Source organism: Anastrepha obliqua, chromosome 4 (genome assembly GCF_027943255.1).
Source record: "Anastrepha obliqua isolate idAnaObli1 chromosome 4, idAnaObli1_1.0, whole genome shotgun sequence".
In the NCBI taxonomy this organism is placed as follows: Eukaryota; Metazoa; Arthropoda; class Insecta; order Diptera; family Tephritidae; genus Anastrepha; species Anastrepha obliqua.
Window position 1 is genome coordinate 59,830,241 of NC_072895.1, and position 144,179 is coordinate 59,974,419.

General features: G+C 35.4%; 5 protein-coding genes across 12 annotated transcripts in view; 2 read left to right on the forward strand and 3 right to left on the reverse strand.

The window, feature by feature from the left end:
• Nucleotides 1-56,386: 56,386 nt before the first annotated feature.
• Nucleotides 56,387-93,717, reverse strand: LOC129246316 (uncharacterized). 6 transcript variants are annotated; one of them, XM_054885031.1, is made up of 11 exons: nt 93,465-93,717; nt 89,965-91,838; nt 70,005-70,140; nt 69,686-69,927; nt 69,375-69,529; nt 65,541-65,708; nt 65,212-65,450; nt 64,706-65,121; nt 64,422-64,522; nt 60,421-64,364; nt 56,387-60,025 (listed from the first exon to the last, which is right to left on the reverse strand). In XM_054885031.1, the coding sequence occupies exons 2-11, from the start codon at nt 90,115-90,117 to the stop codon at nt 58,410-58,412; spliced, it is 7,170 nt and encodes a 2,389-aa protein (XP_054741006.1). In that variant the 5' UTR covers nt 90,118-91,838; nt 93,465-93,717; the 3' UTR covers nt 56,387-58,409. The 6 variants fall into 6 exon arrangements, with proteins under 6 accessions (XP_054741006.1, XP_054741007.1, XP_054741008.1 ...); XM_054885032.1 differs by having other exon boundaries at nt 93,389-93,717; XM_054885033.1 differs by having other exon boundaries at nt 93,344-93,717.
• A 7,212-nt stretch (nt 93,718-100,929) lies between these two features.
• Nucleotides 100,930-107,908, forward strand: LOC129245324 (uncharacterized). The gene is made up of 4 exons (XM_054883407.1): nt 100,930-101,160; nt 105,890-106,393; nt 106,461-107,660; nt 107,721-107,908. The coding sequence occupies exons 1-4, from the start codon at nt 100,930-100,932 to the stop codon at nt 107,889-107,891; spliced, it is 2,106 nt and encodes a 701-aa protein (XP_054739382.1). The 3' UTR covers nt 107,892-107,908.
• A 2,118-nt stretch (nt 107,909-110,026) lies between these two features.
• On the reverse strand, nt 110,027-116,739 carry LOC129246118 (fructose-bisphosphate aldolase-like). The gene is made up of 4 exons (XM_054884667.1): nt 116,016-116,739; nt 115,764-115,950; nt 112,787-112,986; nt 110,027-110,165 (listed from the first exon to the last, which is right to left on the reverse strand). The coding sequence occupies exons 1-4, from the start codon at nt 116,622-116,624 to the stop codon at nt 110,070-110,072; spliced, it is 1,092 nt and encodes a 363-aa protein (XP_054740642.1). The 5' UTR covers nt 116,625-116,739; the 3' UTR covers nt 110,027-110,069.
• Nucleotides 116,740-118,337: 1,598 nt separating this feature from the next.
• On the forward strand, nt 118,338-120,017 carry LOC129244533 (cyclin-H). The gene is made up of 7 exons (XM_054882209.1): nt 118,338-118,499; nt 118,568-118,764; nt 118,827-119,028; nt 119,090-119,194; nt 119,260-119,383; nt 119,446-119,557; nt 119,735-120,017. Exons 1-7 carry the CDS (start codon nt 118,383-118,385, stop codon nt 119,853-119,855), a joined length of 978 nt encoding a protein of 325 aa, XP_054738184.1. The 5' UTR covers nt 118,338-118,382; the 3' UTR covers nt 119,856-120,017.
• Nucleotides 120,018-131,607: 11,590 nt separating this feature from the next.
• LOC129246066 (protein quiver) overlaps nt 131,608-144,179 on the reverse strand; it is a 47,433-nt gene continuing 34,861 nt past the window's right edge. For all 3 annotated transcript variants that reach the window (XM_054884592.1, XM_054884593.1, XM_054884591.1), the window contains 2 exons: nt 132,901-133,047; nt 131,608-132,672 (listed from right to left, as the gene is read on the reverse strand). In XM_054884592.1, coding sequence (XP_054740567.1) covers nt 132,170-132,672; nt 132,901-133,047 — 650 coding nt within the window. In that variant the 3' untranslated portion in view covers nt 131,608-132,169. The remainder of the gene's footprint in view (nt 132,673-132,900; nt 133,048-144,179) is intronic.

The window sequence follows — 144,179 nt, forward strand, 5'->3', positions numbered from 1 at the left end:
ATATGCCATCATATATCTGATCTTATGCTATGCTCTGTTATGTTTTGTTATACGAGGTGTGTTCCAAAAGTATGTCGAATTTTGAATTTTCGTAGGTTACGTGTATCTGAATTTCGATTTTTTTTGGCGATATGTTGGTACTCATGTCTCTCACTCATGTCGACGAGTTCGGCCATTTTGAATGTTCAGTTAATTCTTGACAGCTGCTTTGCTTGCACGCATTTCGCCTCGTTTTCGAGAAACGTCCGGATTTGTGCAAGAACGAAATTTGGCTCTTGCGTCACGATAACGCTCCTGCTCACACATCGTTGCTTGTGCGCGACGTTTTGGCCAAAACCAACACACTAATGATGCCACAGCCACCGTATTCCCCAGATCTGGGACTTTTTCTTGTTTCCCAAACTGAAGAGGCCTATGAAAGGACGACGCAACGCTACGATTGACGAGATAAAGACGGCATCGTAGAAGGAGCTGAACAAGATAAAAACGATTTTTTGAAGTGCTTCGAAGATTGGAAAAAACGTTGGCACAAGTGCATAATATCTCATGGGGATTACTTTGAAAGGGACAAAATAGATATTTATGCATAAACAAATAATTTTTGAAAAACACAAAATTCGCGATACTTTTTGAACACACCTCGTATATACTATTTTACTGATTTATTTTTTTTTAATTTTTCAGCGTACAAAGTAGCGCATCAACATATTGGATGTCATATGTCAAGCATATTTGACACTTGTGAACTATTATAAAGTTTCAAATAAAGATTTTCATCACTCATAATAATGTTTTTTGTGTTATTTAGTAAATAAGTTCGTCATTAACAAAATTGGGTTATTAGTTTTGTGGTTAAATCTTATTGGTTGTGGTTGAATCTGCCCTGACTTGTTCTCACTCGAATTCCCAAATTCTCTTATATTTATGCTTGCCTACTGTGTTTTATTTCATAAAAAAATGTTCAATCATTTCCTTCGAATATTAACCATAGATTTTCTATTTAAATTATTACGTTGTTATTTATATAGCCCATCGCTTTTTCTTTTCTTTGTTTGCATCATTGTTACCATTGCTGCTATTTGTGTTTGCTATTGCGCATGACTATGACATTTAATGCGCACCAACCGGCAGCCAGCAGCAGCTTTGGCAACCATTACCAGTCGGCGTTCGCTGAAAAATGGCTGCAATGTAACTCAATTGTACTGCATTTGTACCTATTAATACAACAGTTGCACTTTATTGTGTTTTGTTCTTGCGCTAACGTACAACAAAAGCCTGTTCAGCATGCGCAGACTAGCACTCACCAAGTTTGTGCCTTGAGTCCTTCGTTTTCCTGTGCTTCTCGCGGATCTTATTTTATTTATAATATTACATGATATTTGTTTACTTTTCAGGTATTTCAGCGATTTCAGCAATTTTTCATATTTTCTCCCTTCTCACGTGTTTTGCTTTTTGTTTTTTTGTCTTCGCAATTTTGGTTGTGCAATAAAAGGCCTCCTGCGGCTTTTTCAGCAAACTAATATACATTTTCATTTGCCACAATACGTGCAGCACGGCACCATTTACAGTCTCTTCGTAGCTTTGTATATTTCTTTCTCCTTTTTATTGTATTACTTCTTTTTATTTTTTTACTGAATATTTATGTTAATTAAAGCTTTAAAGCTTAGTTGGATATTCATGTTTGTCAGTTTAGTTCGCTTTGTTTACTTATCAGTCTGGAAAATTGACTATGACTGAATAGAGTAAACATTTTCCGTGATACAATTTGCTATTAGAGCTGAGCTGCGAGAATAACTATGAATTCAAATGATGGCAATCTGTTATACAATACATATATTAACTGACAGTGGTATACACAATTATTTATAAATATTGACAAATAGAGTGTAAATATGCAAATATCAATACAATTTATTAAGACAGACTTAATCATTTTGCAATAGAGATCCTTCAAAATGAAATATATTATTTTAATAATACAAGTTGATTGTAGTAAATAATTTCGTTTTTCATAGAATAAAAAAAAAATCACCATTGAAATTTAGATACTGTTTCAAACGATCAAATGTCATTTCAACGATATCACTCAGTTGCTGCAAAAGTTTCATAATTTTACATTTTTTTTTGGTTTTTTTTTGAGAAATATGCACAAATTACCCCAACTCTTCTCTTGAGTCTTTACTTTTAAATACTAATAATATATATTTATATGTATAATTGGCGCTTACACCCTTTTTTGGATGTTTGGCTGAGCTCCTTCTTTTGCAGTGCCACATATTCGAATAAACGAACTCTTAAATTTAGCTTTAGGTTAGGTTAGGTTGGCCTGGCTGGCTGAAGGTCATCACATAGACATATTGGTCCTTAGTGTTTCCAGATGGAGATAGAACTTTAAGTTTATTTTTAAGTAATTCTAAGTAAACTCTGAAGCTCTAATCCCGCGAGGCATTCTAACTTCTCTTATTGTAGAGCTTCTAAGCGTTTCAATCTGGTCCTAGCTAACACAGGGCAAAAACATAGAAAGTGACAGAACTAGTAACAATCTGGCGGATTTATCTGCATTCTGTGAGCTCATGATGTTCGCGGTTTTGTAACTGGCTAGCTTATTCCAGCTCTTATCTATCCGTATTTTCATGTTTGCAGCGATGTCGATTTAGATTGCATGCAAAATTCAAGTTTCGTTGTTTTTGTTATACTTAAATCGTTGTTTTTTAAATGTCATACTAAATATCAGAATATATTCGTATAAAAGCATCAACTTAATTTTTAGTAAAGACATTCTTCAGTTCTGTAAACTTTTCATAATTAATTGGTCCTTCATTTTTATTAAGAACTTCAAAAATATCTTCCTTAATGGTCAGTTTGAGCTCTAGTACAGTCTTTTACTGATGTCGCTGCGCTTTTTGTGATTAATTTTGTGCGACATGCACCCCCAAAAGTTCTCCACTGGTTTTAAATTCGAACTGCATGCAGGCCGCTTCCTAACCGGTATGATGTACTCTTTAAACGATTTCAACGATTCTTTGGAAACGTGAGAGCATCGCTCAACAATTCCATGTATATTTTAGAACTCATTTCGTTCGACATAAAGCAAATAATTGCTTTTCATTTTGATGAAAATGCCACCCACATCATAACACTGCAGCCACTAAAGTTTCTTTTTGACTTGCATACGTCGTTGTAACGCAAATCCTACTGTATAACAACTGTACGAGTCTGAGCCATCTAGGTTGAATTTTTTTTTATTGGAGAACACAACACTTTTCCACTCAGTTTTTCACTGCATGTGGTTTTGAGCGACGTCTAAACGCGCTTGTCTGTGATGCGTTTTCAACACAGGCTTGCACACCGTTTTTTTCTTTTTGCGTAAAATGTGTGCGATGGGCCAGGTTTTCACTGGAAGACCCAGCTTCTCTTTTATTTGAGTCGAATTTAAAAAACGTTTTTGGGCTTCGTTTTTATGTTGGTTTATTTAGTATTTAATCAGTTTTTTGTAGTCTTTCGTAGGCTTTCTCACGCAATTGTTTTTGCCTTTAAAACAAAAAAAGGCCTCTGATATTCAGCTTCTTCGCCCGATCTCTCGATGGGAATCGCTACGCTTATGGTAGACGTTGATTTGGACCCTTTCAGAATCATTAAGATATTTTCAAATTCAAATAATTTTTCAATTGGGTTTAAAAAAAAAAACTTACAAATTATCACTTTTACGCAAAAAAGAGGTATTTTTTTGACGTGATAACGTCTTATAATTCGATGTAGCCGCCTGCACGCACCACAAAATGCGTCGTTACCTTGCTTGAACTGCAAGCGAGAGCGCGGAACGAACGACAAGAAGCACAATCGGCCCCCGCGTTCGGCAACGTTCGGCATCTGGCTCTCTCCTACTTGAGTGAGCACATATATGTATGTATATGCGCATATGTATATAAATTCACATATGTATTTGTATTTGCATATGCCTTCTTTCTGTGTGCATGGTAATGAACCATTTCTCTGTTGAGAATAGGACGATGATAGGAAAAGTAGGAAATGAAAGGAAGTATTTCGAGTGTAATGTGTCTTGAAAAAGCCAAATGGATGGATGATGGTGCCTCTTAGTGTTGTTGACTTATTAACGTAACATATCTTTCATGAATTTGATAAATGTTACGTAATTTTTCACGTTTGTGTAAATGTAACTTGATCAACTTCATTGCGATTCCATTTACCTCCTTCTCTATATCCATACAAAATATCTATCAAACAAATAAAATTAAAATTTTCTTTTGAAGAATGCAACCATTCCATCAGTATTTTCTTATGACGTTGTCACGTTAAACTATCGTCAGTAAACCGACTTTGCAGACAACCTCTTTTTTTTATTTACTTCAAAGTATTTTTGAGGTTGAAAAGGAAAACACCGATCCAGCTCATCTAAGAGATACCCATAAAATGTTAAATTTGTTTACTAGAAAGGATATTTCAGGGAAATATACCTTTAATACTTAAAGTAACGTCACTTTTTAAATGAATTTAAATATTTGTAAAAGGTCTTCTATGAATTATCAATATAGGTAGATTACAAAATAATGTATATTAAAACAAAAAAAGCGATTTACATAAATATTTATTTACGAAATTTTAAATATTTTATCTTTGTTTTATTTTATTTTCTTCTTTTATGTTCATTTTCACGACAGTCAGTCATTTGTGTATTAAATATGCAAAAATAAAACAATTCGGGACATATTTTTTAAAGTAATTTCACCCACCTAGATTGTTGAAATATCGCTCTATCGATGAGCAGCTTTTCACCGTATATTCTTTTTGTTTTGAATTTTTGCTAGTAAATAAACCCAACCAGTCGGTGCTAAGCATCAGATGAGTTGGGCGTAGACCCCACTACCGAAGTTGGCGAACAAAGCAATTTTTTTGTTACATCGTGGCGAATACCGGGCTGCTAGTAACACCCTACACCACAGATATTCAATTATATTTATGTCCATACAACTTGCTGGCTTCCATTTATGAACCAATACATGTGCATACATATGTAAAACCCAAACATATTTGCATTTGTATTACAACAGAATTTCTTTTCCTTGATTTAATTTTGCAATATGCCAAACGGACAAACCAGCTACGTTTAATTTGCAAACGACTATGTGAATGCTGGCGCAAAGTCATAGAAATGCATCAATAAAATCTAATAAAAGTTCAACATCCGACATTCCGACGACGAACAGCAGCGACGTTTCTGACATGACACAATTGCCAAACTGAAGCGAAAAGCAACAGCCGATTTACCTAACAACTAACTGACCAACGGATTCACTTAACGTAGCTCAAATTACAAATCAACGTACAAATAAATACGCAAATTGTCCATACAATAACAACAAACAAAACAACAACGGAATGGCAGTGCCGTCAATAATGCCCATCGCACTTTGATGGCTGCTGGTGAAGTAAAACGCGTGGACGTCTGTTCCAGTGATCGACTAGACAACTCGCAGCAGGATGATAGTCAATTTGCGCTGTAAGTGAAGCGACTGCATACATTTTTTCAATATAGCCCGCCTTTCATGACGATTAAATGGTTAAAATGGTCACTTGAATGGCTGCCGCCGCAGTTGTTGTTTAACAAGCCCATAATTAGTTGTGCTTTTCACTTAAGCAAACAGGCCGATCGTCCGAGCCATCGAGCAACCACTTACAGCAACACAACTTTGCAACAAATAACAAAAGCAACGAGTAGTAGTTAATACAATAATATGTAGCAGTTAGCGTAGAGTTGGTGGTTATAATAAAATAATATAGAATGCAAATAAATGGCATACGAGTGACTGAACAAATAAGCCAAGGCGCACAGACAATTGAGCGAATAAAGGATTGAACGATTGGACGATTGAATGAATGAAAGCGGACAATTGACAATGCGTCGAGGATTTAATTGAAAGAATGTAGATAGCTGGCTAAGAGGAGTGAACATTGAGTGAGGGCTCATTGATATGGTTGCTGAATATTTAGCTTGGAGGTGGAGTGAATTGGTTTCGAAAGGTAGCGGAAGCGCTCGAAAAGGTGTAGAGGGTGAAAAAAAGAGACACAGCATGCAACAAATTGCTTTCGTCGCTGACAAGACGGAAATGCTGCTGTTGATGACAATACTTGTAGCTGAAAGCGTTTCTGCAGCGGTTTTCGTTGCTACTCTTTGTGTGTTAAGAGTTGAGCGCTTACGCCGACAAAGTGCGCGAGGTGATGGAAAATTGGAAGCTGAGCTTGATTGGATTTGATATGACACGTATTGTACTATGAAACTCTTTTGTCCATTGAATAATAAAAATAAAATAAATGTAATTATTGGTACTTTCGCAATAACAACATCGTATTCCATTCTCTTGCCGATTTTTCAACAAGGAGATTCCACAATACTGGCGTGGACACTGGATTGGAGTCTATACTGGCAGCCAAGCTGGCACAAAGACTTTGAAAAATGCTCGTTCCTCCTCGAAAATTACCCAGGGATGTATAGTATATATAGGTAGGTAGGTAGGTAGGTAAGATGGTAAGAGTACCCCAGGTACACTTCAAGTATCACTTACGTGCCCTTTTGGTACAATAATGTGGGCTACTAGGGAAGAGAAAAACCGTCTACATCCATCAAGTGCTGTTGATGTAGTGGAGGAGAGAAAAGGGATCTAGGCTGGAGAATTTCTTCAAGTCATCCCCAAAGGGCACGCTAAGGAATCTCAAGCGCCTCGCCGCCAGAGCCGGACATTTGCAGAGAAAGTGTTCCACAGTCTCTTTCTCTGCAGGATCCCCCAGCTTCTGCAACAGGGGCTGTACGGAACCCCAAGCTTCTCCGCATGAGTACCGATCACCCAGTGACCAGTGAACACCGCAATGAGTTTGGAAATTGAATGGCGGGGGACTCCCATCACCTTAAGCGTTCTGTTTCTATCGTATTGAGGCCATAGTGTTTTCGAAATAGCACACGATGAGACAAACGTCCATCTGCATTGCGCTTTTTTTAGAAAGAAATTGTGTACTTTCCCTTTAACAACGGTCCAGGGGACATCGATGTCTGAGAAGGGGACAGCTGAAACCGGTTCTCTCGACCCCTTCCTGGTAATTTCATTTCCCTCTATATTCCTGTGCCCAGGAACCCAGATAAGGGAAATGTTTCCTGCACGTTCGAGACGTTTGAGTTCCTCCTTACAGGAGTTCACCAGAAGAGAGCTGCAATCCGGTGACAACAGGGCCTTGATCGCAGCTTGACTTTCGGAAAAAATATTCATGTCTCCGTCCCAACAGCGATCCCAAAGCATTTTGCATGCTTGCAGGATCGCGAAGACCTCTGCTTGAAAAACTCTGCGTGTTTCCGGCAGTTTAAAGGTCACCAAAATGCTAGATGATTTAGAGTAAAGCCTGCTCCCACTCCAGACCCCATCTTGGATTCGTCAGTGAAAACAGAGGTATCCATATCTGTACCGACTCTCCCCTCTTTCCAATCTTGCCTGCTCGGAAAAATAGCCCTAGCACAACCCTCAAACACAGTTTGCAGATGGAAAGATCAGTGCGAAGAACAGAGAAGAAAGGGGAGATCTGCTTCAAGATGCTACTCTGTCCTACAGGAAGTTGTCTCCAAAGGCCAATCTCTTTCAACCTAATGGCGCTCTGTGCAGCAATGGATTTAACTTGCAGATTCACAGGAAGTAAGTGGAGAAAACCTTGAGCGCAGCAGTGGGACATGTTCTACAAGCACCAGTAATGCCCACACATGCAGTTCTCTGCACTCTCTCTAGTTTAGTGGTGTTGTAGCCCTTCTGAAGAGCTACCCACCAAACTAGGTAACCGTATGTCAAAATTGGCAAAATTGAACCACTAAGTTGTACATCCAAAGTACGACACGTGGCTTGAGACTTGCCAAACATAGATTTGCAGGCGCAGAAGGCTATATTGGCCTTCTTAACTCGATCCTCTATGTGCAGCTTCCAGTGGAACTTGGGGTCAAGTATTACACCAAGATACTTTACTTCCGATGAGAGAGTAAGACACTGGTTGTTTAGCCTTGGAAGCTTAAAAGGTGGAGGCTTGTATTTTCTGGTGAATAGCATCAACTTCATTTTGTCAGAGAGTTGACTCTGAGACCGTAACTGGCAGCCCAACTATTGAGTGTAGCCAGTGCACCTTCCAAAATTTCAGCCATTACTGATGGGAAGAGTCCTGAGACCATTAGGACCAAGTCATCGACATATGCATAGTATATATACTGAGCCTAAATTCCGCCAGAAAGAGGAGCTTATTCCGCCGCTTGAACTTGTGTGACTAACAAGCACTGTGGGGTTTAGGGTAATGAACCGATTGATGAATTGGGAAACAGTTCAACCTTTGTGATTATAGCCAATTATCGATACGGGCTTGCAGGAACATTTGGGTAGATTCTAGAGCTCATATACAAAAGGCATCGAGGCTGTTGGTGCAGCTGCAACACTTTTATAACAACTAAGAGCTCCTTAACATGGCTGAACAATGTCATGTCGCAGTTCTAGAGTTGAGAAGAAATAAGCTACGATTTCTAGTAGAGTAGAGAAGCTTGAAGAGGAATTAAGCGTATAATATCTGACCGGCCGCCGTAGTCGAATGAGTTGGCGCGTGACTACCATTAGAAAGACGTAGGTTCGAAACTCCGTAAAACACCAAAATGAAGAAAAAGTTTTTTCTAGTAGCGGTCGCCCCTCAGCAGGCAATGGCAAACTTCCGACTGTATTTTCTGCCACGAAAAAGTTCCCCATAAAAAATATTTGCCGTTCGGAGTCGGTTTGAAACGGTAGGTCCGTCCCTCCATTTGTGGAACAACATCAAGACGTACACCACAATTATATATGTATTAGGCCGGATCGATTTGTGGGGAGGCAAAAAAATCGCCCATTGTTCTGTGAAAATCCTATTCTAGGGATCAAAATAAGAAACTTTGCCGAAGGAACCATACCTCTAAAACGAATTCTGATGTCCCCCAATTTGGGTCGAACTTTTTAGTTTCTTTTCTCATGTGAAGGCCAAAAATGGTGATATTTTGAAATGATTGTATGGGAAACCCTCCAGGGGAGTTCCAGGGGGTGTGCCACTGGCATGGGTGGATCGGCCGTCCAAAGTTAGTGGGGGTCGGTCATACATTTGGACTCGATTGGAGCACTCTAAATGGATCAAAGTGGGATTTTTCGTTCGGCCCAAATTGGGGGATTCCTTGAATCCGCCCCTGATATATATCTGACCTCTTCGCCCTGTTTTCCGTATCCATATTACACTCTTTTCTTTCAAGGGCTTAGGCATTCGTGCTTGTGTACTTGGGCTTTATATTAATAATTTCTTGGTCTACTCACATCCAGTTCAATCACAATCTTATAAATAGCCCTCTGCCGTTCAAATATATAAAATTCATCTACGGTATATAATTGCAGGTATTTTCACTTGTACAACAACAACACGAGCATAGCATAGAGAGAGAGTTAGGCTTAGGGGATTGTTGACTTACATTGCTTCTTTTTATACCATTTTCACGGGCAACGTACATTCTATTGTTGATTTTTTGTTTTATTCTGTTCTGAATATTTCACTTTTCCACAAAACAATGATACATTTCATACATATAAATGAGAACTATTTACAAGTTTACAAACATATCGATTCATTAGTATTCATACAAAAAATGCTGGCTAATTGTCCTTTAATTACTCTTTCCACAACTGACAACACGACAATTAGGTTAGTTTCTTGTTGTTTTTTTTTTTCAAAACAAGAAATTAAAGTAGCAACGCCTCAATTATAAAGAATGCAATTTGAATACAGCAACAAATACTAAATGTAGGTATGAACGTGGCAGCAAAACAAATATAGTGGCAAGTGAAACATGAAAAAGTAAACAATTTACAAATACAAATAAGGACAAAGGGCGTTCAAGTAGCAATAATAGCACACACATACGCACATATAACAACACAAAGCAGACAACTGGCAACAACGAGTAACACAGTCGATGCGCGGACACTTGAATTAGGTTCAAATTTCAATCAATTTCCATTTTGCTTTTCAATTCAATTTCAATTACTTTTCCACACAAGAGGACATGCGACGCACGTAAGCAAACAGCTATTTACATATGCTACAATAATACATATTTACATTACGAGGTGAAAGAATGAACTTTTATATTGGAAGTGTAGTCAATTGACTGCCAGGTTCACCAGCAGTGGCCCCACTGCCAGTAGCTGCTAAGCGATTGTGGGGCGCTTGGTTAATACTCCAAATGATTGGCTGGTTAGTTGGTGGGGCGGATTAAAGGACAACAAATTTAATTTATCAAATAGAAACTACTAATTACATACATACATGCCATTTACAATCGCATCGATGAACAAATGTTCGACCAACAGTAGTGTTCCCAAATCCAGGTGTGTACGAGTAATGCATGGAAATACATACATACGTTTTATTATTTGACTTCAAGGTGATATGCTCTAACCACTACGAATGCTCATGTAAGGAACTTTAATTTAATGTAAAGGGACGCAGAAATTAACTTTTATTTATTTTGTAGTTTTGTGGGACGAGATGAAATTAGTTTTAACCAAAATAAGTTAATAATCAAGGGGAAGTAAGGGGGGTTGTGAACAAATGCATTACAAAGGTAATCGGTTGATAAAAATCGCTGCAAATGATTTAAACCGTAAAGGTCACTGTAACTAACAAAAAGGTTGTAAAGGTGGGGCCAATTATTTATTTATTTTTTATAAGTGGATGATAGTAGAGCTTTGATTTTTGTTAATGATAGAGTGAAATTGGGAGATTTAAAATTTCATTTCTTTATGAAAAAATTGTGTATGATATATTTCATATAATAGAAAAACGTACCAAAAACTCGTGGTCGAAATTTTTATTGTGATTAGATTGGGCAACAAATTTTAACCAAAAATTATATCTGGAATTATAGCTGCAAAATCGAAGCTGTGCGATACCCAAAACAAGTTGCTCAAAATTTTTGCGAGTTTAGCTCAAATAATGGATTCAAAAGAGTCGAGAGAGATTAAAGTACATGCAACTTTTGACGGACTACACGTGAAGTGTAACTGACGTAGAGCTTAGTGCTCGATGAGTGCCCGACGATTTGCCTAATGAGCATACCGGGAAGGGATTGGCACTCAGAAGCTAGGAGGTTATAAATAAATAATTGGCGCGTACACTTCTTTTAGGTGTTTGGCGGAGCTCCCCCTCCTATTTGTGACATGCGCCTTGATGTTGTTTCACAAATGGAGGGAGCTACAGCTTTAAGCCTACTCCAAACGGCAAACTGGTTTTTATAAGGAACTTTTCCATGGCAGAAATAAACACTGTCATTGCCTGCCGAGGGGTGGCCGCTATTAGAAAAAAATCTTTTGCTTTTTCATGTAGGGAGATTCGAACACGCACCAACCCATTCATCTACGGTGGCCGTAAGAGGTTTAGTTCGGGTTAAAGTCCAACACTAACGGGGTAAAAGCTTTCAATGCTTTCTCCTTGTTAAAATAAAACAATTCTTTAGAAATACTCCCCACCTCATCAAAATGCATGTTGAGTCGTCAGGAATGTAAGTTAAGGCTAAACTCCGTTGCGAGGTGAAATGAGCTTGAACTTTCAGGTATGTTCACACCGGGATACTATGACGTTCAAGAAAACGCACTAGCTGATGAATTTGCGGTTCTTGGAAAGCTCGCAAAAGTCAGCATGACTACCATCACTTGATAAAAGACATACCTGATTGGCAGGGCGGTTGACTTCGAAAATACAATACTACATATCTACACAACGAAAAACAACAACAACAAACTTAATTTGCTGGAGTTTGAAAAAAGTCTTTTCTGTCTTTAAAAAAATGCATACTTCGCCAGCAGATTATACAGGGTGGGCCAAATAAGACCTACTAATGTTAAGCACAAATAACTTTTTTATTTTTTGAAATATTTATTTTTCTCTTTGGAGTAGGAGTTACTACAAAGGCGTAAACGTAATTACTTTAATTCTATATTATATAAGTTTTAAACAGTTTGTCGAGCTATCGAAAGTTATGCGGCGCAAACATGGGTATACTGTATGTTTCAGAATATTGTCTAATAGTGGTTGTGATTAAAATATCAGGTCAGTCCATAATTTCGTGCGTTTTTTTAAGGTGGTTTTAAAATTAATAAAAAAGATGTTTAAAGCATTTATTAATCAATAATATATTTTCCGTCATTATTTACAATGTTTTCCCAACGTTTAGGCAAATTTTTAATTCTCTGCTCAAAAAATTGTTTGTCCTTGGAGCCAAAATACGCTTCGATATCCTTTTTTACAGCTTCTTTTGAGGAGTAATTCTTGTTACTCATATGGGATTAAAGTCCACGGAAAAGGTGATAATCACAAGGTGCAATATCCGGAGAGTATGGTGGATGCGGCATTAGCTCCCATCCGAGTTCGTTCAGCTTGCCTAATGTTTACCTTGCGTTGTCGTGGTGAAACAAAACTTTGCGTCTATTCACTAAAGACGGTCGATTTTTCACGTTTGATAGCTGATGGGAATAATAATCAGCAGTTATCGTCTGGCTTGGTTCCAGAAGTTCATAATAAACAATACCGGCCATATCCCACCAAATACACGGGAGAATCTTCTTGGGCATCTCTAGGAGTCGGTTCTGGTGTTTCATCTTTGTCTAACCACTGCCGTTTGCGAACAGGATTATTGTAAAGGACCCATTTTTTATCACCAGTAACGATACGGTTCAAACAACTTTCATTTTCAAGCCGTTGCAGCAGCTGAGAACACACATTCACTCTCTGCTGAAGGTTGGCGACGGAAAGTCTATGCGGAACCCGTTTTCCCAGCTTTGAAACCTTTCCCAACTGAGCCAGGTGCCTGTGAACTGTTCCATGGGAGCTATACTCCTCTGAGCTATAACATCGACTGTCAAATTTGGCTCAGCTTCCACGAGTTCGAGCAAGGCGTCGAAGTTAAAGATTTCAGGACGACCAGCGCGTGGGGCATCCTCCACGTCGCAGTTACCACTTCGGAATTTTAAAAACCACTTTTGCGCAGTCCTTACACTCACAGTATCCTCTCCGTGAACAGTGTTTCCTTCTGCAGCAGCAGTTGTTGCATTTTTACCACTTTTATAAAAAAATACAAAATATGCCTCTTATACGCGTTCGAAGATTCCATTTTATTTTTTACCAACACGTGCTTCTATCCGCGATTAAAATCACTTGTTGAATGCACAATATATTATATCAAAGAAAATATAAATAGTTCCGTTATATTCCTCGAATAATTTTTTGTATGCAAAAATCATACAAAAGTGAAATTATGGGTAAAATACGCACGATCTTATGGACCGACCTGTTATAATTTTTCGCTTCGCTCGTTTCCACATGAGGGCGAAAAATTAAAAACGTATCGGAAGTTTTATAAGTTTTGAAAATGGTCTTATACGTCAATCATATTGGACACTAGACACTAGACAGTTGCTGTATAAAAACAAGTAAAAGTCAAAATAAAGATTTCCGTCATTCATTTCTTTTATTCAGTAAAACAGTTATTCAAAATAGAATGATGGTTAATTTTGCGCCACCTTGTACTAATATACATAGTTTTTTATGTTCCTATTTTTGTGTCCAACTTTATAGATATATATTTATTTTATTTTTATTTAAGATCATTTCTTGCATCTATAAAACTTTTTAGTCTTATAAAATGCATCATTGTTGGAAGTTACAAAGATCATAATCAATTATTTTTATGTAATGTATATATATTATATAGTTAAATTCATTGTTATTATTTTCTAAATTGTTAGTTTTAAGTTTACATTATATAAACAATAACTGATTTTGAATTTTGTAACTTCTAATCACTTAAGTTAGTCTTAAATTTCTTAAATAAATAAATAAACCAGGGGAAAATATATTTCTTCACAATCTGATTTTATTTTTTAGAGTTATTTACAGCATCCATAAACAGAATATCAAATACTCTTAAAGGTTTAATAGGCCCATATAAAATTCTCTTTTACCAGATGTGTATCTACATACATATATATTACCATACTCGAAGTCGAAACCACTTGACCAAAAGGAAAATAAATTTTCCCCAAAACATGGAAGTGCACATTTTCTATTAAGAATTTCTCATTAGCAATTTAAATTTTCGCATTAACATATTTGACAAATGTCGCCTGGTTAATTGCTACATACTTTTCCTCATCTCTTTACGTAGCCAAATACACCTGTCGTACATAGTTGTTGTCCAAATGTCCACCATACGCATATTTCCGCATTAACGACTGCAGTGACCTCTAGCGCTGATCTTTTGTAATTTACTGCAAATTATACGCTCGAGGTGCTCAGCCGATGACTTCAATGCGTACATATGAGCCGAGTTTAGTTGAGTTGAGATGTGAATGGGGCATTACTCGTAAATATACCGTACAACTTGTTAGTAACGCATAGCTGAGGAGAGAAATTATGGAAATTGTATTTGTTCTTTTGCTTTTGCTGTGTGCCGTTCTAAGAGATAAGAAATTCAGATGTGAAAAGGGGTAGCGAAAGAGACAAAAGGACGTGTGCATCCGATAAAATCAATAGCATTTCATTACCTACAAAGCTGGTTGGGATTTTATTGCCGACTTGCGAACGTTTGTTCTTGTCGCTGCATTTGGTGTTGTTAATTGCGAAAATTTCAGCCTGTAAGCCACACTCAAGGCGGTGCAAAGAATTAAGTTTAAGTTTAAATGAAAAACCTACAAACAACAACAAGCATAAAATTAAATAAAAGTCATAAATTCAAGTTAAAAATAAAAATGCGAGGGTTCCTATTCATTTTTCAAGATCAAATAATCTTGTTATCGCCATGTGACATCTAACAGTAGTTTCGTGTTTTTTATCATAAACTTACTCAGAACTACATAATTAAAAATTTCAGATGACCCAAATGGAATTCATTGCACTTTTTCGAGTAATATTGTATGTTTTTCTAACTTTCCATGTGGTTTGTCTAAAAAAGCGTACTTCGATCGAAGGTCAGTAACGCTTAATCGCCAATGAGTTTGGTGTTTGATGGTAGTCACGCACCAACCAATTTGGCTGCGCCGGCCGCCATTCAGAGCCATTGTTTTAGGTTACGAAATAATGTGATATGGGTTTATCAACAGCTATGTACGCTGTTTCTTTTCCACTCCAAGAATATCAGTGATTTCTCGTTTAAAAGAACTGCGCGTGAAACATTTTTCAATTTTAGTGTTTGGATTAGCACAACTATGAGTTGCTTTGAAGTCAGATTTTTATCGCAATATTTTAAATTTTGGTTTTGGTTAATAGCTTTGTAAAATAAGATTTACAAATGCATTAATGATTTTTACTCAAGAGCCAGATTATCCGACTTCAATTCAAAATCGGGCGTTAAGTCCTTAGTCTGTCATGTAGATTTAGAGATTTCGGCATTTTTAATATCAGGGGAATCCGCTAACCGATCAAAATGAGTTATGTGTATATCAAATTAAATCTGCTATCTTTCACTTATACCTCATTAATCATTACTATTGACAGATTTAAAGATATTTTCAAAGTTTAAAATAAAGAAAGTTTTTTGGTAAAAATTTGAAAATTTTCAATTAATATTAAAAGAAATATAAAAGAAGGCAGTGTTCGAAAAAAATGGTTTACTTATTTCTTAAACCAATTATTTCTAGAAAAAATTTCAGATATAAAGTTATATAAACGATGCATACAATTGAATTCAAAACAATTTACGTAATAAGTAAAGCACTGAAAAATGTCAAGAAAGGTCCACATAATGATTACTTATTCTAAAAATATTAGAAAATATACTAATTAAAATTGATAAAAAAGTATAATTCAAGCTGAAATTTTTATTTTAAAATGCACTGGTATTTCTAATAATAATTGAACTGAAAAAATAAAAATTACAAATAAATTACGTTTATATTCTAGCTTTGCTCCCAGCCACATTCAGAGTAATTTGACGAAATAATTTGTTCCATTATTTTTCCTTGTAGACGGATGCTCTGTTTATTTAAAAGCGTTCCACCCTTAGACAACAATCTTTTGCTTTCTGTAATCTCAATCTCAATTGTTGCTTACAATCGGTTGCAACGCTACATAAATACTTGCCGTAATACAATAAAGATATTGATACCATTTTTCCATAATGTAGCATAAACAAATATTGATATTGGTAATGGAAGGCCAGATAACGATAGCACGAATAATCACGAGGTAGAATTTCAGGCAGTATCATGCAGCTGGGCCAAACGCCCAGAAAGAGTGTACGCGGAGTTTTGGAGAAAAGGCAAATTCAAGAGCGGTTTGTGATTTTTTTTTTGCAAAGTAACAGGGTGAAGTCCAAAATAAACAAGCAAACGACAGGAGCCCCTCTGGTCTCGATATACTGTTTTGCGAGTTCTAAATGCTTTTCGAAAAAGTATTTCAGGTCATTAACCGGAATGTCCTACAGGATGTCGGTACAAGCCTTTTGTATGGACTCTATGGACACAAAACGTTTTGCTTTCATGGCCAAATGCCATTTTCCGAATAGATAGAAGTCACAGGGAGCCAGGTCAATACGGTGAGTGATTGATGGTTAAAATGCGATTTCTAGTCAAAAAATCAGTCACAGGAGTGGATCGATGAGATGGTGCACTATCATGCAATAAACACCAGCTTCGCGGAATTCAGGGCGAATTCGAGGAATGCGATGCAACAAACGCTTTAAAAACCAAGATAGAAAATTGCATTGACGACAATGACTTGTGGACAATTCTCTTGGAATCGTAAAAGCAAATGAGCATCGACTTGATTTTTGACTTCTCCAAACGCGATTTTTTGTGTTTTGGCTCATCTGGGGCCTTCCATTCGGCACTTTGACGCTTAATTTCAGGATCATTTTTCATCACCAGTTGGAATGTTGCAAAGGAAGCTCTCGTCTTTTCTCGCCTCTTTAATGAGGTCTTCCGAATGTTGAATTCTGAGCAATTTTTGGTCCTCAGTTAAATGGTGGGGAATGAAACGTGCACAGACCTTTCGTAAGCCCAAATTATCAGTTAAAATGCAATAAGTGGATGTTCGAAACTAATTTTTGGACCGATGACACAAACATACTGACCCTTTAGACGCAATAACTTTGCTTCCACTGAACCGAATGTCTCCGAGCTTTCACTGGAAGTCAGCTAAGGATGTAACTTCCAACGCACTAACTCATTAAAAAGATGGCACCATCGAAAACATTTGTATGACGCCATACTTCACCTTATATGTACGTATATGCAGTTTATGAATCATTCCTGCTTTATATCTATATATATATGTATCGCTGCATTGGAAGCTAACTTTGAATTTGACTAGCAAAAAATTATCGTGTTATTAGAAGGATAGCTCAAACTATTTCCTATGAAGTAAGTATAACATCAATTTCACTTATTGTTGCTTTTTTAAGTCACGGGTATAATATTTCAGATTTTATTCTTTTGGCCAAAAGGGCAACCATGGCATCTTTACCAATGACGAGACAGGTACCTATGATTATGACGTCGAAACGAGCCAACACTTATCAGAATGGCGATCATTAGACGAGCCAAACACACAAAAATCCACGACTAAGTCCATCCAAATCAAGATATCCTAGACCGTTTGCCTTGATTGGTGTGATGTGGTCCACTCCGCAATTCTTCCGTCAGGTCTGTGGAAGATTATTCGTCGAAATAAGCAAGAATTGTAGACAAAAAGTTTACGAAAAGTAATTCAAAGATTGGAAAATTGTATTAGTTACCATGGACATTATTTGGAGGCGATTATTAAGGAATAATCAAACCGTTTTTTCCTGTTTTTTGTTACAAATCTCAGGTTGTTTTTGGGCAGAAGAGATGAAAAACGTTTGATTCTTCAATAATATGCCATTGTGTGTGTGCTTTCGTGGCATATTATGGTATGCCGCAAAACTCGGCAGAAACTCGCTTGAAATGATCGGCGGAAAATAAATAATCTAAAAAAATCATAAATCATTCAACATAAGTTTTTAATTATTTTAAAAAGTTATTTTGCAATTTGTAGGTATTTTTTAATGGCAGCCGCTCCTCGGCAGACAATGGCATACCTCCGCGTTGCCATATGAAACGCATCAATCATTCGGCTACAGTGATCACTGATAAATAATTGAATACCGTGACTTTCTGAAAAAGAACTGAAATAAGTTGAAAAATCTGTGTGCTTTTGATAAAACAAATTAAATAGACTTCGAACATTTTTTCTTCCAAGCACTAAGCCTAAGTAATCGTCTTAATAAAAGTCCAATAAAAACTAAATTTGTTTATGATGAATCAGAACTTATTGACTTGAAATCAAAACTTCTTAGAGTCACTTAAGGAATTTTGTCAAAAGATCATCTAAAGTGGTTAGCTTGTTAGCGTAGACTAAGGAATCACCGTAGCTCCATGAGAAATAATCGAAAGGTGTCAAACTTCTTTTCGCCGAATTTCCTCTTCACAACTTTGACGTTATGTCGCTTGTAAGACATGTGTGCTTTATTCGAATCACAGCTCGGCGATGGCATAGCTCTATAGCTCGATTAGCATAGCTCTAATCCGAGGACTGTTGAAGGTTATGATGTATCTCAACGACATTCTTTATGAATGCATTGATACGTAGTTCAACATTTGTGGATTTTTTTCGTTCCAATAATGGCAACTTTGCAAGTGGGTAAGGGCTAAAAGTGGGCCTTGTCCAAGAAAATGATTTTTTGACTAAAATCCAGATCTCCGTATTTTAAATTGATGCTGAATTTCGATAGTATTTTTCTAATAGTTTCCGCTTCTTCGGCACATATACATGGGGGACTTTCCTGATTATTCTGACAGCTGAATGTCAATCGTTGTTGTTGTTGTTATTCAATCAGCATAAACATTACCCATAAATGTTTGGGGAATACTGCTGGACTGGCATTCCTTGGCTGAATATAAATCCGGGTCGTTCTGCTAATGTAGAAGTGACTTTCGTGGAAAAGGGATGTCATTGGTAACTTTGGCAGCTGCTGAAACGTACCAATTGTAAAAACTGTCATTGCTATCTGATATACACTTTTAAGTTCGAAAGATCGTTCAAATGGTTAAGTTTTCAAAACTTCCCACCAAAAAAGACTAAGCAAATGTTACTGAGATAAAGGAGCTATTCAGTGTTAAATATTCTCTTAATATGCTACAAGTCGACCAGGTATAGCCGTAACATCCTGAAGAAGAATTCACACTGAACTCAACATCTTGTGAATAATGTTTATATTTTGACGGCTAAAAACGAAATAAGAAATAATTCCGAAACAAATATTAACAATAACCCTCGTAAGCGCTATGTTTTTTGTCTTTCGTGTCTTTTATCGAACTACATGTAAAATATTTATTATTTTAGCAAGCCCCTTTGTGACTTGCAACTTTATTTAATAGCGCCATATTACCTGGCGCTTAGGTCAGAGGCAATAACAAAGCCAAAAGCCTTCAAGTGCTAGCCAAGATATGCCTGAATATTGAAATCTGTAATACTCATCATTATTATGGCTAGCTGCATAATCAAGGTAATCATTACCAACATTACCAACTACCACCGCATCTATCTAACGCTGACACTGCCATGGCCCATTGGTTCGTAGCTGGCCAACTGGTGCCTCAGTTAGAAGTGCCCAAGCCAGACGGTCGGGTGAACAATGGTGCCAGCGAACAAATCAATTTTCCCCACATTGCATGCAGCAAGCGGCATGTGGCATGTTCGCCCATTTCGCCTAGCACATTACAATAAAATGTAAATGCAAATTTTCCACTAGCTTTTCGCATTTGCTACTCCACCAAATTCCAAGTGGATCGACGTTGTACCTTTTTCTCGCTATGTACAATATTTATGATGCTGCTGATGGTGCTGCTGCTTCTTTGACTTTGCTTGCCAATTTTGTTTTTCCTTTCCTTTCATTGCCGGATGATCTCGCTTGTGGCTCGTGTTAGTTTGACTGCAGCACACCCATTTTTTATGGTACTAAAATTATTTGCTTGCTCTGCCCTATACACAACTCACACTCGTACCTACAAATTTGTGATGTATTTACTTAAACTTATTACCCCTTCTTATTTTTTTCTATAGTTTGAAATAAAATTTAATATTCCATTACTTTCAGCATTGCCATGATCTCCATCTGATCTAACTTATAGGAGATGCGCCTATTCACGATCGGCGTTGATCGATTTTCTTGCACTTTGCTTCGTTCGTATTTGCTCGCTGCGGTAACTAGGAAGCTGTCGATGACCCGAAGCGACCTACACACTTCAGTGTACTTGTCGCTTGCTTTTGTATGTAGATTTAATAATTTTGTGGACTTCTTTAGCAATTTGGATTACTTGCACTCGACTGTTCGGAGCATTGACTCCAGGTGCGCTCGCGAGGAGCTCATAAAGATCAGTATTTTCATTGGTAAGATAGGAAAGCCAAGTGTATGTTGTTGTACCACAGTTATATCCTCGGTATGCAGAATAGTAAAGATGGTGCCAACATCAGACCGTTAACCGACTCTGAGTGATTTTGAATGAATCAGCTGATTTTCTGACGTAACTGGGGTTATGATGGCGGTTTGCTTACGAAAAAACTGAAATTGTGTTGGTGGTATATGAAAAAAATTAACGCAACCTACACTCATATTACTTCGTTGCCCGTTTGGACAATGACTGATTGGGCGAATGTGAACCGATCACGTGGCAGCCGAAGTTACTCTCACATTTTTGCTTCGGTATTTTATCATCCTACGTTATATTTACATACACATATATATAATTGCACTCACACCCTTTTTGTGAGTTTGGCCGAGCTCCTGTTCCTATTTGTAGCACACCTCTTGATGTTCTTCCGCAAAGGCGACTCCGAACGCTAGATTCTTTTTCTATGAGCAGCTTTTTCATTACTGAAGCACACTCGGAGGATTGCCATTGAAGAAAATTATCAGAAAAATTTAAATCTTAGGTTAGGTTAGATGGTTGCTCCGTGGGCTCTTATGGGATGTCAATGAAATTGCCCAATTAATGGAGGAAAACGAAAAGATCAGGCAGATATTCGAACGATGACTATTTAATAGAAATTTGGACTAACATGCTTCACTGATAACATCTCAATCCTATGCCAAAATTGAGAACCGAAATATCTGGATCTGGGGCTGGAAGTGATTTAATACAATAAATACAAAAAAAAAATAAATAATTGGCGCGTACACTCCTGTTAGGTGTTTGGCCGAGCTCCTCCTCCTATTTGTGGTGTGCGTCTTGATGTTGTTCCACAAATGGAGGGACCTACAGTTTCAAGCCGACTCCGAACGGCAGATATTTTATGAGGAGCTTTTTCATGGCAGAAATACACTCGGAGGTTTGCCATTGCCTGCCGGGGGGCGTCCGCTATTAGAAAAATGTTTTTATTAATTTTGCTTTCACCGAGATTCGAACCAACGACCTCTCAGTGAATTCCGAATGGTAATCACGCACCAACCCATTCGGCTACGGCGGCCGCTTTAATACAATACATAATTTGTATTAGGGGTTTAGCCGACTAATATGTGTAGCAGGCGTCTTGATATTGTCCTACAATTGTGGGTAAATATTGTTTATGGAGTTGAAGTCAGAAAGTTTGCGAAATGAAGAGGAAGCTGTGTGCTATATGAAATTATTTTCTCTCTTTTGATGTATTCTTCTTTATGTTTAATATACTGATAAGATCTTTAATAAAGTTCATTTATATAAAGAAAAATGTCTTGTCTATACCTTCAAAATAGACAGATAGGATTGAATTACTTCATCATCATTCATCCTTCTTTTTTAATGTCATTCTTTTTTCTTAATGTTTTTACAAAAGTGTAACATGGTATTATACCGTAATATTGACCCAGCAAGAAATGAAAAGATGATTGGTTTCCGGCCAATTGTAACTTTTCGAACTTCCCAGGCGATGAAGTTCCTTTCTGTCACATTGTGTATTAACTGCTGCTTCTGCTCCAGTAACAGTCCGTTTCATAAAAGTATCCTTTCACAGATTACAAATCTCGTGTAAACATTCGACGCCTTCTAGCTTCTGAAGTGGGGTATGCATTTTTGACACTCAGTTTGAGCTTTTTCTTTTTTGTGTCAGAAGCATTCAATTGATGCCGTCGCGCCAATGATATATGGGGCACGCTCCCACTAAAACAGACCTCCCCTCTTCGGCTGACTTCCACCCCGGGATCGCATTTGCACTATATCGAGGGTGGAGCCGTGATTGTGGATAATAACCACAAAAGAAAACTGCGTCCAGGCTCTCTCCCTATGACGTTTGGAGGTCATGCGTCGGTGGTAGTCTCCATTACTCCATTAAGAAGTAAATGGAACTTCAAAAGCGTGCGGTAATGTGGCCATCTTGTCTACGTATGATATGGTCGTGAGTCATTAACTCAAGCGTTCGTAATTGTTCTCGGTATTTCTGAGTTGACCTCCTCTGGAACACTGTTAGCTTTAGCACTTGTCGGGAAGTTCGGTGTGATCAGACGCGGCACAGACCGTTAATATTATTTTGCTCTGCTTGTGTAGCGTACGCAATACTTGCTTGGAGAACTTGCATGCAGCATCCCAGCAATGTTTTGAAATGCACATACTGCCAGTTAAATAAGTCTCACTTGGCTGTCTTCCTCACGTTCTCTTTCGAATCTTGGACAGTAGAAGAGTACGTGTCGTGCGTCTTCAACATTATCTGGGCAGGTAGAGCAGAGTGGTGAAGCGGAGAGACCAAACCTATGCAGATAACACTGCATGCACCCATGTCCGCTCAGCATCTGGGAGAGGAAGTAATCCACTTATACGTGTCTTCGACGTAACCATGTGTTAAAGTTAGGGATAAGTTCGTGTGTCCAGCGGCCTTTAGGAGAATGATCCCATCTGCTCAGTTTGAGCTGACCTTATATCAACCTCAACCACCCGATTTTGAATGACTCCAAGGTCTTCAATTTGGAAAGAATACACTCATCTCGCTTTAATACTCATATTTTACTATCTTCTTTTGAGTATTGTAAGTTACCACTGAGTGCAAATATACTATATTGCTCATTCAGAACTTGACAGTGAGTGCTATGAATTCATACTGAGAAAAATTTCCAAATGAATGTTTAATTCTGAGTGCTATTGAGTACTTTGGATAGTGTTAAAAATCGGGCACTATCGATTCTTTTGAGAATGGAGTACTTATTAGTTAAAATATCGATTCTGGCCAAACATAAAAGGAATCTTCTTCACCCCTCTCTAGTTCCTCCGAACCGCAAACATATTTACCACTGGTCGTAGGAGAAGCTTTTTCTCATACATTCGGAAGTTTTTTCTATTTCATTTTAGATTTTAGATTCACAATAAGTTTCTACGCTGTTCCCAGACTGTTTTTGGTCTTTCCCAAAACAAAACAAAAAAAAACGTGTAAAGTTTTAAATACGTTAGAAAAACTTAAAGCATTTTCCATACGCTTTTATCCCTCATTCCAGTCTTAATCAGTTTGTTTTTTCTTTTAGCCATTTTTTGCATTATCCATTGATCAAACTTTCTAAATTGAAATTTCATACAATTAGACCCTTCCTGGTACCTCAATCAAAAACAAATATGCAGCATAAAGTTAAAGTTGAAAATTGGCAATTGTTAATCGAAAAAAAAAACATTGTCACGCGAGTGTTGACAATACGAACTAAATCGAACTAACTGTCATTGGTGCAAATTAAAATAAATAAATGACACTTTTCATACGAATTTTGTTTGTTTAGCCTGACAACCCAGGCATGACCCGAACAAATCTCTAATCAAATGCGACAACAAAAAAGGAGCTCACTGAATATTTTTCAAAAGCAAACAATTCCAGAAGGTAGTAGAAGCGTCCAACGTAACAAATGTCGTTACAAAAACAACTACAAATCGAAAAGTATAAAAATAAAGTGGCTACAAAATGTCTAACCCCCAACTGCTGCCATTGCTACAGAAATTGTGCGGCAACGATGAGACAGAAATCAACACTTGGAAACTGGCGCAAATAAGTGAATATACGTTCATATGTAGGTATGTCTGTTTATATGTACGTTAGTATGTCGGAACTGCTTAGTTGACACTAACAAACTGTGATACAACCAAAGCATGAAGTAGCAATTGCTAAAGCATTAGCAGCCTCATTTTTATCCAGTTATATGTAACAGAAATTATTGTGCCAACAATATGCTTACAGCCAAGGCAACAGGCAGCCATCATCGATGATATGATCAGTACGGAGCAACGAGCAACGCGCAATAAGCTGGAATTTTCTAACAATGCCTATGGGCATAGAAAGCAGCAACAATATGCTTGCGGTGGCGGCAATAGCTTGCCTGCATGCCTGTGGGTGAGAGGGAGGGAAATATGAGAGATGGGTGCGGAAAGAGGGGAATTAAAGGTTTGCTGCTACAAATTTCTAAATCAAAGTTACGCTAACGAAGTCACAACACGACCAAGTGAAAATGGCTGTCACACAACAACAACAAAGCTGCAGCAATACTAACTGCACTAAACGGTGTTAACAATCAACACCAACTACCTACAGCAACTGTGTCTGCCAGTCTCAGCCAGTCTTAGTCATAACAACAACAACAAATTCTATACCGCCAACTATGCCAATAACTGTGCAATAAAGTAAAATGGCAACTCCAGTCGCTCGGAGGCGCTCATAAATTGTTGCAACCACCATTGCTAGCAACAAGAACGTCAGCAACACTTTCCGAAGAAGTGCAGTCATAGCAGCACGAGCAACAACAATAACAAACATAGCTCCGCAAGTGCCAAGTAAGCAACAGACAATTGAAGCCACAAATCTATAACTAACCGCATGATTGGCAAACAAAAACAACAACCACAAATAGTTACTAAGCAACTTGCAACAAATATACAAGTATATGAATCTCATATATGTATTACAGCAACATTGCAACTCCACCACCAACAACCTACTGAGTTGGGTGCTGCTGCATTTGCTGCCAATTAAAATTTGAAAATCTACAATAAAATTTGTGGCAGTAATGGGCGATTATTTGCTTGCGCTCTTGTTGCTTTTGGTTACCTTTTTCATTTACACAAATAAGTTGTTGTTGTCACACATGTAATGTGAATAAATACATATGTATGTATATACATACTGCCATAATTACAAAATTGATTGTATCGGCTATACTAAGAAAAAACATATTTTTATTTATTTGGTGATTTGGAATGGGTTATTTAGGGATGAACACATTTCAGTCCAAGAGAGCTAAGAGAAAAGTGTTTCACGCAAGTTTTGCAAATCGTACGATTCGAAATCGGTGCGAATTGCAAAATATTTGCCATTTTGTTAAGAAATCTCCGAAATTGGTTTTGAAAATTGCACTGATTTAAAATCGTAGGAGTTGCAAACATGCCTGTAATGCGATGACATTCCTCACTATTCTGAAAATGTAAATGTTAAAAAAATCAAGAGAAGAAAGAAGTTTAAATTAACATTTTATTCCAAGTATCAGTTGTATACCTTTCAAACCGGAATTATTTTAATAAAAACTACCCGTTTATTAAATATTTAAAAATGGTAAAAAAGTAATGGTCTCTGCTGATTTAACACAATTTCTGGATGGCTCGAAAACAAAAAAATATTCGCTTTTCGAGTGAAAGGTTGAAGTGACTCCTGATAATTTTTCCTACCCACATAGGCAAGCGATTGGGCTCTTAATGATACCATATGTGTTAAACGTCTTTACTCACTCAACTTCAATTTCAGCAGCTGATTTCAGACAATCCCTAAAAGCGCTGAAGCAAGCAATTCTCGCCAGTAAGAAGGCAAAATGGGAGGAACTTCGAAGGGATCTAAATGGAAACCCTTGGAGTATGGGCTATAAAATTGCAACGGGGAAGCTAAACGCCAACTCCACAGCCGTACATCTAGACAGAGATGATATCAGCAAATTAGCGGATAGACTGTTCCCCACGCACCCTATGCTGTGCGGGGACCGAGACCTACAAGGTGACGAGATGCTTCCACCCTTCACCGAGGAAGAGCTTAAAACCGCGGCAAGAAGCCTCAGAGGAAACAAAGCCCCCGGCCAAGATGGCATCCCAGCTGAAGCTCTCAAACTTGTGGGTGAAAGCCGACCAGATGTGATGATCGACGTTTACAATGCATGCATTGCTCAAAGCATCTTCCCTAAGCTGTGGAAAATATAGAAACTGATGCCGATCAGTAAGGGTAAGGGTGACCCAGCGGAACCGTCATTTTAGCGTCCGCTTTGCATGCCGGGAAATTGCTTGAGAAACTTGCAGAGTCTGTTGAGAGTGCAGGAGGATTGTCATCAAGGCAATACGGTTTCCGACGCGGAAAATCAACCCTTCGCACAATAGAAAAGTTGGTAAGCCACGCTCAACGCAAACGCCACTACCCGAACCACATCACCATCCTGGCAACGCTTCATGTACGAAACGCCTTTAACAACCTACGATGGATAGACATTATAAAGGCACTACGAGAAAGGTTTCGAATGCCTGCGTACCTGCTTAGTATTCTCCAGAGCTATCTGAGTGAGCGTGAACTGCTGTACGATACACCAGATGGTCAGAAAACAAAGCGAGTACGTCTGGCGCAGCTCAAGGATCCATTCTCGATCCCGATTTCTGGAATCTGAGCTACAATGAGATGTTGAGCATAGAAATGCCAGAAGATACATATCTAGTGGGATACGCGGACGATATAGTGGCGGTCATACCAGCTCAGTGAAGGGAACTACTTCTTAACTCAGTTTCGCTCGGGCCACGGATACTTCCGGAGATATCTATACCGTATGGGCAAGTTAACCGATTGCAAGTGCATATACTGCGATGACTGAACACACGTTTTTTAGTTGTAACAGATGACTCGCGGTAAGAAATGCTCTGAGGGAACAGATTGGCGACATCGCACCGAGCAACATAATCAGCAAAATGCTCGAACGCGAGGGCAGCTGGAACGCGGTAAAGAAATACATCGAGAACGTACTACGAAAAAAAAGATTCACCTTGACACAGTGCAACAAAGCGAAGCCACACAGATAGAGACACAAGAAGACGAGCCTACAGCATGAAAGCTGGCTACAAATATGGTGGACCCAGAAGTGGGTAAATAGAATTGGTCCTTTATGGATGCCATTCTGGGCACCGTTTTAGTGGCCATACCACACGACGCAGCAGACAACGGTCGCTGTAAGTGCGAAGACATTTTGAACCGTACCTCACACACAAAAAAAAAATTGTGTAGTCTCGATAGTCTGAAAAGAAACTAAGAGTCTAACCCTCTTATTTCTCTAACTCATCTAACCCTGCCTTTCATTTTATGTTTAATGACCTACTTTACATGAACGCCGAGGAAATGGAACCTTACTTACTTTTTGGGAGCACTCGAAAGTCTCTCAGATGTTTGGAATGTCTCAAATGAAAACCATAACCCCACGATAAGAATTCGCTTACTTCACAAGGTTGCCTTATATCTCTCGAACGCTATAGGTAAATCAGCAGGGTATAGTTAAATCCTTGACTTCCCTCTCATCTAATTTGTTGTGTGTTTCCCTACTCAGTGGCTAGTTTGCTGTAAGTGGGTACAAACAGTATTCAAACGAAGCCTATAGCGCTTCGGCTTCCCTCCGGGAGTAACAGTGATATCACCTCCTTATTTCACACTTAGGGCAGATATAGAGAACCACAAACGACTCCATTGGGTGGCTAGAAGAAACCCACAACCTATCTACGTAACATATTCTACCATCTACATATATACTAATACATACATAAAACATATGAAGCTTAACTCCTTAACTCTGGCGGAACTAGGCGGAAAACAAGAAAGTCTCACTGTGCTATGATAAAAGGCTCGAACCCTGTCGCCTACCGAAAGCGTTAATTCTTTAAAAGCACCTGGGGTATATAAACTGATTTTACTTAGGAATTTTTAGGGTAGCCCAGGCCAAAATTTTGTAATAGGTCTATGAATAAGTTCGTGCGGTTTTTTTTCGAAATTTGAATTTCGGATCATTCCCATGGCTTTTAAACGTTTGGAAATGGTTGATTGATCAACTCCCAAAGTTTTTGCAACCTCTTCTTGCGTTTGAGCCGGATCTTGATCGAGCAATTCCTCCAATTTGGTATCCATGAACTTTGGCGGCGCGGCCAAAATCACCACTTTTAAAGCGTGCAAACCACTTCTGGCACGTTCGCTCAGCTAGAGCATGCTCACCATAAACTTCCACCAAGATACGATGACTTTCGGCTGCTTTTTTCTTCATATTAAAATAATGAAGAAGAATTCCCCGCAAAAACACATTATTTGGCACGAAATTCGACATTTTCAAGTGTGGTAAAAATATTGTTGTTTACGCTTCAAATAAAAAACTTATACTGACGTTTGTGCCTTACGACAGTAGCTCTCCAATGAATGTTTGGAAATGTGGATCGATGGAATAATAATCAAGTTACGCCATCTGTTATTTGCAATTCCATCCAAAGTAATTTTAGAAAAACTACACTTTATTCTGCCACTTTTGTTCAATCAGAGCCTCAATTTGAGATTTTCAAATATTTAACGCCAAAACTTCAAGTATTTCTTAAATTGTCTAAATGGTATCCACTTTTTTCTTATAGGTTATAAAAATTTCTTGTAACTTGACATTTGTACATGACAACAAAATGTGCAACCGTGTGAGTTATACAATAGCCACTGTAAAGTGTAAACAACCAACCCACCGGCAGCAAGCCAACCATCGCGCAACAGAAGCGGAACAGCAGCTAAACTAACGGTGACAGCTGCAAATGGCCAATGGTCAACACTTGGCGAAAACTAACAACACAACTCACTAAAAATGTGACAACAACAGCAACAAGCGCTTGAAATAAGAGCACACACCTATAACTAGTATGCAAACACACATACACACTCATACTCATATGTACACACGAAAATGCCTGCGATCACACATCAGGAAATTCACTTCAAGTTGCAGCAAAAGCCTCGATTGCTCTATGAAATTGGCGAGTTCGACGACGATGTGGCGTATTTAACACCTCAACGATTACAAAAACAACAATCACAACAACAACATGATTGGCTACCGTGCAGCCAGCGCTTGAAGTTGCTTTATTGCTATTGTCTTTATAGTGCTGCGCCTGCGCATTGCCTACTACGTTTTTCTTTTTTCACTTTGCATTTTTGTTGCTTTTACTGGACCTACTGTATGTACAACGATTGTTTTTGGTGTGCGGTGTGAAAAATGGAAAATATTTGATTTGATTTTCAACGCGGCTTTTAGTTTATCTGCACGTACTCGCAATATTTCGTTAATGGCAGTGCTGCTGCTGTTGTGGCCAAAATGGATAATTGGTTGTTGTAGTTGGGTTGTTAACTCGTTCGTGCCTTTGTTTGTTTATTGGTGGCATTCTTTGTTGACTTTGGTGGTGTTGTTGCTTTTTTTCGTGTTATTGAGTGGCAAAAATTGCACAGAGCTTGTTTGGTAGCACTTTTTTGGTAATTGAATTGGCTTGTTAGCGCCAAATTTTATGGCGACAGTTAAAATGAGATGCCCAACAGTGATAAATTTATTTTGCCAAGTGCGTAGTTGTAAATACAAGGTTTTGCCTTTTTGTTATTGGTATGCACTTCTACACTCAAAGGAAAATATACTTCAAGTAAGCAGATATATATTTTTTTAATTTTTAATATTTGTTCTTTTGCTACTGGCTACAGTACCCCACCAACTCATGAGAAACAAAACTACTATTCATGTAGCTTTTTTGTTTTTTTTTTAACTGTTTTTATTTAAAATCTCCTTTTTTCATAAAAGTTTAATCCTTTTTCGTATTTCATTGTTGGCTTCTCTACGGGACCGCGACATTTAAGATTATTTTCTGCAAAGATGGGTTCAACTGTTCTAAGCGATATTTTAATGTGGGCATTACAGGGTCCGACACTCTAAGTGTAACCAAGTTCCGACCGCTCGCGCAGCTGATGCACCGTCATCAGCTGTCTGTTAGTTGGCTAAATGACAGGCCAGAGTATGGTTTACAAGTGCGCGGAAGCATTTTGTCGAGAGTAAACGCGAAAAAAGAAAATCAGTAATGGATTTCAAACGTAATCGAGTGATTGCATTATATTTGTGGAAAATCACAAAAAGCGATTGTTCGTGAGCTTGGGCACCTTAAAGTAAATAAAGGTTTTGTTTATCGCACCTTTACTCAAGATACTGGTAGCATCGCGAAACGTCATGGAGGTGGTAATCAAAAGACTGCAACGTCACGTGAAATAGTCAAGCCTCTCAAGATCCAAAAGGTGAATGATCTCTCACCGAAGCAGCAACAAGTCAGACTTGAGAGAGCGAAAAAGTTGCTTCGTTTGGCCGAAAGCAGTCAATTTCCGAACATTCTGTTTTCTGACGAGACAATTTCTCAAATTGAGCAATTCTTAAACTCCCAAAACGATAGGGTTTATTTGACCGACCGTTTATACGAGAATTTTAATCATCGATTAGCCACCAGGAGGCAGTACGCGCCACAGGTAATGGTTTGGGCCCCTGTAACCGTAGATGGGCGCTCTCCAATCGTTTTCATCGAACCTGGCGTCAAGGAAATATTATCGGGAAAGTATTCTGAAGGTTGCTTTGAATCCGTGGGCAGACAAACATTTCGGTAACAGACCATAGACGTTTCAGTAGGTCTCGGCACCATCTCACAAAGCTAGAGGGAACCAAGAATGGCTAAAAAACAACGTTCCGAACTTCATAACGTCCACACAATGGCTCTCAAATTCACCAGACGCGAATACGATGAATTATTCTCTTTGGGTCATTTTGGAGAGCAAGGTCCGAAATAAAAGATTCACCAGCCTTGAGGCGCTGAAAAAAGCCATTGTCCGCGAATGGGCTAAAATACATATCTTGCAAACAAAACGTTGAAAAACATAAAAGAATAGAGAAATACCTAAAAAAAACCACGATTATCCACTCGATCATACAATGAGTTAGGAATCAGAAATAGTCACACTCTATCATGTTACTCATTTTAGTCCCACTTATCGTAATGCAATATTTTTGTATTATTTGGTCAGATAGCCGAATGGGTTTGTGCGCGGCTAGCATTCAATAGTGTCCGGGCTCGAAACCTACTGTGGGCATTAGACATCAATGATAGAAATGAAGAGCTAACGAAGAATTCTCGAAAGGTGCAAGAAAATGAATGCTTTAAAGCAGAAATGGGCAATCAATGTCACCCTTGACGGTAATGAAAACTAACGAGAGAGCAAGAATCGAGACATAGGGAAACTGTAAAGCTGATGAGCTAGCCAGAAAAGGTACTGCTCTCCAACTGCTCAGTGATAAAAGTACCATTGGAATACCCAAAGAAATGAAGATACGTGTCTAACAGCTAGGCTACTATGGCGGCAAATAAACAAGAAAAGAACAAAGGAATTGCTTAGTCTCTCAAGAGACAATAACTCGAAGGTCGTGGCCTGTTTAACCGGTCTCTGAATATTTGGTAGGCATTCCTCGAGACTAGGAGTTTTCTCCCATGAAGTTGCAGAGATGAGGAAGAGAAAGAAACAGTCGAGCACTTCCTTTGCAATTGTCCAGCCCTAGCTAAAATCAGAGCAGGTTGTCTAGGTGAATACTTTTTTAATTCTCTTACAGAACTGTCTGGCGTGGGGTTGGCATCAATACTACGTTTCATAAGAGCCACAAAATGGTTCCACGAAGGAAGATAAATGAGGTTCCCGTGTAGCACAGTGGTGTCACAACGGACGTGTAAGGTCTAAGTGAGTTGGTCGTGCAGACCGACTACGACAAAACCTAAACTAACCTAGTCCTATTATTGAATTCAAACACAATTTACTTTTTTGGTTCATATTTAGCAAAGAATTATTTATTGAATTCGTTCGTTGAGTGTATGTACAAATACAAATATTGTAACTTTGCATATCTTTATTTAATAAATCTCTTTTAATTCATTTTTAATATTATTGTTTTTTTTTTTTGAATTTTTTCCTCAATTTACCTGCTTTATTTTTATTAATACTTTTAAGTTTTCATTTTCACTTTTTTCAATAATCTCTCGTTTTCGTTTGCATTACCGGCGAATTTGTGTTTCGAACGCTATTATCTTGTCATCAATGTTGATAATCGCAGCTTAAGTGTCGATTAGAGTATTTAGTTTATATTTGTGTGTATTAGATTTTTCATGATTTTATATTTATATGTATGCATTTATACTGTTAGCAATTCATTAGTTGTTGTGTAACTAGTTAGAGGATTACTTAGTTAAATTTGAAATTTACATACTTGCGTTCACTTACGTGCAGACTTTACATACTCGTACATACTTACTAAATAGTTATCGTTATCATTACTTTAATATTATTACAATAATTTAATACAGATCATTTAATTACAATATGTATGTAAGTAATTGCATGCAGGCCTATAAAATTTATTGTTACACACATATATGTACACTATTTGTGTATAAATTATGGTATTTTCAAACTTCTTCCTTTGTGTATGGATGTGTGTATTATAGTCTTAGTATTAAGTCTTAAAAACCACACTTAGACACCATTGATTAGAGAAGTTTATCAATATTCAGATTTCCAATTTGAAATAAATTACATGTGAATGTATGCGTTACATATGTACATAAGCACAGTGCGCACACAAAAAGTGGTACTAACGTAGCAGTTGAAGTGAATAAGTCAATTCACAATTGAGTGCAAATAAAATGCCATCATGGTATTAGCTGGTTACCATAGCAACACAAAAAAAAAATTTATATATTTGCCATCATAACTTACAAATGGCATGATATCGAGTCATTTAAACTTATTTGTGAATTACTTTAATATTATATACGTATTTTGCCAATCATTTTAAATATGAATATTTAAAAGTGCTGACTTGGCATTTTTTATAAAAGTTCAGTTCGATTTAATTAACTATTTCTATGTTATGAACAAAGTAACAAAACGTAAATTTCAATGAATAGTGAGGACATTTGTTGCATTCGCTGCGCTTGAGCTACGAATATTAAATTTAAGGTAGTTCGTGCCTAGCAAACAAAAAAACAAAAACAAAGCAGAGAGAATTTTTAAAATCAGTCTTCTATTAATAAAAAATATCATACTATAGTATTTATTACGAACAATTTTTGAGTTTTTTTTAAGGGACAGACACCTGTAAAAAAAATTCGAAAAAAAACTTTTTTTTTCTTAAAATGTTAACATAATCCTTTAAGAATATGTCAAACAGTTTTTAGAACGTTAATTTAAGTATTTCTTATATTATAGATCATCAACCGTGACGACTCTACTCTTTGCGTTCGAGCGCTGGGAGAGGTATAGTTACGTACTCAAACTTTAGACGCGTTTTTCTCAAAACTATATTTTTCAAATTGCGTACACGATAACTCGAAAAGTTATTGAGCGATCTCCCTGAAATTTTGCACACAACTTTTTTATGATATTTATTTTTATGTGTTTTAATTTTTCGAAAATTTCTCGAAAAAATAATTCTTTGGAAGCAAAAATAGTAGGAAAATTCGCTCCAAAATTCATTTTTTTAAGCTTTTTATTCCGCGATTTTTTTCCATTTATTGTTAATTCATATAGAAATTATGACATTAATAAACAAACAAATTTTTAGTTTTTTATATTCAGCTCACGGACGCCGATGCTACAATGCCCACCGATTGAGAAGCCCCGCTTCGACCTTCCTGGAATAATTGAGTGTACATCTGCCATTTTAAATGATTAAAATAAAATAAAAATTGTATTTATTTTAATGTATAAATAAACTGTATGCCAATTTTGAAAAATATATATTGACTTCTTCATTTTAAATAATTTTAATGAAAATCAGGGAAAATAATGCCGTTTACAGGTATCTGTCCCCTTAATCGAAGTAAATTGTATTTGATCTCATATAAATATTGAATATTTTAATGGGCGCATGGGCTTACAAAATAAATGAAAAACTATTGAAGGTATTAGAAGGAAGTTCATAGAAAATGATCGCACTTAGATTTGTATGCAAACAGCTCACTGAAAACTTCAAAATGCCGAATTAGCAGCTTGGGGCTCAATTTTGATAACAAAAAAGCGCCAAAACCAGCCAAATCCACAAACAACTGCACTACAATGATTGGCGGGGCAACAGTATTGGAATTTGTAGTGACAGCCAAGCTGCACTGAAAGCCTTTGCTAACCCACGCTGCTCTTCGAAGTTAGTAGGTGAATGCAAGACAAAACTGAATAGTGTTGCAAAACACAACAAAGTTAGTCTTATTTGGGTACCTGGACATTGTGGTATTACAGGGAACGATTCAACTGATAAATTGGCTCCGCAAGTATGCCACTAGGCCCTGAACCCTTTCTGGGTGTCAATTCCGCATCGATTCAACTATGGATTGACGACTTCATGAGGTCTACCCATAAAGGGCGTGGGATATTGGGTTGTGATATACTGAGTATGGATAAAGTTCATACTCTTAATACATACTACTTAAATTCATCAATGAATCCAAGAAATTTGTGGAAGAGTGACCTCAAACTAATTTATCCGTCTTACCGCCCACTTTTTATCTTTCCTAACTCTGTTCTTTCTACTGAAATCTCTCCGGGTGTAGTACAATGGTCTACTGACTGAGTGCTTGGACTTGGCCAACCCCCCACAAATCTAATCTTAGTTCATTTGTGCGTTCCAGGCTTGCGTATGCGTCCTTCATCTAGTCCCCATATTATCCGTAGACAGAGTGGATTCAAAAGGTATTCTTACGGTATGCACTACGTTACTTAAGCTGCTCGGATCTTATACCCGTCTCAAGAATCAAGATACTTGTCAGAAGTGTTGCTGACTGCTCCGTACTTCTCGAGACCATCTTTTTTTTAATACACCTGCTAGAACTTTCCCGAGCTCAGAATTTCCCATGCTGGAATTTTGAAAGCGCTGTGTATACGAAATGCTCCCATTGCTAGAACCCTAATTGAGTTCAACAGAATTTTTATAAATATGTTAATATCGGCGTTTCTCTGTATCTTATATTTCATAACGACTTCTTTGAAATATTTTTATAAGTAATTCTGTTTGCTCTAATTATTAATAATTTTAAACTGTGTCCTACTTTTTAAGGCGCGTAGACCCTTTTTGAGTGTGTGGCCGAACTCCTCCTCCCATTTGTGTCGTGCGTCTTGATGTTGTTCCACAAGTGGAGGGATGGACCTACAGTTTCAAGCCGACTCCGGATGGCAGGTATTTTTTATGAGGAACTTTTTCGTGGCAGAAATACACTCGGAGGTTTGCCATTGCCTGCCGAGGGGCGACCGCTATTAGAAAAAAACTGTTTCTTCATTTTGTGGTTTCACGGAGATTCGAACTTTCTCCGAAACCCAGAATGTGCTATTAGCTAAAAATTAAAAACAAAAGAAACAGTATTTCAACATTCACCTTTAAAAAAACAGCACCAGCGGAAATTATGTTAATTGGCAGATTTCTATGTATTTAAAATTTGACGTTTTATCAAGATTTACACTCTCTTAATGACCTCAAAATATTTAGTTTTCATATTTTCATTTGCCTTGAGCTCACAAAACAAATGTAAAAAAAAATTTCACTTTTTTGTTTACAAGAAACAAGCGAAAAAACAAAGAAAAAAGGCACAGTTACACATTCCATCAGTGGGGCCGGCAAGAGGAAGCGGGCAATCGCGGTAATATCGCAGACACACTAAATTTAGCGAAGTCCTCAACCATCTGTGTGATCCTTCTGCCAGAAAAAATGTGACACGCAAATGGTGCTTCAAGCAGTAAAGAAGGTTTTGTTCTTAAGCAACGCCAGGTGAGCATTCCCTCTACTTAGGACTGATAGCGGCAGGCTAATCACCTACTCTGTCAGACAGCAAAATAGATTAACGAAACCAACGCAAGACTGAGTCTTGTCGAGGCCCGAGTGGAGTGAACAAGGAAAAACAAAAACGGGGCTTATTCGATAGTTTTTCTTAAGTATTTCCTTTCCAAACATCACTTACCCGACTAACAAAAGTAGTACCAAGTAATAGTTTACTGAAACTGAATCGAAAAAGATGTGCACACCTATTGTATAAACCTTTTGTACCCAGAATCTATGTATCAACTGAATTTTTTTTGTATGCATTTTACCACTTTTTCGCTGATAGCTCTGAAAGCAAAAGTTTGTCAAAATATGTTCAATTTTACTGTTTGTCCCACTTTGTTATTTACCCACTGTACATATGTACATATTTATGCCATTTTTATATGTATATATGAATATTATCCTTCACAGCTACAATCTGTGTAGTTGCTATTTTTATTTCAATTACATTACCTTTATTAATAACTTACAATGCAATTACTCATACTTTTTCAATTACAGTAGCATGCATTTTTATGTAATTTTTTCAGTTTTATTTTTTCTATTGACAATAACTTTTTCTTTTCAAAAATATAATATATAGTTTAATATTTACATACATTTATATTTACTTATTTATTATATACTTTATTATATTATGTATGTATGTATATAAATTTGTTTATGTACGCATAATAGTAACATCACATGTAATGTAGCAAAGTATTAAGACCTTGTTTGGAATTTCAAAAAATGTCCAGCACGCATTTCTTTCACCTCTATTTTTTACACTTTTTCTCAATTAGAAATAACCTCGTTTTAAAATTTTAACTGGACATTTAGCTATTAGAAAATATAATTTACATTAATTTCATTATTTTCATTTTCATACATTACATTTACATTTTAATTTTGTTTGTATTTTGTTTAAATTTTGTTAAATTAAATAGCTAATATATTTTGTTTTTGTTTTTGTTTTTGCATTTACTACTTACACACATTTATTATTACAATTTTTACTTGTTTTTACATATTTATGTATGCACTTTTATATAGAAAATTACTAATTACACTTAATAAATATTTTGTTACCCGTATAAACGTTTGCAGCTGCCTGTTTTACGTGACGAACCAATATCAGTTAGAGAAGGATCGTCACAAAAAGCGAAAGAGTTTATTGTTGAATATCTGTATGTAATTATAATAATTGTAATTGGTTCTTAAGGAAAAAGTACTTATATACATACATATAACATTACATTTTTAATATGAAAACTTGCTGTTTGATAACTGCAAAAGCAAAAATTCAAATTAACAAAAACTCAAAGTTACAAAACAAGGTGTTTAAAAACAAAATTCATAAAAAATACAAAACAACAATTCCCCTTTAATTGTTACAAAAATTCAATAAAAAAAAATATAGATTTATTCAATTTAACAAGGTTCTTCAAAAATACGAGAAACAAACACAAAAAATTTTAAATCACCAATCACGCCTTTTTGCGGGTTGCCACCTTAACGTGGTAAAGAGGCCCAGTATGTGTCAGAAACCCAAGAATGATGCCAGACTAGCGTAGCTGTCGGTAGGACAACCCATGCTGGTGAGGACGAGGAGGGGCACAGAAGCTAAGCGCAACTCAACGCATAAAGTCCTGGTGTCTTTTTGGCAGCCGAAACACCACTAGCTGCGCGTATGGCCTCATATTAGAGGCGGCTTACCATCAAAAATCTAAGAGTTCATCACTTAATGACTGGCATCATATGCGGTCCATTCAGACATGAATTCAAACCGATATGGAAGTATATCTCCTGCCTATGCTGCTGGCTGCTAATATTCCTCCTATGAATAAACCAACAATAAACGCCTATGCCTCTATAGCTTACTTTATACAGAAAGTAGTAAACCATCATGGCAAATTAGTGTATATTAGGATATACACATATTAGGGTGCCCCATGAAAAAAAATTGTTGCGGTTATGCCACCGAAATTATAAAATTTATTATATTTTAAGACTTACGCCAATATTAGTCGCGAAAACTATTAAGTAAACGAGACCGCTTTGAAAATACCTTTAAAAACAAATTTTATTAAAAAAAAAAAATTTATTAAAAAAAAAAATTGTTTTTAAAAAATTTTCCAAAAAATTGCGTCAGATGCTAGAAGTATTTAGGCTTAAAAGGTCAGAAAAAAAGTGTTTATATAAATTTTCTCAACAGAATCGAAATAAAAAGAATTTTGGAGGATCTTTCAATTAACTGCAGCTTACGTGAATGTAAATATTTTTCCAAAATATTTTGGTAGAAGTATTAAAATATAATAAATTTTATATAATAGTACAGATAGAAAAATTTTATCAATTTTTTCTTGTATGGAGAGTGTCCCTTAATGTGCAGTCAAACCTGTTTCTGTGCGGGAGATAGGGAACGCACAAAAAACCCAAAAAACAAAAACCCCAAGGTGAAAGAAACACAAATAAGGCCGAAAAAAAGTCTTTTAAAAACTTCAAAAATAGCTAGAAATGATTTTTTTTACTTTTAAGAAAAAAAAAATATTTATGCGATAAAAATTTTCACGCAAAAGTAGTGAAATTTGAATGTAAGTTTATTTTCTTATTTTAAACACGATTTCAACATAAAATGCGATATATAAATTACAATAAATTGAATTTCTCGTTTCAAACATAACACCCATAAACAACAACATAAACCTATTCTAAAAAACTCCACTCAGAATAGAGAAATGGGCAAATGTAGATTATCACCACTCGTCGTTTTGTGTTTTTTTTTTTGCTTCGATTATTAATTGTTTGGAGTATTTATCCCTAAAATTAAGTAAAGAATCATAAGAAACAATATCAAAATAAAAAGTAATTGCTATATCTTCAATCTCACTAGAAAATTAATCCTACCTTCATTCAGGAAGGATATATGTATGTACACACTTCGAAACTTAATAATTTAAATGTATTCGACAGGGCAATTAGTATTGAAATTGACTAATTTAGGACACATCATTTTTTTCAAAAACGTAGTCGTTAAATTTTAACCGAGGATCTCCTATATGCATAGGTATACCGCACAAAAATTTCGCGCGAAACATAGTTCATGGAATAAAATACAAAAAATCACACAAAAAACCGCATATAATAAGGCCGCATAGAAAGAGGTTTGACTGCTAACGAGCAAAATCTTATAAAGCCACTTTTATCTTGTATTGTAGGCTCGACAAGAATTTTCCCACACACGCACACACACCACAAATTGGCTAGATCGAGAATGAGCCCCACAATTTCTTCAAAATCTTCTTAATTAAGGACAAGGAACATTGGAAAAAGCATTGCTTTTCTTGGTGACGCCTTTAATGCTTAAATGTAGAAGAAATACAATCATTGTTTACGCAATGAAATATTCTTTAGAAGTAATAATCTGCTCAATTTCGCCGGGAGTCAAAATTTGATGGTCTTTATTAATAGGCTACTAAATAAGGAGTTATTTCTATTAATCGGGCCTTAATAGATGTAAATCGAGAGGCTTAAATCTATGCAAACAGAATAGTATCTGGTTTTGAATAAAGGCTTCAAGCCAGAGCGTGCTTCCTGAAGCTATATTTTTTAGAAAAAAGATGGCTGTAGTGATCGATATCTCGTAAGGTATAGATCAAACAATTGCAATTTATGCTCGTTGTCAAGGTAACATTTAACATTAAAACAATTCCTTTGTTGTTTTTTGTTTGTCCATTCAGATGTGAGTTCCAGGGTGTTAACAATTTAAGTCAACAAAGAGCGAATCCAGCACACTTTACAGTTTTTCTTTCATAAAAGCGAAAATGCAAGCCATGTCGCTGAAATTGTGAATGATGATGAGGTTAAAGAAAATGTCGATAATGTCGGAAATAGCGATAAAATCGGAGAAATATCCAAAGTAGACAGGCATGTTAGTAGTCGTATCATCGCTCAGGAGCTAAAGGGGGAACACCACTGTGAACGCGTGAAAATTAAGTGATTTTCATGAATTTTTTTTTTATAAGTAGGGATGATTATTTGAGGATCAGACAAATTTTAGTTTATGTAACAAATAGTCAACTATACTGACACAAATTTTCATTTAAAAATTTTAGAAATTACAATTGTTATTAATATTAATGCAATGCCGTCATAAAAAACTGATGCACCCTGGTGGTCACGATACAGCGCTGAAAAATCATCTGAAAGCAAAAACCAAAAAAATTCTTAATCTATACATCAATGGCTATCGTCGTACGTGGCGGTTTTTTTTTATTTTATTTATTTATTTTGTTTTTTTTTTTTTGAGAAAATGGCGCAGGTTTAAAAAATGAGTTTGTGTTTTTGCCCTTTTTTTTTGTTTTCGAAAGGTTTGAAAAAATATTAATTTTTGGAATTTTTAAAAACGGCTTTGTACGACTGTAGCCAATACATGTACAAAAATTAAAAAAAAAATTTAAATCAGTTCATAAGTCTTCGAGAAATCGAAACCACCGTGTTCAGAAAAGTTGATTTGAGAAAAACGCGTTTAAAGTTTTCGTTGGCTGTTGTATCATAACTCACTACCTGCACTTATTGTATTGGGTAAAACTTCGTAAATTTTCAAGATTTTAAGTTAAAATTTTTTTTACATATTTTTGATTATATCTACTTTAAGAAAATGCGAAAAAAAACGATTTTTTTGAAAAATCACAGTGGTGTTCCCCCTAAAGATCGACTATAAATCAGTTTTAAACCATTTGCGCAAAAATTTTACATCAGAATAATGGATTTATTTTTACCCAAAATAATAATATATATTTGTATATATTTACATAAATACATATGTATATAGTTGTTTCAATACACCAAGAATGCAGGCGGAGCATGTCAATACCTGTCGACTGCCGACTGATATTAGAAAAAGTAGTTTGATGTTTCATATCCACAATGAAGTTTGAACCCAGACCTCCTTACAGCCATTTTATGTTGCCTTCGAATGACGTATAATTTTTAAGGATACGTTTTTTCATAACTCTTATCAAACATTGATCTACATATTTTCTAATTTAACTCTACATTTTTTTATTAGAAAAGGTGTACATAATAATGTAAACTTTTCTGGGTTTTGTGCGGAATCTTACCTGCACTGTTAAGCCAATTAATATGGATACGTGTTGGCTATTTTAACTTTCTTTAAAATTTAAAAACTGAATGCTTTTTATAAAGCGTAAAAATCTGGAAATGTTTGCTACAATAGGTCCGCAAAGCATTCGAAAACCTATTAATGGAAGTATGGTAGTGGTGGTACGCAACATTCTTAACTCTTCCTCACCTCGTAACTGTGGGGAAAAACTTTGAATGGGAAATCTATTATCTTACCCTATTACTATGCCAATAACTACGAAGTTGATGTTGAGAAACGACCAAGATGTTTCAGCGAACTGGGACCCTTTTTCAACGGTTTTTGGCTTGTTATGTGACAGGTGGACCAAGCACCCTATGTAATATGAGGTCCTCTAGGGGCAGAGTTTTCTATTAATAATTCTGCGGCTTTTCTCAATAGTTCGTTCGTGTGCTGTTAGATGTGTGTGTATGTATGTAGATTCTAGCGGTGGTTTCTTTTGTATGGAATTTTGTTAAGCTATTTGTGCACATTGCGCAATAAAGGGGTAATTAACGATCTGTAAACCAACATGGACTAAGGCGTAAGAGAGATGATTGCAGCGATATTGTCCCAAAATTGTTACTCGCCAAGAATAGACAAACTAAACTCGTATACAGCTAAAGAGCTTGACCAAAAAAAAAGAAATTATAATTTTGCATTTTTAATCTATAAAGTTTACACATATATTTTTTTATAGCGAACTCATGAAAAACCGAGAATGTTGAGTCACCGCATGCATCAGTATGACCCTGCGAGTAATAGTACGAGTATGCGCACTCTTCACGTTCACTGCTTTCATCGCACAGTGCAAATAAAACATAAAATCTGAATATAAGCAAACTAATGCATTTAAAAGTTTTAATTCAACAAAATATTAATATAATTCTATAAATTGAAAATCTACGTATCATACATACATTCGTTCAATTCTATCATTGCATATTTTATTTAGGTATACATTATTTTGCATAAATATTAAATTAAAACTTACCATAAGTAATTCGCTGAGTTTTTTGTTCATAAAATTATTACAAAACTTTCACTTGATTATGTGACGGTATACATGTGTATTGTATTTTAGAGTATTCACATTCAGGATCTTGTTTGTATATACATTAATAATTTCTGTCATGGAAGGGCTGATTGTAATTTACAGTGCATTTACATATATACATGGTACTTACGATTTAAAAACATAACTCAACCTAAGCAAATACATAAATTCATAAATACATAAATATTAGGTATATATTTTCGCGGAGATGTACTTATTTATATATTCTATGTTAAGGTGTCTCATTTTCCAAACAAATAAAAACTTTAATGCTTTTCGAATCGAGTGTGAAATTTGGGTCTATTTCAAACCTTCCTCCAAAGTATTTTGGTGAAACGCAGAGTCATTCGTGTGCTAGAGAATGCCTCCGAAAATCAAGTTTTAACAGAAAAATTTAGTTTGTAATTTTTTTCTCAGTAAATAACATTAGACGATTGAAGTATTTAAACATAAGAGAGAACTTTGGGGTGTTCTTAAATAATCTGTAACGTTTTCAAAATGATGATGAAGGAAAATTGAGTTTCTAATAAAATTGTCACAATACAAAATTTTTTTGTTAAATATACTTGAAAAATGTAGGCTTAAAAATTAAAAAAAAAATGTACGCAAATGTAACAAATTATGAGATTGGAAAAAATTTATGAAAACACTAGAAAATTATTATTATTAAAGTGTTAATTGAGAACAAAAAAATTGTGTTTTTAATAAAAAAATTATATACAATTATTTTTTGTAATTAATTTCAGATACTCGAAAAATGTAAATTAAAAAAAAAAACGATGCAAATATTAAAAATAATCAGAACAAAAAATGATGTAAAAAAACAACAAAAATTAGTTTAGGTAAATAATTTCAAATACTCGAAAAATTTCAACTGAAAAAAATCTGTGCAAATGATAAAAATAATAAGAACAAAAATATCGTGTTTTCAATAAAAAATAACAAACCAACTTCCTTTGGTAAATAATTTCAGGTACTCGAAAAATATAAATTAAAAAAAAAGAAAACCGATGCAAATATTAAAAATAATCAGAACAAAAAATGATATTAAAAAAAAAAAATTATTTTATGTAAATAATTTGAGATATTTGAAAAATGTAGAATTAAACAGAAAAAATTCTAAAAATAATAAGAACTAAAAAATCGTGCTTTTAATAAAAAATAACAAAACCCAAAAACTTTTTTTGGTAAATAAATTCATATACTGAAAACATGTAAATTAAAAAAAAACATAAACCAATGCAAATATTAAAACTAAATAATAAATGACGTTAAAAAAAAAAAACCAAAATTATTTTAGGTAAATAAATCATATGATCGAAAAATTTAAATTGAAAAAAATCTGTGCGAATGATAAAAATTACAAGAACAGAAAAATCATGTTTTTAATTAAAAAATAAAACTAAAAACTTTTAACTTTTTTTGGTAAATGAATTCATATACTCGAAAAATATAAACTTCAAGGATCCGCAGCAATGTCTAAAAAATCTGTTCAAATGATAAAAATCATGAGAACGAAAAAATGAGTTTAAGAGATTAGCATCAAAGCTTTTAAAAAATTAGCCATGTTCAAAACAATGAGAACAAAGAAACCCAATTTTATTGAAAAAAAATACAATACAAAAACTTGTTCCAGTAAATCACCCCAGATATGCAAAAGTTAAAAACTTAAGTTGAAAAAATATGTTCAAATGTTAAAAATAATAACATTTTCAGAGGTGTTTTCAACACAGAACAGATAATTGAGCCAACAAATTATATGGCAATCATTAAAGATGTCCAACTCTTTAGGATTCGGTAGAAAAATAACACCTTTTTTTCGTTTAATGCATTTGGAAAAACATCAGCTTCTTTTAATGCCGCGCCTTTAGATTTTATGGAAATATATAATATAATACAAGTCTAGTGATGTCTAGTGTCTATAAGCGTAATTTTTGCATCTGAGACAGACGATTTCTGCAGATGGGTTTGTGACCATTAAAATCTGAATATTCATACATATGTATGTATGTACATACTATATATATAGTACAAAAAATATATTTATCTCAACTAAATATGTTTTTAGACTATTTCGGGAGGTCTCAAATGGAGATAATGCGATAATTTATTTTTATTTTTATTTAATTAACACTGTGAACAAATAAAATTAGCTAATAAATACATTTTTAAAAGTTTGGTAAGTCGAAAACTTAACAAAAATGTTGTGCTGAGAAAGATCTTTAAGAAACCATCGAAAAAAAAATGTAGGTGCCTCAGAAACAACAGAAACAACACATACTTCTATACATAGAAATATATGGCCAGCAAATTTATCAAATGCATGCAATTACTTAGATTCATATTTCCTTCACCTCTAGCTAAGAAGGCTACACAACTGCAATATGTCCTCGATTATTAAACAGTAATTTGTTGTTGCGCAGTCAAAAGTCGAAAATCCCCAAATTTCTTTTACGCTGCTAAAAATTGTTAATTATTACCGCTGATACGTTTAAATTAAGTAATGAGTGATGATTAATATTTACTAAAAATATTTGTGTAAATTAACCTGCCATGAATGCCCTGACAAATCTGCGCGCGTTTCCCAGTTATAATGATCATTGGCGGCTATCACTGCGTACTGTACTACGTTGCATGCCCTTGCGCACAAAAGAAAGCATAATTTTAGGCGCCCCAATTGGAATAAAAAAAAAACTCACGTACCCTGCAGAAAAAGCTGGCCTTGCTATTTCGATTAGCACAAAATCGTCTCCCGAACAGGTTTGTAACAGTGAATCAAAAAAGTACTACCAAAAAGTAATACCAGTCAAATTGATATAAATATTTATAGTTTTTAAATAGAAGAAAAGAAATCGCTTTTAGTGCCTCCTTTCAATCAAATTTTTTGGCTTCATAATCGATTAGTTTTATTCTCCAAAAAGTCACGTAAATGTTAATTTATGTATATTGGAAATTAATAGTAACTAGTAGTAATTTTTTAAATTTAGCGTGGCACCAAATTAGTGGAAAAAGTAAAAAGCGATTACTCCGCATGAGTACCGATCACCCAGTGACAAGTGAACACCGCAATGAGTTTGGAAATTGAATGGCGGGGGATTCCCATCACCTTAAGCGTTCTGTTTCTATCGTATTGAGGCCATAGTGTTTTCGAAATAGCGGACGATGAGACTGACCTCCATCTGTCAATGTACAATTTTAAAATTAAATTTATTTGAAATCGAAATAATATTAAAATACACTTTTTCCCACTGTGCGCAAATGCGCTAAAGGTAAATCACCGATCATCCAAGCTCTTAGCATCGATTCAACGAACGGCAGCCCTTGAAGTTTCCTCCGCCTACCCCACAGTATTCGGGTCAGCTGTTTAAGTAATAAGCGGTAGTAACCGCTAGACTTACTAGCTTTTGAAAGGAAAACGCTATGGGTATTAAAGAGAGAAGGAATAGAAGTGAGAGTCAGCAAATCTGCAGCGCGCGGGAATGAAACGTTAAGGCTATGGGAAGGTCGCTGGATTATTGAAACACGCGACAGATGGACGGTTAGACTAATAAAAGACGACACTACATGGTACAGCAGGGACTACGGTGAAGTGAACTTTTATACCACCTAAATGCTTTCGGGGCACGAGTATCTCCAGAAATACCTGTTCAAAATAAGGAAAAGCGAACAACCCACGCTGAACGCACATTCCTCCAATGCTTGCATTGGGAAAAAGAGCGTCGAACGCACACCACTCAAGGCAGTAGACGTCGGTCCCTCTAAATGTGAAGGTCTTTTAAACCCTACCGCACCACCCAAAAACCGAAAACAAAAAACAACAGTAGGTAAACATGCTCTCTAAACGTATAGTAGTATTCGACTAAAGGAGGGCTGTCGTTTTATATTTTATATTTGAACTGCTACATTATCCCAAATGACAAATGGATCTCATGTTGCTCTACATCTGCAATCTTCTGCCCGGTGGACTTCATTAAAGGCGTTCACTGTACGAAAGTCTAAGACACTTTACGATGCCCATCGGCCAATATCAATCAAACCCACCCACCAGTCGCATAGTTAGCAGATTACCGGCGCTTTTCAGTATCAAGTTGCGTTGAAGGAAAATTTCAAAAACAAGCCATACAATATGATTCGATAGCTCTTCAATAGGCTATACACATTTTAAAGTGGACACTACTAGTCCTCACCTTGTATCCATCCATTCTAGCCAACTGAACGCTTTTCATTAAAAAGAAATTGAAATTCAAGAATTGATTACTCTTGAGTTTGGATGGTAAGTAAAGTAAAAGGTATTTAAGTTCTTAGATCTTTCGCTTAGCTCACGATCTATCGATATTAAAAAAAATATTTGGCTTGATGTTTAATATATGTAAAATACGTACAAAGTTCAGTACCTTGACAAAATTTATTTTTTAAAGTTTTGAACAATTACAATGTTAATTTTTGATCACACAGACGCAACTGGAGCATTGAAAGCAATCATTACGTCAGAGTAAGCTCCCGCCAGGCTCGTTTTGGCCAATGTAATTATAGCACTGACTCCTTCAGCCAACAAAGTTACCGTCAGGAAGGTTTTGAACCTTCCACTCCGTGATGACTAGAAATAGTCGAGTAGCCGCAAGTGAGCTAAACTTATATTTATTGGTCTCAAATACTCTAAATGAATTACTAGATTTCTGTTCAGATCAGATGAAGCTACAACCAACATGTGGATTTCTTGACCGTTCATTTTCCATGGTTCAGATTTCTGAACGTTGTCAGCTTATGTGACTCAATTTGTTTAAACTGCTTTAAATTGAAAAATTTAAATTAGAAAGAATTTTTTTATTTTTATGGGAGTTTTGTTTTTTTTTTGCTTAATTATTTTGTTTTAATATAGAATAGAAGAACTTTTTAATTTCGGAATCTGAGAAACTAAGCGCGAGCTTTGCAACTTTAAAAAACCATATTTAAATGATTTTTTTTTTTTTTGAAAAAACATTCAAAGTATATTTTTTTAATTCTTTTTTATGTATTTCTTGCTGATTTGTTTTAATTTTTTGAATTTCGAAAGCTAAGCGAGAGCCCAATAGAAGAACTATTTTTTTGAAATTTCTTTTTTATTTAAATTAAAATTTTTATTTATTATTTTATTAATTTAATTTTATTTCATAAATTAGTTTTTTTTTAATATTTAAAAATATACAGTGCACTCGCGATAACTCGAACTAATTAAAACAGGCGCTGTTCGATTTATCGAATTTGTTCGACTTATCAATTGAGTGTGCTATGTTAAAAAAACAGTCATCGATATCGATTTTTCGATCGATTGTTGAAAATGGAAGCCAGTAGAAAAGTTCTGTAGTATAGTTTCGTTATATGAATTACATTTTGGTCCATTGGCTGGATCAATGGTGTCGCATTCGGCGGCATAAACATAGTTAAAATTAAACCATCCTCGGACTTTAATTCGATTTCGTTGGGATGTGATTGGGCATTATCAATTAGAAGAAGAGCCTTCTCAGGTAGTCCCCCATCTTTCAAATATTTTCTTACCTAAATATTAAAGTCATTTAACTTGGTTAAAAAAATTGTTTTAATGAATCTGGATTTTACCTGCGGCACGAACGAATTATGAAACCAGTCTTTGAAAATCGCCGAAGTCATCCAGGCTGATTTGGAATTTTTGTACTCCACCGGACAGTTAAAATTTTTGAAAACACGAGGATTTCTTGCTTTGTCAATAACGAGAAGTTTAAGCTTATGGTTGCCGGTAGCGTTAGTGCAAGCCATAAATTGCCTTATCTTTCTTTTTTATAAGACTTATTGTGGACTTGGCTACCCCATATTCCTTCGCTAGAGAAGTAACACTACGTCCACGTTTAATTTTGTTAAGGACTTCAGCCCTCTCTTTTAATGTTAAACACTTCAACCTTTTACGATCCATTACTCACGTGCACTGATACACTACAAATGACAAATTTAAAGCAATTTTGTCAATGCAAGATGTTGTTCCCAGAAAACTAACGGGATATTAACGTCGAAATATTCATATGGACAACACACTAGTATACATATAATTTATATACATATACTATTACATATGTATCTATGTACAAAATGTACATGTTTGAAAAGAATGTGTGTACAAATAAATTTTTTTTTTTTGTTCGAGTTATAGCGCTTTTTTATTGTTCGAGTTACAAAGAAGTCAATAGGGGAAAAAATGTGTTCGAGTTAGCACGTCGTTCGACTTAGCGGCTATTCGAGTTACCGCGAGTGCACTGTATTTGTTTCCAATTTGTTTTAATTTCAGAATTCCGAAAGCTAAGCGAGAGCCGAAAAGAACCGTGGTTTGAATAGTTTTGAAAATTGTTTTGGAATTTTTTGAAAAAATGTTATTTTTAAATTTTTTTGAAAAACATTAAAGTACTTTTAATTTTTTTATATATATTGTTACTGACTTCTTTTAATTTTCTGAATTTCAGAGTTTCAAGAGCTAAGTGAAAGCCGAAAAGACGGAAGCGTTGCTTTTAAAAACTTGTTTTAGAACGTTTTCAAAAAATATTACTTTGGATTTTTTTAGAAAAACATTACCGTACATTTCTTTTTGATGTTTGATGTATTTATTACTGATTTGTTTTAGTTTTTTGAATTTCAGAAGAACCGTTATTTGAATTGTTTTGATTTTTTTTAATGTTTTTTATAAAATATCATTTTAGAATTTTGTTTTTAATATTTAAAAATACGTTTTCTTCCGATATGTTTAAATTTTTTGAATTTCCTAAACTAAGCGAGAGCTTAATAGAAGAACTTTTTTTGAAAATTTTGCTTTGGGACTTTTAAAAAATTTTGTTTTTTTTTTCAATATATTTGAAAATATTTTTTTTTTTTTCAAAAATATTTGAAAAACATTTTCTTTTGTTTCGTCATATTTGTTTTAATTAATTATTAAGTGAGCATAGAAAGCTATATTCAGATTTTTCGATTTGACTCATTGAGTTCTATGAGAATCATTAAAAAAAAAATTGAGGCGCCACGAGCACACCAGTACTTAAAAAAAATGGTGAACAATAGAACCGCTAATGCTTCCATGTATATATTTATTATTCAAATCTAAATACCTAATCAATGCACTTTCTACCATTTATTTCCTCAGATTAAAAAGTTCTCTTTGAGCAGCAAAGCCAAAACAAATAATTGAACGAAATCAATACTGTTCGAACGTCAGTCGCATTTTCGATGGGGAGTGCAGCATTTCGACGCTGGCAGTAAAAAACGCAAAAGTACAGCATAACTAATTTTTCCAACAGAGAAAGGGGGAGAAAACATAGAAAAATTAAAAGACAAAAGTTTTGTTTTTGTTTCTTTTCTTTGTTTTCTTTACTCGCATATTCGTAGATTTTTTTTGTTTTGCATTCCCTCATTTCACATTCTTACTAACAACGATTCATTTGTTGTTTTTCTCTTAAATTTTCAGCTTTTTTCATTTACCAATTATTATACATAATATCGCTATTTGATGTACCTCTTTACGCTAATCCTTAAAATAGTCTACACATTTTTTGTATTACATTTTTTGCAAATTTTTACATTTTTTTATTTATTGTATTTTAGTTTTTTTTTGTTTTTTATTCGTACGTTTTTTAGGTGTTTAATGAATTTTTATAATTTTTTTTTAAATTATGCCTTACGCGCATGCGACTATTAAAAATTTGCTTTATTTTTTCTAGCTTTTGCCTTTTCTTTCAAAGCCTTTTAATGCAATTGAACTGTTGCTTGCGTCGCTTGCATTCTAGATTTTCTAACCAATTCTATTTTAGTTGATTTTTTCACATGTTTCTTATTTAAATTATGTACGTTTACGAGCATATTGTAATATTTATATTTTTATTTTTATTATTTAGATTTGTTTTTTAATTTTTTTTTTATTGTATAAAAAATAATAGTAATAAGTGTAAAAGTAGTAGGTTCTCCTCGTATTGTATTGTATTCATTACACATTTATGTTTACAAGATAAATTAAATAATGTATGTATGTAGGTGTGTATTACTTGAATTACATTTTTATTTATCTTATATAATATTTGTTGGTTTTGTTTCTTAACTAAGGCAAAGTAAAAGGTGAAAAAACAGCGGGCGACGGTTATTCCAAAAACTTGAACGAGTGCAGAGGGAGGGAATTGAATTAGCCCAAGGGCAGTTAGGGAGAGTTAATGTGAGTTGAGTTGATAGTAAACTTTTTGCTCCAAGCGAATTTAATTGCCATTTTACATGTTGATGTGGGGGAAAAAATCTTTAAACAAAATAATTAAATGTGAGTAAAATCCTTCCCTGCCTAAAAACGAAGCGAATCTCTATATTATTTTGCATTTATATTAACGAAAATAATAATAAAGAAATTATAAATTTTTAAAGTTGAGGTTATGCATTCAAATTTCAACTGCAGAAAATGTTATGCCAAAAAACGAAAATATATACATAATCGGCGACCACAAATAGGAGGGCTCTTTTTCATCGCAGAAATATACTCGGAGGTTTGCCATTACCTGACGAGGGGCGACATCTATTGGAAAACACTTTTTGTATCATCTAATGTTTCATATTTATAAGTAATTTATTATTCAAGAAGCAGACAGTATTTTTTAAATGTGAGTTTACACAATTCATTGAAAAAGCAGAAATGTTGTTTAAAATTTATGTTTTTGAAACCCATATGCTACATATTTTGTCCAAAAAAATGTATCCGATACCACCAATTTTAATATGCGACTTTATATACAATTTATTAAAAAAGCAGAAAACGCATTCAGATACTAAAATTGAAATTTGAGGTTAAGTAAATTATTTAAAGCCTCTAAATTATGCTTAGTAATTAAATTAGTTATGTTTTAATTTTATAAGTGCATTGCTTTAAAAAGAAACTATTTTCAAAATTTAATTGAAAAAAAAAAAACGTACATAACTGAAAGAGTATTTTACTTGGTATGTTTAAATTACTTGTAGAAAAACAAAACAGGGGCTATTTATTATTATTATAATGACAGAATGAACTTTTTTATTTGAGAATTACTCAAAAATATTTTTTTAAATATTTAAAATTTTTTTTTTTTTAATTTTTTAATAATAAATTGTTTATTTTTCTTTGACTGAGTTTTTTATTATAGTTTAAAAAATAATTAGCTAAAAATGTACAAGAATTAATTTGAAAAAGTCTTTGTTGCATTATTCATGCATTCAATTATTTTCAAACAAATTTCGTTCAAATGTATTTCTTTAACTAAGTCCTCTTAAAAACCAGCAGAATAAATTACTTTGTTTCTTTTTCAAACCAAAAATTATTTAATTATTATTTCAAAAAATACATATTTCATATTTCACATATTTAATTTAAAAATTTTTGTAAATATATTTCAATTTAAATTTTTTGTGTGACACTAATAGTTCCGAAAGTGCCATATCGCTCACATACACAAAGCCGAGATCGAATTACAAAACTTATGAATGCTTGGAGAATGCTCTTAAATTGGCAAACCTTGTCTTGATATATGTAAATTGAGTTGTTCAAATAATGTAATTTCGCCATCTGGTTTGTGTTTGGGTTTGGGGAAATATCTACAGCAAAAGCGTGCGATAACTCAGAGATGCGAGTTGTTAAAAAAGTTATAGAAAAACTGTATTCCATGGCTTACTTTAATTCAAAACAATTGTTTTTTCTTCAATTGCACCAGTCTTTGATCCGAGTGGTTTTCATATTCCAAGATTTCAAGATTCCAAAGATTTTATTATCTTCTTAATGCTGAATGTTGAAAAATTATTTTGTATAATAGTCAGAAAGTTATAAGTCAAAATAAGAAAGTTATAAATCAAAATAAGGAAGTTATAAGTCAAAAGAAGAAAGTATTAAGTCAACAAATTCGCAGTTATGTGAAGGATTTCACAATAGTATTTCAAATGCCAATATTTCATGTTCAAGGCCCGCTAAACTCTCGAATTTCCAAATCAAACAGAGTGAAAAAGGTTTTGGTATTTTTGTTTTTGAGTTAAATTCTTTGTACATTTACATTTTATGGCATAAAGTGACTAAATAAGAAATTTAAGAAACTGTTAACTAAATTTAAAAAAAATGTCGTCATAATATAGCTGTATTGGGCAAAAAGGTGAAGTAGACTTTTTAAATAATAAAAAAAAAATATTTTTAAATAATAAAAAAAAATATTTTTAAATAATAAAAAAATAATAATGATTTACCAAGCATTCCCTATTTTTGGTCAATAATTGCACTGGAATTGCTCTTTCAAAGAAAGTAATAATAAAATGTTCATTTTTCTCTTAAGAAATATACATTATTGGAAAGAAATAGACATTTGATGGTTATAAACGGGTTAAAAAAGTTATTACAGAATAAAAAAAAAACCCATAAGCCCCAATTCCTTTACTTTGGTGGAATTTAACTTAACTTAATTTAATAAAAGGAAAATTGTATTTAAAACATTTTTTACTCAATAATCTGTTCAATTTGTTTTCACTCTTAACATCAGATGTGAAATTATGGTTCGTTGCTAACTCGATTCCCACTACGGCCAGGCCGACGTCTCTCGAACTACCCGAATTTATATTCACTCAGCACTTACTCCAGCTGCATGTCCCAAAAATTTGTTAGCAGCGTTTTATGTTGCCACAAACGACCCAGATTTGCACGTTTCCCCAACAGTCGGTTCTACGTAACCGGAACGTCCCGGATTTATATCCAGCCAGGGACTGTCACTTCAGCAGCATTCCTCGTATATGCATGGGGAATGTTTATGCTGCTACAACAACAACAACTACCCAGATTTGCATCCGACTGAAGCATTCCCCAAAGATGCATATGTAATTTTTCATGCGGCTTCAACATGAAACCTGAATCGAAATTCTAATTCACGCAATGATCTGACAATTCAAAATGAATTACAAAATAATCACTCTGCTCGAAACGAATAGATATTTGGACGCATAAGTGGAGAATCAGACGCAGTTAAATATTAAACAAAATATTAATTTTCTTAGTTTCTCTTCAAGTAATAAAATGATACCTAGAAGTATAAAAAAAAAAGTTTACTTGTTTGAAAAATAATCAAGGTTTAGTTGAAATATTTGAAAAAGGTTTCAAGCTCTTATGGGAAATAAAGTATAATATTAACAAAATAAAAAACCCAAACCAATTAATAACTCAACAAAAACAAAGTCTCTAGTGAGGAGAAATTCTCATGGCACCCGCAAAATTTTTTTCCAAAACTTCAATGTCCACATCGTCGAAAACCAATCATCGTCATGCAGCAACAGAAATTAAAAAAAGGTAAGGTACACACTCATCCAAGTCAGTCAAACAAGCAGTCATGCCGTCGCTGACACTCCTCGCTTCTTTACACGCTTCACATTTGCACATTTCCTTGTTTGAAGTTGCATCTTAAAAAAGCTGTTGTTGTTGTTTGTTTTTCTTTTCTATTCTTTTTTGTCTCGCTTTGTTGTCGTTTATTACCACTAATATATTGTAATTATAATTATTTAGTACATAACTTTTAATATTAACATTAATATTAATTTGTTTTTATAATTTAATTGTAATAATTAAGTTTAATTTATTCATTATCATTATTAACTATTTACAGTGTTTTTTTCATTTCCATTCTTTTTTTGCTTTAATTTTTATTCAATAATTATAGTTTGTTTTTGCTTTCTCTGATTTGTAACGTTTATGAGTGTATGTGTATGTGCGAAGTAGTACTAGTTGTTTTAGGGCGTAGGAAGTAAGAAAAGAAGATGGATATGAGTGACTCCACCAACTCACTGCAGTAGAGCTAGGCAAATTAAGCAAAATGTTTTCGAAAATATTTTTGGTGAAATAAATGTTTGTATAGGATTTGGATAGTTCAGTTTGCAACTGTTTTAAATTGAAAATTTTAAATTTAGTCTTACTAACAACGCCAATTTAAAACAAAGACCTTTTATTTAAGTATTTTTGAATTTTAAAATTCTAAATTTAGTCTTACTAACGCCAATTTGAAGAGTTTTTTATCTAGGTGTTTTTGAAGTTTCAAATTTTCTAGCTTACAATCCATATGAAGATTCGAAATAAATCCTGTTGAATATTTTAATAAATGCTATTTTTTTTTAAAATCTTTGTTCATACATTTTTTGTTATTCTTATTTATTCATTCTCTAAAGAGTCTTCCCTCCCTGCGGTGCTGCTATATTTATACATATAAATGTATGAAATGCGGAAGTACATGGGCGTGTTTTGAAGATGTGAGTGGATTGTATGAAGTTTCATAATGGCAAACAACCGATTGCCTTACAAGTAAACTACAGTGATTACAGGTCCTCACAAACTCGTTCAGAAAGTGGAATAACCAGGGAAAGTGGAAAAACCATAACCAAATGATTATTTGTTCTTCTACAAAATTTGTAAATTTTTAAGATACTGGCTTTCGAATTCGATTTTTCACATTTTTTTAACTTAAGCACACGTTGAGTGTTTGAAATTTATTCTCAAAAGCTTAAATTGGCGTGGAACATTTCTTTATATATAGAAACTGGCCTTTATTCAAAAAAAATTCTGTAATTTTAAAGTCAAAATGTTTTTGCATAGAAATTTTGCTTTGGAAATAGATTTTTAGCATTGGGCTAATCAACGTACTTAGGCTTTTTGATTATCCGTATTACTATATGATAGTTTGCATTTCAAGTATGGAAGTTATTTAACCCCTTGAACAGAATAGCAGCAGACAGCGGGTAATGGGTTGTCGGATATGCGCTGTCAAAATTAGAATTTAATGGCATGAAATTGCACAGAATTGTGGCGCGGACGGATTCCTTGCCGTCGGTTATTTTTTAAGGCGGTAAAATAATTAGATCCATTGGAATTTTCTCCGACGAGTTAAAAACTCAGGATTGCTTCTCTGATCATTTGATGACAGTTTGTTTGCTTACAAGAGAAAGAACAATTTAAAATTTAGAAAAATCTGGGCAGGCGTTTTTTTTTTGTTTTGTAACAATCAGCTTCAACGACTGGCTCTTCAAATATAGCAAACGAAAATAGAATTAATTTTCTTATAAACACAAAATGTCAGCTGAGAACCGTCCCGTCGCAATTGTGTTTAACGGACCGTATTTTCCGACGGAATTGGATCAGCTGATCCCCACCCGTCAACCCGTTCCGCTGTCCCGCTGCAAATCTGTTTTGGGCCTGATTCTCAAAAACTGAGTTTTAAACTGACAATTGAAATCACAATTTTAATTCACATTTAGTGAATTTTGGGTATTAACCAAAACAGACGAAATAATTAATTGCCCGTTTAACTGTATCCGGGATTTTTTTTTTTAATATAAAATATTCGAAAACAAATGTTTAAAGACAAAATAAAAACCACCAGCTTTATTCTCGATTTTGAGCGAATCAACAGACACGAAATAAATGGTTTTTCACTTGTAGTTTGCAAATAGAAGTTTGAAAATGTTTGGTTTGCTAGTTAAGCTAATTTTTAATATCAAAATTCCCACCACCAGGCACATTTTCGATTTTTAGCTAATTAGCCCACTCTAAATAATGGATTTGTCGCTTACATGTTTCAGAACGTAAAACTGAATTCTTGATAATAATTTTAGAAAATTAAATTTCAATCTCAAAATGTCAGCCGTTGCATTTTTAAAATTTTGCTAATTAACACATGCCGTAAACGATTATTAGTAAACGATTTATTATGCTGATACTTCAAAAATCCTTTGAAGACAACATCAAGCATTTTATACCACAAAAAAAAAAAAAACAAAAAAAAAAAAAAATTACTGTACAGCATTAAGTATCCAAAGAAACTAATGGCCTTAGTTGCATTTTGCAACTTCAAAATTGTTACAGAATTTTCCAAGAATAATTTCTAACTGACAATTAGTGAAAATTAACCTTATTCCGACTGTAAGTTCATATATTATTCGCTTGCATTAATCAGAAATAAAAATAGTTTTGAAATTTTAAAACGTATTTTTAAGCACGGCAGCAAACTCGGAGTTTGAAGTTTTAGCATTAATTGAAAATGCAACATTTTCTAATGCCCTTTCAAGCTGAACACCCCGCTATTTTCCGTCTAATTATAAAATTTGTATTCACTTTCAAAACGAGTTACACCGCAGCAAGTTACGAATTTGGGATAAAACATTAAATGCAAATCGGTTGTAAGCTTATATATTAATAGTTTTTGATTTATTTTCTTTGATTTTATTAAAATGTAAAAAGTCGATCTTGAAAATAAGACCTGATATACATATATCGTAATAAGCGAATGTTGTATTCCAACTTTCGGCGGTAGCTTTTATTTCACTGCCGCCTTCTTGACGTATCTAACTATATATGCTCTCTCTCTTTCTCTCTCTCTCGCTTTATTCTCTTCTCGAGGCTAACTTTTATTTCTCGCTTTCCATTATTTCTTCTCTTTTAAAGATTTACAATTTTTATTAGCGTAGAAAAAAAACTATGGTAGTAGAAATTAAAATCTAAAGCGTTTCTTAATTTATAGCTAACGCTACTTATAATTGTATTCTCTATATAACGGATTTGTTTAGTAAAAAATAATGATAAAACAAAAACTTAAAAAAAAGTAACTGAAAAACAAAATATGTATTTTAATTACAAAAAATGAAAATGCATTGTTGTTTTTTTTGTTTTGTTTGTTTTTATGTAACTTAAAGCAAATGTAAATAATTTAAATGAAATACAAAAAATCGTTCTCTTTCGCATTTCTGAGCAGCAGCGTGAAGAATTGTGTGTGTGTGTGAAGTCATGCGGGGAGTCGCAAAAGTGGTAACTTTAATGTTTTTTGTTACGCTTGTTAACGATTCGATATACAAAAACACTTTCATTTAGTAGCATACTTTTAAACTGAGACCAAGCGGAAAGAAAATATTGAAATCGTCACTTTTTTTATTCATTTTTGTAGTTTAAATTTGAAACTAATTATAAGGCCATTCTGTTACTAAAAAATTTGCGCTGAACAAGCATTAAATCAATAAAGTTGCAAAGATTTAAAAAATACCATCCAAAATCGTTTTTACATGGTACTCGTACAATTTTGGTATTGAAATTTTTGTTTGTTTTATTATTGCTATTAAGAACTGAATGTCTGACACAACAGACTTCGCCCCAGATATTCTTAATTTCAGCGCAAGAAAGAAAAATTTAATGCAGAAAATTTGTTCAATAACTTCTGTTCTATAAGCTCTCACTCTCACTCCCACTCCCACTTCCGCTCCCTTCCTACCCACTTACCCAATTCATTCAACGCGTGCTCTTTTCTCTCTTAGATTCTTCTTCTATCATTAATTAGGACTTTTCTTTATACAATAACACTTCATTTGTTGTAACGATGATTTTGTTTTCAACGAATTTCACTTTCTTTTCCATTTTAACTCTCTTTTTCTTTTCCGTTTTTCTTTCAGTTTCAGTTTTTGTTTTCCTTTACTTTTCTTTCCTTTTCAATCATATCAGCTCAACTCATTAAGTATATATGTATGTATATATATGTATAGATGCATATATATGTATATATAAATTAATATATAATCTACAAGTAATCTACAAGTACATTATTAATTATTAACAACAACATCTAGTAAAATTACAAGAGATTGGTAAGGTATAAGTTGTTGTGTTGTTGTTCTTGCTGCTGCTACTATACTGCTACTGCGGCGCCTACTCCTAGCGCTGTTGTCAATACTCAAGTTGATTGAAGTTAGTTGAGAATATATTTTTGGGTTGATTGTGGCACATATCATGACGGTAACAGTGGTAACGCAACTGTTGAATGAAACGAAACTGTTAATGTGCATTGTGTTTACGCGCTTCTCATCCGCTCTCTCGTTTTTCGCTTTCGTAGCCGCTCAGCTTTCTTGGGATGCACTAGCAACTTTATACACTAACCAAGTGTGGCAAGGAGCACCTCCTCGAATTTGTATGCCATCTTCATCACAATAATCAACATAATCGCCGTATTTTCAAAGCATTTTGCGCTCAGCAGGCAAAACTGTTGTGGCAATAGCGCAATAACTACAGCTGCTGCAGCTGCAACTGCAGTGGAGACACACCAAATGCGACACATTGCTGCCGCCGCTCGACCTGCGACGACGACGGCTGCGCACATTTGTGCGGCGCACTTATTTTCATAGTCATAAATTCTTATTGTTAGTTAGCTCCCCGTGTCTCACCTGTTGATTATTGCGGAGGCGAGTGAGCCCATCGTTGCCGCAACCATTGAATTACCAGCACTACCGCCACCACCGCTACTACTGTTATTGCTATTATTATTGTTGTTACCACTACCACTGCTACTGTTGCCGTTGCCGTTGTTGCTGTTGTTGCTACTAACACTCTCAATAACCTTGAGATCATTGCAGCTGGTTGTCAACGCACCGCACGTTGTCGTTGTTATAACATCCACAGCCGCCGCAGTGGAATTCGAGGAGGCTATACTCACCAACGACTGTTGGTGTTGTGCCGTCGAATTCGTAGTCACTTGCGCCAGACTGACACTCATCCCGTTGCCACCACCACCACCACTTCCACCGCCGCCTGCCGCTGCTACCTGCAGCTGCTGCACTGTGGTTGCATTACTTACCGCTGCACTTGTCGCTATCGGCACCGTACGCATATTAGTGAAGATCGTTTGATTGTTGCCAATGCGTCCGCGCAAAAGCGCGTGAGTCATGCCTCCAGGCCCAATTTGCATTTGCATTTGACCGGAGTTGTTCTTTTGCAGCGGTTTCATATTCAGCAGGCTTGTGTACAACACGCGTTTACTATTCTCAACAGCACCGCTGCTGCCCGCACTAACTACGGTGTTCGTGACATTCCCTGCGTTCACCTCCATATTCGAGGCGCCGATTATATTTAGTATACGTTCGCGCTTCAATCTTTGCTGTTGCAGATTTGCATTCGCCGACGATTTATTCAACACAACCGCTTGTTGTTGCGACGTTGCCTGTTGTTGCTGCTGATGCTGCTGTTGGGAGTGACTGACTGCAGCCGCCACTGTTTTCGCATCCATAACTATACTACCATGCTGCATGCTAACTGTGCTGCTACCGCCGCCGGAGACGCCACCACCACCACCACTACCACTACTGCCTGCCGAATTAGAAGTGGACACAAAGTTCACCTTCAAATTGGAGTTTTGCAGCTCTTTATAATGATGCAGCTTCTGTGTCATGCTATTGCTACTGTTGCCGTTACTGCTGCCGCCGCTATTGTTGCTATTGGACTGTTGTACAGCAACAGCATTAGCCAGCTCGCTAGCTGTAGCGATTGTGAAATTGGTGCCGCCACCACTAGTATTGTTGCTGGTGAGATAAATTTTATTACCACTGGTGGTGCCCTGCTGCGTCACCGATTGCGACGATGTGATTATCGCCGTTGTAGGTTGCAGACTGTAGTTGTGATTGGAAGCAATTGCGGCGGAATTGTGCTTCTGCTGTTGGTGCTGTTGTTGTTGTGTGACATTCAACTCAGAAACGAGCAGTGGGTACGAGGACATTTTTATCACTTTGCCACCTTGCATCTGCACTTTCTGCAGTTGCTGAGCGACCTGAGATGTTGTGCCAACCAAAGTTGTTGTCACACCAGAACCGGAGTTCGTCTGCCCATCATGGATAGCATTCACGCCGCTATCATCATCTTGATGCTGTTGCTGTTGCAACTGCTGTTGCTGCTGTTGTTGGTGATGCAAATGTTGTAAATGCTTTGTGATTTGGATTTGATGTTGTTGTTGGGTGATTATTTTTCGTTGTGAGAATTTGCGGTTCAACAACAATTTGTTAATGTCTGAAAATTTCGATATCGAATTATAAAGTTATGCTATTTAATTTTTCGTCAATAAATATAGTAAATGTTTAAAATTAAATGAAACAAAACAAATCCTCCGAAACTAAATTAAATAAAAATAAACTAAATACATATAAATTAACTTGATCACACACCTATTTAAATTTATCGTAATTATACTCAATTCCAACCTAATCACCATTTCTTAAATAGGGTAAAACACTAAAAACCCATATACCTCAAGAACAGACTCTTACAGATGTTTAAATTTCTCGAGTGCACAATATATCAATATTTTAATGCATAAGTCATAAGCCTTATGAGAAGCGCAAGTATGTGTGCTATTCTTTCTGTAATAAATAATTAAACGCCGTTTCTTCTCAAAATACACTCACCTGTCGCACCATCTGGCCCATTCAACTGCCGCTTTTGCCCTGGTCTACTGGCCCATACAATTTTGTTGCCCGACGAGCCTGCCGCGGCTGCTGCAGCCGCCATTGCCGCCGCAGCATCGGCACCACTCACGGTGGTAGCCGCACCTGACGCCGAATTGGTTGTGCTCCCACTTATCTGACGCCATACAATTTGTTGTGTTGGCTGATGCACAAGTTGTTGCTGCTGCTGCTGTTGTTGTTGCGCTTGGCGCGTCGTTGTTGTAACAATGAGTGGCGTCGTGCCTCCGGATACAGATGACGACAAATGTTGCACCGTGGCACCGCTGTTGCTCGCACTAGTCAAATGCTGCATTGTACCGCCGCTAATACTGTGTACAGCCACTTGATGTCCCCCCGACGTACTAATGATGTTTACACCCGAACCAGTTGAACTCATAGTCGGTGCCGTTACGGCATTACCATCAATTGTTAGTATATTTGTTGTCGTCGCTGACGTCACCCCCTGATTTGAAGATGCACTACCATCACTATTGTTCTCCAGCTTCACATTGGACAGCGTAATAACAGAAGCCGGTGCTGTGCTTGTAGACGACTGGCTGTTAGAAGTTTGCGCCGTTGACGCAGATAACATTGCGGTTCCGCTGGTGATTGTGGGTGTGGCTTTCTGTATGTAAATTTTTTGTGTGCCACCCATTATGCTGCCATCCGCCGATGTGCTAGTGGTATAGATGGTATGATTTCCAGTAGCTGTGGCGCCAATAGGTGTGAGAGTGGGCTGGCGAAGTGCAGTTGTTGTTACGGTTGTAGTGCTCGCATTTGTAGGCGTGGCCGATACATACTGCGTTATGACCGGACCACCGGAGAGCAGATCACGTTGCATCTGCAGCAGATGCTGACGTTGCTGCTGTTGCTGTATTTGCTGCAACTGCTGCATTACATTCTGTAGCCGTGGCTGTCGCAACTGCAATATTTGATGCTGCTGCTGCTGCTGTTGCTGCTGTACCTGCTGTACCTGTGCTTGCTGCAGGTGTTGCTGCTGCAATGCTGGCACATTCGTTGACGTCACCGTAATAATATCACCCACCGCAGCCACCTCCTGCAACTGTACTTGTGACTGATGCTGTGGTTGCGGCTGCTGCGTAACTAATTGTTGTTGCACATGCAGCTGTGGTTGTGGCTGGCGTTGATGTACAACTCCGGATGTTGCAATAAGCTGCGGCTGCGCGCTGTTCGCAACGAAATGTGGTATGCTGGCGAGGGCTGTTACACCGCCGCTGGCGCCGCCGATACGGACGCCAGCTGCAGCTGCAGGCGTATTTTGCAATATTTGCGCGGGTATACTTGCTATCGACGTTGTTGTCTGCCTTTGCTGCGTCGTTACTGCCCCACCGACATCAAGTGTTGGTGGACCAGGTAAGTCATCAGCGGGCTCGGTTTTGACAACTGTATCAAGTTTTTCAGACGTAGTAGACGCCAATGCGTCAGTCGCATCGGTCGGTTCTATCTTTGGCTGCACTTTTTGGAAAAATACATCATCTGGAAGTGAGTCACTAACACCCGATGTATTAAAACTTGTGCCGCCATACATTGCACAGCTACTGCGCCACTTGCCACTACCACCACAGCCACCTCCAACACTGCCTTTGGCACGAGATGCACGTCTGCCGTCCTTGTGTTTCGGTTTGTCGTCGATGCAGGCCATTAAGTCAGTCTCCACATCCGCGGCTACTTCATCAACTTCTGCTTCACCTTCCAATATGCCATTCCAAAAGTTCGTAGCCTGATTCAGTGTCTTTATGTCATCGCATTCCTTCAATATATTCACAAGCATATTTTCGTCCGTTTCATCACCGTCACCTAATAAATTTATGTCGGTTAGTGAGTCACCGCTCAGGTTGAAATCAATAGCCGAGTTCGAATTGCCCGCTGCTCCAACGTCTGGACTCTTGCTACTGCCGCGTGTTACATCTGTCGCAAAGTACGTTTGCAGTAACTGCGTGTCTGGTTCGAGTTCGGCATACTTGAAGCTATCACTTACGAAGAGTGCATCGTCGGAATGTGTGTCCCACAGACTACTCAGTGTCTGTCCAGAGATTTTATGCGGGTGCTGTGTTTTACGTGGCTCGACACTATCACACGGTACCCGCAGCATTTCAACAACTATTGGTGTCTGTTGCGTCCACTCAACCAGAGGTCCTGCCGGCGTCAACTTGCAATCACTACTATCAGACAACACATCGGTTGGTGTCTTCGGACGAAAGTGTAACCAATCACGGCGTATTTCGGAGAGCAGTTCATTGCAAACGTCCAAACGCTGGCTGGATGTCGGTGAAAGACTGCCAATGTAATCATATTTATCATCATCACAATGTGTCGGTGATTCGTTGTCGATTATGACATTAATGCCAGTACTACATGCTTCATCGACACGCTTTTGCTCACGCTTCAATTCCTTGTTGAACTGCAGAGACTGCCGGTACTGCTGGCGTATGACATCGGGCATCTGATTTAGCGGCGTTGACACAGGATCATCCTGGTCGCACATTTTAGTATATACACAATTTGTGGAGTTGAATTTTGTGGCATTAGCAAACGATGAATGCGCTACGCCGCCGTCATCCAGTGGTTCCTTTTTCACGGTGTGTCGTATTAGACTGCTTAATTGTGCCAAATTTACATTTTCTTCATCTTCCAGCACTTGCAAATCTGAAGTGGTTGTAATGTCCGTTAACGCAGATGCGGTTTTCTTTATGCTGCTTAAAGGTTCATTCGAATCATCGGCCGAGGCACCGCCGCTTGTGCAGTCTATCAGTTCTTGTTTGATAGCTTTTGTTAATGGTGCTACCGACGGCGTAAACGTTGTTGAACTAGGTGTCGTTGTGGTCGCCGCAGATTCTGCCCCTCCTGCAGTTGCTGCCACTACTGCTGCTGCTGTTACGGACCCCGTCGCCGATGATGGTGGGCTGGTGCCTTCGCTTTTTATCACATTGAATTTATCGCTAATGCTTACATTCTTATTTATATTACTACTACTATTGTTGTTGTTATTGTAGTTCATTAAATTGTTATTAGAACGGTGATTTGGCCATTGTTGTTGTTGCTGCTGCTGCCGCACTAAATCGATCACCACTTCGTCGGACACATCATCTCCATTCAACTTCTCACGCTTCACTTTTTCACCCAGCAAGAAATTACTTATTCCGTTCATGTTCTTGTCATCGATTAATTTGGACAATCGATGCAGTAAGCGGCGTGGCAATGGCTCTTTTGCTGGAGGAACTGTTTGTGCCTCAGATACTGCCTTTGCATCCACGACAACAGCATCGGTGTGATTGAAGCGACGTCGTTTTGTACTCTCGCCATCAGCTCCTTTCCCACCGCTTTCCTCAACGCCCTTTTGACGCTGCAGTCGACGACGTCGGCGCTTCTGCTGCAAGCGTCGTAATCGTTGTCGTTGCCGTTGCCTCAGCATAGTTAGTGACGAAATGTAGTTGGCATCGCGTGAGATATTCTCATCTTTGCACAAAGCCTCCTCATAGTCGTCATCGTCATCAAAGTCTGCCTCGACACCATCGTCGTCACTGCCTTGAGTTACGATAGTATCGATTTTGGGTGACACATCCGTTGGTGCATCCGTGGGCTCAAATTTGATCGTTGTGGTGGCGGGTAGTTGTAATGAAGACTTTGTAGTCGTGGCGGTAGCAATTGAACCAGCTGCGTTAGTTATGTTGGACGGCAGCAGGTCAACAACCGTTGGTGGAGAGGCGGGTTTTACAGGTTCTTTTTTAATATTCAAGGACTTAGTCGCCGTCGAAGCGGAATCGCTTTCAAATATCGTATAGTCCAACTGTGACCAAAAATCGTCCATATTTGTGGCAGTGCGATCCAATACGACACGACCACCACGGCCCATGCGACGTCTGGCGAAACCAATACAACGGGGCCTGAGAAAAGAGCAACCATATATCTTCAAACTTTTTTAAAGAAATATGTATACCTACCTCGGATGTTTTATTGAAGTTAGTGTGAAACGATATTTCGGATCACCAAGTCCATAATCTTCCTTTGACTCCCAAGGCCAATTACCGTCATGGGCTAACGGCTATAAGTAAACAAGAAGCAAAACAAAAGTTAATTGCCATTCCATGTAAACAGAAATCACATAATACATATAACATATGGTTTTTGAAAAAATTCGTACATACAGAAACATGCTTAGACAAAACTAGGTTCAATTGTACTGAGAAAACTTCATATCTAATCTCTAGCCATCGCAAAAGCTCACCCTCTGATAGTCGCAATGCTGCTTTCGCCTAAATGCAAACGGTGCCTCCTCTTCGCTCTCAGAGCCTATTTTGTGCGCATGATGACCACTACCACCCCCACCTCCTAAGCCGCCACTGCCAAAATCTTCCTCCTCCGTTTCGATATTAGACTCATTAGCAGCGGGCGATGAGCTCTGACGATGCAGCTGTAGCAGATGTTGTGTGCTTAGCGTTGCTCCCACTCCACCCAGCGCAGACGCTGACAAACCATTGCCACTGCCAACGCCACCCAAATACTGTTGTTGCTGATGCTGCGACAGATGTTGTTGTTGTTGCTGTTGCTGTTGTTTATCACGAGGCAATTTATGTTTTCGCTTCTTATACTGTCGCTTTTCCTTTCGATTACCGCCACCATTTGCGCCAGCGTTGATTGCATCTATGGATTGAAACAGAAAAACACAAAAAACAAAAAAAACACATTAGTAACAAAAATATTATAAACAAATAAAATTTTTAGGATACTCACCAATCGTTAGACTCGAAGGATTCAGGTACTGCGAAGCCGACGCATACAAATGGCCACCACTGCCAGACGCTACACTATTGGCACCCGCCGCTGATGTAAGCAAACCGCCTGGTCCCAGTACACTACCAACACCGGCAGCATGTGTGGCCGCACCTACAGACGCAACACCTGTGGGTGTGGTGCCCGGCGCAGATCCATGGTGTGAGTATTGATTCGTATACAATGGGGCAAACGCGGGTCTGTATGGTGACGGTGGAGAAGAGAAAACGGATAAACAATTTAGTACGGACTTACCCACCAACAATAGAAGATTAATCAATCAAACATACCTAGAATTCTTCAGAGAAGAACTTAACTCGGAGAATAGAGCACCACTGAAGTCGCGCAGTTGGTATCGCTTCTCGAAGATTTCTATAGATAAATGCAATTGCTCACGTTTCGTCTTCTCGCGTCGCTTCACCATCTCCAGCACGGTGGTGGCACGCTGTAGGTCGCGCCTAATTATATATGCACGCGAATAATTAGTATGATTGAAGTTGACAAACAAATTAGCTCAGTAATGCTACTACCCCACGGATTACGGTGTGAATTCACAGGGATTACAAAATCCCGTTTCTTCCACACAGTTTTTTAATTTGAAAAATAGTTCTACACAAATGAGTCAGGGGGCTATTGCTACTTATTCTCTATTTTTCATCTTTCTCCTATTTACTTCCTGTGTATTTAATTTTACATTATTACTGCTAATTAATAAAACTTAAAGTAAATACTGCTTTAGGGTTTCAAATGATAAATTTAGTTGGTAAACAGACTAAACTTGGTAAACAGAATAGCGCGATTTTGGTATTGGACACTCGGCCATAACACTCGGTCTGGGTGCAACTAATCCTATTGCCTATTGTTTGGATGAACTATATTTTAATAGGTTATTTAGTACTAGAATTCCAGCTAGACGTGAGTGGGTTGACAATATAGGCATAAAGGCATACAAGGAAAAGGTAAGGCAGACAAAATTAGCAAGAGAGGGCACTACCACTCGCCTCCCTCTTGGTATGGAGATTGTACCATAGGTATACCCCTCTCAAACGCTCCCTACAAACTGCGTGGTACAAGCAGCAATGTCACTTCAGCCAACACGAGATGGATTGATAGCCTGGCATGTAAGGCTACAAAAAAAAATTTGGTCAGAATGCGACGTCAGGCGCTACTTAATCGGCTAAGAAAAACGTCTCTACGTTAGTTGTTTTGATCACAGGCCACTGTGTCCTAAGTCGACATGCTCAAAGATTGAATGAACTTCATTTTGAAGAAGCTATAAGAACGAGAAGGAGGAAGAGACTGTCAGACATATTCTTTGTCTCTGTCCTGCGTGACATGCCACTAGGTTTAGATACTTTGGCTCATCGTACTTGAATAATACTGATCACCGTAGGGATATATATAAGTGTCGCCAAATCAATGGGTTTGCACTAAAACAAAATGGTTTAACGAGCAGTAGCAGGTAAACGGTTTTTGTGGTATACCAATGGATCGGAAACGGTCTAAGCAAGTTGGTTTACTGACCAACTGCCACTTCTACATATCTTCCTACCTATCTTTGACAAGATATAAATATGTACCGTTTCGGTAGCATTGAAAGAGGCTGCGAAGCGCGTTGCAAAACATGCAATGGCCCGTTTTTACAATGAAGAAGCTTCTTATATCTAAACCCCATTCGCCAATCAGTGACGGCATAAAACTTTAATGAAGTCCTACTGCTCTTCACTAATATTAGGCCAAACGCCAAGCGTTAGCTAGAGGCGAATAGATGAAGCACCTAAGGGTGATTTTTTAGCTATTATCTTTTTAAACAGTTCCTTTAAACAGCTGACGCACTTTTCGTGTTTGTTTCACTGTCAATTATCTTCAGTTTGGTCTATAATTTAACCAGGAATCGTCTTACAAACGAACAACGCTTGCAAATCATTGAATTTTATTATAAAAATGCGTGTTCTGTTAAGAAAGTTTAAAGTCGAAAAATTGTGTTCAGCGACGAAGCTCATTTTTGGATCAATGCGCACGTAAATCAGCAGAGTTGTCGATTTTGGAGTGAAGATCAGCCAGAAGAATTGCAAGAGCTACCAATGTATCCAGAAAAGGTCACAGCTTGGTGCGGTTTATGGGCTGGAGGTATCATTGGACCGTACTTCTTCAAAGATGAAATGATATCCAACTTTTTTTGCCCAAAATGCAAGAGCTTGACTTGCATGACATGTGGTTTCAGCAAAGACGGTGCCACATGCCACACAGCACGCGTAACAATAGACTTGTTGAGAGGTGAGATCGGTGAACATTTTATTTCACGTTCGGGACCAGTCAATTGGCCACCCAGATCGTGCGATATAACACCTTTAGATAATTTTTTGTGGGGCTATTTTAAAGCTCATGTCTATTCAGACAAGCCTGCTTCAATTAACGCATTGGAAGACAACATTAAAGCTTTTATATGTGAGATACCGGCCGAAACATTGGAAAGAGTATGCCAAAATTGGACTAAGCGGATGAACAATTTGAAGCGCAGTCGCGGTCAACATTTGCATGAAATAATCTTCAAACATTAAATTATATGGACTGTACTATCGATTTAAATAAAAATTTCATGCATTTTTCTGAATTTTACGTGTGTTTTTTTGAAACACTTTCCTATAGCTCTTAAAAAATCACCCTTTAGTATACATAAACACGGTGGAATAGAGTTGCCTAAAATTATATTTGTTTGTACAATATAATAGTGAGTTATACCAGTTTTATGAGGCGAATTTTGTGCGATAACTTTGTTGTTGCTTTCACATGTTAATTTTTCGTCAAGTGTTCCGAGCAGAGAAGTGGCAAAGTGGTTGTTGTTGTTGTTGGAGCAGCATAAAGATTCCCCATACTTACATATGGGAAATGCTGCTGAAGTGACAGTCCTTGGGCGGATATAAATCCGGGTCGTTTCGGTAACGTAGAACCGACTGTCGTGGAATGGTAGATGATGACAACCAGTGACTACACCGTACCGACAGGGGGTTATGGCCTTGTAGCATTTCAGAACAGTAATCAAGGAATGCAATTTTTCGTCATAAGATTATTTTTAGCAATGTACCTATACCATTATATCATACCATTACTATTACTGAACCAAATATCTACTTTACCTAACTTTTTATTTTTTATTCAAATCATGCACCTTTTAAAAACACCCTTTTCATATAAACATTTTCACCTTTTGTCTAATAGTTTACTTTAATTATGCTTAACTGTGATATTCAAGTTTGTAGTATCATCTTCATTATTCTTAGAAGCTGCATAATATATATTTTTTAATTATATTCCCTTTTAACAATAATTTTCCTTTATCTTCCATTTTGCTTTTATTAGTTCTATGATACTTGCTTATTTGAGCGTAAATAACGAAAACCTGAATGTCATTACTGACACATCCTTTTAGATGAAAATAAAACAATAACATTTCGACATTCATAGTGTTTTGTAGTTCACCTAAATGATATTTCAGCCAAAAATAAGATAATAACAAATTCGGTAACTATTTTTAATGATTAGTTTTAAGAAAAGCGAAGAAGAATTATTAAAACTACTTGAATTTTTAGCGAGGCATTTGTAAATGAGAAAAAAAGGGATGCCTTATTTCTTCGGATTTGTTTAAACCAGGTTAAAAAAAAACCAATAACACTCAACTCTATTATGGCTCTGACCATGCACCAGTCCATTCCCTACCTAACTTTTAACCGGATATTTTTCAAAATCTTGGAACTTTATTGACTTATCGTTAATAATCTTACTATTACAGAAACATTTACAGGACTATTCGTTTAAGTCATGTAACCGAGCGACTACTGTACAAGTTTCCAGACTTTTAAACGCTGATTTTTATTTCAACTATAATTTACTCACTTTTTATCTACTGTAACTTTTTTACTCTTACTTTTACTCTTTGATGTCAATTAGTACTTCATTTTTACTCTATCAAATTATGTATCTCAGTCACTATATAAATTATATTGTATTTATTCCCGACTTAAGTGTTCAACTTCTACATCTTTAAATTGACTCAAACTAAGAGGTAACTAAACGCTTTGTGATACCAGGTTCAATTGCCTGCCCATAAAGTAAATCGTACGCACCTCAGTTTGAGCATCTTCTCATAGGACGTTTCATCGTTTTTGCGATTCTTTCGCGTTTGCATCTTTTCGGTGCGTCGGCGAAATGCTAAGTACGGATTGTTCGAAGATGCGCCCGGACGATTCTCCGTTTTCACAGTCAGTATCAGCGGGTGTTGCTGTTTAATTCCAAGTTTTAATTTAGCAAATTTGTTTGTGCAAATCGATTTAATTGAATTTTTGGTTTTGTAATTTAATTTCAAACAAAATTATACACAAAAATTGTGCCATTTAAGAATTGGCGCACTCTTTTTTCTGAATTTTAATATCATTACCATTTTTAAGCGTTTATTAAGCCAGTAATCGTAAACAGCAATGCTGACTTCATCGTCCTGTTTAAGCAATGCTTTCGCCTCATTCAGCTTAACGACCATTTGACCTGAACTCTTCTCCAGCCGATCCATCATCTGCTCGAACTTCAGTGGTGTCAGATCAAGGCGTCGACTCTGCTGGCTAATCCAAATCTCATCGCTGCTGTCCATATCGTAATCTGGCACATCTTGCTCGAGACCCAGCGCTTTAATAGGGGAGCGCGACAAATGAAGATCGAAAATTAATCTCAATGTTTCAAGCTGGAAAGTCATTTGAACTTACGTTGCATGTGTATTAGTTGCCGCGGCATTTTGTAATTGGGAGGATACATGCGATCGTAGGCTTCCTGATCGGTGGTAAAAACCTCTGGTGTGGGTATAATGAGACCAGTACATATTGCCCGCTGCAGATGATGTTCCTTGAAAATCAAGCAAAAACAAAAACAATAGTTAATACGTGATATTGGTTTAAATGAAGCGCTTGGCCTTTATGTATACGAGGCCACCAAAAAAAAAAAAATTAGAATGGTCCAGAAAAGTAAAGTTATGATTCGAGTTTTGCAACCCCGAATGGAAACAAGTAAATTTAACACAACTATTAACGTTCAATTTCTTTTATAATTTAAATTACGTTGAATTTAGATTTTATTAAAAAGTATGTGTATGCGCATGCTCTCCATGATCGACCTTCGAGTTATTTCCGCCACAATGGGTATTTTCAGAAAAAATCTGTTTAGCCCTTTGATTCTTCATTGCCGAAGTAGTCGATAAATTCCAGCCATCCTATGTCTTGCAATCTTCTTATTGATGTCTTATTTGTCTAACCTAACCTGAAGTGTAACCCTTCCAAGTTTTGACTATGAATTTTCAATACTCTTATCTTAGAGTATTTTATCAACACACCATATCTCAGTAATCACTTGATCAACTGGTGTTAATTTTTTTTTTTTTGCGAATGTTTACGTATTTCATCTTGATACGGGCACAAGGATATAACTGGGAACGAAATAGCGGACGCATTGGCCAGAAAGATCGCAGGACCCGAACCCTTCCTTGCTATGGGATAAAACACCATCAAGGAGAAGCTTAGGAGTGTAGGGCTAGGGCTAAGGGAGGTTTGCTGGCATCAAATCATGGAGCTACCCCAAGCGAACTGCAGATTGCGTAGTCATCTGCACATGATCGAGGTTTGGTCTACGGTCTCCTGTCGTTTCTGTCAGCAATCTCAGGAGACTCGAACGCGCCTTCTCCTCGAATGCAGCATTACAGCGCGGAGAAGGTTGAGACATCTCGGCTAATTGCAAACAGAAGAAAGACACATACATTCAATCCAACCCAGCTCTATGCTGAGTTTAATAAGAGAACTGGGTCTGGATGAGGTACTGTAATGAGAAATGGCAGAAAAAAATTGCCAATGTCCATGTACTCGTTATGAGTTATTTTTATTTTACTTCTGCGAAAAAGGATCCGCTAAATCCCGTTGCGATACAATTGCTTTAGGTACAGTCTTAATCCAAAACTGATCACTAGGAGAATATTATTGCATTTTTGTTCCAATTTGAATGAAAGTTGGCATTCGTCACATCAAAAATTAGAAAAACAAATTTTACCCCAATATTAATTGACTCTATGTTCTATGTTTAAGTCTTGTTCCATATTCGTACAACTTTTCACATTCAACTACATTAATTATATTAATGAGGCTAACGATGTTATAAAATTACGCATGCGCGAAATGCCGGTCGTTTAGCGTGAAGCCATCACTATGTAATGCAGTACACTTCTCACTTCTGTAAACAAATAAGTATGGTTATAGCCATCACATGAGTTGTTATTGTTTTTTCTTTTTTTGTCGAGAATACGTTGAGTGTAACTCGCTGTCTCCACTAGTGATTACTCATCCTCTGTCATACACCTCCAAAGAGAAATCGCCAACCCACTAATTGTCATTTTGAGAGTTTGGCAGCTGCAGTTTCATTTCGTACCAACGCTCTTTTAAGCAAAAACGTATGTACTGTCAGCGTCAAAAGAAAGTATGCACCACATTTTAATAAGTTTTGACTATTTATTTATTTTGCATTTTCAATTATTATTTTTATAAAAATATAGTTCAACTACTTACACACCAAGAACCATATAAAGAGAGTTTCGATCTTTGTATAAACTTGTCAAAGTTTGGCAAATTTTCATCAACATTTCAAAGTTTTTACTCAGAATTTAAAAAAAATTTCGGGTATGCAGTTTCATAGATCATAGAATTTTGGTACAATAAAGTGCAAGTTTCAATTGGTGCAGAAATCGCACCCCATGTTTGAAAATTTTTTCTGCTGACGGTATTCGGAGTTTTCTTTCATATAAAAAAATAGGTGTTAAATGGAGAAAATGCACAAGAAAAAAATTCTCAAAAATCAGTAGTATGAAAAGAATAATTCAAACTAAAAAGTAAATAAATACACAGTCAAAACGTGTCAATATACGGTGTACGCTTCCTTTTAACGTGGACTGTATACGAGTACACACATTTCGATATTTTGCGCGTTATATGGAGATATTTGCAATTAATTTGGTTTTGAAATTTCGGGACAATTCAAATTTGGATGCGGTACATATAAATATGAAACAGTTTGGAACTTCGTAAATAAATAAAGTGAAATTTTAACGTTAAAGACTAACGAGTATGATGCAGATACATTACTACAAAAAGGACTCCAGGGAATGGATTGAAAAAATAAAATGACATCTGCCAGAATGAGCTTCAATTTAAAAAACGCATGTCTACGATTTTCCTTTTCGTGCTCAGCAGTACTAAGCTCCGAGATAAAGAAGCCAAAGAATTTTTTTCGTTTTTTTACTGCAAGGAACCTCAGAAGAAATGTTGCTTACGACATTTGAAGCAGTTCTGAGTGACGTTGCGCCCGTCTTGTCGCCTGGTAGTAGTGAATTCGCAGGGGACTAAGCTTTAAGCATTTAAAGGACGGTCCTATCACTACAACGAGGCTACTATGCTCCCGGTTAAGGAGTTTGTTTAATTTCAATAAAGGGTATTTCAAAAGACGTGCCTAAATAAATAAAACGTAAAAATTTAGATTTAAAGTTGCACTCTTTTTATTCAAATCTTAACAATTGTATGTGCAAAAGTATATCATTTAAATGTTTAACATAAGCACGTCTACGTCTAATTGCTAGGAACATCAATATACCGATGTTGAAGGTTGTTCAGCAACACTTTGCACTACAGCAGCAATATTCTCAATAGAATATTCAGTTGTTGGTCTGCCAGTTCTTTTTTTATCCTAGAGAGAAGCAGTTTCTTGACATTTCTATTCAGTTTCCGATTCATTGAAACGATTTTTTCCCCAAAAATATCACGAATTTCACAATAATTTTCATAAGTTTCAATAATTTTAACGTATTGTTCTATCGTGTAAAATTGTAATGACATAAAAACAAGCTACGGTCTAGGAATTATTACTACTGACATCTAGGCGTCGCTTTTGAAAGATCTTGTATTTGGAAAAATATGTCATCGTTATTATTTGACCAGCAGTCTCTGGTCAGCAATGCAATTTCTCTTCATTTGAATAGAGTGGTAAATGCCCATATTTTTTATATACAAAGAAAATGCGCAACACCGTCAGGGGCAAAAATTAACAAAAATCATCGAAAATTGCGAGCCACTTCAAACTTGCGCGTTATTATTGTATAATTTAGTTGGACTAAGAAACTGAGTACTAAATTTTTTTTTTTTTAATTCTGATTAAACAGTTTAAAGTTTTGATGAAATATGTCTGACTTTTTATAAATCTTGAATTAAGTATTTATAAAAAAGCTTATTGAAAAAAAAAAATAGTAATAAATTAATATGTAGTCGACAATTTACAAAAAAAAAAAAACAGTGTTTTTATAATTTTGCCTTTAATGCTATATTTTTCTGCAAAAAATTTTATTTATTGATACATTTTGTGTAACAAATGTTGGCTTTACTTTATTATTATTATAATTGGCGCGTACAACCCTTATTGTGTGTTTGGCCGAGCTCCTCCTCCTATTTTTGGCGTGCGTCTTGATGGTGTTCCACAAATGGAGGGACCTACAGTTTCACCCTACTCCGCGAACGGCAGATATTTTTATGAGGAACTTTTTCATGGCAGAAATACACTCGGAGGTTTGCCATTGCCTGCCGAGGGGCGACCGCTATTAGAAAAATGTTTTTCTTAATTTTGGTGTTTCACCGAGATTCGAACCTACTACGTTCTCTCTATGAATCCCGATTGGTAGTCACGCCCCAATCCATTCGGCTACGACGGCCGCTGGCTTTACTTAGTATTTGGTAAATCAACTTTTTTCTATAAATTTCAAAACGAACATACCGCTTTCAAAAATAACTGAGCCACGTACTTTTAATCATTGCTACATATAATATGTATGTATGCACTTATATGTAACTTAGAAGAGTTTTGAAAAATGAACCAAGTTTTACATTTTTAAGTCCATTATTTTATACAAAAAATTATCAAAGAAAATTTTAATATAAGCCTTTCTAAGTAGCGACAACAAAAATGTCAATGTTAGATGAGAGTTTTTAAGCACCATTTTCTTATCGTTTTTACTACATTCATTTTTTTATCAAATACACCAATTCAATATAAAAATAGCACTTTAAGTCCTAAATGACAAGTATATTAATGCATAATACCAGCCAAAGGGCAATAAAATGAAAGTGAATCATTATTCCCACACACACACCTATACACACACGTCGCAAGCTCATGCCTGTAAAATCCACCAAATGGCATGAAATAAAGCAACTAAACCTCTACAACACTTCACGTTCATCACATGTCGACAACAACACTATCCACAACACGTCAAAATGTGTGCATAAATATTACAAGTACTGCTCGTTACTCGTAAGCATGAAACATATGTATTGTATTATGTATATGTGTGTGTATGTTTGTGCGTAGAGCAACACGATCGTTTATTTTTTACTACATTTAAGGTGCCACTAAGTATGACAGCAATAAACGTGCTTTCAACAAGCAAGATATTCTGATACGATTTGTGAAAGCAATTGCAGGAGCAGTCACCATAAGCATGAGACTGCCTTCGGAAAATATTTTTTGATTTAAAAAGTTAGCTGTTAAGGTTAACATTTTTTTAACATAACTTTTTGGTCGTTCAACCAGCGTTAACCCCCACTGATCCCCTATAGTTTTTTAAATTAAATAGTGCTTAGTGATTTTCCATCTGTCTAAGTGCAATGAAGAGTGTGAAATGAATGTCCACAATTTGTTATTAAAAAGGAAACTGATCATAATGGATGTGTTAACGATATAAAATTATTGCACTATGTTAATATATAATATGTGAGGAACTTTTGAAAGACTTTCATTGACAATATTATTCCATTTTATTTGCCTAAAACACAACTGGCCCAGTGAAAAACGTTGCAAATAATACATATATAACTCAAGTCATGTGCTGACACGGTGTAAACACCATGTATCACATTGAGAAAAAGTCCAAATATGTATGTAACATTGCTAAAATATGTTCATTTCACATAAAAAATATATAAATAACTCACACCAATTAAATATTTGACTTCACAGTTATTGAGAGTACACAGCGATCCGCCAAAAATGTCACACGGCAACACACTTATGGTCAGAAGGGCCACTTGCTAATGCGATTTTTCGCTTTCTAATAATTTCAGTCATTCTATGTAAGTTTCTTTCTCGAAATTTATTGTTGATTTTGTGAAATTATCCTCAGGAAAGTAAACATTTTTGACAATAAAAAAGATTTCCCACGTCTGACCGCACCTTTATTCAACACATCTTCACTTTCAAGTCACAGCTCGTAGCTCGCAAGGAAATTTGCTGCACTATTGAAAACGTACATAAAGAGAATAAATGCGCGCCAATTTCGTGAAACAGCCGCTGAGCATTTAGACTTTCACTGACATGCCCTACAGTAGCTGGCACAGAGTGCCGGAAGCATGAAAGAAAATAAATGATATTTAGTTAACTAACGAGTGGTATTTTTGCAATTATGCACAGTAGTTGGGTAGATGAGATAATGTTCAATAAGGTCGAACTAAGGTGTGATGAGATGGAGAATACAAAAATGGTGAAATATTATGAGGAAATCAAGTTTACGTTATTGCAAAAAAGATATGGATTGTGATTCACTAGACCTTATGAAATCCCTCAAAAGATCGGAATAAGAATAAGAATGGTGTGTACGAGGCAGCTGCTGCCTTTGCAACAGCATAAACAACGCTCCAATAATTTTTGACAATTTGGTTTGTTTTCGGTATTCGGTATACTCGAATTTCAAGGGGAGGACAGTATCTATGCGGGCCCACTTGAGATTAAAATAAAAGACAAGCATCAAAGATAAAATACAATAATTTAATAAGAACGCTTTTATATAAAACAAATTATATATATATTTTTCGATTACTATCATATATTACTTTGCAAAGAATAAAAGTAAAATAAATGTCTATCATTAAATCGCTTCTATTTTGCGTGTTACTCAACAAAAGTGCAAAAAACAATTTTTTATACATACACATATATTCTCATTTATGTGTGGGCAACTGTATTACCAATCTCAAAATAGTTGTTGTTGCAATAATTAACACGAAGCGCGTATTTTTAAAGCATTTCTGTCTATCATTTTGATCTGTAGCTTAAGAGCGCTACTCTCACAGCCATAAAAGATTATGAAAGAAAAATTAAACACAAAAATAAAAAAAAACATAAAACGTCACAAAGCAAAAAAAGAAGAAAACATTTTAATGATAAGTATCAACGTAGAACAACAAAATTTTACCAAATGGAAATTGAGAACTTGTGAAAGATGCCAGCCAACAATTAGCAAAAACGATAAAATGCCACAACAAAAAAATTCTGAGCAACCACAAGCGTCACAAAATCTTCAAATATTTAAATATGTATTTATGTACATTTGTATAGTGCGCCGCTACACTCGCATTGGCTAGTATATGGATTTACATAAACATAAATGTTAGCAACTTATTTTTGTGCCCACATTTTATTCAACCTTGTTGCGACATTTATTCCTTACTTACAGTTTTTTTTTAACTTATCTCGTGTGTCTAGACTCGGCCCTATAGTCTAATGACTATCGGTCAACCAGCAGCTGGCGTACAAAGTGTTCAAAACGAAAGCAGTTGCGGTCGTTTATTTTTTTAAGATAAACCAAGTAGAAATGTATGTTTTATATGTACGTATTACATATGTATATGTAAGGAAAAACATTTGAATTATTTTTTCTTGCGAATTTAGTCAGTTTGGCAACATATTTCGCAAAACAAAAGTATTTAGATTTTTTTATTTCCAACCAAAGCACATTGAAAAGGTAGTAGCAGTACAGTAAAAATAGCAAGAGCAGTGCATCTGGTTTTTGGTTATGGTCCCTAGAATATTAAAATATACAAGGTGGCGAGTGATGAAACGTTTATTTCGACCTTTACGCGCTCCATTGCGCATCTATTTGTATACTTCAGCTGTCTGGTTAACAAGTGTCAAATATGATGAACATATAACGCCATTTGCAAAAATTATAAATCTTAAAACTGCTGATGCAAGGAAAAATTGAACGATAAAGAGGAATTGGTAGGAAGACATGAACATGGCTAGACAACATCAAAGAGTGGACAGGCCTTAAAACAATCGGCGAACTAACAGCAGCAGCGAAAAACAGACAAAAATATAATGACATCATTAATAATATGACCTGACAACCGTACGACTAAGATCATAATGACGTTTGTATGTAATCGCGAACATCCAGCATGGATACGCCGATTAAGAAGAAGAATAAATCTTCCGATAGGGTCATTAATATTGGTCCACCTTGTATAAACAAGTTTACAAATAAATCAAATCAGCTGCTCTACTGCTACTACCTGGTTCAGTGCGCTGTGATTCCAATGAAGAAAATCAAGCGACAAATAAAAGAAAATTATTGTTGGCATTTTATATTGAAATGCTCAGAAAATACCCATTCCCTAAAACTATTAATGCAATATAAATATAATTAAATATTTAAAACTCAAGTAAATAATTATATGTATTTCAATTACTTAATTCGTTTACTAAAATACCTTAACCGTCTTGTGTAGCGCACAAGATTTGAAAGTGTTAATCAATCCAAGCCATATTGAAATAAACAATAAATTCACTTATAGTGATGTATGTATATAGTATATCAATGGTGATCACAGCAAAAGCCGTTCTCCATATCCATAAATTTCTGCTCTCTATAATTTGGGTTCTACCTCGAAAGCGGAAAGCGTAGTCGTATTAGGAAACTTATAAATTTATATTAAAAGACAGCATTTTTTCTTCCATAGAAATCAAAAAAATTGGTAAATTTTGCTTAAAACTTATTTGCTCGTGAGGTATAATATGTACATATTTATTGTATTATATATTAATATATAATATAATAAATAAATATTAATAACAATAATACTTGAAACAAAATTAACTAAAAATAATCAATTACAATTCATAAACATGACTGACACCTAGTGATAGATTTACGATGTTAACACTGGTGATCCACTGGTATATGGAGAACGACTTTTGCTGTGATCACCAGTCATGCATTGGTAGTCAATATATTAAGTCGCATAATTTTATTGTTGTTTACAATTTTCTCAAAAAATGATTGAAAAGTTCGAAATTTGGATGGAATTTTTTTTTGTTTTATACATTTTTATTTTTAAGGGGGAAGTCTACTGTGACAAGGGAAAAAACAGGCTTATTTTCCGGATTTTATTTCTAACAAAATATTGCTCGTACATAAAATCTATTTAAACTCTTATCTTTATTATATATTTAAGTTTTTGAAAAAAAAAATTTTAAGTCAAAATATTCAAAATGGCCGCTGTGGCACTTCTGCAAGCGCAGATCCGCTTTTCTTAGGTGCCTAAACGGTGTACATGAAATCTTACGTTTCGGTGATCTAAAACAAAAAAACAAAATATTGTTATCATATACATAGTATTGACGCTCGTCTGACGTAGGATTATGTCGATAAAAAATTTTGGCGTTGAAAAAAAAATTCTTGAAATTTTTTTCTTTTTTTTTGCCTAAAATTGATGTTACTATTGTTTATAACAATTTAACAAATAACGATATCAAAAAAATCCTATGTCAGACGAGAGACACTATTACAGAGAATATATAATTAAATTTTTAAGCTGATTCATTTATCAGAACTCGAGATATCGTGTACACCGTATAGAAAAGCGGACCTGCGCTTGCAGAAGTGCCACAGCGGCCATTTTGAATATTTTGACTTAAAGTTTTTTTTTCAAAAACTTAAATATATAATAAAGATAAGAGTTTAAATAGATTTTATGTACGAGCAATATTTTGTTAGAAATAAAATCCGGAAAATAAGCCTGTTTTTCCCCTTGTCACAGTAGACTTCCCCCTTAAGTTTCCACTTCAACATTGCAGAAACTCAAGAGTTTCACTTAGAAATAAAATAATTGCTACGTTGCAAGCAATAGTTAATTTCCACCGAACCTTAACTCCAATTTACACTTAACTACAGAATATAAATATAAAAAATCCCACTTATTCTCAATTCATTTTCAAAATTAAATGAATTCAAAGTTGATGGCCTAACAGAATATGTTATGTTTTTTACTTAGTAGTCGATTTTTTTAGTGGTCCCCTCAGATATTTCGGCTATCGAGTTTAAACATCAGCCCACATAATTTTTAGTATTGTTTACAATTTTTGAAAAAGTCCGAAATTTTGATAGAACTTTTTTATGTTTCATAATCCTCCTTTTGTTTAGCTATTCGCACTGCCCAAGGAAAAGCGACCTGACACAGATAATGGGGTATGCATATTTTGAGTGTTTGTTTTCCTCTCTTGCCAACTCATTTGCGACAATATTTTCAGGCATGTCTGTGTTGGTACGTTGTTCAGAAAATCCCTGCATTCAGTTGATACCTTCGTAGAGGTCTGTCAGACCAGATATTACGTATTTCTTACTACTTGCCCTAACCACTATTAATTCGTAATAACTATGTAACGAAAGATTCAAACTTTGTACACAATTTTTCAAAGTTCCATCAAAACTTTCAATTTTTCATCTAAAATTTATCTAGGACTACAGTTTTATAAAACATTAAATTTTAATATAATAAAGTACCAGATTCAGGTGACTGCAAAATGCCATGGAATTTAGACAATTTTTCTTCAGTGAGGTGTTACGCGTTTTCTTCCAAACGAACTACATACTCGAAAAAAACTACCGTCTACAAAAAAAATGGCCAAAAAACTTGCAGAATTCAATAGGCCATAAAACTGCATTTCAAACCAAAATCTAAAAGATAGATCAAAAGTTTTAAATTTGATGAAATTTTTATACATTTTGTACAAACTTTACAACATTGGGTTATATGGTTTGTGTTGTGGAATGAACTATACTTTTATAAAAAAAAAAAACGAGTAGTGTGTTTATAATTTTGCAAGGGTATGTATATGAGAAGAAATCTTAAGGGTAAGAATTAATAGTGGATTGGGCTAGTACTATTATCATACTTCAACCTGAGCTACTGTGATATGGCTGCTTACATAAATATAAAGTGATAGCTAAAGTGAAAGCTCCTCTGAGTGAATCAGCCAACCAGGCTCTACGCCTACTAGATATACAGTGAGTCAAAAAACTATTGGCACACTCGAAAAATCAAAGTTCTCAGTGCTATAACTTTTCTTCTAACTAAAGTATAATAAAATAGAAAACGGTATTTCCTAAATGTATTTATTTATTACGTATCTCAACAAAAAAAAAATAATTTGGACTTAGGTTTACAAGCTCAACCTTGAAAGGTAAAATAAGGCCCAAATTCACATCAAAAAAGGAATGGTCATTCTTTATGTTAACTTATACTTTTGGCGTTATAACGGTAAACTCCCGTTATTTTCACTCTTGCTTCTTACTTATTCGTACGTTTTGGGAATTGCATACGGTTGCAATCACTTTTGATAGCGATATCAAGATAAAGACCAAAATGAGTCGTGGTGCTGAAATTTCCCTAGAATTACGTCAATTAATGATAAAACTGTATTTTGGAAAAAAAATCCTATCGCGAAATTGGCAAACTTGTGGATAATTCATGGTGCAGCGTTCGAAACATCGTTATGCATTATTGCAATACTGGCAAAATAATTCCGGAGAGCAGATCTGCCCGCCCAAAAAAATTAACCGAACGGCAGGAGCGAATTGTGGTGTCCACGGTGACACAAAATCCAAAAACTTCTGCTGTCAAATTGTGCGGGACCCTGCAAAATTCATTTGAAATCAGTTTCAACCGCCGAACTGTTCGGAATACCCTATATAAGGCTGGGTGTCTGGGCCGAGTTCCTCGACGTAAACCCTCCATTTCCAAGGTAAATAAGAAAAAAGGCTAGAATTTGCTAAACAGCATTTTAATAAGCCCAACGCTTTTTGGAACACCACCATATTTAGTAATGAATTAAAATTCAATTTATTTGGGACAGATGGAGCACAAAAGATTTAGCGAAAGCCAAATAAAGAGCTTCAAGAGAACAACCTGCTCAAAACAGTTAAACACGGAGGAGGAAATGTGATGGTTTGGTTGTTTTTCGCGGCATCTGGTGTCGGAAAGTTCGTGTTCATAGATGAGACAATGAATAAGCATGTGTATCGCGACATTCTTAAAGAAAAGAAGTCCAAGTGTCGAAAAACTCTGACTTAATAGGACAACTTGGCAATTTCAACAAGATAATGACCTAAGACATTCGTCTTATCTTGTACAGGAGTGGTTGATATACCATTGCAAATATGTAGCTTAAAACTCCCCCCAATCGCTGGACTTAAATCCTATTGAGCATGTGTGGCATCTTCTGGAACGGAAGATACGATCTGACCACATAACGTCAAAGGATTCTCTAAAAGAGGCAATAATTGCTGAATGGAATAAAATAACACCTTCCGAAATTTCAAATCTGGTAAATAGTATGAAGAGACTTTTGCAGGCCGTAACTTAGTCTAAAAGAGGACACACAAAGTATTAGCGCGTTACAGCTGCAAAGGAGCAAGCTGATTACGCTACCTGTGCCAATACTTTTTTGATGTGAATTTTTGCCTTATTTTACCTTTCAAGGTTGAGCTTGTAAACCTAAGTCGCACTTAATTTTTTTTGTTCAGATACGTAATACATAAATACTTTTAGAAAATACCGTTTTTTATTTTTTTATTCTTTCATTATAAAAAAAGTTATAGCACTGAGAACTTTGATTTTCCGAGTGTGCCTAAACTTTTTGACTCACTGTAAGTCATCAGTAATCATAATAGGAACATCCGTTCGCCGTTTGTCTTGTTAAAAACGGACAGCCACGAATTTCCCAATAATATTGAGTATTCAACTCCAAAAGGAAATTCTAGACACAGAATGTAACTCTTAGTTTCACGTAAAATATTTGCTGGCAATGCCTTAAAGTTGATGCACAAACATCCTGTGGAATACCTAAAACATTTACATAACTAGAATGTTAAATAAGTAAATATGTATGACGGAAGAACACAAAGTGTTACAATCTACATTTTACGCCCACGTACCTACAATATTTCCTCTTGGCTCTTTTCAAAGAGATTCCGTGAAGCACTAAAAAGGCAACAACGTTTTAAGAACAAAGATGTTGTACGCAACACTAACAAACAACACAAAGTGAAATGGTGGCTATGAACTCGAAAAGCAACGACAACAACGAAAGCATGAATTTCAATACCAATGAAAACCAAGCACTAAGCAAAACGACTTTAAGAAGCTCCAAACTTGTTTGCAACAACAACTTTAAAGAACAAAAAGAAACGAAAAAAACTATAAAAGAAATGAACAAAAATTAAGCAAAAAGCAGACAAAATAAACAGTGTTGATAATATTAACAAAAACAAATATAAAAGAAAAGAAAATTGAGTCAACGTTACGCGCTGAAGAACGTACCAAATGAAGTGGAGTAGCCTGAAACTTGGAGGAAAGGCAAATCGAGAAAGAAAAAACATTAAAAGGAAGCAGTAAAACATTGCCATCACATTGCAAAACAAGTATGACACAAAAAAACCACAAAGAGAAAAAATGTATACAATTGCAGAAACAATAGAAAAAATATCAGAGGCATCAAAAATCCGACAATGAGCAATTTTACCAGGTCACGACTCACGTTAAGTCGTTGCTAGACTATCGCGGCAGCGGCTGGGGAACGGTGATCCCGCGTACGAAGGGCCTTTACCGACCATCGTCTTCGTCGAGTGCATGATGACTTCAGTTGGTTGACTTGGTCGCCTCACAAAAAAATTTAAATTAATGATAAAAGATAGAAAAAAGGCTTAGGAGAAGTAAAGAAGATAAACTGAGCGATGCAGAGTAAATACGACAATGTGAAAAATTGTAAATTAAATGCAAAATACTTAAATGGGTTCATGTGAAGGAAACGAATTAAGGTAGACTTTTTTATATTCTTAACGCGATGTCTTTAGGCGGTTGCTGGAATCAGCGGAATAAGTTTACGTTGACCAAGCAGGGAAAGTTTGCAAATTATTAATGTGTAGCAACAACAAACACTTCATTATGCTTGGTTTGGCGCCTTAAATTAAATTATTAACAGTGTTTTTTTATCTTTCAACGCATAAAACAGAGCAGTGTGCATATTATTAGATTCAAACACACATATTTTTTGTTTTAATTTGTTTAGTTGGCGCGGATTGTGTATTATGTTTTTACTAATATAACGTACTAGCATTTGTACGTACATACATGTATGCTTTATTGGCTTTAATTATACACTTGTGCTCGCATAATTAAATCAATACAATATTGCAAAATTTTTCAAGTTACATTTTTTTCGTACATTTTTTATAAAAAGAAATCTAGATCTCGGTCAAAAAGTAAGCAAAATGGAAATAATGTTTTGTTTTTGTTTAAACTTTGGGAAATAATAGCCTTACATATGATTTTAAAAATTTTCTAAATTTAATAGCTGTTAAACTTTCGTAAAGATTTTAATAAAAATTACAGACAATATAGTCTAATGAACGCAGTTTAATATAAAGTTAGTATAAACAAATTTCAATCTGTCTAAAACCCGTGAAAGTTTTTTTATTGAATATTTAGTTGATTAGGCAAGTTTTTTTTTTACCCTTCAGTTCATATTTTATTCCTTCAAAATTCAACTATTAATTAAAGATCGAAAATTATGGTGACTTTATTAACTTGAAGATTATTTGACATGCACAAATCTGTGCATGAGCCAGGTACCAGGTACCAGAAATGCTGCTGGAGTGACGCTACCTGGCCGAATATAAATTCGGGTCGTTCCGGGTAGCGTAAATCCGTGCAGCAAATATCGCGAGCGCGTACTTAAAGCGACAATTTATTTTTTTCAGCTTTACTATTTATTTCATAAAGAGTTTAAAAAGTTAAAAAAATACCATCAACAAAAATGTACGACAAATATCATGCACGAAGTGAACTGAAACTTCTTATGCAATAGCAAAGACGGTGATAATTAATGAGATTAAAGTGAAATGAAGTATCTACGCATATAATCTAAACCATGTACCCTCAGACTTTACATTTCTAAGGTCTCTACCGAACTCCGTTCAATACAGGCCGGCAAAATGAACTTGAATCAGTACGTCGCTCAGAAAACAGAAAAAATTAAAGAATTAAACTTTATTATTTTTTTATTATTTAATATTTGCCTTTAATTTGAGCTTGAGATACTTTTCTGTCAAATAAATACTTATTTCTTAGTATGGAATGTACCAAATAATTGGAGCAACGAGAGTTCTGCACCGCGCTGTATTAAAAAAAAAACGCATTAAATATTTAATATAAAAAAAAATTTTGAGTACCCTTTTGTGTGTCTAATAATGTGCACAGCTCTGCATATGATTTCTAAAATAAAATGACTTAATGGAAGTATGCACACAGAATACACTTTCAGTTAAAATATCAACATACGAGGGCGGATCAATAAGTCCGTGACTTTTTGTATTTCTGACCTCTTTACTGAAAAAGAATTACTGCTCCTGTCAACAGGCATCTGTCAGTTGACTCCTGTCAAAATTTGAATGTGCTGCGTCAGTTAGTTTGTGTTTTACAGCTACCTTTATCAGACTACCCGGAGCAGAGTTCCTTTTTCAGTAAAGAGGTCAGAAATACAAAAAGTCACGGACTTATTGACCCGCCCTTGTACAACCTACAGTATTTATAGACTATGTTACAGCCCTACTTACCGAGTTGTTGCCTATTATTCACAAAATACAAATACGAAGAGCTGATTAATCAATGGAGAGCCAAAATAGTAACAGTGCATGCACTTAATCTTTGTAATCTTATCAATAAATAGTAAAAAAATATAGAAAATTATGAAAACAACTCATACATTGAAAAGGAAAAAAATGGAAAAGAAAATAATTATTTTTATCAATTTTCAATGAACTTGAAACAAGTGCGCTATAAACGAAAAAACAATCATTGGAACGTGCTAAAAACACTCTCATGCACACATACACATAGTATATGTATGGATATGAATATTATTGTACTTGATGTTAAGTGATTAAAGGCATGACGATCGTTGATATAACAACAAAATTGTGGGAAGGGTTTCGTTTTTTTTTGTTTTGGCCGGATCCACGAAAAAGTGCAAATATACTAGCAAAACAAACGATCAATTCAAAAATGCGTACATATAAACAAAGGAAATTTCTATGGCATGTTCTGTTAGGTAAATCTGATAATCCCTACCAAAAACCATTACGCTTTTTAATTAATTTAATACGTTTTTTAAATAATTTAATACGTTTTTTAAATAATTTAATACGTTTTTTTTTAATTCAATACATTGTTTAAATAATCTGCCTTATCCAAAAATAAGCACATTTGCATACATAGAGGAATAAATTTTTGCGAAGATGTCAAAAGTAATTTCCAAATTCTCTATTTATTTAAATATCGGGTCAATAAATAAATGTGGTACTCTTTTTATTATCTTCCAGATATACTATGTACACATGTATGTCGTTCGACACTTTTTGATTATTCATTGCTTCACAGAAACTGCTCAACAGAGAGGTAAACATGTATTTAAGTAAATATTTCCACAACGTGACTCACCATCATTCATAATAACAGTATTTTTCTAAAGAATAATTTCCGAGCAAAATAATTGCTTCAGTTAAAGAAAACACTTTTATTCGCATTTTAATTAGAGACTTTAGTATACTTAATTTTGAATGTAAGTCCTCAAGTAAATCACTTAACTTTTATCTTCAGAATACCTTTTTATTATAACTAACTATTATAATAGGACTATGGTTAAGTTCGTGCGGTTTTTTTTCGAAATTTGAAACTTTATTGACGTAAAATGGTTACAAATTTAATATTCAAAGTATTGTCCATCGCTTGCTACTACTTTTTCCCATCTTTCTGGCAATTCACGGATTCCCTTTGTGAAAAATTCGGTCGGTTTTGCCGCAATCCACGAATCGATCCATTTTTTGACTTCATCGTAATTACGGAAGTGCTGGTCAGCCAGGCCATGTTGCATCGATCGGAAGAGATAGTAATCGGATGGCGCAAGGTCTGGACTATACGGCGGGTGGGGTAGGACATCCCATTTGAGCGTTTCTAAGTATGTTTTGACCACTTGTGCAACATGTGGCCGAGCATTGTCATGTTGCAAAATAACTTTGTCGTGTCTATCAGCGTATTGCGGCCGTTTTTCTCGCAGTGCTCGGCTCAAACGCATCAATTGTCGTCGGTAGACATCCCCCGTAATCGTTTCATTCGGTTTCAGTAGCTCATAATACACAACACCCAGCTGGTCCCACCAGATACACAGCATAACCTTCAGGCCATGAATATTCTGCGCCGACGTCGATGTTGAAGCATGGCCAGGGTATCCATACGTTGCCCGACGTTTTGGATTGTCGTAATGGACCCACTTTTCATCGCCAGTCACAATTCGATGCAAAAAACCCTTTCTTTTGTGCCGTTGAAGCAGTTGTTCGCATGCCATAAAACGGCGTTCAACGTCTCTTGGCTTCAATTCATACGGCACTCAATGGCCTACCTTTCGGATCATTCCCATGGCTTTTAAACGTTTGGAAATGGTTGATTGATCAACTCCCAAAGTTTTTGCAACCTCTTCTTGCGTTTGAGCCGGATCTTGATCGAGCAATTCCTCCAATTCGGTATCCATGAACTTTGGCGGCGCACCCTCGCGTTCTTCGTCTTCCAAGCCAAAATCACCACTTTTAAAGCGTGCAAACCACTTCTGGCACGTTCGCTCAGCTAGAGCATGCTCACCATAAACTTCCACCAAGATACGATGACTTTCGGCTGCTTTTTTCTTCATATTAAAATAATGAAGAAGAATTCCCCGCAAAAACACATTATTTGGCACGAAATTCGACATTTTCAAGTGTGGTAAAAATATTGGTGTTTACGCTTCAAATAAAAAACTTATACTGACGTTTGTGCCTTACGACAGTAGCTCTCCAATGAATGTTTGGAAATGTGGATCGATGGAATAATAATCAAGTTACGCCATCTGTTGTAAAACCGCACGAACTTATTCATAGTCCTATTAATAAACTAAGCATGGAAGCTTATTTACTAAACATGCTCATAGTGCGCAATTTATATGTAATTCATTTGATTCGGAAATAAAAATTTAGGAAAAAAAACGATAAATAATAAAATTAATAATAATCATAATAAATATATATAATTGGCGCTTACAGCCTCCTTTTTGGGTGTTTTGGCCTCTTCCTATTTGTGGTATGTATCTTGACGTTGTTCCACAAATGGAGGGACCTACAGTTTTTAAGCCGACTCCAAATGGCAGATATTTTTCATGGGAGAAATACACTCGAAGGTTTGCCATTGTCTGCCGAGAGGCGACCGCTATTAGAAAAAAGGAAGAACGATCACTGGGCAATACTACAGTGAGTTATTGGACGGCTTTCACAAAAAAATTGAAGGAGACACGGCCTCATTTGGCGAAAAAAGCCATTTGTTCCACTACGATAACGCACCAGCACCATTCATTCGGAGTTGGCGCCGCCAAACTGCGTGAATTGTGTTATGAATTGCTGCCGCACCCCCGTATTCACTCAATCTGGCTCCCTGCTACTTTTATTTGTTCCCTAACATGAAGAAATGGTTCGCGTGAAAAAAATGTAGTTGAAACGAGGAAGTCATCGCCGAGACAGAGGCGAAAAAATGCCTAAATAGAAATTCGACAAACGCTAAAGCCCACACGAGAATCAAATATTGCAAAAATGAAATAAATTAATAAATAAATAAATAAGTGAGAATAGAAATGGATGGATAATAAGCAATGCTTTCTTCATTCGCTTAAGAACGACTTTCTGTTCTTTATAAACTGCCTGAATACTACTAGATATACTTACTTAACTAAACCAATGTTAGCACACACGCACAAATGCGTATACTACGGAGAAAATTCACACAAACATTCGCAAACAAACCACTGGCACCGTTTGAGCCGAAACAAGGGGCGAAGCAACTGAAAGGTTGCTAACAGCGACAACATACACACACACAACTACAATTGTTGAGAATTTGAAGGTAATACGACGCTCAAGAAATCCTACAGCTGCAGGCAATGTACCAATATTCCCACAACTTTACTCTTCATTTCGGAAAGATATTTGCTTTGTAAAGTACGACTCTTAGGGGAAGAGTGAGTCAGAGTGTGCAATACACGTGTTGTTGTTGTTTCTGATCTGACGCGACTGTTCCTGAATTAATAGATATTAGTTTTGATACTGCTAAATAGTACACCCGTGGTCAACTAAATAGAAACAAGATATATTCACCAGTGTTTACTACTTTTTTTCATAATTTTTTTTTTAACTATAGTCCGAAGTGCAAAAAATATGTTTCAAATAAATAAATGTTCCAAACTTTTTAATAAAATAATAAATTTTCAAAAAAAAATGTAAACTGTTTTTTTTTTAAATTCTAATTAAAAAAAATTAAAAAATAAGTTGTATTATAATAAAGTGCCGGTTTAAAGTGGCTCAAAGATCTAGTGGATTTTTGTTAACCCGACGGTGTGAATTTTTTTTCATAGAAAGTCAAACAACGTGCATTTGCTATATGGAGAAATTGCACAAGATCTCTGGGGAAAAAATCACCAAAAATAAACGACCCCTTCAAACCCGCACTTTATTACTCTAAAATTTGATAGCCTATAAAGATTCTGATAAAAATTTTGAAATTTTGAGGACTTATGTCGAATTTTTATAAATCTTATACAGTGTGAAATTTTTATTATTATTGTCTTTGGTATAGAATGAACTATAATATATTTTAATAAAGAAATTTATTGAAATTATAGTCAAAACTTGACGATATATGGTGCCGTTATAATAAGTTCGAGTGGTCTCACAAGTAATTTTAACTGCAAAAAATTAAATTTTCTTTATTTCTAATGCATAAATATGTATGTATATTCCATACATTTAGAATATTCCATTCCTTTCACTAAAATGTAGAAAAAAAAAAAACAGTGGCCCACAAATAAATTAAACAAGTAGCTTAGAGCAGCTGATTTAATTAATTTCTATTGTGGTCTCTACAATATTTAAATTTAGTTTAAATTACTCTAAACTGTCAATGTACCTGATTGTTGGAAAAATATGGGCATGCTGTCGAAAAACAATCCGAATATTTCTCTTCCTTAAAAAATTTTGCTGTTCGAATTTAAAATAAAAAACTAACAAACCCCAATGATATCAAGTAAATTGCAAATGCGTAAAAACGTAAAGCATAAATTTTCGCTAAGTGAAATTGAATATGAATAAAACAATTTTTATTATACCGAATTGAGGGTACAAAAACATTACTCGCTTTCGTTGCTTGCTGACTAATGTCTTAATGATCGGAATAAATGCAATCGAATATACAAACACATATATGCAAGTAAACAAGTGAGTGTGCTGTTTTTCGATTACTTTTCCAGTTATTTCAATTCGTTTTGCGGTTATTCGACAAAGCTGAAAACATTTCATTTCCATTTTAACCATTCCGCTACACAACTACATAAGTAGTTCCTTCAAGACAGTTTTTTTTTATGAAAATACTTGCAAATTTATGTGTAATCACGTAAACTTACCGACTCCTCTTCCTTCTCCATGCCACTGGGCATTTGTGGCACCGCACGATTTATAGCCGAATATTCAGGCAAATCTGGCAGCTCCTCTGCCAAGTAGATGGGCATCTGCTTGGAGGGATCTAGCGCACGCGCTCGAAATGATAATTTTGACATGATGATTATAGAGATGTGGTTGTTTATGGATGCAACGGTGGTTTTTCTTTATTCGCCTACTGTTTTTGTGGATTTTTCTCACACTTTGTTACTTCAATCGCTATTTCCACAATGAGCCGACTTGTGTTTACACTTACAGCCAATTGATTATGCCAAAAACCACTGATTAACGATGTATGATTTTGACTTTGTGTTAATTTTTTCGCCCCTTTATCTTCCTAATCAGGCTTTGCTGGCGCTAGAGATATTTTTATAAATTTCTCCGCTTTTACTTCCCGTTCTTTTGACTCTGATTTAATCTAAGTTAAGCGTAACTTTTGACGTGAACAAATAATTGTTGCGGCTTTCTCGGTTGTGGCGTTGACTTTCGTAGTTGCACCAAAACGTGTAACAACGTTGATACGTCTGAATATGTGTTGGAATGCGTCCTCTGCCGCTTTTCTTGCAGCAGCAGCGGCGTTGAACTGCTACTAAATAGCCTCTGCGCTGATGATGTGGAAAACGGTTTGTTGTTATTAATCAAATTTTTGGATGTAAATGAACTGTCTTCGCAGTTGTTACGTGGAGTAAAAGAAGGGTGCAAGGATGGGTGCGTGAGATCCACAAACGTCGGTGCTATTACCGCCGCGGCTACTTCTGTTTTTTCAACAATTGTTGATGTGATTATACTATGCTGCCTAGTGTAAGTTTTAGTATTGGACTGGAATAACAGTGTTTTTTGCGGACTGTCGCAATCACTGATTATATTCTGGTTATTACCGCTGCTACTGCTTTTGCTACCTCTGCGGTAGTTACTATCTTTGCTATTCTCGAACCAGCAGAAATCACTAGCTCGATAAACCAATTGGTTTTGTTGTTGAAGGCGCTGTTGTAAACACCGGCCACAAGTTGTTGGTAGAATGCAGTTTCTGTTACTGCGTTTCCAGCTGATGCTACTACTACTGCAACTATCGCGGGTATCGATGTGGGCAGTAGCTGTGAGCTGAGTTAGAATGTAAGTATCAGAAGTGTGGCTATCGATAGACTTAGCAGCCTGTATTCCCGATCTTGTAGATAAATCTGATGCAGACGCGAATTGAGTAGGGTGATTAGGGATTGATTTTTTTAACCGTAATGCACAACTACAGCTATTGATGCAAGGAATATTATTGCAAATGTTGATTTTCTTGTGTTGTTGTTGTAGATGATGACAAGGGCAAGATTGTTTGTTGTTGTTATTCTTGCTAACGCTGTTCGTTCCGCAAAGCGTGGAAAACAGCGAAGATATCAACAACAAAATGTGGACGAAAAAGTTATTGCAATTACAGCACTGCAGTGGTAGCAACGACAACGACGAGCGGTGCAAAAATCGAATCGACGACATTTTTCAAGTTGAAATCGAAGAAATCAAATGAATTAGCATAATTACGATGACCTTTGCACATTTCATTGCAACATTTTAATTCTTTAAATCTAATTTTTAAATCGTATTATCACACAAAAATTTTGTTTGTATACAGTGCGTTTTACTGTCGTCACATTAACCAATTGTGCTAGAGCCGTTGTTTACAAAGTGGTTTGTTGTTATACTGCTTCGTTGTTTGCTCGCTTCACTTCGTCGCCTATATTTAATTTGCTTTTTTCCCCTCTTTCTTGGCTTACTTCATATTAGCTCTTTTCATTATTATTATATATTTTTCTCCAATTTATTTACTTTTTTTGCTCTTCTCACTCCATTGATCCTTTTAAAAATAAAATAGTTAGAAAACAAAACCATTTAGTTAAAAAACACTCGCGTTCAATCTTTTTGCTGTTGCCATTGTTGTTGTAAATATTTTCTTTATACACCTTACATTGGTTTCCGAGCGAATTAAAATGACAACTGTCGGACAGCATATAGCTGTCAAAACACTAAACACTAAATAACGAAAATAAAGGGCGGGCATTTGTACTTTAAATTTTATTTGTTTTATTAGTTATTTAATACTTTTTTTAAAATCGCACTAGGGTCAAAATTATAAAATCATAAATTTTTTCTAAATTTTAAAATGGGTTTTCTATTTTTTTTGTTGCCTAACAAATTGGCGCAAGTCACGGTTACGTAGTTAATAGCACTTCTCCGCGACCTCTCGTTGACAAAAACAATCAAAAAAGCGGTTACACGACTACTTTCGTACGTAAATACATAACCTCCCTAACATGCAAGCGACGCACAATTCGGGAAGCGATGACGACGCCACGCGATACGATACGGCGAATTCATCAAAACAAAAACCATTCGGCGAATTCGAAAACGCTCGCTATGCACCAAAATGCCACTGAAAAAACACGAAAATTTAACAAAAAACGAACTCCATAACGCAAAGTGAGAAACATGTTGCCATATTTTGCATACTATACCATACTACAATTTACTGAATTATGCAATATACCTATTTCGCGACATATAAACATCTTTTCCAGAAGCAAAATTCATTTTCAACATTCCCACTTTCAGGAAAAATTATAAACAAATTACCGATTTTACAGAATAGCGTGGTTTTGGCATGAAAGCTATAATGGCGGAAGACTAGTCGTCGTCGACGTTCTCGGCAACGTTCGCGCGCACCAACGCAAATATACGCAGTGAACGATACTCACGGATCACAGGTTGTCGCATTCACACTCAAGCCTCAAATTAATTGGAAAACACTAAAAAGTCGAACAGAGCAAAGTAGAAAACACAAAAACATGCTACGAAAAACGACACCGACCGAATCGAGCACGTTGCGTTGCCATACTCCGAATCGCTACTACATACACACTATTTTCAACTCTTTTCTGCACACGCGCACTGAGTAGTACGAAAACAATTCTACGAAATTAAACTTGCAGCGTAGCTGCTCGCACATAAATCCGAATTTTCGAATTAGTTTGCGCTGCGTACGCAATACAGCAGCCGTTACACATCCTATCCCACCCTTACCACTACTAACATACTCTAACTGAGACGCACCGCGTTCCACTGCCCTACAACGAGGCACAAATTTTCCATTCATGCGTACCATACACGACTACTCCACCATCCTTCCATCTACCTCACACAATGCGCGCACACCGCTCCCTTTCAATAAGATTCCATATTCCATTCCAACCGACTAACAAACCTAAGTACACATTGTGCATACACAAACACACCCGTGTCGACACGAAACGCCAAATGCGCCTTAAAACTGTAATCACTATTGACCTCTCCCTCGCACTTTACCTACGCGACATGTGTGCGAGCGAGAACTAAACACGATGACCATACTTTTTCGGGTCGGGTAAATGGCGAGCACCATGAAAATTTTTTTCACCAAAATCGATCAATTTCGATTAATTCATACTTTTTTCACAACGTATTTTCTGGACTTAAACCACGCCACTTTCACACATTTTATATGCAAAACACTGCGTGCAATCGTTAATATCAAATTTCAATTGAATTCTGGAAATAATTTCCACTTTTTGCGTTAAAATTCGTTACCAATTGTGCAACGACACGAGTTTTTCACAGGGGCACGTTCTTCACTGAACGTAATGGCGGCTCGGGCAAACCATTTCCGAATTTTTTCGGAGTTGTAGCGCTACTTGCCAAACAACGAAAATTAAAACACTTCATTGAGGGGCATTAAACTAAGTAAAATTCGAATGCGACTGCATAGAAAAATCGCCAAAAATGTTAGATATTTATTGAAATGGTTTTCTCAATGTGTCAACAAAGTTTACGCATGAAATTATTCAAAATTATTCCTTTGCTGCATTTGGTTAGTGGTGAATGTTCGAAAAAGTAAATTCAGCGACAATGAGTGCGTTCAACTACAGGGTACAAAAAAAATTTAGAAATATGAATACATATGTGTAAGAATAGAAATTTTTTAGTAATCATAGCGCGTTTTCTCTAAAGCAGATTTGTGTAGTCACAAGTAATTCTCCTAAAGTTGACTTAAGGGGTTACGCCACTCTAGCTACTGTAAAAAAGCAGTTTTTTAAGGATTTTTTTTACATTGAAAGAAAGGTGCCAGGAAAAAACTTTTTAAGTATATTATTAAGCATGTATTTAAGTGTAATTACAAATATTTTTATTGAAAAATATTACAAAATGGCGCCTTTGGAGTGAATCTCTGAACGCGCCCTGCGAAAAAGGCACTTCACGGCAAGCAGTACAACTGACGTAAATGTCCACCTAAACCAAATTAAAAACATTCTTCTCAATCGACGTGAGTATAGCTGTAGAAATACGTACGGGATTTTAGAAATATTGAAATTTGTGTATTTTGCAGATGTTTGAAGTCAAAAGTAGAATTTTTCGTCTAAAATGGAACCGTTAATTGTTTATAAAAATTTTTCTAATTAATTAATAAAAAAATCCGTACGTATTTCAGTGCGGAATAATGTTCTAAAGATCCTTGTACAATTACAAGTGAAAATATTAAAAATTGTTTGTGTTATGCTGCTTGCCGTTTTGAAAAATCACGTTTTGAGATAAACACGCTTTAAATTTGAATAGTCGGTTCAGAGACGTCAGAGGCGCTCGCGCAAAAGTGCGAAATATTAGAGATAAACATTTTTTTCACGCATAGGACTTTTTGTTTTATATTCTAAAGAGTTTAAAGCATCTTTTAAGCAAAAAAAAAAAATTTCGATATTTTGAAAATCCTAGAGTGGCCTAACCCCTTAAGAAAGAATTAAGTTTTATAATATTACTCTATTTTGCAATACAAAAATATAATTCTTTACTGACAGATTTTGTTTATATTGGAGAAGAACAAAATACTTTAAAAATAAATAAATAAATCCCCTATAAATAATAACAATTTACGTACGAGTTTGAAAAATATACATACGAACGTGAAAAATTCTTTTTATTTTCATTTTTTTTATTTTTATTAAATATAAATGTACAGTAGGTTCTGTTTTTATGCGGTAGATACGTTCCGCAAGAAGCAGCATAAAAAAAAAAACAGTATAAAAAAAGCTACTAGTTCTATAGTAAAACTATAGATACGTTTCAAATGCTAAAACCGCATAAATCTGAAATAATGTAATAAAATCGCATAAAAAAGGGCACTAGTCCCATATTATAACTATAGATACGTTCCATAGACCACATGAATCTGTGATGAGTTTTTGCTTAGCTGGTTTAGAATCTTGTTTATATGTACAATTCCCGATAGGTCGGCATGCATTTTGTAATTTAAAAAAAAACCGCACTATTTCAAAACCGCATAAAAAAAAGCCGCATAAAAACAGAACCTACTGTAATGAAATCATCAAATATGGTAGTTTCTTGCATACAACTTTAAAACATTAAATACCACTTTTGAAACTCTCGCAATCGCCTAAGGGTTAACATTTTATAATTGCACGCCACAATGCTGTACAGAGATGTCCTCACAACATCGTTTACTATTCAATATCTTCCTCCAATATATATAAATATACATACACAGGGATCTACAGCTTTAAGCCGAATCCGACCGGCAGTTGGTTTTTTACGAAGAGCTTATAGATGGCAAAAATACACTCAGAGTTTTGCTATTGTCTGCCGAGGAGCGACCACTATTAGAAAACAATTTCTATCAATTAGTGTTTCGACATATATGGTATATAAATTGTAAATATCCTATTTGAGATATATATACATTTACATATGTATAAATTCGTGTTGATATATTCCATATAACGCAAACTTTTTTACTTCGCGCATTCGCCCAGGGGTTAATACTTTCCAAACGAATGTTGCAATGCTGAGCACTAAGATATGAGTGATGGTCTATGAGTGACTACCGGATATTCACATCATTCGTGTAATTTAAATCGATTAATATAGATAATTTTTACGGTACAACAAACACGGAGTCATTTTTATGTTTAAACAAATCTTTCTAGGCTAGCGTACATATACACTTACGCAGCTATGCTGTCAAGAGTCCATGCAAGGTACTCATTTGATTGTTATTACATACCAGCTTTCATATTTTTCAGACTACGTTGCTGATAAGCGTCAGGTGAGAAGCGCCAAAACACTCCGACGACACTGATAAGTGCACTCACCTGCAAAAAAAATATATATACATATTTACGTATAATATAAAACATGTTACAAGAACAAAAAGAAGTTGATTATATTGCTAATAATACAAATACTACTACTACAAAAGCATAACCAAAAGAGCGAGAATGCGATTAGAAACTGTGCAACTGATAACTAACCACATTGATGAATTAATTGGCCGAATGTTTAACTCTTATCCTCAAATAGAATTCAGTCGAACTTTAAAATTCATGAAGTGCGCATATGAGTTATAACATTTTAACGGCGGAATTGCTGAAAACCGTTTGCAGCACTTTTATTAGTTTGAAAAGTCGTTTCATTAAAACAAAGTGGTCGGTGAATGTTATCGTTTTAAATTACCTATCGGTACTATCGATTAAGATTTTACTTGCAATAAACAACATATAAGAAAAAAAAAATTAAATAAAATGCTTGAAGATTTTTAAATTTCGTATACCATTGACAAGTGACACATCCAATAAATTTGCAAATATACCAACATATGTACATGTATCTAAATTTTATGATACTTTGTCAAAAAGTTTATTGTTTTCAGTGAGAATAAAAAACTTTAAAAGACGATGTCATAAAATATTATAATTGTTCCAATGGGAATTTGAACAGAATAACCTAAGAGTTACCAATCAAAGTGAATCACCATAAGGTGATTTGCGAATCCGTTCGTTATTTTCGCGTTGATAAAATAAAAGCCTCATTTATTTAGAATTCTTATCGATGGACTCCAAATATACATATAATAAGTATATTTATACACCCTGCTACTTACCAGTTCGCTAGCATATATTTTCATGCTTACATACATATGCCTGCTATCCTATGGGCGTACACACATGCATATGTATGACTGCATACCTTTGCCTATTAATCACAGAAGTCTTCTAAAGGCTCATATATGTTACATACATATGTATACTATAGTTAAAGTGCGTTTCATAACTACCGCAGAAGAGCTCACTACGAGGCTTGACAATTAAATTGTTTCTGCATTAATTTAAACAAAATTTCGCAAGAAAATATAGCTCATTCTATTTTAAAAACTATAGGTATATGTAAGTAGAAGTTTTAAATTCAAAAAAATTTCATACAAATTTCAAACAATCAGAGTTTTGAGAAAAATTTCTAGTTTGCAGAGTTCTAGTCCATTGAATTTCGGTATAATGAAGCGCAATTTTGAACTGGTTCCAAGAGCACATTTATTTGTTTAATTTTTATTGCTGATGGTGTTGGGTGTTTTTCGGTCGATTGTGGATTTTCCACACTGATAAGGTCCAATCAGTTGGTTGATGGTGGGCTTCAGCCTTTCATACAAGACGTTCGACAAAACCTTAAACGCAATATTTTGAAGATTAATCCCGCTGTAATTAGCTCAGATTGCAGAATCACCCTTTTTATGGATTGGGCGGAGCACACTTAATATCCAATTGGCAGGTATGATTTCATTTCGCATACCATGACATGCGCCGCTTTCACTATTTAATAACTTAGAGAAGTGTTCTCTCAATAATTTAAGTACCGTCTGAATGTCAGTCACCAGATCGCCGCCTTTGTTCTTACAGGAAACGGTCTTCAAAACTCTCTAGTAGAATTTTCGTTTTATCGGCGTTTCCACAATCGACTAGATATTCACAATACGCCAGCCTTGGAAAAGATCCATGAAAGGGGAATCGGCACACACCATATTTTTGTCGATTTTAAACCTGCATTCGACAGCACAAAAGTAAGTTGCCTGTATAACCGCGATATCTGAATTTGGTATCCCCGCAAACTAATATGGCTATGCAAAATGACGTTGCTCAATACCAGCAGTGCCGTTAAAATTGGGAAGGACCTCTCCGAGCCATTTGATACAAAACGAAGTTTCAGGTAGGGTGACTCGCTGTCATGTGACGTTTTTAAATTGATGCTGGAAAAGATCGTGCGAGCTGCAGAACTTAAACGCTCAGCCACAATTTTTTATACAATTGTTGGTATATACCTACATATATATATAATTGGCGCGCACACTCTTTTCGGGTGTTTGGCCGAGCTCCTCCTCCTATTTGTGGTATGCGTCTTGATGTTGTTTCACAAATGGAGAGACCTACAGTTTCAAGCCGACTCCGAACGGCTGGTGTTTTTTTTATTAGAAAAAACGTTTTCTTCGTTTTGGTCTTTCACCGAGATTTAAACCTACGTTCTTTCCGAATTCCGAATGTTAGTCTCGCACCAACCCATTCGGCTACGGCGGCCGCCGATGATATTAACATCATCAGCCTTAATAACCGCGCTGTTAGTTCTGCCTTTTCCAAATTTGATAACGAAGCAAAGGGAATGGATCAGGGGGGGAACAAGGACAAAACGAAGGACCTCCTGTCAGCGAACAAACAATTGGCCGCGTCACTGTTGGCAGTTACGATTTCCGGAAGTGACTTCGTTTATTTAGGAACCAGCATTAACACTGGTAACAATGTCAGCCTTGAGTAAACTCCTCTCTCGATGAACAAATCTAACACTTTATAAGGCTTTCATAATGGGCGCCCTACCGTATAGTGCAGAAGCTCGGACGATGACAAATATCTGATGAGGGGTCCCTTGTTTGAGAGAAAGATTCTGCTGAAACTTTTTGACCCTTTGAGCTTAACGGCGGCATAGATAGAGCGCACTGAATAAAGATCCAGCGGCTGCGTTGGCTGGATCATATCGTCCGAATGGTTACAAACGCTCCGGCTCTGAAAGTATTCGATGCGGTACCAGTTGGTGGTAGCGGAGGAAGGCCTCCTTTACGTTTCAAAGATCAGTCTTGTTAAACTAGACCAAAATCACTTAAGCGATGATCGTGCCAATCAAGAAGAAGAATAAGTTGAGTGTTGTCTTCCCTATAAAGAAATTTAAAAAAACTCACCAAAATTTTGGAGTCACTACAAACTATCTTTTTATTATATTAAACTTTAGTCAGCTAAATACTGCATATTAAAATTAAAAAAAAAAAAAAATTCGAATTAAAAACATGGGAATTATGATGAAAATTTTGTGGAATTTTTGTAATTCCTGCATTAATTTTAAAACTTAACCATATTTGGTTATTTTTAAACAATAAACTACACATATTATATTAAAAAAAAAAGAAAAAAGGAGCATTAAAAAAAGAAGATAAGCAAAGAAAAATAGTCAATATTCAAAATGTTATGTACATACATACATACATATGTTATGTTCCATATGTGTATGTATGTATGTTAATGTCATTCCGTATTTGATGTAATACAAAGTGATAATCTACAGCAACATGATCATCGAATTCACATAAATTTTGCACATGTGCTAAATTCAAGCTTAAATCGACGAAAATGAACTTTGAGATCTTTTTCACAGAAGTTATGGAGGTGGAAAAAATCAAAAAGGTCAACATTTTCATCAAAACTTTCAGTATTTTGAAATCTGTGTTTTAAGCGGAGGTGTATGCAGTTCAAGAAGCGATGAACTTTACTGTGGAAAACCGATCGAGAGGCAGATCTACATATACGTGTCTGCAGCGACAGCCAAGCTGCGCTTATGGCCTTAGACAGCCCCCCAACCACATCAGGGGTAGTCAAGTCCTGTAAATTCAGGCTGAACTATGTCGGTAGACATGGGTCCCGGGACACATGGGTATTGCGGGTAACGAGACCTCAGACTCCTTAGCTAAGATGGGCTCTGAGGCCAACTTATTTGGCCCAGAGCCCGTTTTGCCACTTCCTTCTGCGGGTATCACAGCCACGGTTAGCAAATGGGTAACTACCACCCACAAGCCAGCTTGGCAGGTTGAGAGAGGTCGCAGATGGACTAAACTGATATTGCCTGTCATGTCCGATCGACTGTCGCAAACCCTTCTGTTATTAAGCAGAGGGGAGTGCAGACGGCTGGTTGGACTGATGACGGGCCACTTTCTGTGGGCGGAGCACATGGAAAGGTTGGTCATCTCAGACAGTGTACTCTGCCCAGCTTGCGAAGAGGAGGATGAGACGGCGGACCACTTCCTGTGCGTCTGCCCCGCCTTCGTTCGAATCAGGTTTGAGGTCTTTTGCACTGATGTGTTAAGAAGCGACCATCTTTGCTCCTGGGCACCACAAGATCTACTCAGATTTCTTCGGAGATCGGGTAGATTTAAAAAAAAATTAAAAGGGAATCCAAGTGTAGTACAATGGACGTATTTCATGTCTGAGTGCTGCACTTGCTCGTTGTCCCGACAAAAAAAAAAGATATGTTTCGATAGGAATTTCTCTTAGTGAATCGGGGAATAATTCGGAGTTACTAAAACATTTTTTATTTGGTGGATGCAAACTGTCTGCGTTCCACTTCTGTCTTTCCTTCGGACTAAGTGCAGTTTATTGATAGTAAATGTCATTGCTTGTAAACGCAGCTGCCATTGTCATCCACTAATAGGTATTCTCTTTTTCCTGTGCAGACGCGACTAATTTCGTCGCAATTATAAAATTTTCCCTTTAGATCTTTAGGCTCTTTTCCCAAAACATGCGTACCTGATCCTCTCTTTGAAAATTCGAATTAAACTGAAGTACTGAAATACTTTTTATAACCTTTCCAACTTTACCCCATTTATGCAAATTGGGTCAGAAAATTTGATTCGTAATTGCAGACCATGTTGCAGGAGGCTGTTACCTTTAAATTCTAATGGCTGTAAAAAATGTGTAAACCAAAATATTAGTATACAATGTACCTCTTGTTTTTCTTTAAAGCGCTTTCTATGTCTTTGAAAAATGGATAAAAATTACATTAGTTCTCCAAACGATTTTCAACATATGGAGGGTACTGAATCGGTTGAATTCAAACGTACTTTCGCTCTCGATGGGATCGGTGAAGATGAATCCTTGCGGTTATATTTACGCAAAGCGGGACTATCGGATGAAATTGAATATTTGACACCGGAACAGCGACGTGCCTTCATTTACGATATTATAAAGAGCAACAAGATGCCGGGATATTGGATGGTAATTAAGAGTGCTCATACCTCCTCATGACACATTTTCACATCACTACGAATTACTTCATTTCAATCATTTTCGTTATTCAGGCTTACATTTTTGAGCACAATTACATAATTCGTTGTAGATGATTCCAAAGATGAATTACTTATTTTGGTCCCTATCCCTATCTTCCATAAATTTTAGAATCAAATGGAAGTCGCCTGTTAAGTTAAAATAAAATGTGAAATGCAAAGATGTCGCAAGTAATCAATTAAATTTGGAAAGACTTATCGATGTAGATGTATCGGTTCTCTTCTTACTATCATACTTCCGCTTATATAAATACAAACTTCTGCATGTCAAAGCAAATGCATTTAGATAATATGGAGAATTTCAAAAATACTATGGTAATTCACGATTTATTGCATTTGGTCTTGCAAGTATACTGAAATATTAAAAATTATACAAACGAAATATACCCAATTTTAAGCACAATTGTTAGGATAGGTTAGGCTGTACGGGCTGTCCACTACGGGACACACACATTGTGATATCGTGTGCAGGAAGTAGAGCCACGAATAACGTTGTAAAATCAATTTTTTGCAAAAACTGTTTTTTTTTTGCAGATTACCGTTAATATTACTTACATCGCTCAACCACCAAATCACCTAATCAAAATTATTTACCTTATCGCAATTAAAATTAGAAAGAGTCAGTCAATGGAACAACCTTGTAAGTTAAAAGCAAAATGACACGATCGGAATTAACGAAAGTAATTGATAAGCGGAAAAGATGTGCAGAAAGAAAATCGAATGTTGAAAATTGGAAAGATAATAAGAATAAAAAGTTGAGAAATATTGAAAATGCGTATATAGCAAGAAAAAATAAGAAAAAAACAGAACGAGTAATAGGAAAAATGTTTTAAGTCAACATTATGGTATTTTTATAATTTTTTTTCAACTATTTCTATGTACTTAGGTTCGTGATTATGTATGCGGCTTCAATTGCCAAAAATTTACCAAAACTCAAGTACAGAAAATTTTTTTATAAATTCTACGAAAAAATTACAACGAACAAATGACTGGGTTCGAATTGAGCGAACCTCGAAAAAGAAGAGTTAAAGAAGGTATTTCCTATCGCAACGTTATTATCAATTACTTTTTACTGAATCCGAACAGTGAGAGGGAGAGAAATTCAAAGTTCTACTGATGACCCAAATATACTTAGAATAGGAAAAAATCAAAGTATTGCAAAAACATGATTACGAAATCTGGCAAGTTATACGATGCCGCCGCTAGAGGAAGAATTAAATGGGTTCTGTGATAAAAAATGGGTCAGTGATAAAAAGAATAAAGATTTGATAATTCATATTTGCCTGAAAAATAAGCCGAGTTTTATATATCGATCTGTTGTTAATTAAATAAAATTAAAAGTTTTTACTTGAAAGCAAACCAAAATAGTTTTCAATTTTTTAGAATGTTTTCTCTTATGTTCTTGCTGAATTATGCTGAATTCACTTTATGTTTTAAATAAATATATTTCTTACAATCATTTACTATATACTGTACTATATATTATATTTAAAGACAGAAAGAGATAAATAGTAATGTTTTCTTGACGAGAATAAAACTTAAAATGCGATCGTAATTCCGCTATTGCAACGAAAATAACGTTTCAAAAGTTATCATCCATGGAAAAACCATTTAACTACCGTTGCGCTTTGAATATGAAACGTTCTTAGACTGAAAAAAGTTTCAAACCGTAAATTTACTTCTAATTCGAAATTAAAATTCCTCGATTTTCTACATAAAGGTTTTTATTATCATTGGCTAGCTAACAAATCTCAATACAGAACAAGCAAATTGCTTTTAAAATACGTTATTTTTTGTTTCTGAAAAGTTAAGATTTTGTCACTTAAAACGTTTTTCGCGGCTTTCCTTCAATTCGTAAAATCTACGTCTGAAAGGAGCAGAACAGTGGCACAGTGCTACGACAACAGCAAGCGGCGACCCAATTACGACAACAGCAATCGGGCCCAATTTAAAAAATTTCTTATTGCGGGCCTACTAATTTCAACCCTACTCTAGATACTCCTCAATCTTGAATCTTCCTAACGCAGTGAAAGAGCTTTCTTTTAACCCTTTCGGTCAGTATTTTAGGGTTTGGCATTATTTTAACTTATAGTGGCACAACTTAAGATTAATCAATTTAATTTGAATTCAAAGCGAAAAGGCAGCCCCTGAATTACAGTAGACTCTGTAGACTATCTTGTTACGTCCTCCAGTACTTGAATTATATTATTTTTAGAATTTGAGAAGCAAGGTTAGTATTTTATGTGCGTGGAAGAAGTCTACTAGTTTCTGAAACATAAAATGCTTGTATTTGTTGTAGTTTTTGTAGTGCTGATATTATTTATGATGCGATAACAAATTTCCTGGATGTGTAATACCTGTATGTTTACTAGAATTATCAAAAATATCAAAATGATTAGATTTCTCTTTCCGACCATTCGAATATCTGTGAAGGCGAATAAACTTTGACCGGTACGCGACCATTGTAGCCGAGTGTATTAATGTGTGACATAACGACATACATAGATGGTGGGCTCGATTTACTGTATGGGTATCAAGTTATGGCATCAATTTTTTTCTGTTAACATAGTCCCTGAACAGGTTAATTCTGACATTAAGAAGTTTATCAAAAACAAAAAACAAAAACACTTGTTGTTCTGAGGCGGCATGGGCTAGCCGCACAAATCTAGTATTTTGTGTAGTTTTGGCAATTGCTGTTTTGTCAGATATACTTAAGAAATATTTATCTCAACTAATAAGCTGACGCGGCCGCCAAACCCGAATAGGTTGGTGCGTGACTACCATTCGGGATTCATAGAGAGAATGTAGGTTCGAATCTCGGTGAAACACCAAAATTAAGAAAAACATTTTTCTAATAGCGGTCGCCCCTCGGCAGGCAACGGCAAACCTTTTTCTGCCATGAAAAAGCTCCTCATAAAAATATCTGCCGTTCCGAATCGGCTTAAAACTGTAGGTCGCCCCATTTGTGGAATAGCATCAAGACGCACACCACAAATAGGATATATATATATAGTTAGCTCTCACCGAGCTTAGTTTCGTATATCTGGGTTCTCACTTTTTTCAGAGCAGGACGAGACAATGCACTAGCTTATTCTGCATTGCCTTGCATCGTCTTATTTGCCGGGTATTGCGACGAGTGACTTATATCTGCTTCCTAAGATGAAATTTGTATTAAAATGCATAAGATTTGAGCTCGTTTAGGCTGTGAAAGCGATACACGTAGGGCAGGAACTAAAAGCAGATGACTTCCAGCACCATTTTGAACGAAGGGAGATACGAGTATATCCGGCCATTGTTGGGATAGGGGGAAGGAGCAGGGGTGTATATTGAAGATGATAATAAGTGTTTGTATGTGTATGAAGTCAAAATAAAATAGTTTACAGTATTTAGAGCCATTATTCTAAGTAAAAGACATTTTTGGCTTTAACAGTTTTTTTTATTTTCGAAGGTAGCTTAAATTTTAGTTTTTTAATATAAAGATTTTTATACTAAAAGTGGGACTATATGTATTATATATATATATATATATAACAGTTGCTAACACCTTTGATTGGATCGAGCTCCTCCTTCTATTTGTGGTGTGCGTTTTGATGTTTTTGACAAATGGAGGGACCTATAGTTTTATGCGGTCTCCGAACGGCAGATGAATTTTTTATGAGGAGCTTTTTCATGGCAGAAATACACTCGGAGGTTTTCCATTGCCTGCCGAAAGATGACCGCTTTTAGAAAAACATTTGTAATAATAAGAAAATGAAGATAAATCTTTTGGTAATATTTTATTTAGAAATCGCCAACATTTTTTACTTATATGTATGAATGATTCCGAAACAGTATTTTTTTGAGTCCTTTATGTCATCAACTTTATTATCAATTATTCACTTGCAGTTTTCATATCACAACTCACACATTTTTATCAACGAATACGAATACAACAAATAACTTAAGAATTATTACGTAGTTCCAATGCTTACATACATATATTGACATATATTTACACACATACATACTTAATTATATCGAAAATTCCCTGCAAACTAATTTATATTTTATATAGACATCTTTTAACATTCATGCTATATATTCTAAGGGTTGACGTTTCCGTGCTTTCCAGTCGAACGAAGCTTAAAGCCTAATTTCTAAGGTTTAAACTTGGTTTAAATTCTTCACTTAGGTTCAAAATGCGAAGTTTCCTTTTTTTCTTTTGTAAGGGACTGGTTTCCGATGTATTTTTACACCCACCACGACATGATTTGGAGAAAAGTTGGAGCAAACCCCTGAAAAATGTGTTTTTGGGGGTTTTACCCCTAAGTTTATCAAAAACGTGTCATGTTAACCTATACTCAAATGAAAGCTATACTAAAAAGAAACGACTTATTCTAATAAAATGTGGGGCCTAGTGATTAAAACCATATTGCAAATTATTATGATCAAGGCTGATCAAAATTACTCCTCGTGGATTTCAGAGGTCGCTGCCTACAAATTACATATGCATTTTTTTAAATTCAAAAATTCAAAACTTGTAATCAGCGATCCCAAAAAGGGGCGAGTAGTAATATTTATTAATTTTGTAGATCTGTGTTATTCATCAGAAAGCGAGGGTTTTTCTATATTTGTTTCCCTTTAATTAAATTCCCCCATTAACTTCATCGACATCTTTCCAGCCTTCAACAATGATATCGCCATCTCCTTATAATTTACCCACTGCAAAGTCAAATGAGCGTTCTAAACCACCGCCACCACCTGCGCGCACCGTCACAGCTTCACCCGCTATGCAACGAAATAAGAACTCTGCCATGCCGATAGCACTTAACTACGCCACCATTAGCAGCTCTTCGTCGAACAACAGCCTGCAAAGTTTGGACCAAAGCAGTCCCATTGTACCCCGTCGTTTCCAACCAACACCACCCACGCCGCCTTCGCCCTCGACATTTGTGACTAGCATTAAAGGTGGTCGATACGAGATAAGCGGCCCAATGAACTTTCAGCACATAGCTGGAGATATGACGCGTGATCGGACGCGCAACGCATTCGATCTTACCATGACCATGAATGATAACGTACTGAGGAAGTATCTGTTGGAACGCGGTATTAAGGAGCAAGACTTGGCTGGCATGCGCAAGCAGGATATCATAAAAAACATCGTACAATCGAGGTTCACATGGATGGTAAGTTAATAAAAATGTAGAAAAAATGTTAAGTGCACCAGAATCAAGCTGAATAAATTAATTACAGCCACCTCAGCTCAATGTTAATGGTACTGTTAGTCATCCTCCACCCAATATAATGTATGCCACTATTTCTTCATGCAAAGAACATACACCACCCGGTTCGCCAAGGATTTCACGCCCCCGAAAATCAATGAATGCACCACCGCCACCACCACCACCACCACCTCCGCCGTCACTACCAGCAACGTCAGCGTTAGCCCCAGCAGCAGCAACAACTTCGAGTATAGCACCAATGTCTAATCAAAAACAGATATCAACACCTCCTCTATCGTCAGCTTCAAGTGCTACTCCAACAACTTCAGCAGATTCTCTGTCGAGTTTAAACATTTTGGCTGCGCGTTTCGCAAGCCCTTCAGAGTTTCCCTCTATCGAAGATATTTACAGCAACAAGACTGAGGTGGAAGCCATATTTTCACAGACATCTACTCAGCCCAGACAGACTTATAGACAAGCGCCCCCACCACCCGTTAAGCCGAAACCCTTCGTTGACGCGCCTCCACCACCACCATCTCTTATCCAGGCTAAAAACAATAAATCTTCAGTGATTTACCATTCCAATCAGAGTTTGGATAGCCTCAACGAGTGGACGAGCGAAGATGATAGTGACAATAAAAACATATATGGCAGAACGATTGCCGATCGAGCTAAAGTGCCACCGACACCCAAGCTAATGATACTACCAACTACCGTCAGCAATGATGGTGGTAGTACAGCTACCTCGGTATTATATGCTAGCAGTGTTGGCAATAGAAAGCAAACTCCGCCACCAACACCTCCAAAGCCTGCGCTAAAACCACAATTATTTGCGAAGGTTTCAGCAGTGCCACCACCGCCTCCCCCTCCTCCATCTCTTCCCGCACCAGAAGTTGCAGCGGCGTGTGCATCTAAAACCTCATCTCGTGCGCCAATTGTTATCAGCAAGGGGAGTGGCGCATCGCCACCACCACCGCCTCCACCACCGCCACCTTCTACTAATAACGCGCCTATGCCACCACCACCACCACCTTCTACTAATAACGCGCCTATGCCACCACCACCACCACCTTCTACTACTAACGCGCCTATGCCACCACCACCACCACCCATATTAAATGCAGCAGCTAAAAGTAGCAGTGGCTCACCTGTAGCTCTATCTACAGCTAATGATAGTGGGGACGCGCGTGGCGCTTTGCTAGATAGCATTCGAAAGGGCGTCGCCTTGAAGGTACAACTTATATAATGATAACTCAGTATAATTTCTTCTTTTTTTTTGTGATATTTTCAGAAAGTCAACCAGAAAGCTGCCACAATCAGTGGCGTCAAACCACGCGCCGAACGCAAACCACCAGCTAACGACTTTCTTTCCGAATTGAAAATGGGTATTACATTGCGACGGGTAAAGGATAAGAATCACAATATTTATGCAGATGAAGATCCAGATGAATCGCAAGCTTAAGAAAGATCGGTTACTACACAAACACACACTCCGTTTTATTTGCATAGCAAGAATGTATTTATGACAAATATAATAAATATGAAACTAAAGAAATATTTAGATGTGCTAAGAATTAATTTACCATTACTTTTCATTAAATTGTTTGGAAAGAGAAATCGAACTGTATATCTAAAATCGCTGTACCGCAGCAAAGTCAAGACTAGATTCTGATAACAAGATTTATGGTTAGTATCAATAAAAGTGGTCCACCAATGTAAAGGGTGGTTAAGTTTCAAGGGCCGGTGTTGATTTTAAATGAAATAAATTTTTTTTTTAAATTATTGTAATTTCTCTTTATTATGATAATATTGGTATAGTTCAATTACGTATGGAACAAAATATCGGTCAAATGGGCGCCACGGCCTCGGCGGCACACCTCCATCCGATGGTCCAAATTTTCGATGACGCTGATGCTTAATTCAGGTTCTATGCCGTTAATATGCCGAATAATCTCACGTCGCGGCGATGTCAATTGGCCGCCAAGATCATGTGATTTGACACCGTTGGACTTCTTATTTGAAAGAAAAGGTGTACGTCGATAAGCCAGCAACAATTCAAGAGCTAAAGGATGAGATAATTCGGCACATTAACGGCATAGGTCCTCAATTATGCCTCAGCGTCCTCGAAAATTTGGACCATCAGATGGAGGTGTAAGCCGAGCCCGCGGCGGCTATTTGGCCGATACTTTGTTCCATACGTAATTGAGCCATACCAATATTATCATATTAAAGAGAAATGACAATAATTTCCTAAAAAAATTGTATTTTATTCAAAATCAACACCGGCCCTTGAAACTTAACCACCGTTTATATATATTTTTTTAATAATTTGACATTACATAACTTCAAAAATAGCTTTTTTGGTTTAAAGTAGAGAAAATAAAAATAGTCAAATTGAGTATACGAGTACATTGCAAAACACTTTCCAGCGTGAAAGTTGTGAGAAAAGTAAAATCAAAATTTTAATTTCATATAGCAAAAAACTACATGCATATGTACATACCATTTTCTTCCAAAAAACTGTTACAAAATATATTAAAAAAAAAAAATATTGGGGATTAATAAGTAGAATGAAATATAAGGAGGCTCGAAATTCATTTTATAGCTATGCTTCGATAGACTTCTTCGTTCAGAATTGCCAGTAGAATATCTCATTTGCCGAAATAAAGTCGGTTATTTATTTTAAAAACAAATTCACCCACTCTAATGTACATACTTATTCATATATTTTAGGCACATGTAAAACATACAAATATTTCGTACCAGCAATACTACTTTTATTGTTTAATTTTCTTATAAACTAATCAAAACTTGCAATATTTTGTTTCTACGCCAGATAATGTGAAAAGCTGTGTAAATAATAAAAGGGGAAAAATACATTGGGTATGGGAATAAGTTTCCGTCATTTCTTAGCCAAAGTTACGACTTATTTAAACAATTATATAATATGATACATGATATTATGTGAAGTATCTGCCATTGAAAGTTACAACTTTATTCCATCTTTCAGGCAGCATACGGATTCCTCTGAAGAAAAACTCGAGTTCTTTTGATTTGATTAATTCATTGAGCCAGTTTGCGATGATTTCGTAAGAAGTGAACCGCTCTCCAATAAGGGCTGACTGCATTGATCGGAACAGATGGTAATCCGAAGGTGCAATGTCTGGGGAATACGGGGAGATTACCCAATTCAGTTGCTCTAAATATTTCTGGACCGATTTAGCAAGAAGCATCTCACACGCCATCAAACGTCTCTCAATATCCCTCTCCTTCAATTGCACCCAGTGGCACCCAGTTACCTGCTTTCTGGACCATTTCCATCGCGTGCAAACGTTAAATACGGTTGATCTGTCAACATCAACTGCACTTTTCTTCAAAAGGTAATCATGAAACATAACAAACAAAAATAGTATCAGCAGCGACACCTCTTTTACGAGGGCGGAAACTTATTCCCATAGCCAATATACTTGTATATATATAATTGGCACTTACACCCTTTATTGGGTGTTTGGCCGAGCTCTTCCTCCAATTTATGGTGTGCGTCTAGATATTTTTCCACAAATGAAGGGACCAACTGTTTAGAAAAAAATATAGACATATTATCTAAACATGTGTATACGTATAGGTTGTCCTTTATTTCTCAGTATTTATGATCCTCCACAAACAAACTTTGATCAGCTTTGAATGGTGGTATAGAGCCAGCGACGTATTTGCCATAGCGGGCTAGTCCATTTGCCTTTGAAATAAATAGGAAATAATAATTACCATTAAAAAAGTTTTACGTAATAGGTACATATATAGACCTAAAATAAAATAATAATTAAAAACATCCATGCATAATATGTATGTGAGTCATGGAAACTATTTTGTAAATATTTTATGAAAAGTAAAAAATAACAAGAGCAAGGAATGGTTAAAAGTACTCAGCGTTCCCTAAATAGTTGAGTCTCGGTTATAGGAATGACTAGGCCGTGGAATGTCACTCTAATGGATTTCTAACTAAAGATATGTTTTATGATTACAACGGCAACAACAATCATTTTGAAAATTTACAGCTTTTTCGGTACGTTTTACCATTTCAACATGCATAACTTTTCCTGGAAAATATTTCCAAATTCTAAGTATTTTGAAAATCGTTCAGTATGTGAAACTTTTCATACGTGACAATCTCTTTATGAACTTCTCCACAAACTGAATAACCTAGGATTTCACAGTCAGGGTTACGCTGATGACCTAGTAGTTTATGTATTAGGCTGGCATGAGGAAACCATTTCGGATCGCATGCAGCAAGCCCTTACAATAATAAACAAATGGTGCACGGAAAAAGGGCTCTCCATCAACCCATCCAAAACAACAATTGTACCGTTTACTAGGAGAAGGAACATAAATCTCAAATGTCCGACCCTTAATGGAACAACACTTCAACTCTCGACAGAAGCGAACTATCTTGGCGTCAGTCTTGACAAAACGCTTACGTGGAATTCCCATATTGACAGAGTTACTTCAAAAGCCACAAGGGCATTCTTTGCCTGTACAAGGCTTTTTGGTAAGACATGGGGACTAAACCCTAGAATGACCTTCTAGACATTCACCACAGTTGTGAAACCCATGTTCACTTATGCATCCTTAGCATGTTGGCCCAAGGTCAAGCAAAGAAAGGCAGCAAACAAATTAAGCAAACTGCATCGCCTGGTATGTGTTGGTATTACAGGATGCATTGGGTGTGCTCCTGAACATACCACCGCTTCCAATTCTAATTGAAAGGGAAGCTCGCTCGAGTGCCTTAAGATTAAAAGGTATATCTGAACTTAAAAGTGGGGATATGAAAGGACATTTAAAGATCTTGGAAGACTTCCTACATAGTCCCATTCTTCATAGGGATGATATACTATCACCCAAACCAATACTCTTCAGGTTATAATCAATGAACGAACAGACTGGAGAACTAACTCTATCACTTTCAAACCTGGCTCCCAGCTATGGTTTACTGATGGGTCCGAATTGGAAAATGGTAGAACAGGGGCAGGAATCAATGGGCCCAAATTCAAAAAATCGATTCCGATGGGATCCTACTCAACAATATTCCAGGCAGAAATACATGCCATTGAAATATGTGTGAGAGAATGCCTTAGAAGGAAAATGAGAGGTACTCACATCTACATACTTTCAGATAGCCAAGCGGCTCTAAAAGCCTTTCTATCAACAACTATCACCTCTAAATTGGTAAATGATTGCCTAAACCTTCTAAACACGTTAGGAAACCTCAACATAGTAACACTATGCTGGATTCCGGGACATGAAGGACATGAGGGAAATGAAATGGCTGATGACCTTGCAAAACAAGGAGCAAATATGCAACTTACTGGTCCTGAGCCTTTCTGTGGACTGACAAAAGGCCACATAAATGAATTCCTTAGGATATGGGAAGAAAGAAAACTTGCCGCACACTGGCTAAACTGTGCCGGTCAGCGTCATGCCAAACTATTCCTAAGTCCCAACAAAGGAATATCTGACAAACTTCTCTCACTAAACAGAGTAGATCTGCGTCTTTTAACAGGATACCTTACAGGTCACTGCAGCCTGAGGTACCATCTAAATAATATTGGTCTATCCGAGACCAATGTCTGCCGCTTTTGCGAAACGGACATAGAAAGCTCAGAACATGTGCTTTGTGAATGTCCTGCGTTGGGCAGACAAAGACTTCACCACCTTGGTGGTATCGTAGTAGCTCCATGCAATCTTTGGAACAACAAACCCAAAACTGTGCTAAAATTTTTAAAAAGCCTAAAACTCTAGGGTTACAAAATAGGCCTTTCACAATAGATCAGCTCTGGTCGCAGTGCGTAATGGCCTTCTAATAATAATCTATTTATGGTTGATAGAGTCGTCCATAGGATTTATTCGATCTGTCCACGATTCCTAAAATTTCCTTTCATGATAGTCCGATCTTTGCTAGTTCTATAGATTATTTGCTAATAGTGGAGATAAGGTCATGTCAGTAACTTAACTTCACTTTTTCGGCAGACTTATTCCGGCCACGCTTTTAAAGGTGTTAAAGATAGAACAATTCAAGAACATTTCGTACCACCTTTTTAGTACTATTTTCAAGTTTTTCGTTTGCGCAGTCGGACGGACTGTTATAGAGGGATTTAAGCTCTTTCGTAACTTCATACATTTTGTGTGAACAAAGTCGTACCACCTTGCTGAACTTGTTGTACTATGTCGGGTATAAAAACCCAAAAACTCTCAACAGTGAAGCTAGAAAATGCTTCGAGGGCCACCACATAGCTATTAAAAGATTTATTCCCGGATCGTAGGTTTTTATATTTTTTCTGGATTCATTTATTTTTTACTCACCTTAGCTCGTTTTTGAAGTTCATTTTGTGCTCGTGCAATGTTTTCATTTTTTCCAGCCCAAGCTTCCAGTACTGATGCTTGCAGTGCACGTCCATACGAAAATGAGAGTTCCCAAGGATGCTTTAAGTTTACATTGTTTATTGCATTTAAATGCACAGAGGCCTCTTCCTCCGATTGACCACCCGAAAGAAATACAATACCTTTAAAATATTAGTCACGTAAATAGAAATTTGCCAACTGGAAATTTCAAAATGAGGACTGTGTGTATTTGCGATAATTACCAATACTACGGTTAAGAATACAACGAGTGAGAATCAGACGTTCTTTGGTAAGACGAGAGAGAGAGAGAATAAAAAAGCTCCCGAAATTCGAGAAATGATAGTATAAGAGCGAGGATTCAGGGACTGAGATGCTTCGGTAATCCACTATATGGTAAAAACATGAACAAGTTTTGTAGATAATGAAAAACTTCTCAATGTCAGAGCTTAATAGTGAAAATAGCAATAATTGAACTATAAAATCTAAATTAGATTAGCCCCAGTTGGAGAATCAAGGCGGCTGGGTGGCCTAGTCGCTTAGTCACTGCGAGTAAAATTGATCTATTGCAGCAAATCTTCACGAATTCACGTATTAAGCATCTCAAAACCATGGGACCTAATGGACTTATTGAAATAATGACGGAGTACTTTATAAACAAAGTACCGACAGAAGACTGCTTTTACCGTATCCTCGAGGATTTAGATTCGGCAAATATATCATTAGTCAGATAGTCATTATGTGCGAAACCTGGAGGAGACCTATAAAGAGAGGACTGTCTGAAGGGCTTCTAAACTCACATGATGAAGACGGCGAAAATAATACAGCTGATGAATATGCTGGGGCAAGGGATGCAAAGTTCTAAAATTAAATACGATGAAGTATACTATATGTATGCTAATCTCAATATCTGTGCCGTCCTCTTGCTTTCGAGAAATTAGGAAGAAAGGAAAATAAATCTAATTAGTACATAGGGAACAAGGATAACATCTTGCCTCTGGGTAAGTAAACCGGCAGGTAAAGCAGAACAACAACCACATCCGATAAATCCATTATCAAGTCGGTTCTTAGGTAAGATTTCTGTGAAAGTTTTATGACCTTAGGAACCAAAGAAGATGAAATGATGAACTCTGTGAATATTTATTTAGTTCGTTGAATTCGGCTGCACTGAAAAATTCAGTTCCCCGAATGGATTTCAAACGTTTGCAACTTGCGAGGGATAAACGCGGGAAAAACGGACATGGTACCTCCCGAGGCTAGGCAACAACGAACTACTTCTCAAAGATTATGCGAGGTACCTCGGAGTAATACTGGACAGCAAATTGATGTGGAAGCACAACGTTGAGGAGAGGGTGAAAAAGGCCAGTAATGCGTTGTACGCATGTAAAAGAATGCTGGGCGTTACTTGGGGTCTATCACCCTCTCTGATGCATTGGTGCTACACAGCAGTAGTTAGACCGATATTGCTGTATGGAGCCTTGGTATGGTGGACTGCAACAAGAAAAACAGACATTCTTAATGCCATTGGAAAGGATTCAACGACTCGCTGCTCTGTGCATAACAGGAGCGATGAAAACCATTCCAACGGCGGCGCTGGAAATGATACTCAGCATGCCACCTATTGACCTCATGGCGGAAAACCTGGCAGCGAAATCCACGAGGAGGCTAATGGCTGCGGGGGTATTCACCTGCAGAACCTTCGGTCACAGCTCAATGGGAAAGTGGAGCTCAGGTGGCACGGACTACATGACTCCGTACTTTAATTGGGAGAGAAGGTTTTGCACTACAATTGAAGAGGAGGGATGGCACAAAGGCATGAAGCCTGGCCATAGAACTTTTCACATCTATACAGATGGCTCTAAAACTCTAGACGGAGTGGGAGCGGGTATTTACTGCTCAAAACTAGGAATAAGGCAGCCTATCAAGCTGCCAGACCACAGCAGTATTTTCCAAGCGGAGGTTTTTGCTGTGGGGAAAGCCGCGGAGGTAGCCTACACTAGAACAAGAAAGAACTCAACAATTAATATATAAGTGGATAGTCAAGCAGCAATAAGAGCAATAAGTTCATATTGTATTAAGTCCAAAAATGTTCGACGGAGCAGGGAGGCCATAGAAAGGCTAGCCGGAAACAGTAGGCTGCATATCTTTTGAGTTACTGGTCACAAAGGCATTATGGGGAACGAAATAGTAGATGAGATAGCAAAAAGTGCTGTTACACTACCTTTTGAGCAAGAGAATGACATACCAAAACCGCTAAACGCAATATACAACGAAAGGGACGACCACATGAAAAGGCAAGTGGAAGCTGGTGGACTAACCTGACCACATGCAAAACAGCAAAACTCATGTGTAGAACTAACGACAAAAAACTGACTCAATTCGTACTTACACTCTCGCGAAAGGAATGCAGAACTATTATAGGCATGCTAACAGGTCATAATCTATTGGCTGCACATGCGTACAAGATAGGGATTGCTAACACGGACAAATGCAGAAAATGCAAAGAGGATGTTGAGGAAAAAATTAGAACACCTTCTGTGCGTTTGTCCGGCATTATCAAAAACGCGACTAAGATGCCTGGGAGCCTCACTGTTTGAGGGTCTGGAAGACGTCTCAAAAGCGGAGCTCCCAGCCCTACTTAGATTCGCCAAAAGCGCTGACATCCTACATGATGTCTACTTCAAGTATTCATAGAAGTCGGTCTCCATCTGGTATCGCTAGGGACCAAAAGGTCTATGCGTGGCTTATTGCCAACCAAGCTAACCTAACCTAACTTGCGAAAAGAAGTCGATCAAAATTATCTATCTAGGATTTTACGGGGATATTAAAGAAAAAACTTATGAAACATACGAGTATAATTCATGTGAATAATTTGGTCTTATCAATAACTAATAAAATATAGCTTTGAATGTTCAAAATTTCTTTTGTTTTCTGAAAATACCTGGTACAGCCGCTGGTACTGTTCTCAAAAAACTCTGTACTGTTATATAGGCTATTTCTTCGGGCGAGTTTCTGCGTGAGCATTTCTGTCCGGGTGTAATCATATTCGGTTTCAAAAGCGTGCCCTCCAAGTATACATGATGATCATTCAATGCTTTATACTGGGCAGCCAACACAGTTTCCGTCACCTGTTTATGTACAAGCATTGGTTATTAATATACCTAAGAACATATAAACAGAAATAATATTTTACTTTTTGTGCTCTCATGATATCGTGTTCACCATCAACTAATACATCCGGTTCCACAATCGGAACAATGCCCTGCGACTGACAAATGGAGGCATAACGTGCGAGTACGTTCGTGTTCTCCATTATAGCTTGGTAGGTGGGTATATGCTTGCCAATTTTCAAAACGCAACGCCACTTAGCAAAATCACAACCATCGCGCTTATATTTACCACAACGGCAATAGAGATCGTCCAGACCCTCGGTAGTGCTCTCATCCAGCGATCCAGGCAGCGGGACAATTCCCTTATCTACTTTAATACCAACTATTATACCACGATGCCGTAGCAGATCCCCAAATGTCTTTCCGTCGTCTGTTTTCTGGTAAAGAGTTTCGTTATGTAAAATAGCACCCGATATGTGTTCCTGTAGATTTTCGGTTGTAAACAAAAGTTGTCGATATATACGTCGATTCTCCTCGGTGTTTGGTAAGTTATACGGTGAAAATTTTTTAGCCATTGAACCAGGCGATTCATCGACCGCCAATATTCCTTTGCCGGGGGCTACTATAGCATTGGCTATGGTTCGGAGTTCATCTTGAAGAGCGCATGGTATATAATTAAAGTTTGTGCCCATTATTGTATGTCACTAAAAATTTTGTTAGTTTGTAAATTGATTAATAATTTTTATTATTTATTGCAATAAAATTTTGATGAAAGGGGGAGACAAAAGTGAAATATTTTTTCTCAGTTACTTGAAGCAGGCAGAGTAAATAAACTTAAAAAATTTACTTGATTTCAGAAGTTAACTTAAGGTGAAATAAAGAATGTATGGTAAATATTCAAAAATGTTGCACGCTTGCACAAAAACTTCATAGTAATGAACCAAACATTCTGAAAAAGGAGGCACCTTACACAGTCGAGTATCCCTGAAAAAGATCTACACTAAGGTGGTTGCCACTCTCCATAAGTATCTAGAGGGGTAAACTCCGGCCTTGAGGCTGCTTGTGAAGAAGATCTGTGTAGGTATTAAAATTTCTATGCAATTAGAGTATTCGCGATCCAATATGGAGGATTCCTGTTGTTTTTGAGGCAGGACGAAGAGAGCCTTTGTTAATAAAACACCCGCTATCTTTTGGCAATTTGATCTGACACCATGGCAAAATGCAGATGTTATGGCATTTCATGTTAAATTTTGTCGTCCAAAAAATTACATGGAGAAAATTGAAAAATGGCCGCTATCCTGGTAAGACGGTGCATTCTTGTGTGTAATACAGGATACAGCCAAGCTCGCTGCGGGGTTGGAATGGCCAATTGAAAACAAGAATTGCTTTTAGCTGTACTTATGTAATTCCATTTTATTTATTTCTTGAACTTGAACTTCTTAGGCGTCGATGTACGAGCGAGAATGGAGAGTAAAATTTCAAGGCCATGCAACTTTTTGGGCATTTTCGTTCCGCGAGAGAGAAAAAAGATATAACTTAGAGGAAAATGAGAGAGAGAGCTATACTTTATACATATTTAGTGATGGACTAGTATAACTTATATAAATATGTATGTATATATCTATGTATGTATGTGTGTATAAGTGAATACTAAGTGTAGAAGGGAGTGAGAAAGAAGCCCATTCTTAAGGGAGATTATTCGGATAGTACTCGTAATCTGTATGTTATGTTATTGAGAATATGCAAATTTGTATTTAATTATGTGTGTATGTATGTATGTATGCATGTTCTTGTGGGTATCATATGATAGGAAGTTGGGGAATTCAATTGAGTGATGCGATTTTGAAAACTTCCAGTAGATAGTTTCTAGTTGTTAATATGTGTCAAAGTGATATGTCAAAGTTCGATGACTACTTTATTACTACATACATATGTATATATACTTACACACCTACACGGAAGTTATACTTTAAAGCTAGAGTACAAAAACAATTGCTCATTGTCATAATTTAAGCTTCAACACGCTCAGCTGTTGGTAACACTTCATATCGTTCCCCCAGTATATTCTTTCTGCCTCGGGTCTCTCCTTCTTTCTTTGTCTGCCTTGAAAGTTTCACTTCTGTTATGTGTACTGCGCTACACGCACTTTTTTTATTTTATTTTATATCCTTTTACAACATTTTCATATTATTTCATTTTATTTAAATTTTACCTCTGTTTACTTTGTTCTAAATTATTTTGTATACATATTTATGATCCATGAAAATAATCGCTTTGCCCATGGTTGTATTCAAAATAACAGTCAACGAAATCTATTCACATGAATTCATTATATTATCATGTGAATCGCCCTGTACTTATTCTCACTGGTTCTTATACAATTGTGAATTTGTGTACATCCATCCGAAAGAAGAGGAAACTGTGTAAATATATTACAGTTGGTTGTGACAATGTTTCCTTTAAGCTCCCAAAAGAGATTCTGGACTTTTTCAAATGAACAACAACTTAATGAATTACGTTTGGAAAGAAATGTAAATTACATTAATACACATGGTGCTGAGATGAATGTAAGTATGAAGATAACTTCAAGCAACTATCAATTATTGAGATATTTGTGATATGTGTGTGCTTGCAGAAGGAACAACGCGAGTCCTACTTCCTCTTGCCCACTGAAGAACGTATTCTGCTGAAACAATATGAGCTTTATTTAAATGATTTCTGCCGAAGGTTCGAGCCACCCATGCCAAAATGTGTTGTTGGCACTGCATTCCATTATTTCAAACGTTTCTACCTGAACAATACACCGATGGATTATCATCCAAAGGAGATACTGTGAATGTTGCAGAAAATAAAAAATACAACAGAGTTTCTAATAGTTTATTCCTTTATTTCAGCGCCACGTGCGTTTATTTGGCTTGCAAAGTGGAAGAATTTAATGTATCCATTGGTCAGTTCGTGGGTAATATAAAAGGCGATCGTAATAAAGCTATGGATATTATACTATCAAATGAACTGTTAATGATGCAGCAGCTTAATTATTACCTAACAGTACACAATCCATATCGACCCGTCGAAGGTTTTCTCATCGACATCAAGGTAAGATTTTCACTACATTTAAGCGATATACTTTGCATAAAATAATTTTGTGACATTGCAGACGCGCAGCAATATGCCGAATCCCGAGCGCTTGAGAGCTCATATTGATGAATTTATAGAAAAGACTTTCTTTACCGATGCCTGCCTTCTATACGCGCCATCGCAGGTACGAAATGTTCACAACTCAACATAAAAGAGCACACGTACTAAATGTCAGATTCTCTGTTTTAGATTGCGTTAGCAGCTGTGCTGCATGCGGCTAGTAAAGAGCAGGAAAATTTGGATAGCTATGTGACGGAAAACTTATTTGTGGCGGCGCGCGATAAATTACCAGTTCTAATAGAGGCTGTGCGTAGTAAGTTTCGCAAGTTTACTTAAGTTATATCCAAAATAATTACTTTAATATTCGATTTAAAGAAATACGTTTCATGGTGAAGACATACGAACTGCCAGCGAAAGACAAAGTGAAAATGATCGAAAAAAAGTTGGAGAAATGCCGTAATCAGGAAAATAATCCCGACAGTCAAGTGTAAGTATTCTATATGACAAAAATTTAATGAATTAGAAAACAAGTTGTATTGACAACATGAGATACGAAAACGACAGGCCAAGGTTGGAAATAATTTTGAGTCGTTTAAAAATTTTTAGTTATAGTCTTTTGTCGAGCACCGAAACTGTATAACTTATTTATGTTCTAAATTTACAGCTATAAAGAGCGCATGCGCAAAATGCTTTTGGACGATGACTTAGACTTGCCACTTGACTCTTCATATCACGTCGCCGACTCCAGCGCAGATATGTCATCGCTGAATATGAGCCAAGAATAAATAACATTCATTGTTTGTAAGAGTTTAAAGTTGCAGCAATTTGTTAATTATATTGTTGATGCAGAAAAAAAAGAGAAAAGTGTAACTTTTGACTATTACCATATTACATATTAGTATGCAATACAAAAGAATATAATAAAAACGTTGTAATTAATTTTATAACGCCTGTGTAATTTAATCATAAATTATTTAATACTTACATCAACATTTAGGTATACTCGTATTTATAGACGAAATGATATAAATACAACTGATAAAAAAAACACACTTCCTTCCATGGTTCAATACAATTTTATTTATTGCGACTGAAACTATACTGTCTTTCTTTGGTTTTTGACAAAAAGCCATTTACAGACCAAGTTCTTTACAATAAATATTATAACAATATGTATTACATATTTCAAGTACATACATATGCACTTAATATTGATGATTCTTTTTCTGGTTGCCTCAAATATTGGGTACTTCCATACGTATGCATTGCGGTGTGTTTATTGTAGTTGTGATACTGTTAAAGTTGAACTAATTGTGTGATTAATTACACTAAATTTAAATTTATTTTTTTTTTTTTTGCACTAAGCTGTTAAAATTTATTTGTCTTTTTCCATATGCTAATACTTTGATTCATTTAATTTAATTAATTATAAAAACCGCTCAATTAACTTCATTTCCTACAAACAAGTTTATGAGAGGAAGATTCTAACCAGAAATTTAAGTGTAATTTTCAAAAAATTTAAAATTTGATTAGATAAAAGTAGTAAAGTTGGTAGAGAGAAAGTTTTACTTCACTAGCAAAGCTCAAAATGGTTGTTTATGCTTTTGTTATCGCTTTTGCTGAATTATGCTGACATTTCGTATAGCAATTTTTCGAAATGCTTGATTATTTTTGGTTATACTAAGTAGCTAAAACTTTAAACTAAAAAAAAATAGAAATAAATATATGAAAATATTAATTTTGACGTGTATTTCGAATTGAAAGCAAAAAGCGCGAGTATGAACGTTTGAAGGCTTCAAAAGCTCTTTCGAGTTCTTGTATGTCCTTATTGAGAGATTTAATAGTTAGTTTGCACCTGGTAGGCATTTCCTTTGAAAATTACATTTTAAGCAATACCGAAAAACGCTGAGAAATGGAAAAAATTAATTGGTACATCTTTGAAGGCATCGGCGTGTCGGCATAAAGTGAAAGCTCCGAAAAGATACTCAGCGGCAGGAAATCTCGCAGAGAAGACTTCGCATAGGAAATATTTTTTATATAAACGCAAAACATTACAACTTAAAAAATCAGAATCAATAGAAAACTGAAAGTTCAGTTGTTAAAATTAATTTGTATATATGTATGTGTAGTCATTTTTTTTAATATATTATAAGATTTGAAGCTGAATTAAGCTTTAATTATTTAATACAATCAATCGAATTAAGATACAGCCAATTTTACTTATTATGTAATCTATTTAATTTAAAATAATTGTAACAATATTTTAAATATTTAGATAACGGATTAACGAGTTGTGGATTAACGAATATTCGATATGTTTATATACTGAAAATTGTTTTTAAAACTAAAATATTTCACATAATTATTAATGAAGCATTAATAATTTTGATCTGTTACCGCAAACATTTTTGGCTTTTAGTGCTTTGTAGTTGAGGCATACTTGCAAGAGCTTTAAGCTCACTAACTTTTCAATTTAAAAATTTTTTATTGAACTATTTAACTGAAAAAAAATCCATATTAAAATTTGAGTAAAATAATTTTTTTTTCTGAATTTAATATTTTCTTTTTGAATTTCGTTATTTACGTTATCACATTAAAAAATTCAACTTATTTGTACAACTAAATTTTAAAAAGTTCAAAATTAACTTAAATTTCAAAACCATTTGCAATTTCGATATACGCTTAGCTTATTTTTTTCTGAATTTCTTATCATTTTCTCATTTAAATAATTTAGTTTTTTACAGAATTTAATACAATGCAGATTTTTTGAAATATTTAACATAGTGCATTCAAAATGTGCACTACCTAATAATATATTTAACCTCTTCGAGGACGATTTTCTATGTTAATTTTAATATTTAACTGGAAATAACATTAGCGGTAGAGCTAAAGCATAAAATTTGTACCTCTCTTTTTCGGGATTCCTATAGCGAATAAGTTATTATGCACTTTTTTTCTTTTTTATTTACACCACGCGTATGTGGTCAGCGGCATAAAGAGGTTAAAGTAAATATAAAATTTTGTCTGATATTCAAACATAAGTGCTAATACTAAGCAGAATCTACTTATTGTTTTAATTTTTAATAATTTTGTATCATAGTTTATCGAACTCTTTATTTCAAAATAACAATCATTTAAATCATGCGACTTTTTCGTGATGTTCATTGTGAAAGCTTCGCAAGTAGAGCTTTCATGTGTACATGCAGCTTTTGTGCTGACGATTCAAGCTGCGCTGCGTGCTCGAAAACTGTTGCTTGTACTGTTGTTGCTGTTGTGTGGTTGTATGCGGGGCGCTTGCGTGCGGGCACCATTTGGCTGCTGCTGCTGTTGCTGCTGTATCTTTTGCTGTATGTTTAACATTTCTAATTTTATTGGCAGCTCATATAAAAGAAATTGCCTACTTCATTTTTGCAAGTAAGTAGTATGTAAAATATGTAATTTTCTCTGTACATGTGTTGATATTTGTAGAAATGTATATGTGTGTGTGAGTGAAATGTGTATTTGTGATTTGGCATATGTATTTGTGTTTTATGTGTAAACATCTCTTTGTTTATGTGTATGTATGTATGTATGTGCAGTAGCGTCTGCTGCGCTAGCTTTGAAGCTTTCAACTGCTTTTTATATGTAGCATTTTCAGCTTTGAAGCGCATTTTTCATTATTATTTTAGCTATTGTTTGAAGCTGCTTTTGGTCGTGGCGTTCGTAGCTATTTGTTGTTGTTGCTGTTTCTTGTTATAATTATATGTAGTATATAGCATATAGTAGTAATATATTTGTACATGTAAATATAGACGTACATATACGCTGTTCTGGGCTGGTTTGCACATGGTTGCGATGGTGGTACATGATGAAAAAATTTAAGTCAGACCATTGGAATCGTATGTGAAAAAGCACTTTTCTTCTTTTTCTTCGCTTTCAGTGATTTTTGCGTGTTGACTTAATTAAAATATTTAATGCTTGTTTCTCTCAAAGCTCAAATCACATAATTTTTGTTTTGTTTTTTAATTTCATTTAAGCAGCTTACGAATCAAAAAAATGTGCACGAAAGTATTTCTTCCCCCGCTCGCAAGCGACGATTATGTTTATGGGCGAGGGGGAGAAGAAACGCCTCCTACACATGTCTTCCATCTTCGTATATTTTATATACATATTTATTCTTTCTAATTTACTGAACTTATATATGTAAATATTTTTGTTTTTTTTTGTACAGTAGTCAATGGTATTAAGATTTCATTGAGTAAAAAGTTACTAATTTTTTCGTTCTTCTTTTGTTGCTCTAGATGAATTTGGAATGAATTTTGTTATGGTTTTTAATTGAATATAAAGTGGCATAAAGTAGTGGCACGAGTGAGAGAAACAAAGCGAGATAGACAGAGAGATAGAGCGAGAGAGAGAGAGAAATAGAGATCTAGAGAGAGCGAGAGATGCAAAGCGATAAAGTGAAAGTGATAGTGATAGTGAAAGAGATATGATAGGCTTTGTATACATATGGACGTACATACATAAGTATGTAAGTATGTATGTGTAAATGGCCGTTATGTTAGAATGTCTGTATGAAAATAAGTGCTGCTTGTTTGAATTCCAAAAGCTCAAAAGTTTTGGTCAGGAATTAATTTTGAAACTGAAAAGCAATTTTTGGATGCGACTCGAGCGCGTGCTGCAAAATAACTTAAGAGTGTAACTGCGCATGAAAGTGAGAGTGAGAAAAAGTTGTGGGAAATGAGCATCGGTTGATGTGTTCCATGAACTGTACACGATCCTAATATTGCTGAAGACGATCGTTAAAGTATGCTACATTTTTTATAACATTTTTATAGAAGTGTTGTTTTATTTTGCGTGAAATGTGTGAATGTATGAAGTATTAAAAATACAATACCAACCGCACAATTCGAGGACAGTGAAAATGTTTGATCGATAGCGTGGAATAATTAAAATAAGAAATGTAAAACCGAAAGTACCACAAAGTAAAAGCGAAATTTATGAAAAATACACAAATTAGCTTGAATTCAACTACAAATAGTTACATAATAGATATTGAAATACTCAAATAATAATTAAAATGAAAACCACATCTTCTCACATCTTTGATGAACGAAAAAACATCATCATCAACGTTTTTTTTTACTAAATTTTAATCAATTAATATATTTTTTACCAATCTGTGTTGATTTTTTAATTTAAATTCATTTAATTTTTGCTAATATTGCATTAATACAAATATAATTTATTTTTTACTTTCAATCTAAATCATTGATTATTAACAACAACATCAAAATGTGTTTTGTTGTTTTGGAAAAAAATTAGAAGTCAATTATTCAGTGCTTTTTGCATTGTGAGGAATCTATGGTTCTTTCATATCACTTAAAAATAATTTACGCATATACGAGTATTCATTACAACAACTTGCCAACAAGCTGTAGCCGATATTTTCTGATTATTTTAATTTTGAGATTTCTTTTGTTTTCGTGTTATTTTTGTTTTTTGGAATTTTGTTTTTGTAGCTTGCTTATATTCTACGCAATTCAAGCAGCAAATTATTATTATTTTTTGTACTGGTTTTGTTAAGTAGCTAAACGAGGCGCGCACGCGTGGTCCCAGGCCTATAGTAAAAATTTACTTTACACTGGCGGATAGGAGTGGCGGGTGGGTTTTGTTTATTGTGGATGCTACATCACTACAATGAAATACGAGTTAGGTTGAGTGTTGTTTTTTTTTTGGGACGGGGGAGTGGTGGTGTTGTTGGACGTATTTGGGTGCGTCTTGAAGGTTATGGCACATGACGGGATACGAAACGTAGTTGTAGACTGACTGACTGTAACAGGAATTTATTGGGTGTTTGTTCGAGAGCGGTATAAGTTCATATTCGTGGTAAAAATTTAAAACTTTCATGCCGAACAATATTAATTACATTTTTTTTATTTAAATATTTTTGGTTTGTTTGTGATTTTGGGTAGTGACGGGTTTTTAGCAGAATTATAGGGATATGCATTAAAGGTAGTGTTAACATTCAAAGGGGCTTAAAGGAGTTGCATGAACTGCCGGATAAGAGGAGTATATAGAAGCAGGTGCATTTTTTGTTATGTCAAAAAGTATTAAATAAAAATAAGAAGAAGGAAAACATTATATTCAATAAAAGTGAAGTAAAGAAATTAGTTGCAAGCGAATCTTATGCGAAAAATGTAAGGCGTATGTAAATCATTTTATTTGTAACAGTATAATAGTTTTAACAGTAAAATAAGTCGTTAGTAAGATTTTTATAATTTAGGTTGTAAAATAAATGTAATGTTGTTAATAAAACTTCAAAACTTGTAAAAGGCGGTGCAAAATTAATCACTCTATCCGTAGATTTATAATTTTTGCAAATGACTTATACAAACATACAAGCAATGGAGTGCGTAAAGGTTAAAATAAAGACGTCCCACTTAAAATAATTTTTTGTATAATAAAAAAGTTATTCAAAAACCAAATTAGATGACTAAGTTCACGCCATCTTGTATTACTGTATGAAATATTATTTAATTTTCAAAATAAGCTTTCGAATAAAATTCTTAAAAATTAAAACAAAAAGATACGCGTGCTATTAATTCCGATGATCCGCTAAAAAGTAAAATAGTAAAAAATAACCAACTTATGTTACATAAATCTACAAGTTGTTCAAAAAGTAAACATCTTCCAATTAAGTTTTGACGAATTAATTTTTATCGATCTGGCGAACTCATACAATAGTAACTGGCTTACTCAAGCTGCTCACAAAATGAAGCGATAATTTCGTCGAATTACATTTCGTCAAAAGTGGTTAAAAGCGCAATTCGAATTTGTTTTTTTAATATGCAGGGACTGTTACTGAAAATCGTAAACTTTTTTATTTCAACTTTGCTTTTATTTAATTGATAGTAAAAATGCAGTGTATTCGCTATCAAAATAAAATATATAAATCAAAGTTCTTAGCTTTTTAAAAAATCTACTTCAAATTGAAAAACTTCATCAAAATTTCAAACATTTTAGTAATTTTTAGTTTTATGTGTATGAGGATCTTTTACATTTTCTCCACAGAGAATAATACATAAGACTCCAAGGCAATTAAAACTCCCAACAGAATGGTCGGAGTGTGTTTTTTTATAGGACACTGGCCGAAGAAATTAGCACTATCGTTGGTGTCCCATCGAGAAGTAAAAGCGTGAAACCAAATTTTTGAATGGACTTGTCAAATTATTCCATTAGTATGAAGAAACCAAGTGATTGTGAAAAAAGTGGATTTTTCTAGGTTAATTTGCTCCGAAGTAGTCAAGGATGGTCCCACTGTCCGGAAGGATAATGAGCATGATTTTTTTCGGCCATTTGCACTTAATTGTGATTTGTCCTACTAAAGAACATATTGAAATTTTATTATTAAAAAAGATATTAAACAAAAATATCATTGACATATAAATCCGATTCTTTGTATAAATAAAAAAATCAAGTAAAAAGTGACGATTCATAATTTACGAGTGCAACTGTCTAGTTATTCTTACAAATATGGATCAAACTCACCCTTTTCCTTGCGATCGTTTTCCATTCGAAGCTCTAGTGCACTGAAAATTAAATATGTATGTATGAAAGTGTATTCACGCAGCGAAAATATGCAGGCAGTCTAGAAATGTTTTACGTGCATTATGCGAAAGGCGCAAACCGCTAATTATCCAATATAAGAAGATGAAGAGAATCGCAAAAAGCACAGATTTATTTACTAGTTGATAAAATTCAAACACTGTTGGTGCATGTGAATATAAATGGGAAACGATGACATGTGTGGCTTCGTCGATTGTTGAATGTAAAGAAAACATAATGATTTGAGTTGGTATAAAATGTATATTTTATGGATTTTTTTTTTTAAAGTAAAACAAAATAGTTTATAAAGATGCCAATTACATACTCAGCTTATTTTCTAAGGCTTAAAAAGTAAATAAAAAATGTATGTGCTTGTAAAGTGTGACTTTGTTATGTTGAGTGATGGTGTTTTCTTAATAACTGAATACCTGCAGTTAATCAACAAAATAATTTTTTTTTCTACCACTTAAATTAGTTTTTCTTATTTCATTTCCTGATTCTTTCCTGTTCACTCTCAGTCGATATGGATTTAGTTGATTTCTATTCCCTTATCTCACTCACTTCTGCACAAGTGTGTAATATGACAGTCTTTTTTGAAGAATTAAAATTTTAATTTTTTCAAATTATTAGTTCGGTAAATTTTCATCATAATTAAAACTATAATAAGTTTTTAAATAAACTATTCAAAGCTTACACTTCATTTTAATTTAACAACCTATTTCCAACGAGCATTTACTACAGTTAAGCATTGACTTTCAATGCACAAATTCTCTTCTTCAAATGTTGTTGTAACAAAGCTCGCAAATTCTCCTTTATAGCGGAGTCAATAATAATAATATATCCAACGATTGTCCTTCTCCCACCCAACTGACACGATGCGCTTTCCGCATGACTTACGAATTATTTTTGTATGAGCCAAGAAAGGCAGGAGCTGGCTAAGCATTGAGATCTAAACCTGTTCAGATGCCGGAAAAAAATCATCAGGTGGATAAAAACTTAAAGATAAGTATCATATACCATCAGTAATCATTTATTGAGAGAGAATAGTATCATTTGCATAACGGTAAAAACGAGTCCGATATATCATAAATCGTTGACTCAACTTTCTTGGTCTAACAGAAAGTGTTATTTTAATGGTGAACGCAATACTCAACATGCCAAATTTTTGATACGAATAGAATACTCTCAGACCCAGCCAGAGCAGTAAGGGCAAGTTTTTCTGTGCAAATTTAACTTTACTTTCCAGTTAAACTAAGCTTAATCGTTTAATTTTGCAGGGTTAAAGTCAATTGATAAATTCACCACAATTAAACAAACATGAAAAATTGAACCTGGCGTGCGCACAAAAGTGAATTACCAAAAATTAAAAAAGCTAATCACAACCATAAAACTTGCAGATGACCCTCATGAAATAACCTCAAATACGCAAAACTCAGCTATTTATATTCCATGGGAAATCCTTGATGATGCATACTTTTTTAAATACTGGTTTTACAGCAACATAGACATAGTGCAGCGCACCCTGAATATATCCCTATTAGCGGCTGAGGGAAAAAGGTAGGACTCCTGAATGGAAAGACAACATGAAGAGCGACTTAACTTCACTAACGCATTTTGTTGGACTCTGTTACTCTGTAGGTAAGCACTAGAAGTACTAAATTGAAGGGTTATTGTCTGGAGTGTGGAGGGGAAATCACTTGCTGACATATTTTTTACCGGCGTCAGGATGTAGAAAGTTTAAGAAATAAAGGTGGACGATAAATCATAGTAACCAGCAGGCTTTTGTAGGCCTGCTCGCACTCTTCTGTAGGCCTTCTCGACCTATACTCTAAATCTATGCGTCAGAATAACATTTCGAAATTCTGTTTACGTACAACCTCAAATGAGTAGTTACTATGGCGAATTATATTCTACGCATTTCTACTTCTACATTTGGAACGAATGTGCAAGTCTCTCAATTTTTTAGAATGACTACAACGAACGGGAAAAGTGGCCGCATCTTTTGTGACGCTTTAGTATGAACTCCTTCATAATAAAACCATTTGACATTCTTCGAGAAGTTATATTGTTTCATTGATCTTAGATTAGTGAAGTGCCGCAAAACACACGCCAAACTGTTCATCAAATCTTACTCAGGTGTACTCGCATAAATAGTAGATGATTATTACGCGACATTCTCTCTAATACATAGACGTGTAAGGGTGATTTGGAAATTATAAGTTTTGTATGCTCGACGAAGAAGCTGCTATTGCACTACTAAGCGTAAATTGTATGCATTTGATCGGACATTTTTTAAATAGAAATGTTTTAGCCTTTGTGGCATTAACTGCTATACGTAATTAAGGGTAAATGGCGTAAAAGTGTTATATAAGTAATCGCTTATGTATTCATGATTTATTGTATTAAATTAAAAATAATTAAATCTATTGTTTTAATAATATATTATATTATAGTATGCAGGTATTTGTATTTATCTTATTAAATAAATATATTTCAACTTTTAATTTGTTTAGCCTTTTTCGGTAATTGCATATTTACTTGCAATGGTAATTGTGTGAATTTTTGTATTTTTCATATAAGAAATTTATTTACATGCCTTTTTATAATAAACTAAACTACCTATCCGTGGCGAGAAACGAGCGTAATTATTAAAGTTAACGAATCTGAAAATGTTTGTATAAAAATAAAAAGTTTTGTAAAGCGTACCATTCACACGGCCCGAATTTTCGAGATACAGAGGGAAAATACATATTCCAATATGCCTTAAAATTGTGATTTAGATTTTGTGATTTTGCGGATTTGTTTCATCTGAAACATTGCACTCTCTGTCAAAACGAAGTTACTTCAACTTTCCTGGTCTAAAAGAAAATGTTATGTTAACAGTACGAACCATATTCTAAACATAAACGATTTCCATAGAATATCTTTGCGAACAGTCAGAGCTGTAACTATGTAATCAAGAGAGGGATTATTAGTTAGTTTGTGCGGTAGAATTTTCCTTCGGAAAATTAATTTTTTCATTATTTTGAACAAAAATATTATGGTATATTCAATTACTATGAAGGCGCCCCAAAACTGTGAAACTTACGACACTTCTAGAAGCCAAAGAGGTCAACAAATCGCAAATGTAAACAAAAACAGCTGTTTGTGTTAGATCGCTGTTGAGATTGCTTGATATTTTTGAAATATGACAGAGCTCTAAAAACAAAATGCTTTTAGACTTAGCTGAAAAAATTCATACTACGACTCAATAAACTGCAAAGATTAGTATATCTCTTGATCACAGGACAAGTAAGATTTCTACAACTATGGCGTTAGATTCTCTTTTTCACTTTATTCGTTTTCCTGCACAACTTTATACAGGCAGCGGAAATCATGGAAATGTGACAACCGTGAGTATTTGATAAAAAAATAAACGTTGGGATTCGTTGAAGAGCAAATTTAAATTTTTGGAAATTAAGTGTTGGTTTAATCACAATACGATGCTTTTTAGAAACTTTACCGATGTATCTTGAACTAAATGATGGTTAAGTAGTTGGAATAAGCTACAACTCTTTCTTGATGCACTTCAAGCCGAAGTAAATACTGCCCATGTAAAAGAGAAATGGAGTGGCATGATTGTATGTGTCTGTGGTAGCCGCCAAGTTACTTCAAATGCATTAATTAGCCCGAGTTCTATGTTATTTAAAACTACTTCGGCCACATTTATGTGGGCAAAACGGAGTTACTTCCTTCCGTATGTAAGAACTTGTAAAAGTATCCCGCACTTTATTTGGCTGGTGATCACTCTATATCTTTTGAAGCCTATGCGAGAATGTAGGTTACACTTTCACTTAGAGAGGGCTGAGAGTCATCGAGCATGTCATATGAAGCTATTCTGAGCAGACAGTGCTTTTAACTTTAAAATACCGCAGCTAGATATTAGCTCTCATACAAGAAATTGAATTCAACACATTTTGACTTAAGCCGAATCTAAATTTGTATATTCGAAAAAAAACAAAAAAAAAATATCTCTTTTATGTTGTAAGAAAAGAAACAGATTTTAGGCATACAATTTATATTTGGTATACGAATAATATTTTAGATCGTAGTATACCTTGATTCTTTGACACCCCAATCTTATAATAAATACATTGCTTACCTTTGAGAGATTAAGGCTAATCCAAGAGTATCGAAAAATAACCAACAAAATTGAATAATCCACTTACGCTCATTTTACTCATACAATTAACTTCTAAGTGCAGGAAGGAGTATTACATGCAATCGAAAATCTTATTTTCACATTGAAATTGCATTCAGATATTTTTATATATATAATTAGATAAAATACGAATCCTCTTAACATATATCTGATTTAAATAAAAATGTAACAAACTTGCGGCGCCTGCGCACAAAGCTCAGTGATGCACAACCGCTACTTCCACTACATATACCACTATTGCTGCTGCTTGTTTTTGTAGCCAACGTGCATGCAATTTTTAAAGTTTGTGTTTGATTTTGTATTTTTTTTGTTTGTTTTTTGTTAAAATAGTTTTACTTATCTTTCGGCCGTATGGAGTTTTAGTGTTCGCACTAATCACTTACGCTTTTCATTTAAATATTTTTTAAATTTTACTTATTATTACTACTACAAAAATTAATTAACAATTAATAACTACGTCTTTTTTCTTTTCATTAAACAATACGTAACGATGTGATAAAAACAATAACAAATAAATTCATTCTAGAAATACAAAGCTTAATATATAGAAAATACACAGTAGTTGAAATACAATGCTAATTAATTACTACTACATACTAAAGGAAAATAATCAAAAATGAAAATTTAGAAAATAAAAAAATATAGTTAAAACTAAATTAAAGACAAATTTGTTTAGTTGAAATACAAAATTAAATTAAATAATAAATAACTGTTACTAACTAAAAACTAATAAAAAACATCAGGAAAAATGTTTTATTTTAAATGTTAGTAAAAAATTAATACAAAATTTAGGGAACAAATTTCTAACTAATGCTAATGTAGGTATTTACCAACTATGGAGGGTACTCAAAATGTAAGAAGTTAAAATTTATTGTTTAGCAAAAGTTTTTAGGGCAAAGAGCACAAGTGTGTGTGTGTGTGTGTTGTTTATGTTATACGGGTCAGGGGTAGCTTAGAGCGTATGGGCGACTATGTCAATTGTTTCATTTTGTAATTATTGTAATTGAAGTTACTATAAATATGTATGCATGTCTTTCGTGGACACATGGGAGATGTAATTATGTATGTGTCTGTGTATTGTGGTGGCCGTTTTACACTTTGCTGTTAGAGCATATGCTGCTGGCGGTATGTATTTCTTTTTTTCAAATTTCTAGTGTTTGTGTGTATGTAGGGGGTTGGAGGAGGCTTTCAATCTATATGTGTACGGGAGGTATAAACAAATTGATTGTTGTATCTGTTTTCATTGGACATGCAATGAACGGTTGTACAGGTAGTGGTTGTTTTTGCGTCGGAAGAGTGTACTGTTGATAACTAAATGACAATTGGCAATTTTTGTTTTTGTTCGAATTGTTCGACTTTCTTTTGTTGTTGTTCTTGTTGGTGTTTTTCTTCTTCTTTTATTTTGCGTAGCTTATTATGTTTTTGATGTTGATTTTGCATTTGCAGTAGCATTCGATTGACGATATGTTGTGATTGATTTAATATTTGATTTTGTTTTTGTTTTTGATTTGGGTTTTCTGTTTGTGGATGTAGTTGTGGCTGTTTTTGTTTTTGTTGTCTATGTATTTGCAATTGTCGAACGATAGTTAGCAATTGTATACGATTGAGTAAATAGAGTATGAATGAGAGCGCAGAGATCATGATGTAATGGTATGGTGAACCATTTTGCCATAAATTTTTACTAGAATTGCACATATCTTCCTCACAAAAGCACATATGTCCATTGCCTGAACTTTCCATCATGCACACATGATCGACCATAAATAAATTTATTTGCAATTGCGACGTACACATACGCCGTACAACTTCGTAGGCTGCAAATAGGCGATTGAGAAGAAAAATCAAAGTGAATTTGAAAAATTAGTTAATAATAAATATTTATATGTATAGGTAAATGAAATTTGTAAAAATTGCTTACGGCTACATTTATAAAATGCAAGCATTTTCAGTTCATATGGCTCTTTTCAGTGATTACCCATCGATAAATTACGGTTTTTATTTTATTGTATTTAAAAACAAATTTTTTGCTTTTGTGGACTTACGTGATTTAGAATGCCGCACCATTTTCACACAACAGCCATTGCAGGTCATTAGCGGTGGTTGATCGCGCGGCAGCGCCGTATAGTTGAAGGGATCCTTACACCGTGCGTCCGTCCACGAATCACATTCATAACAGTAGATGGAGCGCGCTGTGCGTGATTGTATGATCGCGCGTAGAATGTTAGTTGAAAGTTGTAAGAAACAAAATTAGTTAATGTATGTGCAACTAAAAATTTGTATTTTTTTCTATCTCTTTTTTTTCTTTTTATTTTACAATTTTATTGATATTACATATAGCATTTTATTTTCAAACTCTGTGCTGAACTTTAAACTATTTATGCGATGCAGCATCAACTACGAAATAAAATTTACAATATATACATATTTACATACTACTACACGTTTACATACTACATTACAAAGGTGCATAAATTTAAAGCAGGACAGGTAAAATATATTTGGGGACAAAACAACTTAAGTCAACTTAGCGCTTCCGTCAACTTGAGTTTCAGTGTCACATTTTAAACTATGTACATATTGATCATTCACAGATAGATAGATAGTTTTAGAGCGCATTGAGCGCATAGTGAGAGGATAGTGAAAATATAAAATTGTTCTATGAAAGAAAAGTTAGCTGAAGTCAAATAAGAGTAATTAAAAATTATTACTCTATAAAAAAACGTTTGCTTGCTCAGCTGGCTTTCTTTTTCATTTGTTCAGTTAAGGGTATGCATAATACAAGGGTGTAGTTAAGAAATGTTTAAGGGGGGGTTGGTCTGCTCGAACTGAACCTTCAAACAAGCTTTTTCTTTTTTTCTTAACTAGAAAAATTATTTCACACACAAACTGGAAAGCAAAAGAAATTGGCCGGACAACGCACAGTGTAACGCTAAGAACTGTTTATATAATATTATTAAACACCAGTTGGTTCCAGTTATAATTTCTTTTGAAATAACACAATATTAGGGGCGCAACTAAGTTCTCGCTGTTTGTCAATAGATGCCGCTGTCCATTCATGATGTGTGCTAGTCGATTCTAACATAACCTAAACGTCATAAACCAAGCTTAGACATATGGTAAACAAACTGCTTCGACACATTAGTGAGTTTGTTTTGGTATCATATACTTTTGATTTTGTGAAAATGTCTGATTTTGTGACCGTCATTTGCGGGAAGTGTTGATTTTCCTCTTTCATTCGAAAAAATGACGGCTGAAGCGCACCCAGAGCTACAAAAAGTATATGGAAATGCTGCTTTAAGGCATGGACGCCAAGTACAAAGAGATTTTATTAAGTGAAACAACGTGCCGATATTGGCTCCGTCGCTTCAAAGACGGTGGTTTTAATGTTGACAACCGTCAACGTGAAGGAAGGCCAAAAACCTTCGAAGACGCTGAATTGGAGGCATTGCTCAGTGAGGATCCGTGTCAAATGCAAGAAGAGCTTGCTTCAGTATTAAGAGTTACCCGCCCATCCATTTCCAAGCGATTTCATGCTTTGGGAATGATTCGGAAACAGGGGACTTGGGACGTCGTTGTTTCGCCTGTGAACAACTGCTCCAGCGGCAAAAAAGAAAGGGTTGTCTTCATCGCATCGTGACGGGTGATGAAAAATGGATTCATGGGGGATGCCCGGTCATGCTTTTATGTCGTCGTCTCAGCCGAATATTCACGTTGCGAAGGTTATGCTATGTATTTGGTGGGACCAAGTTGGTATTATTTATTATGAACTGTCAAAATCAAGCGAAACCATCACTGGGGATCGGTATCGACTACCATTGATGCGATTGAGCCGAGCACTGTGCGATAAGTGGCCGCAATACGCGGAGAGGCATGATAAAGTGATTCTACAGCATGACAACGCTCGGTCTCACGTTGCCAAACCCGTTAAAACCTACCTGGAAACAGAAACACCCGCCATATTATCCAGATATTGCGCTGTCCGATTATCACCTGTTCCGATCGATGTGACATGGTCTAGCTGACGCGCAGTTCCATTCATATGAAGATATCAAAAAATGGCTTGATCCGTGGATAACCTCAAAAGATGAATAGTTTTACTGCGACGGTATACGAGATCTACCAGAAAGATGGGCAATACTTTCAATGATTCACTTGTAACCTTTTTTTCAGAATATCATCAAAAAAACAGCGAGAACTTAGTTGCGCACCTATATATTGGAAGACTATTTTCACAATGTTTTTTCTAACTCAGTTCGAAAGTTTGCTTTAAATATTTTTTCTTATTTGAAAAATATCTTATTTTAAAACAATGTTTCTAATAGCTGATTAAAGCTTAAAAAAAAAAAATCCGCGTGGCCAGATTGAATAAGTTCTATAATTTTCCGAAACTTGTTTGTGTACAAAATACGTTTCCAAAAAGGACAATGTAAAATACTACTTTAAAGCTAATATAATTTTTTTCAAGACCTCAAATTCGAAACTTTATTTTTGGTTTAGTCGGAGTATCGGTTGATTTGAATACAAATCTTACCTATATTTCAAAATAAAATTGAACGCATTTTTGGCCGCTTCGTTACACTGTGCTACGCAGGCAAAACAAAGAAGGCTATGACTGTTCTAAACCCCAATTTATTTTCGTCTTTCGATCTTAATTAAATACGTACTAAGCAAGCTAACGAACAAAGTAATTGTAATTTGTTGAAGTTTTGCCGTAATATTCGCTCCATCAGGCGGGTCGCTTGCGCCATGGTCGACTAAACTTAACCACTACTGAATGTTTGTTTGTCAGGGAACCAACGCATAAAGTACTGAAAATCTCACAGCCAAAAGCGCTTCAGTTCAAAGTGACCCAAATCTGTTGATTCGCCACTGTTCACGGGAATCGGCAATCGCTCAGTCCATATTATGGCGAATTTTGAGCAAAAATATTTTTCTACACCCGTGCAAGGTTAAATCATTTCAAGAACTCGTGGCGTCCACAATAGTGACCGTATGGTCTAGATTTCAAGCTGGTGGTGAGAGCGGGCTTAATCGATGCAAATATATCACCGTCAATAAAGTTCATATCAAGTAATTTGATAAGACTTGTATGCGCAAAATTGGATGTACTCGACAACGGTGGTTTGTGGTTCAAGCAGATTGGTGCCACATGCCACACAGTTGGTCAAACAATTAATATATCGAAGCGGAATTTGGTAATCGTTTAATCTCGAGAAATGGGTCGGCCGAATGGAGATGACAAATTCTACACTTATATTTAACAACTAAAATGGAACAAATTTTAGCCAAACATCTGAACTATTCTGTGCTTTATTTAACTACAAATTTGTTGTGTCCCTATTGAAACACCTTTTAATAGCATTGGTTTGCTTACGTGAGTGTAGAGAAAAGATAATTCTAACGGTTGTAATCCAAAATTAAATGCAAATGATTGGTTATCCCATTACCATTTGCAGCAGTGTGAGAGAAATTCACTGCTCACTTATAAATGTCCATGTGGCACGTAAGCATCTCAGTCTGGCCTAACTCTATTCTTAAAGGTTTATTTATAAACGCATTTATGGTATTGAATACTGACTGTGACTTAATAATTATTTCGCGTTTTGTTTCATTTACCTAATCTTTTATATTTTCATGCATCCTTTTTTTTCTCAAATCATATCATAAAGTGCTATGAACTTAAAAAAATTGCTTACCCAGCTAAATAATATAATTGTAAGCTTAAAGTTAAAAAATTATTGTGTTTAAGAAATTGGAGGAGCATTCTTAATGAAAAAATTATAAAACCCAAAATGCGAGCAACCAGATTTAAGCAAAAACTAAAAAACAAAAATTAAAAAAAAAACAAAAAAAAATTCGAAAAGTCAATAAAAATGTTTGAGATTTATTGAATGCTAAAAGTGTTCAGCAAAAAAAAAACAATTAAAAATACGATACATGTTTTTCAAATTTAAGTAAATCTGCTGTGCAAGCTCTGTTTTAAGTACCAAGCTAAGCATTTCCAAAACAAATCAGTCAAAATTATATTACATCCACTTGCAAGGGCTATTTACATATTAATTTTTTATACTGGCATTATGGTGATTGCAGCAAATTAATATGGCAACACAACAACGAAATGTACTATGAATTTGCCATCATAACTTGCATATGCAACACCAACAGGCCATTTGCAATTATGAAATATTAGCCATTTTTTCATAGAAATATATTTGAAGCATGGAAATTAGTTTTTATATACATATATACAAATATACATATATACTATGAACTATAAATACTTATAATAGTTTATATAATTTTCCTTATTTCTCATTAATATGCATTGGTTTTTATTAAAGTATTATTTCCATTTTATTTGTTCAACCTCAATTAACGGGAATAATGACTGGTTAAATGACGATGAAATTTCATGAATTAGGTTAACAAACAGAGCAAAAATATAAACTGGTATTCAGATTTGGGGTACTTTTCTTCGATAATTTTGCTCGCCTCAAAAATCTAGCGCAAGCAGCTCGACGGTAATTCTAATACCACTGCAAAAGTATGAATGTGGAAAAGAAAGATTATCCCGAATAAGTAATCTGATATGCAACAAAAATGATAGAAAATAAGATTATGCAAGTTGAAGTGGAAAAATGGATGTAACTCTGCCATGACGTCATTTCAGATGAGGGTTTTGAAAACCAAAATGAAGAGTTAGGCTGGGTTAACGTAAAAGAGGAAGGTAATACAATAGAGAATAGCAAGAAAATGGTTGTTAGTAAACAAAAAAGCTTAAGAAAATCTCTACAATTACGTTAGCTTAACAGGTGACTTTTTCAAATGCACTGAGAGCAGAGTAGCCGTGCCGGGATATACGCAAACTTCTGTATTTTCTCAACTGGTTACTTTGCAGAGTTCGACAATATTGCACACTGTGAATATATTATACATACAATGTGAGTGTCAAGAGGTGGGACATTAGTCCAGTCAAAAGAGACAAAAAAAATAGCCAACTAAGTAATTTTAGGAGTATGCGAGTTTATGGTTTTATTATGTAAAACCCATCACTGTGAACTTAAATTTGAGTTTTCGGGGTCGGGGGTTGTGTCCCGCGGCCGCCATCTTGGAAATACACACACCCCTACATTATCTAACCCACGGGTACCGAGTCAGACACAGCCCTAACCCCTAGAAACCACCCCTACCATACCGCAAGCAAGTGTAGGGGTGTGGTGAGTCAGCACACTTATGGTATGAGACAAAATTTTAAGAATATATTAAACTCAATTCAAGAAAATTAGTAATCGACTATATCATGTCCATGTTATCTTAATCGATTTTCAGGTGTAGGAAAATTTAGAAACATGAAAATTTCAAAATGCGATATCTCAGCGAAAATAAATGATATTTGAGCAAACTCAACGCCATTTGAAAAAAGAAGGCTTGTGTTTAAAGATGCCATCCTTTAATTTTGGTGAGAGAAAACATCTGCAAGGCTACATAACCTCAAATATGGCAAAAACGGTGTTTTTTGCACTTTTAGGTTAGGATATCACGAAAACCAGAGCTGATAGAGCAATTCTAAGGCCAGATTTGGATTCAGCGCATCATAAACCTTCGGAAATATATAGTCTGGTTTCTGGGTCTGAATGTTGGTTAAATTTTGTCGGCCTGTGTAATCATGTACGCGCTTCGCTAATGTAATGGTTGCTCCGCTTAGCAGCTCAAAGTCATAAGACTAAATAAAGATAGCGAAAAACACTTAAGGACAAAACAGTTCACAAAAGAATGCTCTATAAAAAAGCTCTGATGTATATTTTCCATAAAATCAATAAAAAAAAAGTTATTACGCTTGAAAAAAATGCATCCCTTAATTTTTCGCGTAATTTTGTTTATAACTTTTTTAAGATTAATTGTATATTAATATAATATACAATAAAAAGTTTTGAATGAAAGTTGTAGATAATATTATTATCTACAAAAAAGTATTTTACAAAATTTTCGTAACTTTCGAAATTCACGAGATAATCGCAAAAACCAGTTGCACCCTTATTTCCAAGATGGCGGCCGCGGGACACAACCCCCGACCCCGAAAACTCAAACTTAAGTTCACAGTGATGGGCTTACATAATAAAACCATAAACTCGCATACTCCTAAAATTACTAAGTTAAATCTTCTTTTGACTGGACTACATATAGTATGTGGCTTCTGTATGCAATCAAAGTAGCACCACTGTTATGCCTTGCAGCCGTATACGGAAATGAGATGATCTACAAATTGTACATTGCTATTCTTGCTAAGTTAATGAGAAATCGTTTTGACTGCGGTGAATGAATTTTATCTCTTCTCCATCTTGACAGCTATTGCTGAAACAACTTGTAGGCCAACATCATCGTTGTACAGTGTTTAATGTAAAGGGTTTTCCAAACAGAGGTGCTATTTTGATATTCAAAGAAAAATGCTATTTTTTAATATACATGATCCGATGTTTATTTCATTATAAAGGGGAAGGTTTGCCGTTAATAGTGGAAAATAAAATCAGGCAAATGACCACCACGACCACGCTTACAGGACAATATCCTTTTCATGAAATTTTCCATAACCGAATTGCAAAGTGGCTGTCCTATGTTCTCGATAGCCTCACGAATTCCATCTTTGAGGTCTTGAATCGACCCTGGGCTGTTGGCGTAGATCTTCTCTTTCACGTGGCTCCAAAGAAAAAAGTCACAAGGTGTTAAATCACGAGGTCTCAGTGGCCAATTGTGATCACCTCGTCGGGAGATAACACGGCCGGAGACTTTTCCCGTAAAAGATCAATGGTTTCGTTGCTTGTGTGGCACGTAGCGCCGCCTTGTTGAAAATAAACGTTATACAGATCAATACCATCCAATTCCGGACATAAAAAATCGTTAATCATCTCTCGATAGCACAATCCATTTACCAATAACACCTGTTATTGGAAAACCCTTTAGAATAAGCAAGGCGAGAAAACTCAGATTTCTTGCAACGTGTAATTAACGTAAATGACAACTTCTCATTTAAAAACAAAATTGTTCCTAATATTCAATCGCAAAGACTGCATTTCTATTTTAACTTTTTTCTGGCTCACTACTTCAATGCTGATAAATTTTTTTAATTTCAAAAGTGTTGCCTCTAGGTCGTCAGTAGGTAAAGAATCAATTATTTGCTCTTCAATTCGAATTGAATGCTCAACAGGCTTGAATGATTTTATCGCAAGCGAAACATTTTTTAGCTGTATGGGATCTTTCAAAAGGTATGCTTGAAATTCATTTGATTTGTCAAAATGTATGTGAATTGCTCAGCAGTGAGGAACAAATTTCTACGGAAGATTATAGCGCTAAACAACGAGCGAAACACCAAATTTTATTCAGTGCAGCTTTCGAGAAATATACCACCCGTTATGTGATTTTTATTTTCCTTCCAGTCGTCCTACTTATTTTCTGAGAAATGGATGCGAGATGGCGCAATTTAACGCTTTTAGACATTTTCACATAGGGGGTTTTTTAACTATGCAGGTCTATGCCAATAAATTTCAAATAATTAACGCTTTGAAAGGATATTCAGCCAGATGCGAGAAACCCATAGAAAATCGGTGGGTTATTGCGAAGTATTGTAATTTGAAAAAATCTCTCTTTCTTTCCGTAAGCTCTTCGTTTGGCAATGGTTATATTCGTATATGATCGTATTCGAGTCTGAGCACACATTTGAAAAATCTTCTTAATTACAGAATGTCAGAATATTTGGGAATATTGAGAGAAACTTTTTAAAGACAGCTCCATTAGAGCTCGTTAAGTCTTCGAAATGAGAGTTAACTCTTCATGAGAGTTAATTCAAAGAGCTGATTCTGGTTTTCATTTGGCGATTGCTGGCAATAGTTGACTACCATAGTTTTTCCATGAAAACTTCATTATTTGTTTCGGGTTGCTTAAATATCCTTAAAACTTCTTCTATATGGTATACATGAACAGGTGTAAAATCGGACATTTGTGACAGAAGTGTATCAAGCATCTGAAAACCTAACTTGGCTGCTATTTAATTTTTCTAATCCGATTCTAATTGACTGAAATTTTCTTAAAAACATCATAGTATCACAATGTTTTGAGTATTTCATATATTCACATATATTAATTACACATTAGGAATCTATGTAGCTCAAATTTGAATAGCAACAAGAAATAGAACGTGAATTTCAAAACTAAATTTCTATGATTAGAATTACATATATTGGTTTCAAAAGCAGTTAACTTTGAAATTAAAAACTGAATATTATAAAATGTAAGAAAAACAACAAGCTGGAGGACTTCTAAAACTTTGAATGGCATAAAAACATATCATATATCGCTTATTTGCTGCAAGAATGCCATAATCAAAAAAATCAAAATGTCGAAAAACGATTTAGAAAAGCTTGAGCAGAAAAGAGAATTTACTATAGCAGCAAATTAGCGATATATATGTATATATGAGAGTACGATGATAGATATGAGGATGATGGATAATATATTATACATATATCATCTATATGAGAGTACTTTAATTAATTTTTTTTGTCCAACAAAAATTAGTGTAAATAAATAAACAAATGGGGGCTGTAAAGAAGCAAGACCCTTCTTTATGGTTAGTTGTTTTGCGTAAAAAAATAACTTAAGAAATTAACTTAAATGTGGTAATATTTAATTTTGTAGAGAAAAGTGGACGACGCTATTGGTATGCTATTTTTCTATACGATTCAATGAACAACAGGCATATGTAGATGATACTTTTTAGATTTGCAAAAGCATTAGGGTAAAAGATATTTTATATACGTTCGTTTTGCTTTGAAATTTTTCAATTAAAAAAATATATAACAAATTTTAATAAAAAGCATTTAATTTTATTAAAAAACAAATCCCGCTTGAGATCCCATTGCATATATTTTACTTAAATTGAAATCCAAAACTCCTGAATTGGACATTTTTATATTTTATAAAAATAAATTTAACTCAATTAATCAAATTATATTCCAACTACTCGTCTACACGTCTATCAATTCTAAGGAATGTATATAGAAGTGGAACTAATTTTAATTCATCATTATCGCTCCCCATTCCAAATCTTACCTAAGTTTATGACCCTTATAACTCTTTTTTTAGTTAACTAAAAAGTAAAACCATTTTGTTTTTTAATATAAAAAACTTAAATTTAAAACTAAAACTAAAAGGACTAACAAAAATTTGTATGTTAATATTCATCAAGAGATTGGTCATCTATGCAAGCTTTTTGGGTTTACTTTTTTCGTTTCTTAACAGAATAAGTGAAGAACAAAAACATGGAAAAACAACAATTGTAAGGACTTTTAACAAAACAATGCTATTTGACTTAACACATTTTACTTGTGTAGCATTAAATTTCAGGGTAATAATGACGTCTTTAAATGACTAATCATGGACTGAAGTAGTCATCGAAACTATGTTAATAAAATTTGCATTAAAATATAAAATTTTTGTATAAAAGGTCAAGCTTTATTGGACTAGTAGTAAAACGTGCTAAAGTCAAATAAGTTATTTTGTCAAAAGTGAAAATAATTTTTTCTTTACTTTTATGAGGCAGACATTATATTGTAACTTATGCTCAATTATGTACGCTATTATTTACCAACATTGTCTGATATACTTTAAAACCTTCTAAAAGGAGTTTTCGGTTTGGGATTTAATTTCAGTGAAAACTAATTTTATTACAGGGAGTCAACCGAGCTGCAATTTGGTTTACGTGGGTTTGATAAATTTCGATTTCAATTACCACATTGGTCAAGGCTTCCCAAGAATGCATGTATGTACAAGTTTTGAAATTAAAATACCCTTAGAATGGTTGAATCTATTATAGTTCTTGATACTGACAATTCAAGTTGTAGTTAGGCGCTGAGCTAAAAGAATGAACAGCACACATAATATAAAATAATTTCTAAGTTTATCCAGAAGTAATCGGAGGAACTCAAGTATGAACATATATGAGCGTTGCTATTTACATATATTTCTGGCCATGGGTACTTATACTGTTGTCAGGCGCCATCTGCAGTTTCCATTGGAAAATTTGACTAATTTTACCATAAACGTTTTAAGAACGTTTTTATGTGTGAGCCATAGTAGTATTATTTATAATGGTTTTAAAAATTCAGTCAACGGCGACCGCCGTAGCCGAATGGGTAGGTGCGTGACTACCATTCGCAAATCAGAGAGATCATAGGATCATAGATCAAATCTCGGTGAAACACCAAAATAAAAAAATAGTATTTTCTAGTAGCGTTCGCCCCTCGGCTGGCAATGGCAAACCTCCGAGTGTATTTCTGCCATGAAAAAGCTTGTCATAAAAATATCTGCCGTTCGGAGTCGGCTTGAAACTGTAGATACGAAAATTGGTTCAAACGAAAGGAAAAGTGTAAAGAATATGTATTTTGAAAAACCTTAAACCGCTTTCAAGCATCAATGTTCATTTTTCCATTATAAAGCCAGAAATATAAAAGGCAACCCTCGTACTTTTCGCTCAGAGAAGTTGTACCTTTCTTCGAAGAGACGTTGCTTCTCACCTTATTATCGGCCCACAATTTTCGTGAAATACCATTACATTCAGATTAGGTTAAGAGGGTTTAATCAGGTAGAAACTAACTGAAAACCAATAGATAAATGAGCAACAACGCTCTAATAAATTTAATATAATGAACTACGAAAATATGTGTAAGAGTGCCCGTAAGGGGTTACATCCACCCTTCATGAGTGTAAATGAAGTAATTCCAATAATGACCTATTCTAAGTAGAGCTCCCCGACAAATATGAATACCATGAATACAGCTCACTACTTTAGGTAAGACAGGTAAAAACCCGTTAAAAAATAAACATTACAGTTCTCTTAATTCGCTCTGTAATAAATATTTAGTTGTAACATCACCAGAACTTTTTGAAAATTATTTTATGAATTGATAATTTTTAAAAATATTTACATGTATACCTAAGCCATTTGGAAATAGAAATAATAAAACAAAATTGTATATAAGCGGTTAATGGAATATATGCTTAGGCAATGAATGAATGTATGCGTTTTTATATAAAAATTATTAAAATCCCGAATTTAAAATATTTAAAAATATTTTCATTTATAATCTAACATGAAAAGCTTAAAACATTTATCATTTCTAGCGTTTAAAATTATAATGATTTTTTTTTATATTATATATAATATATACGTATTTCGCATCAAAGTGAATTAGGAAAAAAAAAATTAATTTAGTTATTTTTGGAGTTGTTGCGTAAAGAAAAAGAGCGGTAATTTTTTAAGAAAATATAT

What these genes read in the sequence shown, in the direction of transcription:
- LOC129246316 (XM_054885031.1), bottom strand. Translation starts at nt 90,117, where the DNA reads ATGTCAAAATTATCATTTCGAGCGCGTGCGCTAGATCCCTCCAAGCAG. An exon ending in TCTTCTCTGAAGAATTCTAG is followed by an intron (nt 65,451 to 65,540) that starts GTATGTTTGATT and finishes GTCACCATACAG; the next exon opens with ACCCGCGTTTGCCCCATTGT. An exon ending in TGGGCCAGATGGTGCGACAG is followed by an intron (nt 60,026 to 60,420) that starts GTGAGTGTATTT and finishes CGAAATTTTCAG; the next exon opens with ACATTAACAAATTGTTGTTG.
- LOC129245324 (XM_054883407.1), top strand. Translation starts at nt 100,930, where the DNA reads ATGGATAAAAATTACATTAGTTCTCCAAACGATTTTCAACATATGGAG. An exon ending in AGATGCCGGGATATTGGATG is followed by an intron (nt 101,161 to 105,889) that starts GTAATTAAGAGT and finishes ACATCTTTCCAG; the next exon opens with CCTTCAACAATGATATCGCC. An exon ending in AATCGAGGTTCACATGGATG is followed by an intron (nt 106,394 to 106,460) that starts GTAAGTTAATAA and finishes AATTAATTACAG; the next exon opens with CCACCTCAGCTCAATGTTAA.
- LOC129246118 (XM_054884667.1), bottom strand. Translation starts at nt 116,624, where the DNA reads ATGGGCACAAACTTTAATTATATACCATGCGCTCTTCAAGATGAACTC. An exon ending in ATATCATGAGAGCACAAAAA is followed by an intron (nt 115,951 to 116,015) that starts GTAAAATATTAT and finishes GTACATAAACAG; the next exon opens with GTGACGGAAACTGTGTTGGC. An exon ending in AGTACCAGCGGCTGTACCAG is followed by an intron (nt 112,987 to 115,763) that starts GTATTTTCAGAA and finishes AATATTTTAAAG; the next exon opens with GTATTGTATTTCTTTCGGGT.
- LOC129244533 (XM_054882209.1), top strand. Translation starts at nt 118,383, where the DNA reads ATGTTTCCTTTAAGCTCCCAAAAGAGATTCTGGACTTTTTCAAATGAA. An exon ending in TATCATCCAAAGGAGATACT is followed by an intron (nt 118,765 to 118,826) that starts GTGAATGTTGCA and finishes CCTTTATTTCAG; the next exon opens with CGCCACGTGCGTTTATTTGG. An exon ending in GTTTTCTCATCGACATCAAG is followed by an intron (nt 119,029 to 119,089) that starts GTAAGATTTTCA and finishes GTGACATTGCAG; the next exon opens with ACGCGCAGCAATATGCCGAA.